The 135,662-nt window shown below is 62.4% G+C and overlaps 4 protein-coding genes across 16 annotated transcripts in view; 2 read left to right on the top strand and 2 right to left on the bottom strand.

Moving 5' to 3' along the window:
• The window catches only part of TMEM98 (transmembrane protein 98), a 22,760-nt gene extending 5,004 nt beyond the window's left edge, over window positions 1–17,756 (top strand). For all 4 annotated transcript variants that reach the window (XM_039504327.1, XM_039504326.1, XM_039504325.1 and 1 more), the window contains 6 exons: window positions 6,616–6,821; window positions 9,319–9,450; window positions 11,991–12,024; window positions 12,706–12,821; window positions 13,790–13,849; window positions 17,290–17,756. In XM_039504327.1, coding sequence (XP_039360261.1) covers window positions 6,691–6,821; window positions 9,319–9,450; window positions 11,991–12,024; window positions 12,706–12,821; window positions 13,790–13,849; window positions 17,290–17,500 — 684 coding nt within the window. In that variant the 5' untranslated portion in view covers window positions 6,616–6,690 and the 3' untranslated portion in view covers window positions 17,501–17,756. The remainder of the gene's footprint in view (window positions 1–6,615; window positions 6,822–9,318; window positions 9,451–11,990; window positions 12,025–12,705; window positions 12,822–13,789; window positions 13,850–17,289) is intronic.
• Window positions 17,757–26,512: 8,756 nt separating this feature from the next.
• On the top strand, window positions 26,513–43,507 carry GRN (granulin precursor). 5 transcript variants are annotated; one of them, XM_039504166.1, is made up of 15 exons: window positions 26,513–26,618; window positions 32,071–32,229; window positions 33,166–33,312; window positions 34,268–34,352; window positions 34,863–34,975; window positions 35,520–35,667; window positions 36,276–36,382; window positions 37,210–37,339; window positions 37,658–37,755; window positions 38,135–38,371; window positions 38,745–38,978; window positions 39,808–40,041; window positions 40,415–40,648; window positions 41,938–42,186; window positions 42,559–43,507. In XM_039504166.1, the coding sequence occupies exons 2-15, from the start codon at window positions 32,086–32,088 to the stop codon at window positions 42,688–42,690; spliced, it is 2,292 nt and encodes a 763-aa protein (XP_039360100.1). In that variant the 5' UTR covers window positions 26,513–26,618; window positions 32,071–32,085; the 3' UTR covers window positions 42,691–43,507. The 5 variants fall into 5 exon arrangements, with proteins under 5 accessions (XP_039360100.1, XP_039360101.1, XP_039360104.1 ...); XM_039504167.1 differs by lacking the exon at window positions 26,513–26,618 and adding an exon at window positions 26,984–27,137; XM_039504170.1 differs by lacking the exon at window positions 26,513–26,618 and adding an exon at window positions 27,095–27,116.
• A 696-nt stretch (window positions 43,508–44,203) lies between these two features.
• On the bottom strand, window positions 44,204–70,216 carry FAM171A2 (family with sequence similarity 171 member A2). Of its 2 annotated transcripts, none has more exons than XM_039504164.1 (8): window positions 69,978–70,216; window positions 56,578–56,805; window positions 54,908–55,000; window positions 53,640–53,798; window positions 53,380–53,556; window positions 49,314–49,430; window positions 48,294–48,420; window positions 44,204–47,897 (listed from the first exon to the last, which is right to left on the bottom strand). In XM_039504164.1, the coding sequence occupies exons 1-8, from the start codon at window positions 70,105–70,107 to the stop codon at window positions 46,382–46,384; spliced, it is 2,547 nt and encodes an 848-aa protein (XP_039360098.1). In that variant the 5' UTR covers window positions 70,108–70,216; the 3' UTR covers window positions 44,204–46,381. The 2 variants fall into 2 exon arrangements, with proteins under 2 accessions (XP_039360098.1, XP_039360099.1); XM_039504165.1 differs by lacking the exon at window positions 69,978–70,216 and adding an exon at window positions 58,214–58,476 and having other exon boundaries at window positions 44,206–47,897.
• A 6,508-nt stretch (window positions 70,217–76,724) lies between these two features.
• Window positions 76,725–126,678, bottom strand: ITGA2B (integrin subunit alpha 2b). 5 transcript variants are annotated; one of them, XM_039504276.1, is made up of 30 exons: window positions 126,464–126,678; window positions 124,380–124,510; window positions 122,915–123,012; window positions 122,161–122,326; window positions 113,160–113,209; window positions 111,884–111,929; window positions 111,344–111,469; window positions 110,438–110,485; window positions 109,701–109,744; window positions 109,037–109,096; window positions 108,463–108,515; window positions 107,475–107,686; window positions 106,723–106,896; window positions 105,569–105,614; window positions 104,941–105,039; window positions 104,749–104,804; window positions 102,996–103,147; window positions 102,095–102,220; window positions 101,347–101,414; window positions 100,888–101,035; window positions 100,319–100,411; window positions 99,066–99,145; window positions 98,512–98,592; window positions 98,095–98,200; window positions 96,827–96,979; window positions 95,747–95,875; window positions 94,031–94,264; window positions 92,489–92,590; window positions 91,044–91,166; window positions 76,725–77,598 (listed from the first exon to the last, which is right to left on the bottom strand). In XM_039504276.1, the coding sequence occupies exons 1-30, from the start codon at window positions 126,658–126,660 to the stop codon at window positions 77,503–77,505; spliced, it is 3,297 nt and encodes a 1,098-aa protein (XP_039360210.1). In that variant the 5' UTR covers window positions 126,661–126,678; the 3' UTR covers window positions 76,725–77,502. The 5 variants fall into 5 exon arrangements, 3 of the variants coding, with proteins under 3 accessions (XP_039360210.1, XP_039360211.1, XP_039360212.1); XM_039504277.1 differs by having other exon boundaries at window positions 94,151–94,264; XR_005589301.1 differs by lacking the exon at window positions 76,725–77,598 and having other exon boundaries at window positions 91,123–91,166; window positions 94,151–94,256.
• Window positions 126,679–135,662: the final 8,984 nt, after the last annotated feature.

Here is a 135,662-nt window from a genome sequence, read left to right as displayed (position 1 = left end):
CCTGGGTGTCCCACAGTCCCTGCGCTGTCTGGGCTGGGCCTGGGTGTCCCACGGTCCCTGCGCTGTCTGGTCTAGGCCTGGGTGTCCCACGGGTTGTCTGGGCCGGGCCTGGGTGTCCCACGGTCCCTGCGCTGTCTGGGCCGGGCCTGGGTGTCCCGCGGTCCCTGCGCTGTCTGGGCCGGGCCTGGGTGTCCCGCGGTCCCTGCGCTGTCTGGGCCGGGCCTGGGTGTCCCATGGGTTGTCTGGGCCGGGCCTGGGTGTCCCGCGGTCCCTGCGCTGTCTGGGCTGGGCCTGGGTGTCCCGCGGTCCCTTTGCCGTCTGGGCTGGGCCTGGGTGTCCCACAGTCCCTTTGCCGTCTGGGCTGGGCCTGGGTGTCCCACAGTCCCTTTGCCGTCTAGGCCAGGCCTGGGTGGGGTCTGGGTTACCAGATCTCGCTGCAGTCTGGGCAGGGGCGGCTCTAGGATTTCCGCTGCCCCAAGCACGGCGGCACGCCGCGGGGGGTGCTCTGGCGGTCGCCGGTCCCGCAGCTCCGTGGACCCTCCGCAGGCACGTCTGCGGGAGGTCTACCGGAGCCGCCTGCCACCCTCCCGCGGGACGCAGCCCCAAGCGCGAGCTTGGCGCACGGGGGGCTGGAGCCGGGTCTGGGTCTGGGTCTGGGCCTGGACTGGGTCTGGGCACTCCTGTATCCCTCAGCTGTCTGGGCCCCTGTGGGAGTGGTTTTCCTAACACAGAGCAAGGAACTCTGTTAGACTAGTGAGCAGGGCTCTTCCCCCTGCTGCACTCCCGCTCCCGGCTCCCCAGCGTCTGTCTATACCTCTCAAGAACAGTGCACGTCCCCTCCCCACCAGCCGGGGTGCTCAGGGATTCCCATACAGCATGTGCTCACGGGGTCGGGGATCTGTGCTATCGGACCCAAGCCAGCGCCAGACACTGACTGGGCTCTGTGTGCTTGAGGCCTGGCCCCAATACAGGTACTTCCACGGGCCTGTGCTGGGTGGGCCTGTCCCAGGGTCTGCATGTTCCTGTGTCCCTGTGAAGCAGGCCCAGTGCAGCGGGAAGGCCGAGGGATGTCAGACAGAGACAATAAAGATACACTAATCACACAGTCCTGATTTACCTGGGCTAACGACTCTGGAATCTTCCCCAGGCAAAGATCCGGGGCAATTTTCTGCAGCTTAGCAGATTCTAAACTAAGATTTTTGGAAAAGAAGCTGAAACCAAAAAAGAAGCCCCCTTGCAATTGCTCTGGGAGTCTCAAATAGCTGGGGCAGGGCCATGGCGACATACAGCAGAAATTGGACTGAGGGCAGCAGCAGACAGAGACATCTTTTAAGACACTCATGCATTGTGCAGCGGCAGTCAAAAAAGCAAACAGGATGTTAGGAATCATTAAAAAAGGATAGCAGATAAGACAGAGAATATCTTATTGCCCTTATGGTACACCCACATCTTGAATACTGCATATAGATGTGGTCTCTTCGTCTCAAAAAAGATACACTGGCATTAGACAAAGTTCAGAGAAGGGCATCTAAAATGATTAGGGGTTTGGAACGTGCCCCATATGAGGAGAGATTAAAGAGGCTAGGACTTTTCAGCTTGGAAAAGAGGAGACTAAGGGGGGATATGATAGAGGTATATAAAATCATGAGTGATGTGGAGAAAGTGAATAAGGAAAAGTTATTTACTTGTTCCCATAATATAAGAACTAGGGGTCACCAAATGAAATTAATGGGCGGCAGGTTTAAAACAAATAAAAGGAAGTTCTTCTTCACACAGCGCACAGTCAACTTGTGGAACTCCTTACCTGAGGAGGTTGTGAAGGCTAGGACTATAACAGCATTTAAAAGAGAACTAGATAAATTCATGGAGGTTAAGTCCATTAATGGCTATTAGCCAGGATGGGTAAGGAATGGTGTCCCTAGACTCTGTCTGTCAGAGGGTGGAGATGGATGGCAGGAGAGAGATCATTTGATCATTGCCTGTTAGGTTCACTCCTTCTGGGGCATCTGGCATTGGCCACTGTCGGTAGACAGATACTGGGCTAGATGGACCTTTGGTCTGACCCAGTATGGCCGTTCTTATGTTCTTAGGAAATGGAGCGGGGGTGGGAGACAGTCAGGACCTGGTGAGGGAGAGGGACTGGGGTGATGAAGGCAGCCCCCCAAGTGTTCAGAAATCATGAGTCAGGCCCCAAAAGTTACAAGATTGGTTTAAAAATCATGAGATTTTAAAAAGCAACAAGTTCTGGCCAAGTCACCCACAAACAGAATGGACTGCAGTGCCAGGCGTCTCCTCACAGCGCCAGCATGACTTCTGTCCACAGCCGGCTGGCAATGCGTTAGGCTGGCACTGATCCCATGAAAACAGTGTCATATGACCTTGGCAGACAGGTGATTGTGAGTGAAAGCTGGCCAGGGGTCTAGAAACATCACCACCTCTGGCTTTGTCTCCCACTCTTTTCCTGAGCCTCTCTCCCCGCTCTGGCTTGTTCCATCACAATACAAGCATGCTCGAGTCTCTCCCACCTTCAAAGAACCCACCCTGGACCCCATTTGCTCTCCACCTACCTTCCATCTGTATGCTCATTGAATCGCTGTCTGGAGTGCCTCTTCCAGTCCCATGAAAGACCCTCTTCAACCTAGGGGCTGCCCTTGCACGCCACTGAAACTGTTATGCCAACGTCTTTAATTACCTCTTCCAAGGCAAAGCTCAGACCTTGTGCTCCATCCTCATCAGCTCCCTTTGACACCATCAGCCATGAAATCTTGTCCTCCCTTGACTGCCAGGGCTCTGTCCTCTCCTGGTTCTCTTCATACCTCTCTAATTGCTCCTTCCATGTGTCCTTCAGTGGATCCTCCCCATCACCTCTCCAGATTTTTGGGGGTTTCCACAGGGCTCCGTCCTTGGTCCCACACTTTATCTGTAGGCAGTCGCCCCTGCAAACAAATTCAGCAACTACCTTGGGGCTGGTGACTGACTCCCAGATCTACCTCTCTGCTCCAGACCAGTCCCCTGCCCAAACTAAAATTTCTTCCTGTCTCTCTGACGGCTTCTAGTGGATGGCCAGACATCAGCCCAAGCTCAACATGGCTAAACTTGACTCTTAATCTTCCCCCCCAGTTCTTCCCTATTACCTCCTTTCCCCATCACAGAAGACAGCACAACAATCCTGCCCATCACTCAGGCCTGGAAACTGGGCATCCCTTGATTCAGCCCTCTCTCTCTCTAGGTCCTCACATCAGTCTGTCGAAATCTTACCGGCTCTTTCTGCAGAACGTTTCTCAGCTCCGGCTTTCCCTGTCCCCAGGGTTGGAGCTCTGGTTCAGGCTCCCATCCTATCGCGTCCTGCTCACCACAACATCCTCTTGGCTCACCTTGGCGCGTGCCGTCCTGCCCCGCTCATGTCCATTCACAATGCTGCTGCAGAGTTCATTTCTCCAGCCTATTGCTGTGACCGCATCTCCTCCCTCATTGCATCCAGCATAAGCTGCTTGCCTTCGTTCAAGTCCCCAGTCCCCACTGTACCTAGCGTCTCTCGTTCACTATCACAATGGCAATGCTTGCCTCTGAGTGGCCTAGGAGCCCAGCCTCCTTCGCCCCTGCTGCCCCTTGTGCTTGGGAGGAGCCCCCCCCGAGCACCTGCAAAGCCGTCCCCTTGGCCAGGCCCTTTGCCATGATGCCTGCAAAAGACTTGAGCTGCACTAGGCTGCCAGTGCTCTGGAACCACTGCCCTGCCCGCTGACCAGGATTGCCTCATTGTTCCCCTGTGCTCCCTTGTCTGTCTGTCTCCATCTGTTGCTTTGTATCTCATACTGAGATTGTCAGCCCCATGGGGCAGAGACCATCTTGTGTACAGTGCTGGGTGCTGCCAGAACAGTAACAGTCATGATGGGGAAATGTGGGAGGTGGAGACCAGGCCTGAGGTGTCCGACTGCGCACACAGGGCTCTGGGAACTGGGCCCTGGCACTCTGCTGGCACTGCTACGATTGTGCTGGTTATGCTAGGAGCGGGGCATCTCTGTGACTGGCTGGGGAAGAGTGACCTGCACCCAGAGTGTCCTAGCTAAGTGGCTTGTAACCAGTGCTCCCGCGAGGCAGTGTTTAGCCAGGTCACTGGGAGGTGCCCACAACCTGAGCTTCACCTGTACAGGCCGTATGTCAGTGACAGGTAGTGAGGTCTAGAGGGTAGGCTCTGGCGTGGGAGTCAGGGAACCTGGCTTCTCTTTGTAGCTCTGCCGGTGACCTCAGGCAAGTCCCGGCCCTTTCAAGTGTCTGTTCCTTGGGGCAGGGGCTGTCTCAGGGGTGTTAGTACAGCGCCTGCACAATGGGGCTGCAGGTGCCTCCATAGAATAAGTAATAACCATGCTTATGTTCCTCTGTTAGCTGCCGTGCTCAGTGTCCTGGGGCGAGGGTGGGCACCAGTCGCTCTGGCTCTGACTAGATCTCACAGGTCACCAGGTTCGACCCAGTTAGTCGTAGAGTTTAAGGCCAGAAGGGGCCATCAGAGCCTCCAGGCTGAGCCCCTGTGCAGCACTGGACACCAAACCCCACCCAGTTGCCTCTGCACTGAGTCCAGTGATATGGATTAGAGAAAAGCATTACGGGCCTCCAGAGAGTGACCTGCAGTGCGCCACAGGCAGAGCATGGGGGCACCGAGGGGCCAGCATGCCAAGGCCTCTGCAGGGGCAGGGAATTGATTAGTGGGGTGTTCTCAGCAGGTGAACCATGCTCCACGCTGCAGAGGAAGGCGAATCCCACCCCCACCCCAGGTCCTGCCAATCTGACCATGTGAGCAAGACACACCAGCCAGGCATCTGAGAGAGAGAATTCTCTGTACCACCTCAGAACCCATCTCCAGCAGCATCCATCTCTGATGCCTCAGAGGAAGGAAGAAAAAAACAACCCAGACTGCATCAGGGGGAAAGAGTTGCTTCCTGACCCCAGCAGGTGACAGGCTGAAGCCCTGAAGCATGAAATTGAGAACATAAGTCATAGAACTGGAATTATCCCTGTGGGCCACTGAGCCCAGCCCCACACTACAGGCCACTGCGTCATACAGTTCCACTGGTCAGTTCCTGGCCAGCTGCTCTCCTCTCGCTGTGTAGCTTGACCTGACACATTAGAACTACCAAAAATGTTTCCAGTTTTGACATTTCGATGAAGTTTGGAATTTTGAACACTTGAAAAATAAATGGGAAATTTGGGTGCGAATCCCTTTCTCCCCTGCCCCACTCATCCTTTGGCCCCTGCTAGTGATGGGACTGTACAGACAAAACTACACAGGATCTTTTCAGGGGACAAGACAAAGATGCCACGTTTATTATGATAACACAATCTGATTTATGACCAATAACTAATATCTTAATCCTTTTACACACACACACACACACACACACACACACACACCCATCAGATGTTCTGCAGCTGCTGCATAGTTACCAGTCCTGAACATGGCTTGATTTTGCAGCTTGGGTTCGTGGCTTGTGGCGGTAACTGGCCAGGAAAGCCGGGCACAAGGACGAGCTGGGTCTCTGTTGGGCAGGCACCGATGCCCTTCCATGTTGGCAGCAGAATGTTACCCTCCAAAGTCTCCCATCTCACCCATCCTTTTTGTCATATTGCAGGTCCTCTGATTACTTTCAAAATGATACTGCCTTCGTGCTTGGGCAATATATTCAGCTGCTTCTCTTTCTTGGATTTCTTTAATTTTCCTCTGCCCGTATTTTCCCCGTAGGTAGACTCTGCCCAGGAAGGTGCCCAGGAAGAGACATTTCTACTTGTGGCGCTTGAGGCTCAGCCTCCTGCCATCCATCCTGCCCAGCCCAGCAGCCAGCCCCCCGCCCCCCGCCTGACCACCAGCAGAGAGAGCCGCAGCAGCCCCTTTTTGTAGGCTTTAGTTTGAATCCAGAGTCTATAGGTCTTGCTGTGTCAAACTGCCTCTGGGTTTGGTGATTGATCACCCGTCAATTGCAGGCGTGACTTTCAGCCTGGGACCTGGCTTTGATCTTCCTTCTATTGCACCTTTTCTTTTTAGGGTGGACTCTGCTTACTTTGTTAGGGCTCTTGTCTGCAGCTTCAGCCGGTGATGTTTGAACTCTATTTCATCAGGACAGGCTGGGGCTGGAGGTTGATTCCATCATCCATCCATACCTCAGTCACACATCTAAACTAACCTAATAAGATTACAGCAGGGTTTGCAGAAATGAAAGTTGGAGGAAGTTTTTACAAAATGGAGTGAGCGTTTTAAAATGGGGTTTGAATTACAATATGGCAAACAGTGAACAGAAGTTACAATATAGACAAGTGTAGTGGATGACAAACAGTGAACAGAAGTTACAATGTAGGCAAGTATACTAAATGGTGAACAGAAGTTACATTAATAAAGTGAACAATTAAAAACAATTTCATGTATCAGTTCTACGTTGTATCCTATCAAGTCATAAAGAGTTTGGAGGGTTCCATTTTGAAACTGGAAACAATGGTTGTGAAATGTTTCCCTGGCCAGTCGTCTCTCTACGGAGACATTTGCTTCTTTAGAGTTTTCCAGATCATCTGAGCAGCGATGGGTCCCGACACTTGCTCTCTGGGCGCTCACTCTGTGCTGTTTTATTCCAGATAAAGCATTTCTGGAGGTGCCTTACGAGATGGAACTGCACATCTGACCGCACCCAGGAGAGCAGCTCGGCAGAAATGGAAACCGTGGTGATAGTTGCCATCGGCGTGCTGGCTACTATCTTCCTGGCGTCCTTCGTGGCACTTGTGGTGGTTTGCAGGCAGCGCTACTGCCGGCCTAAGGATCTCTTGACTCATTATGATACCAAGTAAGTGGCCAGCCCTCTCCTCCACTCGCACCAAATTAATAGGGAGGAAGCAAAAAGACTGATTGAAAAGCGGAGTGAAGGGTCGAACGTGTGCAGATTTCAGAGCTGCTGGTACGGAAGAGTCCAGGCAGTGCTTGATGCACCGGAGATGCACTGCAGAACCTTCCACTACCAGGCCAGGTTGTCTGCCCAGCTCAACAGTCACGGCCAGTCAGCGCCTCTGCCGGCGGTGGCTGACAACTGACACAGAAATGGCAAGATAACTAAGGCAGAGAGCGTGATGGCAGAGAAAAGCCTTGTCCTCCTTAGAAAACTGTATGGCTTTGACGGCACTGCTGGCCTAAGGCAGGGCACCCTGGGGTGCGGATGTGGTTACATGGAGATCAAAGTGCTTTACGAAGTGGGAAGGGGAATAGCTACAAGGCACCTTTATCCCAGTGCAACCACATCCAGGCCCGTGGGGTGCATGGCCTTAGGCCCGCGGTGCGCTCCCCCTAACCGCCAGCATTATACAAACCTGGGGGTCGGCCAGGTCTAAGGAGTTAGAAACTCAGATCCCATTGAAAATCAGTCGGAGCAGAGCACCCATCTCCCTTACGCTCCTTTTAAACCAGCTGTCATAGGTTTATTCCCCACTTTGAACTTTAGCGTCCAAAAGATGGGGACCTGCATGGATCCTTCTAAACTTAAATCCTAGTTTAGATCTGGTACTGCTGCCACCAACCAAAAATATAGTGTGTTGGTTCACTCCCTGTCCCCCCAAACCTTCCCTGGGGAACCCAGATCCAAACTCCTTGGATCTTAACACAAGGAGAAATTAACCATCCCCCGCTCCTCTCCCCTCCCTGACGTTCCCCTCCCTGGGTTGCCTTGAGAGGCTCCACACTGATTCGAACTCCTTGAATCTAAAACAAAGAGGGATTCACCTTCCCCCTCCTCTTTTCCCCCCACCTGTCCCTGGTGAGTCAGACTGATCCCCTGGGGTCTCAGACAAGGGAAAAAGTCACTCAGGTTCTTAAAAAGAAAAGCTTTTAATTAAAGAAAGAAAAGTAAAAACGCTCTCTGTAAAATCAGGCTGGCAATGCTGACAGGGTGTACAGCTTATAGAACTAGAGGGACTCCCCACAAGTAACAGCAAACAAAAATAAAATATTTCTCCAGCAAACACACATTTGCAAATACAGAAATCAATCAAAAGACTAATCCGCCTTTTCTAATACTCACTATATTGAATAGAAGAGACAATTTCAGGAAGCTTGGAGAGCCTGGATGTACGTCTGGCCCCTCTTAATCCCAAGAGAGAACACCCCCCAAAACAAAGAACACAAAACAAAGACTTCCCTCCACCGAGATTTAAACCTGGTCCTCTGGTCAGGTGTCAGTCAGGTCTGCTGAGCTTGTTAACCCTTTACAGGTAAAAGAGACATTAACCCTTAACTATCTGTTTATGACACCAGCATAGATGGGTTCTTTGCATTTCCTGTCCCCGCCCAGCAGGGACACAGCACAATTCTGCCCCAGGCAGAGGAGGAGAGAGAGAACCAACCACATGAGACAAATCTGCAGTCACATCACTTTGTGCATGACCGGCAGGTGCTCAGATACTGGCCTGATGAGGCACCTCCACAGACTAGACTAACTTTTCTGTGACAAGGAGAATATTCCCCCGTGGATGAGTTTGTGCGCACAGTGAGAACAACAGGCTATCACCAGCACTGAGCACATGTTGGGGCAAGAATCTGAACTGACCACTGACCCCGTCCCACTCTGTCAGCTCAGCCTGTGCAGACTCAGGGACGCTCAGTCAGTTCTGAGTGTCCCCGGTGGCAGTTATCCCCAGGGTAGCAGAACAGAAAATCCAGGTGGGTCAGTCATAGTGTTGCTAACATTTCCATTGCAGAACCCGAAGGTGCACACTCCCCTGAGCCCTGCACCTTGGGACATCATGTACACCCAGGCAGTGTGCTGCGTGCCACCTTCTGAAAAGCAGGACCCATGGGGGAGTCTTGGGTTGGGCCCCCAAAATCACAGGTCACTTTTGAAAAGCTTGGCCAGATGCAGCTGAAAATAGAAGGCTCTAACAGCTCAAACTCTGCGAAGCGTCCAAATGACTTGGGAGCCTACGTCCCATTTTCAAACGTGGCTCTCGTTGACAATGGGAGTTAGGCACCTAAATGTCTTTGAGGCTCTGGGCCTTAGGCACTCTTGGATATTGTCCCCCCGGGCTCTTTGGGCCAGACTTACAAAGATGGTTGGGCACCCAAAGCTGGAACTAGGAGCTGGGCAGGATTTTCAAAAGCACCTAGGCAAGTTAGATGCTAACTTGTATTGAAATCCAAGGGGCTTGGGCACCAATCTGCTTGGGCACTGCCCCGAGGTGCCTAAAGTCCTTTGTAAATCTGGCCCTTGGGTGCTTAGAGAACGTGCCCCTTAGTTATTGCCATCACGACTGCCCCCCTGTGCCAGGTGCTGAACGACCCATTCCTGTTTGTTCCAGACCGATCGTCGACCTTATTGGGGCGATGGAGACGCAGTCGGAGCCCTCGGAGCTTGAGCTGGACGACGTTGTGATAACAAACCCCCACATCGAGGCTATTCTGGAGAATGAGGACTGGATCGAAGATGCTTCGTAAGAGTTTCAAAGCTGCCTCTTGGGTGATCTTTAAAACGGGCTCCCGTGCTCTGCCTGGTTACGTTCCTTGGCTCCAGGACGGTCGTCTGCCGCCTGGATCAGAGCCTGCCTTGAGAGCATGCTTTTATCTAGAGCAAAAGCACTCGCTGTCGGAGCAGCCTTGACCTAGGCATCAGGAGACCCAGGTTCTAGCCCTAGCTCTCCTGGTGACCCCATCCCCCTTTGGCTGATTAGAGTGAAAACTCCTTGGGGTGGGGCCCACTTCCCAGGCGCTGCTCTAATACAAAGCACAGGCAGAGCTCCGGTGCCTGCCGATCTGAGCCAGGAGTGCAGCCGGTGCCGCATGTTTGTCACCTGACAGTTGTGCAAACCCGGGTGTGTTTAGGGCCCTAATTTGCAACTCCAAATACTTGTGGTACAAATCCCTGGCCACAGTGTTTGTGCCCAGTGCAAAAATGGAAGCCAGGTGTGGAATCTCTGGCCCTGCTTCAGCCCTCTGGCTCGGTTCCAAGTGCTCCGAGCCATTCCTTGCAAGGGTGGCTGGTGGGCTTTGGTGTGAGGAACTTTCCTTGGCGTGTGCGTGATTCTACCTCAAAACACAGACACTAGAGGTGGAGGGTTAACGAGCTAGTAAAGATTCAGACTTGAAGGCCAGAAAGGACCCTCCTCTAGTCCAGTGTCCTGCCTAGCACAGAGAATCTGAGGTTAAGGCCAGAAGGGGCCCCCAGGCCATCCCACTCAGTGGTTCCTCTGTCAGGTGCTAGACTCACCAAGGGACTTAAGCTCTGATCTGTCTCTTTAAGCATCTACATCCAACATCTGGGCACCGCTGACGCTCAGCTGCTACTTCACCCTGGAGGCACCTTGATCCCCACAGGAGTCTCAAGCGACGTTTCCGTGATGGGGTCTGTAGCAGCAGAATCCAGCGCCATAGCTCTGCTGGCATAACCCTGTTGTGCAGACGCGCCTGCAGCTCTGGAAGGGGGTTTTCCATCCACCTCCCCGAGCAACAGGAGCTAGGGGTTAGGTCGGCATAGCTCCGGCGCTTAGAGGCTGGATTTGTCCCACCCCTGAGTGCATCGATCTAATTGTTACGTGTAGACCAGCCCCGTGTTCCCGCCCGTCGGCATGCACTAAGCTGCCTGTGTCCTGACGTTGTCCCCCCGACCGACACGTGCCCCACCCCAAGCCTCAGCATGATTCTCAGATGAGCCGAGAGGTGCCCATGCGGCAGGTGTGCTCGGAGCACGCCGACCCCCACGCAGACTGCTAAGAAGTAATGGAGAGCAGGACGCATGTGGCGGGAATACACAGCCCCAAGGGTGGGGCGCTCATGGGGGAGTGGGAGACGCCTGTTTGTGCTCTGGTGCTGCCTGCCATGCAACAGGGATCTGAACCCCAGCACTCGCCCGCCCTGTGCTAGAGAGTCCAGGGCGTGCTCCCTCCCTCTCGATACATTTTGTTAGGTGTTCGAAAGGGAAGGGCTCTGACGGGAGAGACTGAGAACCCAGCATGTGCAATAGCCTGGTGGTCAGAGCACTCCCCTGAAACGTGGCAGGGCTGAAAGCAAGGCAGGCAGTGCAGGGGCTGGAAACGGGTCTGCACACCCCAGGGGGATGCACTGACCACCAGGGTCTCTCGCTCTCTCTGGTTTAGCATAAGAAAGGGCTGGCCTGGCTCAGGCACCCACTCCAGGGCAGCCAGGGTCCGCGCTGTGAATCTCGAGGGAAAGGAGGTGTCTCCCTTTGGCCTGTCAGCCAGACACCTACAGCCCAGAACTATAGGGATCAGGGGTGCCCAAGTACCCTGGTGGATCTAGTCCCTCAGCCCTGCCCCTGTCCTCTGCATCCATTCCCTGCTCTGCTGGCTGGCCACTGAGAATCCCAGTCTTAGGTGCTGAGCCCTCCCTGTACATTGTATGGGGCCCGTGGGCTCCTCGCTTGGGGCTGTGGATTCCACTGGATGGCAGGGCACCTCCAGCCGACGCTCCAGTGCTGAGCAGAGCAGCACCCGAAGGCCCTCAGCCCCATGCTCAGAACAGCTCTGCTGGAAAGAGAGCTCCAGCCTTGGGTGAAAGACTCACGTGGGGGAGAATCCACCTCCTCCCTCAGCAGGCGGTTACATGACCAGCTGCGCTGTAGCATAGACACTTGCTACAGTGACAGAAGTGGGGTTTCCACCCCCTCGAGAGGCACTGGCCAGGGAGGTAGAAGAATTCCACCGACGACTTAGCCGTGTCCATACTGGGCTTAGCACGGTTTAACTGCGTCTCTCAGGGGGTGAATTTTTCACATTGCTCAGCCACGGAGGCAGGTTGACCTCAGTTTTAGGTGAGGACCAGGCCTTCCCACCCTGTTAGACAAGCGCCCCCTGCTTCCAGCCGGATCGCGAAGGGCTTGGTTGTGATGATACCAGTGAGGTCCGTGATGAGTTCTGCTTTGTGGAGCCCGTGGGAAATGCTTAGCCACAGGCTGGCGGACAGAAGAGCGGTGACAAAACAGAGCTTTCCTAACCAAAGGCATTCACTTTCCTCACAGGGGCCTGGTCTCTCACTGCATCGCTATTCTCAAGGTAAGTCCCCCACAGACACTGCCTCCCCTGTGTATTGACTCATGCTGCTGTGCAGGGAATCAGCGCCAGGAAATAAGCAAAGGGTCTGGAGGATTCTCCCAGAGGCTTCAGGCTCGAGCCACACAGGAGATTTACACTCCCACGTGGCAGCTCTTAGGGAATCCACAGCCCCAGGCCGGGCCCCAGGCTCCCTGTACGATGCATGGGCAGAGCTGGGCACCTAAGAAGGGGCTTCTCAGAAGCCAGAAAGATGAGCAGGGAGCCACCTACACTAGCCAGCAGGAAATGTTGAGGGGAGAGATGGGGCCTAAGACCTGCCCCCTAAGGGATTTGGGCACCCATCTCTCTGCTTGGGATTCTCGGCTGAGAACTGTCTCCTGGGGCCAGCTCAGCCCAGCGGAGTCACTGTGCCCTTATGCCCAGTACCTGCTGGTTAGCTCCCCTGGGATGTAGGAAACCCAGGTTGGGAGCAGGGACTCCAACCCAAATCTCCCCTCCCCCAAGGGGGCGGGAGTCCCACCAGCTCTCCTGTTGAAGTTGTTCTGTGTATGAAATCCATAAATAGTCATTGGCCTGAGAGCTGTCTCCCCCAGGGGAGCACCCTAACCACTAGGCTCCCAAGTCCTTCTCTCTCTCGCTGGCCTCCAATGAGCCACGCTGGTCACTTCTCTCTCTCAACAGATTTGTCACACTTTGACAGAGAAGCTCGTTGCAATGACAATGGGCTCTGGGGCCAGAATGAAATCTCCCGCAAGCCTGAGTGACATTATTGTGGTGGCAAAGCGGATCAGCCCCAGGTGAGTCCATTTCGGCCGAGGGCGCACAGCTGCAACTAGATCTGCAGGTCCAAAGGCCAGGCAGCTCCTGGAAACTTCAGGCATCTGCAATAACCCCTGAATGACGAATTCAGATTCTTAGTAGTGCCGACTCCAAACATCCAAACCTCATGTGAGGTCCCAAATCTCATGAGATCTTAACAATAATAAATGGCTTTTTATTTGCTGTTTGGTCTTTGAGCCATTGGGGTCCCATTCCCAAGCCTTTCTCCACAGCCACAGGGGCTAGAACCTTCCTTGTGTTTTTTTTTAATGTAAGCTGAGAGTCTCACCTGATCACAGGAATCCAGGAGCTGGGGCTTTAAGAAAAACACCAATTAGCAATGAGACCTGGCAACACTGTGTGGCTCTTCCTGCCCAGCAGAGGGCTTGTCACTTTAAGGATCAAACCCAACACTTTGCGTTTCAGCCAGAAAGCAAGCTGGAAGCCAGTGCCATCTGTGACAGGGCTCAAGAACCAATTTCCCAGGGCTCAGCACCCACAATTGGGGCCAGATTCTCAGAAGAGCTCTGCTCCAGTTACGCACCTCAATAAGTGTCTGGCTTGGCTGGGGATTGGCATATGAGTCTAAGTACCAAGCTCCCATTGGCCTCCAGTGGGCCTTGTGCTCCTAAGTCACTTAGACACTTTTGAAATTCCCACCCTTTGATCTCAGTGGGGGCCGCTGGGCAAAAGGTGCTTTTGCAGATCTGGGCACTACTCCCTTAAGTGCCAAATGGGATCTGGGCTTTTAGGAAAATCAGTCCCCTCCCCTCCGCCCCCGTGGGAACTCCTGCAACGCTGGCCCTAGGTGCCTTCCTACACTGCCAACGGGAGAGGTGCCGGGCTCTGAAATGTGCTCGCTGAGGGGAAAAAACCAAACCGCTACCAGGGCACTTGCAAAATACAGTGAGAAACAAGCAACGGTCGCTCTCTCTCTTCCCCCTAGGGTGGATGATGTTGTGAGGTCGATGTACCCACCTCTGGATCCCAAGCTTCTGGATGCTCGGTAAGCTCTGAGACACTGGCTCCTAGGGTGTCATTCTTTAGCCACAGGGGAACACATCAAGGGGCCCATCCGCACGAGAATGCCCTGTAGCCCAGTGGTGAGGGTACTGCCCAGGGGAGTGGCTGATTCCTGTTCAAATCCCTTCTCAGCAGGCAGAGCAGGACTTGCACTGGGGTCTCCCCCACATCCCAGGGGAGCAGCCTAATCCCTTGGCTAGAAGTGATGAGGGGGGTCTTCCTGCCAGCTCCCCTGCCCCTGCCATTTTACAGAAGTTCTTTAGGGCCCTGAGCAAGAAGGCAAGCTCCGAGCACGCCTGCCGGCTTGGGTCCCTCGGAGGGTCGCCTGCCTTCCCCCAGTTCACAGGTCGCGCTGGGACGTGTGGCCGCCGAGCGCGGGGCTGCAGGGCGTACGCACGCGGGCGGAAACATGGGCAGCGAGACAGCCCTGACTGCAAAAAGGTGGTGCCCAGAGGGTTTAGGGGCTTGCAGTGTTTGACAGCTGCTGAGCGGGGGGCTCCTGAATCCCCGTGAGGCCTGATTCTGGGACTCAGGTACCTACCGTGGCAGTTAGGGGCCCACATCCTGTTGTGGAAAAGCTCCCTATTATTCTCTCTTGTCCTGCCTTGCTGACCGGGTGGAGCTTGCGCCTCGCTCTGGCGCACACATTCCTTCCCAGCGCTCCAGGAGAAGCTCATGCTGGGGGAACGTGCTGTTTGCACCCATCCTGCGGGCCCGATCCTGGCCCCGGTGCCTGTCCCAGGGCTTCCCCGAAGAGTGAATTGGTGTGTGGGCTGTGGGAAGGGGCTCGCTCCCCGGGAGATGAGTGAGCTCTGCCACACCTGCATGCAGGGCTCCGGCATTGTCACCACGAGCCCACGGTCGGGGCAGTGCCTCACTCCGAGAGCCGCAGCTTGGCCCTTGCCTCCCCCTTGCTCCAGGGAGATGTTTCCTGGGCCAGCCCCTCCCCTAGCACAGCTGAGCCTGGCTTGGGGATGGAGTCCCAGCACCTGCCCACTCCTCTCCCACATGGGAGGCCCGTATTGGCGGCGCTCTCTGGCCCACTGTGATGCAGGTAGTGCGCACAGTGTGATCCAGGCTCTCTTTCACCTCCATAGCCCCCTGCGTGGGCGCAGGTGGAGATTTAATGACTGCCTAGGTGATCAGCTTGGGCTGTAGAGAAGGGGAACGATCCAAACAGACACTTGACGTGTGCAGAGGGTCGTGGCCATACAGGCACCACCAGGATGGAAGCAGTGTCCTGGTGTAACCCACACTCATCCTGGGTGTGGGTTACACTGGCAGATAGATACATCTCTGCACGGCCATTTGCAGCCAAGAGACTACTGCTGTCCTTTGGGCTACTGTCAGGAGCCAGGCCGAGCATGCTGGGTACAGAGGCAGCAGCGGCAGCCATCTTTACTAGAGGCATGCCCCATCACTAGTGAGATAGCGGCCATCTTTGCTAAGGGCAGGAGCAGCTTCTGGCCCATTGGAACTTGTGGGAAACGGCAACCATTGGGAGGGAGGGTTTAATGGCAAAGAGAAATGAACAGCATTGATGGCCTTGCTTAACTGCAACTAGTGTCCTCCAAGGTGCATTTGTCACTCGTCTGCAGCGAGTTTAACTGTATGAAAGTGGGCAGGACACAGATGGGCCGTTTATTAGCAAAAGAGGTGGGAGAAGGTGAGACGCTGCAGATATTTATCTTCTTAGAGTTTATTGAAAATCTCTCCCCACTAATTCCATCTGTACACACAGATTCTGTGCTGCACACTTGGGGAGGGTACCCTGGGTTCTGCTGCCTCCAGAACAAAGTGGTTAAAGAACAATAATTGTGACAGATATGCCCAGGGGCTGACTGAGAATGGGGCTCAGTTTGCACAGGGCTGGCCAAACAGTCCCAGTGTTACGTGAAAACATAAACCAGCCTTAACATCAAAACATAAATGTGACGGTTCTCGGGGTACCCAGGACTGTGGGTCACCTTGTTACTCCTCTGCCTTCAGCAAGAGGAAAAATTACTTGAGCTTAACTGGGTGTCAACTCCCTGACACCTCCAGTCTGTTGGCCCCCAAACCATCTTTGCCTTGACAGTTAACGAGAGGTGCACCCCGTCCTCTGAGCCCCTTAGAAGTGTCCCTTGTAGTATCCAGCCCTTGTCCCCTGAGCTCTCTCAGAATAGCAGCTTTGCTGCCTCCCAGGAACAGGGCATGAAAGCATGAATGATGCAAGTCAGGATCAGCGCCCTGTAGAACACGCAGCACTGGGGCATCGTTATAGCGGAACCAACAACATGCTTATCAGCAAAGATGAGAGCGTAAAGCGCTAGTGAGCAAAGGTACCGGAAACCAAAGGCTCCCTTGAAAACCAAATCCGAATGCAACGTCTAAAGCCTAAATTTACCAGGCTACGCTCTGGCTAAGGCCATTTCTCGCACCCAAATGTCCATTGTGGCATTTCCCGCTAGGGCAGGCCGGCATTCTGTTTTCATGAACGGAATAGGCCTGTCCAGTTCCTGCCTGGAGCGTCTCTTTGCCTTCAGCGTGTATCCCCAAAGGTCACTGTTTTTCCTCAGAGACAGTAAAACCCCCCCGTTGCTTCTTCCCTGGAGTGCTCTTCCCTGCTGATGTCCCATTCCTCTGTCCACTTCAGCTGTGACTGGGGCTTCCACTGTGTGAGCTCACAATGCTGAATTACACGGAGCTATGCCTCTGCCCTCCTGCCTGGAAAACACCTGCCTTCCGCATTGGTTGGTGACAGATGTTAAAGCACAGTGTCCGTGCCCACACCTCATTCCTGACACTGCACCTGTGCAGCCAATGCACACCGAGATTAACGCCCACTCTGGCCTAGGTCTCCCGGAACATCACTAATGGAGAAGTACCAGGCAAGCAGGGTGCTGAGGCAGTGAGTTTGCCAGGCCTGCCAGGAGCTGCTATTACACCACAGTGAACACTTTGCTAGTTGGCTCAGGACTGCTGGGTTCCTGCGGTGGCTGGCGCCTGGGCCATGACTGGGGCTCCGCTGCAGAATTACCAATACCCCTATATAATACCACCCCCACCTAGCTCCTGTGTCACGCTCAGAGTGCCCTACAAAGGAAATGTGTGCAATTATCCCTAGTGTACAGAGGGGGAAACTGAGGTACGGAGCGGGGCAATGACTTGGCCAAGGTCGCCCCACAGGCCAGTGGCAGAGTCAGGCCTAGCATCTAGGTCTCATGTCCCAGTCCACTAAGCTGCCCACTGGCACTGCCCACTGCCTCCTGCTGAGAGATGAATAAAGCTGCTAGTTGTTAAAGCCCCTTTCTGGCATGTCCCGCCCCATCCCTGAGCAGTATCAGCGGGGAGGCTGCAGCGGCCAGACCTCCTGCCCAGGCGCCGTGCTACAAAGGCCTGGTGTCCTCAAGCACGTGTAACAGCATCCTGGTTGCCTTGCAGGACAACAGCCCTGCTGCTGTCTGTCAGCCACCTCGTCCTGGTGACCAGGAACGCCTGCCACCTAAGCGGGGGCATGGACTGGATCGACCAATCGCTGTCTGCTGCGGAGGAGCACATGACGGTGCTGCGCGAAGCGGCTCTGGCCACCGAGCCCGAGAGAAGCATCGCGGGGGGTGCGGAAAGCTTCCTGCAGGAGCAGTCTGCCATCTGACGGAGGTGGCCCGGCCTGCCCTGGTGAGCGCTGACGCTCCACGTTCCCAGGGCATCCATGCTGCTGCTTGGTGCACTGAGGTGGTCAAATATTTGCATGAGCCATGCAGAGCTATTAGTATATTGACACTGAACTGTTACCAGCGGGTAGCTAAGGCAATGCGCTTCTGCCGGTCCCCTGCTGCTTTGTAGTGTGGTTGAAGTGCCCTGTGCATGGAACAGTGGGGCTCTGATTAATAAAATCCCATGAGAAGTCAGACCACGGGAGGGGTTTCTTAAGCTGATACGGGAGGCTGCTCCTGGCTCTAAATCCACCCCAGGCTGAAGCTCAGTAAACGCTGGACCCCATCCTGTGGCTGCTGCGGGCACTCGGCAGAGCCTCAGCTGCTAGGAAGTTGCTGCAAAGCTGATTTAAGGGGTGTCCAAGGAAGATCCCCTGCCCGGTACCAGCGGGTTCCCCAGGGGCGGGGCTGGCACAATAGCCCTGCACCACCTCCTCCAGCAGGCCCCAGCGTAAGGCCCCAGGGACAGACGGAGGTGCGGTAACAGAGGGAGCAGGCATGCGCTGGGCCCCTGCTAGTCTGGCTGTTCCATGGCACCACAGGGTGCCCCAGCCAGACCAAGGGTCCTGAAGGAGCAAGGGTGGCATAACGCTGCCCCCCCCCATCCCTCTCCTGAGAGGCACAGACTGGCCTTCTGGGGAACATGGAGCCTCTGATCAGCCCAGGGCAGCGTTGCTTTGGGGCTGATGATAAAGCACCTTGGGACAAACTCACCCGCTGGCTTCTCTGGGAGCTGGGTGAGCGCGGAGCGGGAGGGGCAGCAGGGTCCTGTCATTTAATGCAAGAAAATGCTCATTGAAATCACTGAGTCTGCGGAGACAAAACCTGACAGACGCCGAGAGAGACACACAGACAGTCCCAGAGACACAGCCAGCCACGACACACAGACAGACAGACAGACCCAGAGACACAGCCAGCCACGACACACAGACAGACAGACCCAGAGACACAGCCAGCCACGACACACAGACAGACAGACAGACCCAGAGACACAGCCAGCCACGACACACAGACAGACAGTCCCAGAGACATAGCCAGCCACGACATACACACACACAGACCGACCCAGAGACATAGCCAGCCACGACATACACACAGACAGACAGACCCAGAGACATAGCTAGCCACGACACACAGACAGACAGTCCCAGAGACAGAGCTAGCCACGACATACACACAGACAGACAGACCCAGAGACATAGCTAGCCACGACACACACAGACAGACAGATAGACCCAGAGACACAGCCAGCCACGACATACAGACAGACAGACAGACAGACACAGAGACGAGAGATGCAAGCGGTCACTGGGCGCTGCCCTGCACTGGTGAATTCCACTCAGCAGAGGGAAGCCGTGAGAGGCACTGAGCAGCCCAGGGCTGGAAGCCAGGAAGCGCAGGGACCCAGGCCCTGCCCACCTTATCAGCTCCCCCACAGCGAAGCGCAGCCCCTGCCACCTGCCCAAGGCTACTACGCCCATGTTAAAAATGGGGGGAGGGGTATGGCCCCCCCAGGTGTGGGGGCCCAAATGTTCTTTGTGCCCAGAGCCCCAATAAATCTTAATTCACCTCTGGGTACATGTGCTCCTCTAGGTCAGTGGTTCTCAAACTTCTGTCCTGGTGACCCCTTTCACGCAGCACGTCCCTGAGGGCGACTCCCCCCATATAAATTAAAAACACTTTAATGTATTTAACACCATTATAAATGCTGGCTGCAAAGCGGGGTTTGGGGTGGAGGCTGACAGCTCGCGACCCCCCATGTAATAACCTCACGACCTGCTGAGGGTCCCAACCCCCCCACTTTGAGAACTAGACCAAGTGGCAGAGCCTCGTGCTGGAGCTCCAGGGCTCCGGCCCTGTTGGGACTTGTGCTTGCATGTGACACATGCAAACAGGCTGGAAATACAGCCTGCACAGCGATTCTACATGGCCGCAGCACTGCCCTCGGTCCATGGCTGTGCCAGGGGTGGGGGGCATGACGGGGTCCATGTTTCAGCCACCTGCCTGTCATCTCGAGACCTGTGGATTTCCGCCTCACTCTGGGAATTTGCCAGGTGCCACTCGCTGCAGTCCAGGCATCTCGCTGCCATGAGCGCAATGGCGGGTGCTCTGAAAGCTTCCCTTGGCAGAGTGTGCAGCTCCTTCCCTTCCAACGCAGTCGTGGCACGGGGACAATGCAGCCACTTCTGGGGTGCAGTGAAGCAGGCAAGCAAACCCTCTGTCTATTGCACAGCCATGGTGGAAGAAGGAAATGCTTTGAGCAAAGATCTCACGGCAAACCCCCATGTGTCTGTTCACCGCTGTGTCCACTAGGAGGCAGCAGAAATACTCTGTCACCAGCACTGGCTCATTGCCCTAAACTCGGTATATTCCCCTGCACCCCGGACGCTCCAACTTCTGATGCCAGAGATTGTGGGTTCAGGTGGCGAGGGGACTGGAAATTGCCGGCCATGCCTCTGGCTATGAACCTGGCCAGGCCTTTGGGGCTCCCGAGGGCAGTACAGGGCTCTCCGAGCCTTTACAGGTGGAATGGGAAGAGGAAGGGTTGCAAACAGCTGCTGCCCACTGGGAAGTCGCTGGCAGGACCTGCTGGCTGCAGCCCCCACTGCTATTGCTGGGCGGGAGTGGCCTCGCGGTGCTCGGCGCTGCATAGACCCAGCAGCCCCTCTGTCACTGCTGCTCAGCGCTCCCCCAGCCTGGCCTCCTTGCTCGCTGTTGGCTTTGTCACAGAGACAACAGGGCACGGGCAGTACAGCGCCAGCCTGCCAGCTAGGCAGGGGTGCTCAGGGTCCTGCTGCGAGCCACCCGAGGGAAGCCCAGGGGTGCCCGCAGCCGGGTGCTCAGAGTGCAGAGTGAACAGCGGCCCGGGGCGGGGGGAACTGTGCTGCCAGAGGGATGTTCCTGCGAAACACAGACTCAGGGGACTTGCAGGGGAAGAGGAGAGGGATGGCGGTGTCATTGCCAGCGCCTGCACCCTGCTTTCCTGAAGCTAAGGTGCAGGGCAGGTGTCGTGGGGATCCCACAGTGTGAGGCGGGCCCCCACCCAGAGATGTTGCAGGAGGGTTGATAGATTACAAGGGCGATGACAGTGAATATACTGAGGAGGGAAGGTTCTCTGCCCCCGTTAATTGAGCTGCTCAGGGAGAGCAGGGAAGAGTCCCCCGCCCCTACCCTCCAGAGAGCATTGAGTTTCTGGAAGGTTTCAATCCAACCCCAAAGCAGGAAATGCAGGCCCGGTTAAAGCGCCACAACCAGGTATTTTCCAACCGGCCAGGTTTAACTGACAAGACTGTACACTCCACTGCAACCCCGGGCCCTGCCCTGCTCCTAGCAGAGCATACCGGGCTAAAGGGGAAATGCAGAAACAAATCCAGGAGCAGGTGGAAACCTGCTTGAAATGAAAGTAACTAATAAATCAAACAGCCGCCGGGCATCCCCAGTTGTAAGGGACAAAAGCATGAGCTTTTGTGTGGATTACAGGAAGCTAAATGCTTTCACAGCCTGACCCCTACCCCACGCCCCCAGTAGAGGACTCACTGGGTCTATTGGGGGGTTCAAAATTCATACGCGCACTGGATTTGACTCGTGGGTACTGGCAAATTCCCTTAGATGCTGAGGCCCAGGAAAACTCTGCTTTTCTATTGGCATCTGGACTGTATGAGTTAAGGTTCTGCCTTTGGATGAATATATTCGGGGGCTTGTCAGGGAGGTGCTGCAGTGGTTACACACATGTGCCAGAGCCCCTATAGGTGCCTGGGCTATTTTCAGTGGCTCCCGGCATGACCACATGACCCACATGGGAACTGTGCTACAAAGGCTGAGAGAAGCCAGCCTCACTGGCAAGGTCTCCGAGTGCAAGCCGGGGGCTGCGGAGGTGTCCGGCCTAGGACCCAGGGTGGGCAGCACGTTGCGTTTATTCAGAACCTGGTTTGGGCAGCTCTGCTGACAGCAAACCCTCTGTGCTTTGCACTGACGCTGCTAACACTAGTACTGCTGCAGGTAAGAGGCGTCCCATTACTACGGAGCTAGGTCATGGGTAATTACCCGAACTAGGCTGTCATGGAGGCTGTCTGGGCTGTTACGCAACTTCAACCTTCTTTGTGTAAGAAACAATTCACCCCTTTGACATGGCTGCTGCGAGCCGGGGAACCGAGTCGAGATTTCTTCGTTGGCATGTAGCCCTCCATGGATTTGACATGGACGTAATTCATATCAAGGGCAAGGAGAATGCAGTGGCTGCTGCCTTATCGAGAATGGGGGAGAATGAGGTTTGTTCAGGAGCGGCCATGACACCCCTTCATACACAGGGCTGGCTCCAGGGTTTTTGACGGCAGGTCCTTCCCTCCGAGAGGGACCGAGCGACCCACCGCTGAATTGCCGCCGAAGAGCCTGACGTGCCGCCCCAAGCACCTGCTTGCTGGGCTGGTGCCTGGAGCCGGCCCTGTTCATACACCAGTTCAGCGCTGGGGGCGTGATGCTGGCAGGCCAGGTGCCAGCTCTTGCCCAGGCTGCAGGCATTAGCTAAGAACTGACACCCTCGTAGCTGGAGACCAGACCAGGTCACCTGTGTGCTAGTTTTGCTCTAAATAGGGATTAGTCCTGCAAGAAGGTATCGAGTGGCTGAAATGTGTGTACCTGGCTGCCTGCAGGGAACTCGCTGAGAATGTGGCTTTCCAGGAGATGAGGAAATATCTGCCTTTGACTTTATCACTGTGAAAATGTTTGCTCTTTAACTTGTGAGCCCAGGCACATGGATCACCTCTCTGCCCCTCCAGGACTATCAACAGCAGATGGGCTGTCAGGGAACATCCCCATACAAAGGCTTGGCTAATGGCCCTAGCATAGAATCATTAGGGTGGGAAGGGACCTCAGGAGATCATCTAGGCCAAGCCCCTGCTTGAAGCAGGACCAATCCCCAATGGTCCCCTTAAGGATTGAACTCACAACCCTGGGTTTAGCAGGCCAATGCTCAAAGCACTGAGCTCCCCCTCCCAGCCTATGGGCCTGTCAGCTGAATGAAGGCACAGAGACACAGCACAATTTCCCACCTCTTCCCCATTTGAACTCTGACAGGGCTAGAGACAGGGGCGGCTCTAGCCATTTCGCCGCCCCAAGCAGGGCGGCACGCCGCGGGGGGGCCGCTCTGGCGGATGCTGGTCCCGCGGCTCCGGTGGACCTCCTGCAGACGTGCCTGCGGAGGGTCCGCTGGTCCCGCGGCTCCGGTGGACCTCCTGCAGACGTGCCTGCGGAGGGTCCGCTGGTCCCGCGGCTCCGGTGGATCTCCTGCAGACGTGCCTGCGGAGGGTCCGCTGGTCCCGCGGCTCCAGTGGAGCATCCGCAGACGTGCCTGCGGGAGGTCCACCGGAGCCACCTGCCGCCCTCCCGGCGACCGGCGGAGCATCCCCCGCGGCATGCCGCCCCAAGCGCGCGCTTGGCGTGCTGGGGCCTGGAGCCGGCCCTGGCTAAAGACCTCAGACTGAAGCCAGAGATCCCCAGGGGTAAGCTCCTGGGGGTGCCCTGAAACACACTTTGAATTGACAGATCACTACAACTCTGGCATTCTGGGATGCATCGGCGTGTCTATGTTGGCTAGTTTTAACCTGTCAATAACTCTCCTATTTCTTTCTCCTAGTTAACAAACATTTAGCTAGGCCATGTCTGCACTACCACGTATATTGGCAAAACCATGGGCAGCGAGTGAACCCCCCCCCGGCACTTTGGGGAGGCTAGCCTGCCGGCCCCACCCATTCCGCTCAAGGCCCTGCCCCCCGCATGCTGGAGCCCCGAAACTCCCCCCCATAACAGGAGGAGTCTTGAGCTCTCCCTCCGATGACCAGAGGAGCCCTGGCTCACCTACCCCAGCCACCCTGGGCCAGCCCGCCCCCAGCCCCAGCACTGGGCCAGCGCCGCCAAGTCGAGCCGACCACCCCGGAGCGCCGAGCCTCTCTGCCCTTCCCCTCACCTGAGCGAGCTGGACCCCCCACACACACCCGAGTCAGCAGCCCCAGTGCCCATCCGAGCCGTCTCACTGCCCGCCAGACCCCCGTCCCCGAGGAGAAGTGACGTGGCGAGCAGCAGGGACGGGGGGGGGTGGGCGGAGGTGAAGGTAGGCAGGTGGCAGCAGCAGCAGGCAGTGGGTGGGGAGGCCTCAGAGAAGGGGCGGGGCCACTGCTACCCAGGTGTCCCTTGGGGGCAGCCTATTACACTTGCCGCCCATGGGCAGAACTGTGACCCCCCCCCAACGATATATGTGGTAGTGTGCACAGCGCTATGTCAGCAGGAGAGCTTCTCCCGCCGACACAACTACCGCAACTTGTTGGAGGTGGTTTAATTAAGTTGCCGGGAGCGCGCACGAGTGATCTCACAGCAGCACAGCATTGGTGCAGGTCTCTAGTATAGATACAGCCAGAGTTTATTACCGGATTGGCTACAGGGGTTGTCTTTGGCGTAAGATCTAGGGGTAAGTGACTGGGCTCTCGGGACTGGTGTGATTTTTGGTGTGACCTTTTATCCCGAAGTTCAGTTTGTCGAGGTGGCAAGATAGACTGGAGAGTCCAAGGGGACTGTCTGTGACTCCATGTTCAGACTGGGAGAGTGATCCAGGAGTTCACATGGTTATTGGTTTGGTAAAATCGAATTAGAGACCACCCCAGCAGCTGTGGGTGTCTGCTCGGTTTTCTGACAGTCTGCCCTGAGGAAGGCACTCACGGGCGTGGGCCACTCCGGACAGCATGACACGTCACCCCACTCTCCCACATCATGCTAGTTACATGTGATCCCTGTCCCCTATCACAAAGAACCCTCGCTGGAAAATCAGGACAGGGAACAAAAATTCTCCCCTCAGAAGTCCCTCTAGGTGAGGGGTGCCCTCTTCCACCCCATGTCAGAGGGGAACGCCAGCACCTCTCCCACTTCACACCAGCCCCCACCCAGGACCACTCTGCAGGAAGGTTTGCAGAGCAGGGCTCTGGGGAGCTCTGAGTCTCCCTGCCCTCTCAGTTTGTCCCCCAGCAGCCAGGAGGCTGTGAGATCCCCAGCCCAGCCACTCCTGCGGCCGCCCACACTTCTGCTTTCGCACAGAGATTCAGCGCCCACAGCTTTCTGCAGCAGGGGGGCTGGGGGAGCTGGAAGTGGAACATTCTTTCAGTTCAAGTGCATGTAGAAGAAAGCTGAGCAGGCGAAAATGCCAAGGGGGGGGGGGGGGAAGGAGCCATCCGCAGGCCAGATCTCTAAAGGTTCAGCACCCAACACAATCAGCTCTTTGGAAAAAAAGCCCATTAAAATCAGGCAACTGGCAGGGTGGGGAGCACATGGGAGGTTATGGGGGCACCGTGCCAGCAGGTTATGGGGGCACCGCGCCAGCCCTGGCGGGTTATGGGGCACCACGCCAGCCCTGGCGGGTTATGGGGGCACCACGCCAGCCCTGGTGGGTTATGGGGGCACCACGCCAGCCCTGGCGGGTTATGGGGCACCGCGCCTGCTCTGTTTGGCTGGGCTGTGTTATATTAGGGCTTGGCTACACTCGAAACTCCAAAGCGCTGCCACGGGAGCGCTCCTGCGGCCAGGAGCAGCACCAGAGTTTCTGACACCCTAGGCAGAATTCAGGGGGCGGTATTTTGTGCGCTCCCCACGGGGTGCGCGGGAGCTTCCGGTTCCGCTCCTGTCGTGCCGTCGAAGAAGGACTCTCTGCCGAAATTGAGTCCAGCGGAGGGCAACAAAAATGATTAGGGGGCTGGAACACATGACTTATGAGGAGAGGCTGAGGGAACTGGGATTGTTTAGCCTGCAGAAGAGAAGAATGAGGGGGGATTTGATAGCTGCTTTCAACTACCTGAAAGGGGGTTCCAAAGAGGATGGATCTAGACTGTTCTCAGTGGTAGAAGATGACAGAACAAGGAGTAATGGTCTCAAGTTGCAGTGAGGGAGGTTTAGGTTGGACATGAGGAAAAACTTTTTCACTAGTAGGGTGGTGAAGCACTGGAATGGGTTCCCTAGGGAGGTGGTGGAATCTCCTTCCTTAGAGGTTTTTAAGGTCAGGCTTGACAAAGCCCTGGCTGGGATGATTTAGTTGGGTTTGGTCCTGCTTTGAGCAGGGGGTTGGACTAGAACCTCCTGAGGTCCCTTCCAACCCTGAGATTCTATGATTCTATGAAATGCCGCAGGCAACAGCGGCAGTCATTGAGCTGCTCAATTTCCTGCCGCTGTTTTCCACGGCACATCAGCAGAAGGTTCTTCTTCGGCAGCGCGACGGGAGCGGAACCGGAAGCTCCCGTGCGCCCCGTGCGGAGTGCACAAAATGCTGCCCCCCAAATCCTGGCGCCCTAGGCCACCACCTAGGGTCGCCTGATGGAAGCACCAGCCCTGCCTGCGGCAGCGCTTTGAAGTGCGAGTGTGGTCGCGGCGCCAGCGCTGGGAGAGAGCTCTCCCAGCGCTGCAGGTACTGCACCTCCCCGAGGGGATTAGCTTACAGTGCGGGGAGCCACGCTCCCAGCGCTGGGGCACTGGTTACACTGGCGCTTTGCAGCGCTGTAACTTGCTGCGCTCAGGCGGGTGTTTTTTCACACCCCTGAGCGAGAAAGTTGCAGTGCTGTAAAGTGCCAGTGCAGCCAAGACCTTGGCAACCTAGGCTCTCTTCCCAGCCCTGCCTGGGCTGGTCGGCACATGGGGCCCTGCTCGGGGCGGGGAGGGTGAACCAGAGGCCCGGTGCTGGAGCTGTGGTGTTCAGTGCCGCTCGCACTAGGGCTGAGCGTGACCTGCTGGGTGCGCTGAGCTTAGCTGTTTGCAAAACAGGTGACTGACAGTCATCCTCCCATCCCGAGGGCTGCAGCTCAGCAGTTATATTAGGGCTTGGCTACACTCGAGACTTGTCACAGCAGTGACTGGACTCCAGGGCTCCAGCTCAGCGGAGGGAGGGGGAGGGGCACTCCCATCCTGTTCTCCTCCGGTCACATGAAAACAGCAGACTTAGCTCTGCACACTGCGCCCCTTGGGAGACATTCTCCAGCGTTAGCCACACCAGGGAGCCGGCCCAGCGCTGGCTCCAGCAGAGCCTCAGAGGTGCCGACCCCCTCGGGAATCTGAGACGTTCATGAACTCTGCACACAGCGCGCTGCTTGGGCGGCTGCTTCCCGCTGCAAGCGAGGGGCGCGGCCGGCCGCTCGGGCTGGAACGCGGGCGGGCTCCGAGCTCGCGTCACGCCGCCAGCCCGGGCCCGGGGCTGGTCCAGCGCAGGCGGGAGCGCGGCAGGGCCGGGCCGGGCCGGGCCGGGCGGGGGGGGTGGGGCAGAGACCGGGGCCCTGGGCTCGGCTCGAGCACAACACGTGCGCGGCCCCCCCTGAGTCATGTGACCGGCTCGTCACGTGACCTCCTGGGGATTCCCGCGAGGCGAGGGGCGCTTTCGCCCGCACGCGCCACCGCCTTTGAGGCAGCGACCAATAGGAGCGAGCCCGGCCCCGCCCCTTGCCCAATCAGAAGGAGAGGGCGGGGCTGGCGGCGGAGGGAGGCTGGCGCGGCCCTTGCACTCCAGATGCTCGGGAGCTGCCGGGGCCGGGCCGGGTTCGTGCGGTGCAGCCTCAGGTGGGGCCGGGGCCGGGGCCGGGGCCGGGGGGAGGCGCCGCCGCCTGTGCTGAGCGACCTGCTCCCCAGGTGCCCCGGCAGCGCGGCTGTTCCCGGGGCGGGCACGTGGGGCCCCGGGGCTGGGGGGCGGGAGCCCTGCGGGTCACCGCCGGGGAGGGGGGTGCTGCGGCCTGGCAGGTGACTTCCCGGGCCTGGCCGGGCTGCTGCAGCCTGGCAGGTGTCTCCCCTGGCCTGGCCGGGCCGGGCTGGGCTCCCCGTCCCCTGCCCGCCCCTCAGGGGCCAGGGCGGGCCGCTGGCCTGGCCGGGTTGCCTTGTGCCCATGGGCAGGTCGGCACATGGCCCCTGCTCTGGGGGGCGAGACAGCGGCCGGTGCTGGAGTTGGGGTGTTCAGTGCAGCTCGCACGAGAGCCGAGCGTGACCTGCTGGGTGCACTAGCCTGGCTGTGGACGGCTCCTGTGGTGGCATCGCCTCGCGCTGACAGGGAGGTGCCCAGAGCCGGGTGCCCAGCTAGGCCAGCACTCTGCAGCTGACACGCAGGATTCTGAACCAGGGGCCCTGAGTTCTATTCCTTGCTCTGGACCTGAGCTGCCCTGTCACTTTGGCAGGCCAGGCTAACTCTGTGCCTCAGTTTCCCCTTCAGTAGTGGTGCTGGGTGCTGCCCTTCCCCAAGGTTGTGTGGCTTACTGGGTGGTGCTGCATGGGCACAAGTCCTACTGGTGGCCTGTCTGCTCGTGGCTACCGAGGTCATGATTCATATCCCAGTGTGATGTGCGAGCAAGCAAAGAGACAGACTCGTGACTAGCCCAGCGGTGCTGCCCGGATCCCGGAGCACCTGCTTGGTGTCTCCTGTCCTGTCCCTAGTGGGCACGCTCTGCCTCTCCCTGGCACCCTCCACCTCGCTTATCTTGGGGCGGGTTTGACCATGGTCTATGTGGGATGACATGGTGCTGGCCTCCTCTGCGAGGGCCCGTGGCCCTGCCGAGTCTCCATGGCTAAAGGAGGTTGGATGTACAGCAGGCAAAGGAGTGAATTAGCCATTGCACTAGGAATCGAGGGCTTTCGACCGTGCCGTGGCTAGGGAAGGGCGGCACTGTCTTCTCCCACACTCAGGCTTCCCCTCGCTAGGTCCCAGTAAAATCCAGAGCTGTGTCTCCACCAGGAGTTTGGGCTAATGCGGGCAGCTCTCTCCTCGTACTGCTACACCCACTGGGCAGTGAAGACTCCAAGTCCCTTCCCTGCTTGGTGGCTGTGCCCTGGCTCAGTGGGCCCGTCATGCCCCTTACGTGTGGATGAGCTGCCTTGGACTGGACCTGGAATGGCCCAGGCAGGCTGCTGTGAGGCCGAGCTGTGTGACCAGCATTTTCTGGAGCAAGGGTGAGGTGTGTTGAGGGACTCAGCTGTTTGCACTGGGCTCTGACGTCCATCTTTCTAGTTTTGCTTCCCCATCTGGCTTCCCCTCGTCTGTCATGGGGTTTCGTTTCCTTCATGGCTGGTAGAAACTGGGCGCAAACTCAGCCGTGTGAGTGAAGTAAGAGGAATTGGTGTAGGCAACCCCTGCCCCCAGCTCCAGTGCACTCGCTAGGATCTTTATTGCATGCATGGACAGAGCTGTACATGAGCTGTAAACACCATGTGCTACTTTCGCTGTAAATGCTGTTACAGGTCTCTCTGAGGGCAAGGGGCAGCTTGGGTTAGGGAGTGCAATGGGACGCGCCAGAGGCGGCTTTGCACAATCTAGGAGGGCACGTGGTGGTGGGACCAGAATGCACGTGTATCTAGCGGTGGGAAGCAGCAGTGGGGCGGGGGGAGAGACAGGAAGGTCCTTTGTTTGTGTCTGTGCATCATGTGCTCATGGGAAGGCACTTCTGGGTGCGCTTGTGCTGAGAGGCGTGTAGACCTCTACAGGTGGGAATTGACCCCTACCCTGGGGAGGCATTATCTCCTGGCAGATGGGGAAACTGAGGCCAGGGGAGGGAACTTGTCTCTGGTCACCCAGCAGGTTGGTGGTGAGCTGGCAATGGCAGATGGGTCCTGGCACCCAGCTCGTTGAAGGGAGGCTTCTTTCCTGCTAGAGCCAGGGGAGCTGTGCTCCTGGGACAGTCCCAGGGATTGCAAGGAGCTGAGGTTCAGCGCGTGTCCTGTTCCCACCATGGGCTTATGAACTCTGCCCAGAGCCAGACCCGCTTTGCTGCCCCTTACCAAGCCCCCAATGTCTAGGGGGCTCAGAAGGGATTGGGAGCCAGTTTGGTCCCTGGCTCTGCCACTGACTGGCTGCCTGAACGTAGCCCACTCACAGCCCCTCTCTGTGCCTCAGTTTCCCCATGTGTAAAATGGGACTCCCCTTTCTGTGGCTAGGCGCTGCAGTTTGTCAGTGCAGCCTGTCTGGGGGTGGGGGTGGGGTGAGAGATGCTGTGAAAGGCTGCTGAGCCGCCAGGGCTCGCACTCTCAGGCTCGGTGATAACATCGGTGATGAGCAGGGCGGGGGGGTTAGTTAACCACACCGTCACCCAGAGCCTCGCACCCAGGCCAGAAGGCTGTCCCCGTGGTGGCTGCTCTCCCACAAGTGTTTATCACCCCTGTCTGGCTGTGACCTGCCTCTCTTGCCTGCTGACAGGAACGCTGGGCTGGAGGCGGGGGGAGCCAGACTCCCAGACCTGGCTGGCAGGCATGGGGAAGTGTGTGGGCGGAGGGGAAGCGAGAGTGTGTGCCGGGGGGCCTGCTCTCGCTGGTAGGCGTCTGACTCCCAGCTGCTCTGGTACCTGGTGCAGAGCCCTCCCGGCTTGTGCGGCTCTGCCCCAGGTTCTCTAGGCTGAGTTGGGTGCTGGGGGCCAAGGGTGCAGCGTTCCAGGGGCAGGGGGGACTTGCGGGGTGAGAGGCCCAGTGCCAGGGGTTGCTCTCCTGGGGGGAGGTGGGGATCTGGCCCTGATTTACCCCGTGAGCAAACACTGAACTGTCTATGCGGCAGCACCGTGTGTGTGTGGGGGGGGGGACGGGGGGGACAGGACAGAACTGCCTCTGCTCCACCCAGCTGCTGGGGAGCTGTAGTGCCCCCAGCAGGCTGAGCCATGCCCCGTGGGCTGCGGCATGAGGTGAGGGCCGCGTGCAGGGCTCCTGCACCGCCAGGCGATGCTATCGGGGAGCCGCGGCTGAGGGTTGCATCTTGTGGTTATAGCGCCTGAGGCGAACGCTGCTAGAGGCGCATGCAGCTGCCGGAGCCAGGTGGAGGGCAGGCACACGTCTCCATGCCCACGGGCAGGGGCCAGGAGAGATGCCCTCTTCCCCCCCGCCGTCCCCGATGGAGGCAAGCGAACCCTGATCTCTGTCTCAGCAGGACTTTGGGGGGGGGGTGAGGAGAGCCCGGGGGGTGGCCTGTGCTTTGCTGATGGGTGGGGCAGCTGGAAGCAGGATGGGACAAGGATTCCCTGGCTGCGGGGGGTGGGGGCGTGCTCTGGGCAGTGCCGGAGCCATGGGACGATCGTCAGGCCTGGCCCAGTCAATGCTGGGGCTCTGGTTCCAGGATCGAGAGCACTGGGGAGCGTGGGAGATCGGGGAGACGAGTCACGGCTCCGGCCCAGGCCTGCTCAGCGCTATCCCACACCACACCCCACCGCCTGTCTCTGAGGGGCTTCCCGGAGGGGTGAGCGACACCTGCCCCACTCTTTGGGGCTCGTCTCTTGAATTCAGGCAGGTGGAGATGTTCCTCTCGTGACCCGGTGGGCACTTGGCTCTGCCTGCCATTGGGGGCGCCGTGAACACAGTGTGGGTGTGGGTGTGATTTCCAAGCCCCCCATGAGGGCAACTTGCAGCCACCCCTCCCTGCTGGCAGGCGTGCGGGTGTGAGCGCTTCCCTGTGGGTCTGTGCCATGGTTACACGGGGGACCCGTGGCTGAGTGGCATTGGGCCCGGTTCACCCAGGTGGGACTCCAGAGTCACCTGCAGCAGGCAGGGCGTGTGGCTAGCCCTTTCCAGCCCGAACGAACGAACGTCCCAGAGCAGAAGGCCCCTTGGCCTCGTCCGCTCACAGCAGGGCGGGAGGGGGCTCCGGAGGCCTGGCTCTGGGTTCTGAGCACTGGCCTGCACTGCTCTAGCTCAAAGGGGCTGTGATGCCGGGGGGAGGAGGGGCCCAGCTGCTTCCCAAGCTGCTGTGCCCTGATACACGGTTTGCGTTTCCGCCTCTCTGCTGCATCCGTGTTTCTGCTGGCCTGCGGCCAGGTCCCCACTGGAGCCGCCGCGCCGGAGGAGGGGGCCAGGCTGGAGCTCTTATCGGCCTGGACTTTGGGCTGTGGGGCTGGTTTGGTCACTGATCCCCTCCCAGGGCTGGTTCCCAACAGCGAGGGGGCGGAGGCTGCGTGCCGGGGGCTTTCCCCGGGCGCGGCTGGGCACGAGGCAGTGTCACAACAGGGGCAGCTGCAGTGCTGGTGGGTTCCAGCCGGAGGGGAGCGGGAGGGACACCGCACCTGAGCCACAGCCCCCACCCCCAGTGCTGGGACTCGCTGGTCCAACCAGCCGCTCAGCACAGCCAGGCCCTCACCTAGAAGCAGGCTGGTGCCAGAGAACAGCTCTCGGGGGGGGGGGCCCGGCTGGGGAAGTGGCCTGTTGCGTTAGCCGGAGGGTGGGGCTGGTGGTGGGGCTGCTTTTGTGCAGTGGCGTCTTCTGGTTCAGGGGTGGGGGCAAAGGTAAGTACTTACCCCCATTTTACAGATGGGGAAACTGAGACACAGAGGCAGGGGAGTGACTCTGCTTGTCCCTGGTTGCACAGCACGTCGGGAGCAGAGCCAGGGACAGAACCCAGGAGTCCTGCTTCCTTCCCTCCAGCTTTGTCTGGGGTTCTGCCGAGCCCCACAGCCAGCTGGTGGCTCAGGGTTGAAGCCAGGTGCCCCAGGAGAGGTGGTGGGGTGAGGCGGCTGAGCTGCTGTTGGCTGATCCCTTGCAGGTTCTCACCCCAAGGATGTGGTCGCTCGTGCCATTGTGGCTGGCGCTGTCCGGAGCGGTGGCCTCCCTGCGGTGCCCCGATGGGCAGCTGTGCCAGGGGTTTGACGTCTGCTGCCGGGATCCCGGAGGGGACGGCTACGCCTGCTGCCCCCCACCTCTGGTGAGTGTCTGTCTGTGTCTGTCCTGGGCGAGGGCTGGAGGGGTCGCTATGGGCGGTGAAGGTGGCTCTGCCTGGTGTTCTCCTCCCCCCCCTCCCCCCCCCCCCCGGGTGCAGAGCCAGCCACTCTGGCCTGTGCAGAGCAGAGCAGGCTCGCTGGGTCTCTGGCCAGTGCCCGAGACGCTGCAGGGGCTGAACTGCTCTGGTGGCTGGGGGCAGCGAGGCTGCGGGGTGTGGAGGGAGTCGCTCCTGGGGACGGGAGGAAGGGCCTGGGTTGGCGGGAGCATTGTCATAACCCAGATCCCCGGCGGAAGCCGTGTTGCAGAACCTGCCTGTGATTTACTGCCCTGCTTGCCTCATCCACTCCCCCCCGCCCGGCCTGCCAGGAAGCTGTGCTAACCCTCCCGCACCACGTGCTGGAGCCCTTCCCCCACGGGGTGCAATCCAGTCCCTTTGTGCCCCCTGGGGCAGCCTGGGCCCACTGTCTGGGAGTGCCCTGAGCTCTGCGTGCTGGGGGGCAGCCCCTGGTCTAGACACCAGGGCTAAAAACCCCAGCCAGTAATGGGTAGAAACTGCCGAAGCTCAGGGGTCTCCTGCCCCGTCGCAGCTGCCCCAGGCAGAGCTGGGCCCCCAACCGGGCCAGCCAAGGGGAGGGGACCTGCCCGCCAGCCCCCACTGGTGGCAGTGGTGCTGAGCGTGGAAAGCAGACGTGTCTGTGCCCGGTGCCCTTCCCAGCCCAGGCTGTACACCTCCCCCACTGAGAGCCTGGGGTGGGATCTGGGGGGGTTTGAGGGTCTGCCCAAGGCACTTCAGTCTGGCTGCGTCCAAGCCATGACTCAGCCCCTCACCTCTGACCAGGAGCCAGCGGGTGGTTTTGGGGGCCATTGTGCTGTAGGCTCCCTGCACTGCATCCCCCTCACCCTCTGTCTCCTCCACCAGGGCTCCCCGCACTCCCTGCCTATGACCCAGGCCAGCAGCGTGGCCGAGCCTGCCGGGACCGTGTGCCCCGATGGTACCCAGTGCCCCGCCGAATACAGCTGCCTGCGCACGCCGGCCGGCTCCTTCAGCTGCTGCCCATTGTCGGAGGTAAGCGCCTGGCCCGGGGCTGGGGGCCTCCAGCGTGTACTTGAGACGTGAGCGGCTGTACCCACAGTCCCATGCGGGGCTGCCGGGCTGGGCCGTTCTCCCCAGAGAGCTTCCTGGCCAGCTGCCAGGCTGGGTCAGGCCCTGCCTGTAGACAGTGTGGGGGAGGGGTCTCCCCTGGTGGTCTGTGGAAATCCCTTCCACCCAGGGCATAGTTACACTGTGGAACTCCCTGCTGCAGGCTGTCACTGAGACCAAGCAGGGATTGGCTGTTTCTGTGGGTCCCAGGGACATCCCAAGTTGTCACCGTTGCTGCTAGCACAGATGGGAGCCCGACTCGGATTAGGATGAGGCCTTTCTGGAGGGCCAGCTTATCCCACAGCTACTAGCGTGGGGCTCCTCGGTTCACCTGGGGCTGGACCCTGCTGGAGACAGGACATGGGCCTGGCTGGCCCGTGGTGCCCATGTGGGAGTAGAAGGCAAGGGGAGGGGGGGCGGTACAGTGCTGGGAGTTCCCGGCGGCAGAGTGGATTGTAGGGCATGGCTGTAGCTCTCCCATGGTCCTGATCTCCTGCTTGGCCAAGGGCTGGTGTTTTCCTTTGCCCCCTCCGCCAGCCCAGGGCAGCCTGGTGCTGCCTGACTGCGTGCCCGTCCTCCAGTGGCGTGGGCAGCGTTTGTCCTGGCCTGGGAGAAGCAGCCCTTCTCCAGTGCTTAGAACTGGGGGTTCCCCGTCCTCTGCCACTGAGTCCTGTTCCCTCACCGTGCCTCAGTTTCCCCATGTGGGGGGGATACTGTTGGCGTCCAGGGGTTGGAGCTGCTTGGTGCTGGTGTCCATCTGCCTTGGGTGCATTTCCGTGGCCCACGTGGCTGCTCCTAGCCCCCATCGCCTGTCCCGGGATCAGGGTGCTGGGATATGCTGGCTGTGCTGCCCAGAGCCATCTCCTCTGTCTCTCCTCAGGCCGTCGCCTGCGCCGACAGGCATCACTGCTGCCCCCGGGGGTCCCACTGCAGTGCCGACGGCAGATCCTGCTTTGTGCTCCCAGGTATGGGGCCGGAGGTGGGGTCGGGGGGGTGTCCTGGGCCCCTGCGTCTGAGCGTGGATGCTGTACGACACAAGGGGACCCTGTTGGCACTGACAGTCTCTGCCTCTGGCCCCGGGTCTGGTGCCGACCGGGCTCTGCCCGATGCCAGGAGCTCATGACCCCCTCTAGCGGCCACGCCACATGCCTGGCTGCACTGGTGCAGGAGGGCTTGGCGTCTCGTCCTCCAGCTGTTGGATTGTGGGGGGCAGGGGCTGTAGCAGGAGGTTTCCCATAGTACTGGGGGCAGGGGCTGATGGATTCCTCTCCCCAGGTCCCAGTGGGTCTTGGACTCCCCCAGGGAGGGCTCTGGAGCAAGAGACTCCAGCTGCCACCTTCTGGTGAGCTGGTGGAGCTGCTTGCTTGCCGTGGGGGGTGTCTGCCGAGTGGCTCTGCCTGCGGGCGAGGGGCTGAGGGCAGAGCTGCCCTGGCTTCTCTCTGCTGAGTGCCAGGCGCTGGCTATGCTCTTGGCAGGTCTCCCAGCCGCTGGTGCTGTCCAGTGCCCTGATGGCGAATCAGAGTGTCCCAATGAGTCCACCTGCTGCATGATGCCCACTGGCTCCTGGGGGTGCTGCCCCATGCCACAGGTACCGGGCTGGGCTATAGGGGACCGTGGGGGAGAAGGGCTGGGATGCAGGGGGCTGTGGGTTGGCTGGGGGGCAGGGCTGGGATGTGGGGATCCATGGGTCGGTTGGGGGGGCCGGGGTGGGGCTGGACTACAGGGGCCTGGGTTGGCAGGGGGCAGGGCTGGGATGTGGGGATCCATGGGTCGGTTGGGGGGGCAGGGGTGGGGCTGGGATGCAGGGGGCCTGGGTTGGCAGGGGGCAGGGCTGGGATATGGGGATCCATGGGTCGGTTGGGGGGGCAGGGGTGGGGCTGGGATACAGGGGGCCTGGGTTGGCGGGAGGGGCAGGATTCGTATACAGGGGGCCGTGGGTAAGGGTTGGTTCTGGGGCGGCTGTGCCAAGCCCAGGGCGAGGCACTGGTGAGAGGGTGTGCTGGGGGTCGACCTGGGTGCCTTGTGGGTTGAGGTGGGGGGCCAGGCGGAGCTGGCCTGGGGGCTGGCGAGGGAGGGAGCTGGGGAGTTGCTGGCTTCCCTCTCTGCTCTGCTATGCCCCATATCTCTGGCAGGCCGCCTGCTGCACGGACAAGGTGCACTGCTGCCCCCATGCCACCACCTGCGACCTGGAACATGCCCGCTGCCTCTCAGCCACTGGGGCGCAGCCCCTGGGCAGCAAGGTGCCAGCGCGGAAGCGAGCGCCGTGGCAGGGAGTGCCAGGTACGGCATGGGCTGGGGTGGGGAGCGGTCCCATGGGCTGCTCGGCCCCACATGTGAGGGTCCCGGGGAGCAGGCTGGAGGGGCTGGGCTCCCCGTGCCGTGTGGTGTCCTCTGCGTTGGGCCCCACACCTGGCTGGAGGAGTGAGCCAGCCCCTTGTCTGCTATGGGCACTGCCCTGGCCTAAACCCCTGGGCAGTCCCCTGCCCCACAGCATCATGGAAGACACTCGTTACAGGGCTGCTTGGGCAGCCAAGACGATCCTGGGCAGGGGCGGGGGGTCTGCTTCCCTTCCTATGCGCTGTTAGACAGCGGCCATGCCACCCCCAGAGGTGGCTGCATGGCAGTGGTGGGTGTGCTGTGTACATTCAGTCGGACACCCCACAGCTGCTCTGTGAAGAGGAGTCGGATACGGAGATCAATGGCTACCCCCAGAGTTGGGTTGAGAGCTCACCTCTCTGGTAGGAGGTGCCCCCAAGCTGCTCCTGGGGCCCTGCCTGCAGCCGGTGCAGAGGCCTGTGGGGTGGCAGGTGCGGTCAGGGCCCTGGTGGAGCAGCCGCTGGGGGGTGTTGGTCTGTGCCCCCTGACCTCCCTTACCCTGCCCTCCCCAGTCTCGCTCGGCGTGATCACCTGCCCCGACCACAAGTCAGTGTGTCAGGACGGCACCACCTGCTGCCAGCTGCCGACCAGCCAGTACGGCTGCTGCCCACTGCAGAACGTGAGTGAGGATGGGGTGGGCAGGGCAGGGCAGGGCGTGAGTTGTGTGTGTCGTCTTCCCCCCCCCCCCCCCCCCAGGCATTCTGTGAGCTGCCCGTTCCCTCTGCCCCGCCTGGTGTCCTAGGGCAGCCTTGAGATGTCTGTGCCAGCGCCTTTCGGATTGACACCTGCCCCATGGCACAGAGGTGCTGCAGAGCCCGGTCTGGCATCCTGCGCCCCTGGGCGGGTTAAACGCTGCCCCGGCGGTGATGACGTGCCAGGCCGGGGGGAGGGGAGCGGGCTGCAGGGGCAGGGACACCCCAAAGTGGGTGTCTCACTGCACATAACGGGGCACCTGGCACTCTGCGCCATGTCTCCCAGCGGGCAGCCAGCCAGGCTGCGCTGCCACTTGTCTCCTGCCTCGGGACTGGCACCAGTGATCTGCCCACATGGCCGCCTCCCCTGGTATCTGCCCCAGACGAGGAGGTGTCACCTCCCTGTGCTGAGCCTTGGGTGCCAGGTTCATGCCAGGCTGGGCAGGCGGGTTCCCTCAGGCTGCTCTGGGCATGTCACGGCTCCTGAGGGCCCCTCTCAGAAGTTCCAGGTGTTGGGCTCTGTCCCCAGCTGTGGCTGCTTTTCAGCACTGCTGGGCGCTGAGTGTGCTCAGGGAAGATGCTGTAGAAATGGCTGGGGCCTAGCGGGCTCTGCCAGCCAAGCTTCCACCTCCTGGTGACAGGCTGGCGGCGCCCCTGGTGCTGAGCCCCTGGTGCTGAGCCCCTGGGGGACACCCTCACCCCCCAGAGCTGGATTTGGGTTTAACTGGGCCCGGGTTCTTCCCTGGCACTCCAGGCCGTGTGCTGCAGCGATCGCCTGCACTGCTGCCCCAAGGGCACCACCTGCGACCTGCAACACTCAAAATGTGCCTCGACGCTGGGCCAGCTGCAGCCTCTCACCCGGCTCCTGGACGCCTCTGAGAGAGGTAGGAGGCAGGAGGAGGGGAAGCGGGTGCTCTGATAATGCCACGGGCTCTGGGACTTTGCCATCCCCTTGGGGCAGCAGTGCCTGGGGGCCAGGGACCCTTCCCTCTGCAGTGGGCACTGGAGTGGCACAGCGCAGTGGGAGAGGGGAGGGTGAGCTGGATGCTGCCCCAGAGCTGGGCCCTGCAGATGTCTCCAGGGATTCCTTCCCCCGGGGTGAGGGCTTTCCGAGGCTGCCCTGGGGCCACAAGCCCCACTGGGCCCCATCCTGTCAGCCCAGAGGAAGGGTCCAGCTCTGACCACTGGGTCTTGCTCCCCAGCTCGAGAGGTTCGCTGCGACGAGCAGACCAGCTGTCCTGATGGCAGCACCTGCTGCAGGCGGAGCACAGGGGCCTGGGCCTGCTGCCCCCTGGTGGAGGTACGGGGCGTGGGGGGAGGCATCGCCTGGCAAGGCGGGGCTTAGCCTAGGGCTTGGAGGTTCCTGCTGCCCCACAACGGGGAGGGACAGACCCTGCCTGGAGCTGCCCCACCTCGGGTGCTGGCCAGATACCCCTCCTGCTCATACGTACCCCCCGCTGCTCCCAGCCCTGCCCCCTCCCCAGATACTGCCCTTCCCCTGCAGCCCTGTCCCTCCCCTGGGTGCTGGGCAGCCGCCTTCTTAGCTATAGACCCCTTCCCCCGGTGCTGGTCGGCCACCTCCTCCCCTGAAGCCTTCTCCCTCCTCCCCCCTCCGTGCAGGCCGGGGGCCCAGAATCACTGACTCTCCTATATGCTAATAAGCTCCTCCCCCCACGCAGGCCGTGTGCTGCCAGGACCACGTCCATTGCTGCCCCAAGGGCTACACGTGCGACCTGGCGGGGGGCAGGTGCCAGCCGCCCGCTGTCTCCATCCCCTGGCTGGAGAAAACCCCGGCGCGAGTGCGAGCGCCCTCTAGGGGCCGAGACGTGCAGTGCGACGAGCAGACCAGCTGTCCTGATGGCAACACCTGCTGCAGGCTGAGCACAGGGGCCTGGGGCTGCTGCCCCCTGGTGGAGGTGGGTTGGAGCACGGGCTACAGGACACGGCTCTGGGGTGTCTCCTGTTGAGGTCGGCTGTGGGTGCAGGGAGGGGCTTGGTCAGTGAGCATGTTTTCGGGAGCAGGGGCAGCTGGGTAAGAGCTGCCCTTGCTCCCCTGCCCGCACCATGGTCCTGCTGCCCCAGGGGCCCTCCTGGAAGGCAGAGCAGGGCTGGGACTCCTCTGTGTAATTACCAGCCTGTAGTGGGGGGGGCCCTGCTCCAACCCCCTGGGGTCTCTGACTGAGACAGGGCATTGTGGGTCGTGGCTGAGGGGTGACCAGAGGACGAGGGGAGAGGTGGGGCTGCAGGTCATGTCATACATGCATGTTGTTGTCTCCTCCCCCTGCCCAGGCCGTGTGCTGCCAGGACCACGTCCATTGCTGCCCCAAGGGCTACACGTGCAACCCGGCGGGGGGCTGCCAGCAGGCCCTGCTCTCCGTCCCCTGGCTGGAGAAAACCCCGGCGCGAGTGCGAGCGCCCTCTAGGGGCCGAGACGTGCAGTGCGACGAGCAGACCAGCTGTCCTGATGGCAACACCTGCTGCAGGCTGAGCACAGGGGCCTGGGGCTGCTGCCCCCTGGTGGAGGTGAGTAGGAGTGTGGGCTACAGGACATAGGTCTGAGGGGCCCCAGCCGTGGATAGTGGTGGTGGGGCTGTGGGTCGGGAGGGCGCCCAGCGGAGGAGGGGAGGGGAGTGGCGCGGCTGCGGCTCGGGGCTGGCGGGTGGGCGCCCAGCCGAGGAGGGGAGTGGCGGGGCCCCAGGTCAGGGGCTGGGGGGCGGGCGCCCAGCTGAGGAGGGGTGTGGTGGGGCCGCGGGTCAGGGCTGGGGGGCGGGCGCCCAGCCGAGGAGGGGTGTGGCGCGGCTGCGGGTCGGGGCTGGGGTGGGCGCCCAGCGGAGGAGTGGCGGGGCTGTGGGTCGGGGCTGGGGTGGGCGCCCAGCGGAGGAGGGAGTGGCGCGGCTGCGGGTCGGGGCTGGCGGGTGGGCGCCCAGCCGAGGAGGGGAGGGGAGTGGTGGGGCCGCGGGTCAGGGCTGGGGGGGTGGGTGCCCAGCAGAGGAGGGGAGGGGAGTGGCGCGGCTGCGGGTCGGGGCTGGGGCGTGGGCGCCCAGCCGAGGAGGAGGGGAGTGGTGGGGCCGCGGGGCGGGGCTGGCGGGTGGGCGCCCAGCCGAGGAGGGGAGGGGAGTGGCGGGGCCGCGGGTCGGGGCTGGGGGCGTGGACGCCCAGCCGAGGAGGGGAGGGGCGGGGCGGGGTGGGTTCCCAGTGGGGGAGTTGGAAGGGGGGTTACGTGTTCTTGTTACACATGCTGAGTCTCCTCCCCCCGCCCAGGCCGTGTGCTGCCAGGACCAGAGGACGAGGGGAGAGGTGGGGCTGCAGGTCATGTCATACATGCATGTTGTTGTCTCCTCCCCCTGCCCAGGCCGTGTGCTGCCAGGACCACGTCCATTGCTGCCCCAAGGGCTACACGTGCAACCCGGCGGGGGGCTGCCAGCAGGCCCTGCTCTCCGTCCCCTGGCTGGAGAAAACCCCGGCGCGAGTGCGAGCGCCCTCTAGGGGCCGAGACGTGCAGTGCGACGAGCAGACCAGCTGTCCTGATGGCAACACCTGCTGCAGGCTGAGCACAGGGGCCTGGGGCTGCTGCCCCCTGGTGGAGGTGGGTTGGAGCACGGGCTACAGGACACGGCTCTGGGGTGTCTCCTGTTGAGGTCGGCTGTGGGTGCAGGGAGGGGCTTGGTCAGTGAGCATGTTTTCGGGAGCAGGGGCAGCTGGGTAAGAGCTGCCCTTGCTCCCCTGCCCGCACCATGGTCCTGCTGCCCCAGGGGCCCTCCTGGAAGGCAGAGCAGGGCTGGGACTCCTCTGTGTAATTACCAGCCTGTAGTGGGGGGGGCCCTGCTCCAACCCCCTGGGGTCTCTGACTGAGACAGGGCATTGTGGGTCGTGGCTGAGGGGTGACCAGAGGACGAGGGGAGAGGTGGGGCTGCAGGTCATGTCATACATGCATGTTGTTGTCTCCTCCCCCTGCCCAGGCCGTGTGCTGCCAGGACCACGTCCATTGCTGCCCCAAGGGCTACACGTGCAACCCGGCGGGGGGCTGCCAGCAGGCCCTGCTCTCTGTGCCCTGGGCACCCAAGGCTCCAGCTCACATTATTGGCGCTGCCCAGAGCCGAGGCGTGAAGTGCAACCAGACGGTCAGCTGCGAGGACGGGCAGACCTGCTGCAAGAGCGAGATGGGCTCCTGGGCCTGCTGCCATCTGCCAAATGTGAGGGTGGGGCGGGGGGCTGTGCCCATCTCTTGCCTGTGCAGGTGCACTGCCCACCGCTGCGAGGGGCACTGGCGGGGGGCGGAGCGGGGTGAGGCCCTGGCTCCTCACAGGCATGCTTGTGCCCTGCCTCGCTCCTTGGCCTGAAGAAGGATGTCTCTAGGGCTTGAAGTGCGAGCCAGGACTCCTGGCTCTGGGAGGGGAGTGGGGTCCAGGGGTTAGTGGGGCGGTAGCCAAGACTGCTGGATTCTCTCTCTGGCTCTGGGAGAGGAGTGGGGTCTGGTGGGTTAGAGCAGTGGCTTTCAAACGGGGGCGTGACCCAGAATTGGGGTTGCAGCGGCTCTGGTCAGCACCACCGACTGGGCTGTTAAAAGTCTCGTTGGTGGTGCTGCCGGCTCATGCAGGCTAGTGCCTACCCGTTCCCACACCGCGCTGCGCCCCGGAACCGACCAGCAGCTCCGGCTCCTAGGTGGGGGGGAGGAGGGCAATGGGAGCTGGGGGGGCGCCTGTGAGCGAGGGCTGCGTGGACCTGCTTGCACGCGTCCACCTAAGAGCCAGGCCTGCTGCTGGCCACTTTCGGAGTGCAGCGCAGTCCGCGGTGCCAGGAAGCTGCTTTAGCACCCCTGCTGCCCCAATCCTCTGCCCCACCCCAGAGCCCTGCCCCCCACGATCCCCTCATTCCCAGCCCCACCCCAAAGCCCTCACCCCTGCAACCCAATCCTCTGCCTGAGCCCCTCCCAATCCCCTCATCCCCAGCTCGCTTGGGTCACCGGCATCAACAATTTTCTTCAACTGTGTTGCCAGAAAAAAAGTTTGAAAACCACTGGGTTAGTGGGTGGGGGGAGGGGTCAGGAGCCAGGACCTCTGGGTTCTCTCCCTGGCTGTGGGAGGGTGGAGGGGCCAGGAGCTCTGGGTTCTCTCCCTGGCTGGGGGAGGGGTCAGGGGCCAGGAGCTCTGGGTTCTCTCCCGGGCTGGGGGGAGGGTGGGGGGGGGTCAGGAGTTCTGGGTTCTCTCCCAGGGTGGGGGGGGTCAGGAGTTCTGGGTTCTCTCCCTGGCCGGGGGAGGGTGGGCGGGGGGAGACCAGGAGCTCTGGGTTCTCTCCCTGGCTGGGGGAGGGGTCAGGGGCCAGGAGCTCTGGGTTCTCTCCCTGGCCGGGGGAGGGTGGGCGGGGGGGCCAGGAGCTCTGGGTTCTCTCCCTGGCCGGGGGAGGGTGGGCGGAGGCTCAGGAGCCAGGGCCGGGGCAGGCTGCTCTGTCTCTGCTTGGTGCCGGCTGACCCCTCTCTCCCCAGGCTGTGTGCTGTGAGGATCACCAGCACTGCTGCCCATGGGGCTACACCTGCAACCTGGCCACACAGAGCTGTGAGAAGCACCAGGCCGGGCGGGTGCTGCCTGTGGGCCTGAGCCTCTCCGCCTCCCTGCTGCCCGCCAGCCCGGAGCCCAGCAACGACGTGACCTGCGACGCCCAGCACTACTGCCATGCCCACCAGACCTGCTGCAAGGCTGCCACGGGCGCCTGGGCGTGCTGCCCCTACCATTGGGTGAGGGAGGGGCGTAGCGGGACCCCGGGGGGAGAGGTGCTGGCTGCCCCGGAGCAGCACAGAGCCCTGCAGCTCATGGCTCCAACATCTGCCCAGCCCCTGCCACTGGCTGCCTGCTGCAGCCCCTGGACTGTGGGTCCCTCCCAGCTGCTGCCCCCCACCCAGCTGCCTGCTGTGGCCTCGGCCCCCAGCCATGCTGCGCCCAGGGCTGCAGGTCATTCTAGGGGCTGGGCCACTGGCAGGGGAACCAGGGGGAGGTTGGCGACTCTGACCTGCCCCAGCTGCAGGGCAGCTGCTCCCTCTCCAGGGGGCCCCTCGGCTCCAGCCCGGCTGCCCCCAGCAGACAGTAACAGGCCTCTCATTTCTCCGCAGGGCTCCTGCTGCTCCGACAAGCGCCACTGCTGCCCCTGGGGCTACCGATGCTCCAAGTCGGGCCTCGACTGCAAGCTGCGCTGGCCCCTGCGCTGGGACACCGGCGCCCCCCAGGCCCACCGGCTGCTGTGAAGTGCCTGTGGGGGCACCCCTAGGCCAACCCAGTGCTGAGGAGGGGCTGTGGGGATTGCTCTGGCCCCTCACTCTCACTTCCAGCCTCAGGGCCCTTTTCTCTGGTTTCCCCAGGGCCCGCAGACCCTATTCTCTGCAGGACCTGTCCCACCCAGCCCCCGTGGAGCTAAGTACGGGGGTCTAAGCCCCCCGCCCCCCTTGCTGTGGGAGTTTAACCCCAGACGCAGCAGTGTGGGCGCACGTATCTGGGTGCTGCGTCCTCTGCTCCCATTGCTGCTGCCACCGCCCAAAGGTGCTGCAGGCACCAGGAGTGCCCCTTTCCTGCTGGAGGCCTGAAGGGTAAGGGTCCCCCCCCCCCAAGCCTCTTCTCCTTTGGTGGGTGTCTTGAAGCAGGCCTTGCTCCCCCACCACAGGGGAGCCAGGGACGCTGGGCTGCTTTGCTTTCTGCCTCCCGGCGGCAGCTACCTCTCCCTGGCACTCAGGCCCCTCCCAGCCTCCTGTTGTGCTGGATGTGAAAGCCGGGCCTGGGGCGGCAGCAGGGGCAGGGCTGGGACATGGGCACTGCAGAGTCCAGCTCCTGGGGCCCTCCCACCCCACTCCCTGAGCGTGCCTGGCCCTGAGCTCCTGCCTTAGGCTAGTCCCCCTGTTCAGGGGAGTCTCGGCTGCCCCCCTCACAGCTGCCCTGAGAGCCCAGGGCTGGCCTGGCACCATGCCCTCTGCTCACCAGCTCCCCTCAGTGCCCCACCTGTGGCTGGAGCCTGTGCCAGGGGCTGAAGTGGCTGGAAGAGCGTGAGAACCAATAAAGGGTGTGGAGGAAGGTGCTGGTGTCAATCCTGTCTCCTTCCTGCTGCAAAACTTCCCCAGCCAAGGGGGCCAGGCCACCAAGGTGCACATCTGCCTGGACTCCAGGGCCCAGCCTTGCCCTCCCCTCCCCTCCCTGCAACATGCTGGGCCTCCAGTGCTGTCCCTCCTGCAGCCCTTGGCAGGCAGCTCTGGCCCAGCCAGCCCAGGGGGGAGCACCGGGGCCTTGGGCCCCCCTGCCTGCCCGGAGCAGTGAGTGGGTGCAAAGTGGCTGAGCAGAATGGCACAAAACCACCTGCCAGCCTCCCCTGGGCAGCTGCCAGGGGTTACTCTGAGGCCAGCTTTGCTTTAATGTAAATGGGGTCAGAGTGGGGCAGGCTCAGCACCCAGCTGAGCTCCAGAGCAGCACGGCACAGCCCCCACCTGCTTCCCCTCCCAGCTGCACCCATCTCGGGGGGGGCTGCTTTGGCATTCCAGCAGCCCCTACAGCCTGGCCCATGTTGCTGCTAGGCAGGGGAAAGGAGCTGTCTGCACTGTGCGAGTGTCCCTCAAACCGGCTGGCCAGGCTGCTCTGCAGTGTGGGCCCAGCCCTGGCGCTAGCTAAAGAGCTGGGCCCGGAGGGGAACCTGGCCTGGCCTGGCACTGCCGGGCGACAGTCTCACAGCACCGCACACATAGAGGAACCAGCCAGACACGGGCAGGGATCGAAGGGTTTTATATATTAATGCCATTCTAGAGAACACGGGGGGGCTACAGGCCAAGCTGGCCCCGGCCTCGCTCCTTGGATAAAACGCGGGGGTTTCATGTGCAGCCCATGGGCCGGAGGGGGGTGCCAGGGCACAGATCCAGGCCAAGCTGCCCCTGGCCCTCTGGCTGCAGGAGGGTGACCAGGTTTGGGCACAGCTGCAGCTCTCCTCACCCCAAAGAGAACTTCAGCAAGTCCAAGCCTTTCACTGCTCCGTGGGTGGCAGGTGCAGGGCCTAGGCTCTGGGAACAAGCTGCTCTTGGGGGGTGGGGTGGGGGTGCTCGTGCTGTGGAGAATCACCTGGCAGGCCTGACCAAGTCCCCACCCCACCAAGGGGGAGGAGTTTCCCAAACTAGATCCCTGCAGCAGGCAGTTGCCAATCAAGCCTCGTGGTTGAGAGCAGGGCCCCTGCCTTGTGCTCTGGGGCACTGGAGGGAACTGGCTGGGATCAGCTGCCCCCGCCGGGTAACCCGGCCAGTGCCCCACCCCGCCATGCTGAGAGCTTTCGGGGAGCTGCCTGGCAGCTGTAGAACCATCTCCCCCTTGTCGAGCCTAGAGCATTAGTGGCCAGGAGTTCCACAGGCAACTGGTGCCCCAAAACGCACAGTTCCCCCGCAGGGGCGAGTGGAAATTGGACACAAACAGGCTCCAGGCCCCAGCCGAGCAGGCAGGAGTGACAGGGCAGCAGCACACGTAGGGCAAAAAGACACTAAGAGGTGAAAGTAAAAGCCACAGGTGGGTGTTTTATTCCCTAGGGATCCCCCCGCTGTGTCCCAGAGCCCCCGCTAGGGCCTGCCTGGGTGCAGAAGCCAACAGCAGCTGCTTCTCGGCCCAAGTGCAGCTGCACCCCACGGCCGCACTAGCAGGTGCCGCAGGAAGTGCCTTGAGAATGAAGCCCCCAGGGCCCTGCCCCACAGCCCAGGCCAGGGTATGGGGAGATCCTACACACCTGCTGAATCCCCTCCCCCTTATACAGGGTAGGGCTGGCTGAGCCCCTGGCCTTGGGGGGGAATCGCAGGCAGCGCCCAGGCTGCGTGGTGGGATGCTGCCACCCCCCAGCTGGGGAAAGCAGATTAGGCCCGAGGAGGATTTAGCCGGCTCTGCGCACACGGCCCAGCTGTGCCACTCGCCCTGCAGCGCAGGGCACAAAGGCACTTGGAGGAGAGGGTGGGGAGCTGAGTGCGGCTGGCACCGCGGGGCTCCAGGCAGCCCCAGGGTGTCAGAGATGCAGACAAAGGTCAGGCTCCACTGGCAGCCCCCATGTAGCCGCTGCCCCAGCGCCTGCTGCAGCCACCGGACTCTGGCAGGGCTGGGCTCTGCTTTGCCGCAGCTCAGGCTGCCCCCGGCGAGGTGTGGGGCTGCCCCCCCGGCCAGGCAGGTGCAGCTGGAGCTGGACAGCGAGGTGCCAGTCGGTGGGCCCCAGCCTCAGACATTCCACGCACCCTGGAGCTGGACAGACGCCAGCAGGGGCCGGGGGCTCTTAACCCCTTCCAGCCTGGTGTCATGGGGGAGGAGCAGCCGCAGTTTGTTCTGGCTCCGTGCTCTCCCTGGGGTTGGGGGGCTCCGCTTGGGCATCGCTTCCCTGGATGGTCTGCCCAGCCCCCCTGGAGTGTGCTTGGAAACGGGCTGGGCCAGGCTGCCCCAGGCCCTGCCCCCCACCCGCCTCAATCCCTTCACTCTGCCCGCTGGGCTCGGGCTGGCGGGGGCGGCTGCTGAGTCCTCAAGTCACCCCTCCCCCAGGGGGGCCCGGCATGCAGCAGCCCCGACAGATGGTCCTGGTGGTGGGGAGATCAGCCCCCTGCCCTGTCCTGCTGCCACAGCGTCTCCTCCCTGCTCTGGGCCGTCCCTCGAAAGGCAGGGGGGTGCGACGGACAGTGCCCGGCTGCAGGGGGGAGCAGGTCACTGGTTTTCCATCTGGACTGCCCTGGGGGTCAGTCCCACTGCCTCCCAGCATGGGTCCCCCCCTTCCCCTGCTCCCCCACAGAGCTCAGCCCTCAGGTGGAGGGGGGGGTCTTTGGGGTCCTGGTCTGGCGTTGCCCCCTGGTCACAGGGGCCTCCCCATCAGGCGCTGGCATCCAGCCCCGCCCCCTCCTCTGCCCCCCAGGGGCTGGCGCCGGCTCCAGGAGGGGGCGCAGGCCCCCCGTCTTACTTCACGTTGAAGACCATGAGCGGGCGCTCCTCGCGCTTCTGCCAGGGGCTCTTCCTGTCGTCCCCCTCGGCCGGGTCGGTCAGCTCGTCCTCAGGGCTGGTGGTGGAGTCCCGGCGCAGCTCGCTGGCGCTGCTGCGGGAGCTGGTGCCCCGGCTGCGGCCCCGGCGGGGGATGGTGGCGGCCCGGGCCTCGGCCGTCTCGTCCAGCAGGGGCGTCAGGGAGTTGTCCTCGGGGGAGCAGATGGCCGTGCGGCTCTCGCTGCTGCTCTGCTCGGGGTCGTCGGGGAAGGCCAGCTTGGAGTAGGTGGGGGGGGCGGGGGGCCGCTCCCGCTCCTCCTTGGCCCGCTTGTGGGGCTTGGCCTCGTGGACGTCCACGCCCGAGTCCAGGCTGGCGTCATTGCTCCGGCTCTTCTCGCTGCCCTGCAGGTCGATGTAGGAGTGGCGCACCTGGGAGGAGCGCCCGTCCAGCGAGACGAACCAGGCCCGCGGGTGGGGCTTCACCCCCAGTTCCAGCAGCTTCTTCTCCGTCAGCGCCTGCAGCTCCCCGTTCAGCTGGGCCATGGTGGACTCGTTGAACAGCACCGGGATGGTGACGGAGCCGCTGACCGAGGAGGAGTGCGCCCCCCAGCCCTTGCCCTCCGAGTCCTCGCCCTGCTGGTGCTGCAGCTGGAGCTGCTGCTGGAGGAGCTGCCGCTGCTGGTCCTGGGGCCCGAACTGGTGCGGGATGGTGATCCCGGCCTGGCCGGGCAGCCCCTCCATCTCGGGCTGGCTCTCCGCCGGGCCGGCCAGGGCCTGCTCCCCGGAGGGGTACTCCGACGCCAGGCGCATGTAGTGGGCCGGGATGACCAAGGTGGGCATGACGTTGCGGTACACGCTGTCCTTCATGTGGTCGATGGAGCCGCAGAAGATGAGCTGCCCCGGCTGGGTAAGCGAGGTGGGCCTGGCCAGGTGGTCCACGGACTGCGACAGCATGAAGTCGGGGGGCTTGGGCTCCCCCTTGTGGCCCACGTAGTGGTCAAAGGGGGGTGGCAGGGGCGGCGGGGAGGGCGGCTCCTGGAGGTAGGGCTTGCTCTCGTTCCTGGAGTGCTTCCGCGGCGGCTCGGCGCCCTTGTCCTCCACGCGCTGGTGGGAGAAGCTGCGCTTGTATTCCTCCAGCAAGGGGGGCTCCAGCGCGCCCGGGCCGTCCACGGAGCGCGCGGCCTTGAGCGAGAAGCTCTCCTCCTTGGGGGCACCCCGCTGGCTCAGCGTCTCCGTGGAGGCCTTGCTGACATGCCGCAGCTTGTGACGGAAGAACTCCTCGCGGGAGCTGCCCAGCTCGCGGGAGCTGGAGAAGGCCGACTTGAGGATGGGCGTGTGCGCGTCGGTGTCGCCAGCCGATGAGGCTGTCTCCAGGTGGCTGGTGCAGATCAGGTTGAGCTGGGACATGGAGGTGGCCTGGTCTCGCTTCGAGGCATCCAGCGGCCCAGACAGCTGCAGCTTCCTGTGCTGCTGTCGGGGTTTCAGGCACCTCCGCCTGGGGAGACAGGTCTCGGTTACCAGCTGCCTGCCGCAGGCTCCCTGGGCTAGTGCAGCAGAGCCGCCTGCCCCGAGGGAGGGAGCCAGGGCAGGGCAGGGGGCTGAGCCAGGCCTGGAGCTAGCCCCCGGCCCCACGTAGGGCACAGAGATCAAAAGTGGGAAGGGCCAGGAGGGTGCAAGCCAGGTTAGGGGGCTGGGCTCCTGCACCTATCCCCTCCCCCACTCCCCTGGTGCCAGCCACACAATGCCCACGGCTGCCACCCGCCGCTCCCTCCACCTGCCACGGCAGGGCAAGCTGGCCCCTCCAGCCACGCGCCACCCCCTGCTTCCACCAGAGCCCAGGCCCCCTGCAAAGGCCACGTCCCCTCGCCCAGCCAGTGGGCAGGAGCCTCACCTGCAGTAGTAGATGAGCAGACAGAGCAGACTCAGCACCAGCAGCGCCAGCGCCCCCAGGATGGTGAGCAGGAAGATGGTGTGGTACGTGGTGATGTCCTTCATCCCCGACGCCAGCGCCACCAGCCCTAGCAAGGCAGGCAGCAGTGGGTCAGAGACAGGCACTACCCCCGGGGCACAGCACCGCTCCTCCCCACCGGCCTGCCTGGCCGGCAGCTCCCAGCAATCAGCTGCTTCTGGAGGGCCAAGGCAAGGCGGGGCGAGCCGGGCAGGCGGCAGTAATGGGAACCTGGCCAGGACCTGCCGTCAGGACACCTGGGTTCTAGCCCCAGCTCCCGCCAACCTGTTCCTCCATTTCCCAATCCCTCTCGTCCTCTCTGGGGAGGGGCCTGTCCTGTGTCCGGAAGGACCCGGCTCTTGGCCAGAGCCTCGAGGCACTCCTGGCCCTGCCCTGCCCTGCCCGCTCTGTTCTTTGCCAGCACCCAACCCCCGCCCAGCGAGCAGCCGGCCGAGCACAGGCTCCCCATTTCCGGGGAGTCAGGCCAGCCAGGCACCGAGCAATGCCCAGGGCAGGGAGCTGCAGTCCCAGCTGCTGCCTGAGCAGCATCCGCAGCACCAAGATTCAGCCCAGCTGCTTCCTGGCGCCCTGCACTCCCTCCAGGGCTCCGGCCCCTCCCCCCACGGCAGCTGAGCTGTCCCCGGCCAGGCCCAAGGTCCACAGGGGCTGCCCGAGAGAGGCCCAGCACCGGGCCCCCCGCACCCTAGAGAAGCCCACAGGCCTAGAGCCATTGGGGTGTCGGCTGGCTCCAGTGACTGACCCACCCCGGGATTTTGTGGCCTGGGGGCTGCTCTGCCTGGGAGCCCACTGGAACAACGCCTGGGCTGGGAGGAGGGTCCAGGCCCGGCCTGCCCACGGGGCCCTGCTTTCTGCCTCCCCATGACTTGCTCTGCTGGCCAGAGGCTCCCTGCGGCTGGGGAGGGCTTTGGGCTCCTCCCCCTGAGGCTGGGGCGGCTGCTTCACCTGTGGTGGGGGAGGGCAGAGCAGCAGCCCAGTACCCCAGCTGGGGTGAGACGAACGTCCAGTACAGCTGGCGCCCCTCCTTCCTGATCAGCCCTGTCCCGTTTCGGAGCCACAGGCCTGGGGGGCGACAAAACAGAGTCAACCGAGCCGGGAGCAACCGGCCTCTCTGGCCCAGCATCCAGACACGATGGGACCACTGGCCCATCTCCCCTGCTAGTCGCGCACCCTCCCTGCTGGATCAGGCCCCGGCCCACCTCGCCCCACATCCCCCTTTCTGTCGTAATGTGTCCCGCCTCTGCCAATGGCCCCCAGCGGATGCTCCAGAGGAAGGAGTCCGGTTCCCTAGTCACCTCTGTCCTTGGGCCAGGGGTGGGGCAATTCCTGTCCCAGCCCGTGCCCTGGAGCATGAGGGTGAAGAGCCTTGCCAAGGGGAGTCCTTGCCCCATTATTGGAGCCAACAATATCCTGCAGCAGGGAGTTCCCCAGGATTACATCCTCTTTCCTTCAACCACTCATGGGCTCCTCAGGCCTCTCCTCCCCAAGGAACAAGCCCCACACAACGCTACCCCCCCCCCCCCGGATGGCGCTGGCTCACTAGGGAGTGGCAGGCTTCTCTCTGGGCCCCAGGCTAGAACTGAAGAGAAATTCAGTGGCAACACACTGATGGCAGGATGCTGAGCTGAGCCAAACTCAGACATGTGAAAAGCAGGAAATGCGACAGTAAGGCTCCCCATGTAACCTTAACTCTGCCCTCGTTCAGCAATGCCCTTCCCCACACCATCCCCCTGCCATGACTGGAGCCCACGAAGGCTCACCCAGAGCCCAGTTCCTGGAAAGGACACACCATGGGCCCAACCCCAGCGCCACCTGGCAGCCTCAGATGAGTCCCTGCGTGCCCTGAGCCATCACCTCCCGACCACGGGCACCTGCCACGGCCCCCTCACTGCAGACAGCAGCCGTTCAAAGAGCCTCTGCCCTGCTACCCGCCGCCAAAGGAGCAGTGCAGCCTGTGCCCTGGATATGCCCGGGCACCACTCCCCTGTGCTCCCAGCTCTGTCCCACACCTCACACACAGGCCAGCTGCAGCCTGCGCCACGCACTGCAGGGGCACCTAGCCCACCACTGCCGCCAGCTGGCTCCTGTCCCCCCCGAGAACACAGGGAACGGGGCACGGCCTGCGGGACAGGGAGGGGGCTCAGACCCCACCAGATCTGGGCACACGCATGGGAGGGGAGAATGTGGGGCTGACAGAAGCCTCTACCCCAACTCTCCCGCAGGCTCCCTACCACTCACCCCACACCCCTTCCCATTCTCCCACCCCTCCAGGCCCCCTAGCTTCCCTCCCTCGCTGCAGCCTCAAACCTCTCTCTCCCCACACCAATGCCCCCAATCCCCCCTCCTCCCAGGAAGCAGCCACGCATCTCATTTGCCCCCAAAGACTCTGATTCCATCCCCCAAACTAAACCTGCCCCCCAGGACTCACACACCATTTCGACCTGCTGCCCTCAGCCCCAAAAAACCTTTTGCCTGAGGCGAGGGGCTGGGATTCACTCCTCCTGGGGTGTGTTTATTGAAGGGGGGTTCGCAGCCATCACTCTCAGCCAGCTCTGGCACTGGCACAGCTCCGGTAACAGCACAAGGCTGCAGAAGGCAACTGGTTTGGAACTCAGGAACCCCTTGGTCAAATGACGGCCAATCTGGATCACTCATGCTACCCCCCTCCCAGGCGGCCCCCTCAATTCCAAAGCATCTGGGTTGAGAGCAGGACAGAGCATGTAAAAAGATGGGAGTGGGAATCTCTAGCTGCTTTTCTGTCTGGGCACCCACGTAGTGTAAAAACGTACATCCGTGTAACTCCTCTTCTCAGCTCGGGCCCCCAAAGATTTCAGGGGGCCATGCACCCCCCAGTAACCCTCGATGGACAGAGACTGCTCCAATCCACAGTCACGGCAACAGTTTGGTTTATCCGAGGTGTAGGGGGGAGTAATATCTCCAGCCCCCCAACTCAGATGACTCCAAACCTGGGTCACCAGCCCCACCATGTCCCCTCCAGAGGCACCAGATTTCCAGCAATCCCACTGTGTCGGTTTTAGAGAACTTAGAAAGATCAATTGTGAACCAGCTGTCTCGACGCCACCACGCCCGTCTCGGAGCTGATAGCTGGCCCGAAAGCCAGCACGGCACTCAATGCGGGATCCATGTTCATTAACAGCCTCCCCTGACACCCAGCTCTACCCCAGCTCTAACACCCCGGCGTGCCCCAGCTCCGCTAACGCCCCGGCGTCCCGCCCCGGCGTCCCCCAGCTCCGCTAACGCCCCGGCGTCCCGCCCCGGCGTCCCCCAGCTCCGCTAATGCCCCGGTGTCCCCCAGCTCCGCTAACGCCCCGGCGTCCCGCCCCGGCGTCCCCAGCTCGCTGCGCCCGGCGTCCCGCCCGGCGTCCCCAGCTCCGCTAATGCCCAGCGTCCCCAGCTCCGCTAACGCCCGGCGTCCCACCAGCGTCCCCTGCTCCGCTAACACCCCGGCGTCCCCCAGCTCCGCTAACGCCCCGGCGTCCCGCCCCAGCGTCCCCCAGCTCCGCTAACGCCCCGGCGTCCCGCCCCGCCGACCCCCAGCTCCGCTAACGCCCCGGTGTCCCCCAGCTCCGCTAACGCCCCGGCGTGCCCCAGCTCCGCTAACGCCCCGGCGTCCCCCAGCTCCGCTAACGCCCCGGCGTCCCGCCCCGGCGTCCCCCAGCTCCGCTAACGCCCCGGCGTCCCGCCCCGGCGTCCCCCAGCTCCGCTAACGCCCCGGTGTCCCCCAGCTCCGCTAACGCCCCGGCGTCCCGCCCGGCGTCCCCAGCTCGCTAACGCCCGGTGTCCTGCCCGCCGACCCCTGCTCCGCTAACGCCCCGGCGTCCCGCCCAGCGTCCCCAGCTCCACTAACGCCCGGCGTCCCGCCCGCCGACCCCAGCTCCGCTAACGCCCGGTGTCCCCAGCTCCGCTGCGCCCGGCGTCCCGCCCGGCGTCCCCCTGCTCCGCTAACGCCCCGGCGTCCCGCCCCGCCGACCCCCAGCACCGCGAACGCCCCGGCGTCCCGCCCCCCCGACCCCCAGCTCCGCTCACGCCCCGGCATCCCGCCCTGCCGACCCCCTGCTCCGCTAACGCCCTGGCATCCCGCCCTGCCGACCCCCGGCTCCGCTCACTCCCCGGCGTCCTGCCCAGAGTCTCCCCCGCAATCCCGCAGCCCCCTACCGACTCCCAGCGCTGCCATTCTCCCACGAGCCTGGAGCCTAATGGTGCTTTATGGCCACTGAGGCAGTTTCATGGCGCTGCCAGTGGAGGTGCCCTGTGGCCACATGGCGGGAGGGGGCTGGTGTGCGGAGCAGGGCTGAGAGCAGCCGGCCCATGGGCGAGACACTCTCTGTGCCCCTATCTTAATTCAATGGGATCCCAACACTGGGCCCTCACCCCCAAGCCAGCAGTGTCTCCTGGGGCGGGAAAGGCAGCGTCAGTCTGACACCTGCCATCCCCAAGCCCCCCGTCACATGCAGACGTGGCACCGCCCACTGGCTGGACCCCTCCATGCTGAAACGCTGGCACAGAGCCAGAGGGGATCCCCAGTACCTCCTCCAGCCAATGACTGGGAGCCACGCAGAGACTCCGCAAATTCACCACGTACATGGGTCCCCCAAACCTCCAGGGCACCCAGCCTGGCCCTGGCCCTGCCCCCCCCCAACCCCCAGATCAACGGGGCGCCCAGCCTGGCCCTGCCCCCCCAACCCCCAGATCAACGGGGAGCCCAGCCTGGCCCTGCCCCCCCCAACCCCCAGATCAACGGGGCGCCCAGCCTGGCCCTGCCCCCCCAACCTCCAGATCAACTGGGGGCCCAGCCTGGCCCTGCCCCCCCCAACCCCCAGATCAACGGGGGGCCCAGCCTGGCCCTGCCCCCCCAACCCCCAGATACACGGGGCGCCCAGCCTGGCCCTGCCCCCAGCCCCAGATCAACGGGCGCCCAGCCTGGCCCTGCCCCAACCCCAGATCAACGGGGCGCCCAGCCTGGCCCTGCCCCCAGCCCACTGGCCCTTACCGCTCTTGCTGTCGAACCTCCAGGCTGGCACGCTGGTGGCCGCGGTGGCGCTGGTGTCGGGAGGCAGCGGGATGGACAGGTGCACGGGGCCCGACAGCTGCACCTCAGTGCCATTGCCCGTGAAGAGGTGGACGCTGACGGCCGCGATGGGAAGCAGCTCCAGCCAGGTGCTGTTGGCTGGAAGGAGAGGGGGCCGTCAGAGGGGCTCACTGCTCCCCACCCCGACCCCTGCTCCCCCCAGCCCCTCCCTCGCCCCATACCGCTGCCGTTGCTGTCAGCCCCGATGAAGGAGGGGAAGCCCCGCATGTCGTGGGCCCCGCTGGCGGCCGTCAGGGAGGCGGAGAGCTGGCTGTAGGTGGAGCTGCGGGGCAGGCGGGCCGCCTTGCGCTGGAACTGCACCCACGGCTGGCTCTTGGCCCCTGCAACAACGACGGACGTGAGGCCGGAGCCTCGGCAGGACCCCAGGGTGCCCTGGGCCTGAGCTAGCCTCATGGGCTCCATCGCAACCCACACACACAGGGCCGAGATGGCAGCCTCTCCCGCCCCTCCTGTGCGCGTGCCCCTCACCGCATGGCAGGGGATTCCTCACTGTCCCTGCCTCGCTGAAGGGACCCAGCCTCTCGCCCCAGCGACCTGTCCAGGGCTTCTCCCCCAAGTCCCCAATGGGGTCCACACGGAGATCTGCCAAAGCACAAGGGGCCCTCCAGCACCGGGGGCCAGACTCCAGCCTCTGCCCGGACTGTGACGATGGCAGGCGGGCGGGTGGGTGGCAGGCAGCTTGCCCTCCAAGGGGCGGCAGACAGGCCGCTCACATGCTTCGGGCATCTCACCGGCTGCAGTGGCCGTTCCCTGAACCCCAGCCAGCCAGGCAAGGGAATCCAGGTCCCCGCCAGCCAGACAGGCCCTGACAGTCGCCTCTCGCCCGGCCTGTTGCAATGACAGCCTGAGCCATGGTGGCACTCGTCCCAGCACGCAGGTGAGACTACAAAGGCACCTCCCGGCCCCAGAGCTCCTGGCCACGCACCCCTGGAGGGCACGTCCGCCCTCCAGCGAGAGGGTAGCAGGGGCACACAGGCTATCGCCCGCCACAGCTCCGACACCAATGTCACTGGGGGCTTAAAATCAATCATGTCCCTTCCCAGAGCCCTCCCTGCCGCCTCTGGGCTGCGTGGGGGGGGACATGGGCAGGCCAGGCACTGGCTGAGGGCCACAGCGTCCCAAGCCACCGGGCCCATATGCCCCACCTGCTGCCCCCGAGGGTAAAGCCCAGATGGGCAGGTTCAGACCCCCACAGGCTCTCCCCAGGGGCCCCAGCTCCCCAGCACAAGGCCAGGGGGAGCAGGTAACATTTGGTGCTGCAGCACCTCTCCCTGGTGAATCCTGGAGGCAGGCGGGGTCTCTCCCATTGGCCAGGCAGAGGGGCAGTGGTACAGCAAGGAATAGAACCCAGGTGTCCTGGCTCCCCATCACCTGCTCTAACCACAGCCCCCCACGCACAGGGGAGGGGCTGGGGGGTCACGGGCCTCACCTGGTGATCCCAGCAAGATCTGCACCAAGTCCTCATAGAGGATGAGGGTGGCGGGCCGCTCCGGGAGCAGATACAGGCTGACAGAGGCATACACTGCAGAGGGACCGGACAGACACAGGGTGCATGAGCAGCAGGCGAGAGGCACGGGGCACAGCAGCTGCAACGCAGGGGGCAGGGCAGCGGGGGAATGCACTGGGAATGGAGCATGTGCTGCGGCGGGGAGGGGAGCCTGGCACCCACCCATGGAGCAGGGAAGTTGGCTCAGAGCAGACACCTGGCAGGACATCGCTAATGACCCTGGCACAGAGCTGGATGGGCAGCTGGGGGGACAAGCAGGGGAGCCAGGAGCCATGCGCTGTTCGCTACTCCAGCCCCTCCCGGCAGGGGGCGCTGTGGGCAGCGGGGCAGGGTGCTGGCTGGAGGGGGAGCTCCCAGGTACCCCAGCCCCAAGCCACCGTGCGGCCAGGCTGGGAACTGAGGCTGGGTCTCAGGTCGCAGCCCAGCCCACATGGCTGCAGTCTGAGGGGCTGGGGTGGGACATGGGCTGGAGAGAGGGAAGCCCCCGTCAGTCACATCACGGGACAGACACAGCCCAAAGGAAAAGCAGCCTCCCCGCAAAACAGGGGTGCCACAGCCAACCCCTCACAGTGCAGGGCCTCTCCTGGGGTGACCCCCGTCACACTCCTCCAGCTCTTCCTAAAATAACCCAGGGCACAGCAGCTGGGGGGGGATCTGTATAAATAGCCCAGCTGTGCTGGGAGGGCTGGGGGTGGAGCAGGGAGGGCGTCAGACAGATGGGAGGGGTAGCTGTGCCCAGGAATTACGCTGCCCCAGATACCCCTCACACTCCTCCCCCTGCCCCACAAACACCTCCCCATGCCTCTTCCCAGCTGCGCACACATCCCCACCCCCACTGCCCCCCACATGCACTCCAGCCCCTGGCCATGCACCTCCTCCCCCCATGCACACACCACTCCACTGCTCCCCCCACGGTCCCTCCCACGTGCACACGCAGAGCTGCAGCTGAGGGCACTGATGCCCGGGTGAGGTCAGCCCACTGCCTGCAGTAAAGTCACCCTATCGACCCCATCTGCGCCTCCGCAGCGAGCGGCCCCACAACGCCAGCCTGTCTGCGCCTGCGGGCAGCCGCTGCTTGGCACAGTGCCCAGGCTAATGCTGACCCCCCCCAGCCCTGATCGGGAAGGGATCTGCACTGGAGACAGGACGGGGGTCCCAGACACCACCACAGGGATGGGGGGGCACCCACCCACAGCACCTGCAGGTGTCAGGAACTGGAAACTACTCCCCCGCCCCTGCAGCTCTTCCCCTCCTCCAGAGCCCCACACTGGGAGCAGGTCTCTGCCCCCCCAGCCCCGTGCCCTCCCCAGCGGGTGTGTCTGCCCCTCCTACCCCCATCAGCCCCTCCCAGCTGCCGTATTATTAACCTGGTGCCAGCCCTGACCCCCCCAGTCCAATACACCCCATACAGCCCAGGGGCTGGATGTGCCCACTGCCCCCCTCCTCCCTCTGTTGGCTGGGGGTGGGGAGAGCCAGCTAAGGGCCTGTCTCCAAATCCCGGGCTATCTGCAAACGACCAGCCCACTGAGGGAGTGTCCCCAAGCTCCCCAATGCCCGGTGCCCAGCACGGGGCCGCAGCAGGCAGCACTCACATGGCAGCTTGTCGACCCGCCAGGGCACAGAGTTGGTGACGAAGCCGCGCTTGGCGGCCGTGACCAGGATCCAGGTGCCCAGGCGGTAGCTGACGGGCAGCATCCCGACGCCCTCATGGTCCGTGGAGCCTGAGGCCAGTGACGTCTGGTTCCCATACACTTCCACAGCAGCCTGGGCCAGCGGGGAGAGGTCGCTGTTCTCATACACCTGGACTTTGATCAGCACCTCTGGGGAGGGGGAGAGGGGTTAGGGGGGCCAGGCCTCTGTCACAATATCTGGGCCCCCACCCCCCAAGTCATACCCAGCCCCCACCCCACCCAGCTCCAAGCACAGGCCAGAACCCCCGCTAGAGAGAAGCCAAAGGGTGGCCAGGCCAGGGGAACCCCACTGTGCCAGCCCCACCAGCAGCACCTCCGCTGGGGCTGCCCCGGGTGTGGACGGTACGTCCCTGCCAGCCCTCCCCAGGCCAGGGGGGTGCAGCAGCACTCAGCCCCTGGCCAGCGTCAGCCAAGAGGGGAAAGAAGCAGCAGGCCCTGGCAAGGCAGCATGGCCCAGCGGATCCCCAATACTCTCTACAGACCGGACCCTGGATGGATCAGAAGGACCTGGGCCCAGGGCGGCGCGAGCTCCCAGGGTGCCCATGCAGCAGCAGACGCCCCATGGAAACTCAGCACTTTCAGGGCCCCCCAGCAGCAGGAGCAGCCTTGGAGCCACAGGGAGGCTGGTGCCTCCAGCCCTGCCCGCCTGGCTCTGGACCCCAGCCCTCACGGTGGGCAGGGGGCCCCATGAGCTGCCTGGACCAGGGCTGCCACCCTCAGCCTCGCGGGCTCCATGGCTGGAATCCCCTCTGCTGCAGGGATGGCACAGAGTGGCTGGGATAGAGCCGGGGTGCCCAGGGGGGTCCCACCAGGGCCCGGACGGCTCGCCAGGCTGGGCTGCTAGGAGCTGGACACAAGGTGCCCTCGGGTTTGGCTCAGCCCATGGTACACATGGGTCTGCATTTCAAATGGCCCCAGCTGCTGGGGGTCCCCGTGGTCCCCGTGCAGAGTCAGGCTCTGAGCACAGATCGTTTGGGGAGGGGCTGGGTTTCGAAGACACACGAATCTGTGCAAGCGAGAGGTGCCAGGTCGGCAGCTGTCCCGCTGGGGAGAACAGGAGAGGTCCGTGCCCATCCCCCACTGGCTGTTTTATTAGTGCCATGATGCTTTGCTATGGGCACTGCCCGCAGCGACTGGATACATAACCTGCCTCACGTCCCAGGACCACCCCAGTGCCCGCTGGGCTCGCTCTGCGCTCTATACGCCCCATGCACTGGGGGCTGGCTTTAAACTGAGGCTCTGTGACTCCCAGGGCACTGTGCCAAGTGCAGGATTCACACCCCTTCCTCCCGTGCTGTGCCATCCACCCCAGCGCGCGGGGGGAGGGGAGGGCTCTGTGGGGACTCTGGCCCTGGGACTTCTGGTTCTGCCAATGCAGGACCCAAGCCACCAGGACAGAGCGGGTGCAGATTCCCTCTCCGGACGGGCTCCGGGTTTGAGCACGGCTGCCCCCTTCCCAGCTCCCGTGGCCAGCTGGGGCCATTTGAAGGGCCCTGGAAATGCTCAGTGAACCAGCCAAGCCGAAGCTCTACCGTACCCGCTGCGGAGCTACGTCAGGGCCTTGGCAGAGCTGGGCACACAGACCAGAGCCCACTCCGGCCCCTTCGCTAACACCACGGGTGCTGCTCTCTGGCCCCGCTCCCAAGCAGCCTGCAAGGTGGCTTTCGGGGCCTGCCACCCTCTGCATGCACAGTCGCATCTCTAGAGCCGGCTTCCCAGCACAGCCCCCTCCGCCCCGGTGATTTTCCGGCTGCAGCCCTCAGCCTCAGGCAGCCGGCCCAGGTTTCCGAGAGCCAGTTCCCATCACCCTGGCAACACCATTCACACCCTGGCTAGGCTCTGCGAGTGGGGCACTGGACTGATGGCACGGCGCTCAGCACGGCCTCTCCCCCATTAAGCAGGCCGGCACTGCTGCCAGGGGTTGCCATGGCAGCCACAGGGTAGCGGCAGGCTCCTGTCTGGGGGGCCCTGGCTCCCCTCCCCCGAGCCCCTGTGCCAGCGTCCTGCAGCAATGCGCCCGCCGAGTGGGGGGATCAGCCAGCCCCAGTCTCCAGCGAGGGGCAGATGCCCGCAACATGGGGTCCTGGACTGCAAACCCCCAGTCTCGGCCCAGCCCCACACCCCAGGAGCTCGCACCACCAGGGCTCGGTGTCAATGAGGGGCCTGTTCTGCCCAGACCCACCATACTCCCCGCAAGCTGCCCTGCCAGGGTGGGAGGGAGCCAATCGCTGGCATTGGGTGGGTGCAGGAGCCCCGAGGAGCCCGTACGGCCCCAGGGACGAAGCAGTGACCCGTCCAGCAGCTGCCCCAGCCTGCAGCACTGTCCCAGCCCAGGCTCCTGGCAGGACCATTTCTGGAACGTTTCAATCCATCCCAAAACCAAACCAAACCAAACCCACAGCACAGTGAGGCCCGGCTGTGACCTGGAGTGTGGCACCCACCCACCCCCCCCGCCAGTAAACCCAACAGCGGCTGTGTTATTGAGAGATGCAAGACTGGCCACTCAGCAGTGCCCCGTTTCAGACGTCCCGTTGGCATCCCAGGGCCAGGAGTGGCCTAGTGGTTAGTGCAAGGAGCTGGGAGCCAGGCTTGCTGGCTTCTAAGTGCCGCATTCAGGGACAGGAGTGTGCTCTGGGGGCTAGAGCAGCAGACCAGGAAGCAGGATTCCTGGGCTCTACCCAGCTCTGTACTGGGTGACCTTGGGCAGTCACGGCCCAGCTCTGCGCCTCCGTTTCCCCATCTGTCAAAGCAGAATAACACTGGCCCACCCTGGGAGGGGCTTAGGCTGAAATAGCTACTTTGCAAAGTGCTCTGCATTCCTAAGGGAAGTGGCTAGAGTCAGGACCCAGGGTCCCTTGGTCCCACGCCCCCCGGGTCCCTTGGTCCCACGCCCCCCAGGAAATTACCAGAACACACGGGGGGCTCTCCACCTGCTCACACTAACCAGCACCTGGGAGGCTGAGCCCCCGTCTCTGGATCAGAGCCTGGCACCTTGGCACCCATCCCAGCCTGCGATCGACAAGCCCCAGCCTCCCCTCATGCCCCGAGCATGGCATTGATCGACGCCCGCCTCTCCCAGCCACGGGGCCTGGACGTGAGGGCATTCACGCCCCCCTCGCCTGGGCTCACAGCCCTCTGGCTTATGGGGGCCAAATGCCAATCGATTAATACACATGCCAGGAACACACAGGGCCCCCAGCCCCCCCTTAACACAACCTGTGCTGGCTCGTGCTGCAGGGACCTCCACAAAGCCCCCGGCCCAGCTTGCAGAGCCCCACAGCCCCTCGGACTCAGAGTGGGAGGAATCAGCCCACCCCATGGCTGGATGCCGGCACTGGCACATTCAGACAGCAAAACGTGCCCCTAATTTCAGCAGTGCCTGTCACCAGCCAGGCCCCACGCACTGAGGGTGGGATTTTCGCCCTCGGGCCATTGTTAAACCTGGTCAAGATGTTCTTCTGCGCAATGTGCTCCGGGGGCTTTCGGGGCAGGTCTCCAGCCTGCACTAGCCAGGAGCTCACACTGGGCAATCTCCGAACCATGCTGCTACGACACTGTGGCATAGGGTCAGCCAGCCCCAACATTTCTGGGATCCGCCCATTTTAATTGGGTGACCCTGTGGCCCCCACATGTTTGCACCTGGGGAGGTTTGAGGCCTGGGAAAAGCCCTTTCACCCCAACGCACCAAGGGGGGGCTGGAAGCCAGGACCCCTGGGTTCTCTCCCCAGCTCTGGGAGGGGGCAGGGTCTAGTGGGTTAGAGCCAGGGAGGCAGGGGGCGGCTGCGAGTCAGGACTCCTGGGTTCTCTCCCCAGCTCTGGGAGGGGGCAGGGTCTAGTGGGTTAGAGCCAGGGAGTGGCTGCGAGTCAGGACTCCTGGGTTCTCTCCCCAGCTCTGGGAGGGGGCAGGGTCTAGTGGGTTAGAGCCAGGGGGCGGCTGCGAGTCAGGACTCCTGGGTTCTCTCCCCAGCTCTGGGAGGGGGCAGGGTCTAGTGGGTTAGAGCCAGGGAGGCAGGGGGCGGCTGCGAGTCAGGACTCCTGGGTTCTCTCCCCAGCTCTGGGAGGGGGCAGGGTCTAGTGGGTTAGAGCCAGGGAGCGGCTATGAGTCAGGACTCCTGGGTTCTCTCCCCAGCTCTGGGAGGGGGCAGGGTCTAGTGGGTTAGAGCCAGGGAGGCAGGGGGCGGCTGCGACTCAGGACTCCTGGGTTCTCTCCCCAGCTCTGGGAGGCTGGGAGTGGGGACCCCGAGTTGTATTCCTGGCTCTAGGGAAGGGTGGTGTCTAGCAGTCAGAGCTAGGGGCTGACAGCACCACGATGTCCAACACTGCGGAGGCGTCTGTAACCAACCCCAGGCCAGTCTGTGGACCAGCTGTGAGCCCTGCTTGCCCGGGAAAGCCCCTGGCCTCCAGCCGAACTTGCTGCAAAGCCAGATTCTCTCGGCAGCGCAGCATCCTGGGCTCCACGCGCCTCTCAGCCGCCCAGGGACCTCGAGCTCCAAAGGCCAGAGCCCACGCTGGGCGCAGGGAACAACAGGAACCTAGACCCGGGGCAGGGGAACAGTCCCTTGAGGGGCAGCAGACAGCGCACCTAGAACCCAGCCCCCCACGCCAGCCAGCCTGTGGTGTCTGGGCCCAGATGTTCCCCAGATGGCTGGGCCGTTCAACACCAGGAATTCTAAGCAGCTGGTGCTAGTGACACATCCCGTCAGCCGGGGCCTGGGGCAGCCGCGCCCGAGGAGGCGCCGGGGCTCCCTCACCCCCCTGCATACCAGGAACAGCCGGCCACATTGCAAAGGCGGGGTGGGCTGGGGGCCGGTGGCTGGAACGTCCTGCAGTCGCGTATCACACCCAGGCCCCGCGGCAGCTGTCAATTGCCCAGGCACCAGCTCAGCCAGTGGTGTGAGGAGCGGGTCACTCACTGAGTGAGCAGATCCCGAGGGGAGGGGGGTCTCAGCCCCAGGGCTGTGCCCGGCATAACCCACCAGGCAGGGCTCCCATCAAACCCACTCGTCAGTTACAGCCACAGCCTGTGAACGCTCCGCAGCCCCCCCCCCCCGAACCACCCCCCTCAGCACAGGCTCATCGCGCTGCTGGGTTCCCGAAGGACCAAGCCCATCCCCCATTGCCAGCGGCCCCAGCCCCACTCCTGCTGGGATGAGCCTGCACCCTGGGGGGGGGGGGGCAGGGGTTGGCAATTGTCCCCCACACACACACTTCATCACTCGCTTGGCGCTTCCTCCCCTGCGCCGTCTGGCCCCTCCTGAAGGGTGAAACGGGCAAAGCCCAGGGACCTCCTCCCAAAATGGCCCTTTGCGGGTGCCTCCCCGCTCCGAGCCCTGCTCCAGCTCTCACTAGCCCCACCGCACGATGGGGAAACTGAGGTTCAGGGAGGGGGCGTGGCAAAGGCTGGGAGAACCCAGGAATTGTGCCTCCCTCTCCTGCACCCCACCGCCCCGGCTCCCCATGCCCCCCACTGCCCTCCTGCCAGACTAGGGTCCGGGAAATCCACCCTTGGGGGTGGCCTGTACCCCAACACTGCAGCCCCAGACTGCGCCACCCACCAGCCTGCCTGGAGCCCGGGCTCAGGCCTGCTTTGCAGAGCGAGGCAGTGCCAGTCCCTGGGGGTCCTGCCCCCGAACTCAGTGCTGCGTCCCCAGAGCACCACTGCCCTAAGGCCAAGCCGCACTGCAGCCCCTCTCCCCAAGCCAAATCTCCCCCACCCCCCTCCACGCCCCCTTGGCTCCCCCAGAGCCACCTGAGCACGAGACTGATCCCCAGCCTCTCACCATCCCCCTGCGACAGCCCAACACGGGGCTGCCCCGAGGAACAGGCTGGGCAAAAACCCAACAGCGTCGAACAACGGCAGCTAAGAACGGCTTTATGCTGCGGCCAGACTGGGGCCCAGGCACTGCACAGACACCGCGGGAGAACGCAGAGGAGCCCCAGCAAACAGACAAGGCAGAACCAAGGTGAGAGACGGAAGCGTCAGCTGTACAGATGCTGCCCGGGTTACGCAAACCTGACTTACACAAATCCGCACTTATGGAAAAAGTTCTGTAAGCTTTTTTTTCTTTTTGGGGGGGGGCGGGGGGGGTAATTGTCGGGTATACGTTCCCAACTCACGCAAAATTCGACTTACGCAAGGCGTTCTGAAACGGAATGCTTGCGTAAGTCGGGGAGCGTCTGTAGTAGGAAAATTGAGGCACGGGAAGATTAAGGCCAGAATTTTCACAAGCTCAGCACCCAAAATGCACCCCAGGTGCTGAGCCTTTAAAAATCCAGCCCTATGGGACATGGTGCCAGCAAGCAGGACATAGATTCCTGACCTCCTGAGTCCAGCCCAGTGCCTTCCCACACCCCTTCTTATCCTTCCCCACCCCCAGCAGGTCCCCACAGATCTGCTGTCGGCCCCTAAAAGTAACACAGCCGAGTCACAAGCTGCACATCTATCGACTGAGCCCTGGCAGAGAGGGACCCACCCCCTGGGATCCCCCGTGTGCTTTGCTGACTGAGAAGCCCTACAGCAAAGGAGGGGCCAAAGGCCCATTTGGAAGGCGACCTGGGCGTTCACAGGGTCCCCCAGTTCCAGTTACGCCACCCCAACGGCAGAACCAACGAGCTGAGACCGAAGGAGGAGACTGCAGCTGGATGAACTGCTGTGCAACAGGCAGTGGCTGGGCTCCACCCCAGAGATGCTGCATTTCAGCACATGCATGAGGACCAGGGCAGACAGAATATTGTGTGCAGTTCTGGTCTCCCATGTTTAAGAAGGATGAATTCAAACTGGAACAGGTTCAGAGACGGGCTACTAGGATGATCCAAGGAATGGAAAACCTGCCTTATGAAAGGAGACTCAAGGAGCTTGGCTTGTTTAGCCTAACCAAAAGAAGGTTGAGGGGGGATATGATTGCTCTTTATAAATATATCAGAGGGATTAATATTAGGGAGGGAGAGGAATTATTTAAGCTTAGTACCAATGTGGACACAAGAACAAATGGATATAAACTGGACACTAGGAAGTTTAGACTTGAAATTAGACAAAGGTTTCTAACCATTAGAGGAGTAAAGTTCTGGAACAGCCTTCCAAGGGGAGCAGTGGGGACAAAAGACATATCTGGCTTCAAGACTAAGCTTGATAAGTTTATGGAGGGGATGGTATGATGGGATAGCCTAATTATGGCAATTAATTTGGCAGTTGATCTTTGATTATCAGCAGGTAAGTATGGCCAGTGGTCTGGGATGGGATGTTAGATGGGTTGGGATCTGAGTTACTACAGAGAATTCTTTCCTGGGTTCTGGCTGGTGAGTCTTGCCCTCATGCTCGGGGTTTAACTGATCGCCATATTTGGGGTCAGGAAGGAATTTTCCTCCAGGGCAGATTGGCAGAGGCCCTGGAGTTTTTTCACCTTCCTCTGCAGCGTGGGGCACAGGTCACTTGCTGGAGGATTCTCTGCAGCTTGAAGTCTTCAAACCATGATTTGAGGACTTCAATAACTCAGACATAGGCTAGGGGTTTGTTATGGGAGTGGGTGAGATTCTGTGGCCTGCGTTGTGCAGGAGGTCAGACTAGATGATCATAATGGTCCCTTCTGACCTTAAAGTCTATGAGAGCACGCAGAGCATCTCCCCAGAAGGAAGCCATCCTCAGGGGAGCATCCAGGCAGAAACTTCACCCATGTGGGGAGACTGGCCCTGGATCCCAGCTTTCAGCACCCCCAGCCGGCCGGGCGATAGCCCATCACAGCCCAGAAACTGCCAGCCCTGCCCCATGTAGCATCTCCACCCCCAGATCTTAGAACATGGCACCTCAGTGGAGAAGAATCATTTCACAGGGTGGGAAACCGAGGCACAGAGCGGTGGGGACCCATCTGAGGTCACCCAGTGTGCTGGTTGAAGGGTCAGAAACGGGCCCCAGGAGCACTGATGACCAGCTCCATGTTCAATCTACCTGGTCACGATTGGCCGGATACACAGAGCATCACTGAAATGCAGCCACCTCTGGTGCAGAGCGCAGCTGCTGACAGACATGCTGCCAAGGGCTGGGCAAATACATTTGGACCCAGCAGAACAACGTGGTTTTGAAATTCAGGTTGGAACGTGAGCTGCTGAGCGGAGGGCAGACCTCCCCGCAACACAGGCAGTACAGTCCCCCCCCACCCCAAAGTCACCCCCCAACCTCCTCTCACTAGGGCCAAAGGGACCCACTCCCTTGGCATGGGGAGTCCAAGCAGCCTTCCCGCTCCCGCCTGGACTGCTTACAGTCAGGGCTGGGGGGCTCCGGGCCCCTCCCCCCAGGGAATGTAACCCCGCCTGGCACGCAGCCTTAGGGGCATTTCCTGCTGCTCTGGCCCCCCCAGTGGGATGAGTTGGCCCAGGGCAGAACCGGGGGGCCCCACCGTGGGGGGCTCTATTGAGACACCAGATGTGGCCCCCGCACAATGGCCACAGCCCCTGCCACCCTCCATGGGGCTGGGCCCCAGCTCCTCTGCCCCCTTTCACAGCAACTGCTGCAGCTTCCGCAGGAGGGGGGTGGGCAGAGGAGCCGGCGCCATGGCAACCGAGGGAGATTTCCAGGCAAGCCCCGTTTGGAGCCTCTCCTAACGGAGCAGGAGGCAGAGCCCCTCCCCCGTCCGCTCCGAGTGCAGATCCCCCCCCCACACACACACACACTGCATGACCCCCCCAGATCCCGGGGACCAGCAGGGTCTGGATTCAAAGAACCCTGCCCCCACCCTCTGCAAACAGGCTGGGCGTTGGGGAGGGGAGGGCAGAGAAGGGGGAGGTGGGTACCTGGGGGGGGAGGGCAGAGAAGGGGAGGTGGGTACCTGGGGAGAGGGCAGAGAAGGGGAGGTGGGTACCCGGGGCGGGAGGGCAGAGAAGGGGAGGTGGGTACTGGGGAGGGGAGGGCAAAGAAGGGGGAGGTGGAGTACGGGGAGAGGGCAGAGAAGGGGAGGTGGGTACCGGCGGGGGGGAGGGCAGAGAAGGGGAGGTGGGTACCCGGGGCGGGAGGGGACAGGGAAGGGGGAGGTGGGTACCCAGGGCGGGAGGGGACAGGGACGGGGGAGGTGGGTACCCGGGGGGAAGAGGGCAGAGAGGGTGGAGGTGGGTACCCGGGGCGGGAGGGGCAGAGAAGGGGAGGTGGGTACCCGGGGCGGGAGGGGCAGAGAAGGGAGGTGGGTACCCGGGGCAGGAGGGTAACCGGGGCAGGAGGGGGCAGAGAAGGGGAGGTGGGTACCCGGGGAGGGGCCAGAGAAGGGGAGGTGGATACCCGGGGAGGGCCAGAGAAGGGGAGGTAGGTACCCGGGGGAGGGGCCAGAGAAGGGGAGGTGGGTAACCGGGGCAGGAGGGGGCAGAGAAGGGGAGTGGGTACCCGGGGCAGGAGGGGGCAGAGAAGGGGAGGTGGGTACCCGGGAGGGGGCAGAGAAGGGGAGGTGGGTACCGGGGAGGGGGCAGAGAAGGGGGAGTGGGTACCCGGGGCCGGAGGGGGCAGAGAAGGGGGAGTGGGTACCCGGGGCAGGAGGGGCAGAGAAGGGGAGTGGGTACCCGGCGGAAGGGGGCAGAGAAGGGGAGGTGGGTACCAGGGGAGGGCAGAGAAGGGGAGGTGGGTACCCGGAGGGGACTGGGCAGAGAAGGGGAGGTGGGTACCCGGAGGGGAGAGGGCAGAGAAGGGGAGGTGGGTACCCGGAGGAGGGGCAGAGAAGGGGAGGTGGATACCCGGGGGAGAGGGCAGAGAAGGGGAGGTGGGTACCCGGGGAGGGGGCAGAGAAGGGGAGGTGGGTACCCGGGGGAGAGGGCAGATAGGGGAGTGGGTACCCGGGGGAGAGGGCAGATAGGGGGAGTGGGTACCCGGGGGGAGAGGGCAGAGAAGGGGGAGGTGGGTACCCGGGGGGAGGGGGCAGAGAAGGGGGAGTGGGTACCCGGGGGGGGGGCAGATAGGGGAAGGACAGGAGAGGAGCTTTATTCCCACCCATCCACATCTCTCCTGCCCATTCACAGGCCTGTGTCACCCCCAAATACAGCAGCTTCCTCCACCTGCCACGTGGCACTTCCCTTGCTGCCGCCCCCCCTTGCTGCCCTCCAGGGCCAAGCCCCCTCCCCAGCATCCCGGGTGCTACCAAAAGCCCTAACCGGGTCCTGGCAGCAGAGAGGCTGAGTGCACCGGGGGGCAGACGCAGGCTGCAGGGCCAGAAGGAGGGGTGGGTCTCCCCTTCCACCAGCCGGGGGGGGGTTTAATTCTCCCCTCTCCCAATCCCGGGGCTGGATTCATACCCACAGCTCAGCCTGGGCCCCAGCCCAACCACAGAACAAAGGGACCCAGGCGTCCAGGCAATACCCTCCTCCCAGGCGCCCGCAGAAGATCAGGCCAGGCCCATCCCCAAAGGGGGAACGAGCCCCAACCCACCCCCACAGGGATGCCAAGCACAGAATCCGCCCCCGCTGCCAGGCCCAGCGCCCCCCGCAGGAGGGGCACAAAGCGCTTGGCAAACCCTCAGCTCCACCTCAACCCCCAGAGCAGGAGGGGAGCTACTGACAGCTGGGGAGAATGAGGTGCAAGGAGTGAGCGAAGCCTGGAGCCCAGGAGTCCTGACTCCCAACTGCTCAACAGAGCCCCCCCCAAGCCAGCCCAGGAAGCCAGGGTCCCCTGCTCCAGCCCAGGGCAGGGCTGTGCCCAGGACACCCACTAGCCCTGCCCCAGCCACACGCTTAGCGGGGCTGGTCCCAGGCCTTCCTGCCACTGTGCGGCACATTGAGCCGATGCCCGGGGAGCCAGCGGCGGGGCCCCAGCCTCCATCCCCGCCCTGCCAGGTCACAGCCTCTCTGCCCTGCAGCCAAGGCACCCGCCTCCCCGTGCCCTGGGCCAGCTCTGCAGGAGAACCCCAACCTCGGCTCCACCCCTCTGAGCCCCAGCAGGAGGGGAAGCAGGCAGGGATGGTGCTGGCCAGGGGGGTACAGGGGAGCCTGGGGAGCATGGAAGTGGGGGTGCAGGACCGACGTGCAGGCACCTCGCCCTACAGAGGCTCTGCCTGGCTCAGCAGGGGCATGTCCAAGTTGGCTGGGGGCTCCATCCTCCAGCACCGGGCACCAGCCCTGCAGGGTCAGCATGTGCCATGATCCGGGATGGTGACCCCTCTGCCAATCACATGGGGCCCCTCCCCTCCCCCCAGCATTGGGACAGACTCCCTAAAGCCCAACCCCACTTCAGGGGCAGGGGGTCGCGGCCCCTGCGGGGCTCTGGACCCCGGCCCTGCTCAGCTCTGCCAGGCCTGACCCTGCCTTTGCTGCCCCATCACCAAGGCCTCCAGGCTAACGCTGCCAGGAAGAGGGACGCTGGGCACCTGCCAGCGCCAGCAGCCCCACCTCACTGGCGCAGCTCCACCAGCCGGGACCTGCGCCAAGCGGAAGGAGCCCAAACCTCTGCAGCACAGGACAGATGGCAGGGGATGATCCTGCCCCCCGGCTGCAAGTGGCCAAGGAGCCAATTCCCCAGCTTGGGCCCCCAGCCCCAGCCTCTTTCCCGGCCCACCACCATCTTTGTTCCAGCCACAGCCACTTGTGTCCTCCTGGAGAAGGATCCTGGGGCTTTAATGGAGCTGCTGCTAGGAAACCGGCTCTAAGCCCGGCAGGACTTGGCAGCACCTGGCTCTTGGGCCTGTCTGCACATGGCCCCTCAAAAGCCAGCTCCAACCTCCCAGGGCTTTACCGTGTAGGGGATGGACAGGGACAGATGTGTAGCGGCTGACGGATAGACAGGGGTGTGTGCAGGGGACAGACAGGCGGACAGGGGTGTGTGCAGGGGACAGACAGGCGGACAGGGGTGTGTGCAGGGGGACAGACAGGCGGACAGGGGTGTGTGCAGGGGGACAGCTGGACGGACAGAAGGGTGCATAGGGGGACAGACAGACTGCGGCACGTGAACAGGGACAGACAGGCGGACAGAGGGGCGTGTGAACGGGGACAGACAGGCGGACAGAGGGGCGTGTGAACGGGGACAGACAGGCGGAGAGAGGGGCGTGCAGGGGACAGACAGGCGGACAGAGGGGCGTGCAGGGGACAGACAGGCGGACAGAGGGGTGTGCAGGGGACAGACAGGCGGACAGAGGGGCGTGCAGGGGACAGACAGGCGGACAGAGGGGCGTGTGAACGGGGACAGACAGGCGGACAGAGGGGCGTGTGAACGGGGACAGACAGGCGGACAGAGGGGCGTGTGCATCGGGCACGAGGGGGACAGACAGACAGGCAGATATTTGACAAAGATCGGATCAATCAGGACAATTGGGATAATTCCCCCCCCCCCCGTACAGGGGGTGTCAGGGCCCAGCAGCCGGGGGGCGGAGCCGGGGACCCCATCTGGCACCGAGGCGCTGTCTCCGGCAGACAATGGTGCCATAAAAATAGCGCCGCAAAGGGAGAGAAAAACAAGGGGGGGAGGGGTCCGCCCCGACTCCCCCCCGCCCGTGCGTACCGGGTCCACTGGCTCCCCGAGCCCCAGCCCCCCATGAACGGCCCCTGCCCCAAAGCAGAAAGAGATGCGGGCACCAAATCTGCAAACCCCGCCCCGCGAGGGAAAAGGGGTTAACCCGCCAGTGGGGGGCTGGAGCGGCGGGGGGAGGGGCTGCGGGGTGACGGGGAGGCCCGGGATGGGGGGATGCTTCCAAATCGGCCAGACGTGTCAATCTGACCTGATTCCAGCCTGAGACACCCCCCAGGTCCCGCGGCCCCCCTGCAGGGACCCCAGAGCCCCCCAGTTCCCGCAGCCCCCCTGCAGGGACCCCCAGAGCCCCCCCAGTTCCCGCGGCCTTCCCGCAGGGACCCCCAGAGCCCCCCCAGTTCCCGCAGCCTCCTGCAGGGACCCCAGAGCCCCAGTTCCCGCGGCCTTCCCGCAGGGACCCCCAGAGCCCCCCCAGTTCCCGCGGCCTCCCTGCAGGGACCCCCAGAGCCCCCCCCCAGTTCCCGCGGCCTCCCTGCAGGGACCCCCAGAGCCCCAGTTCCTGGCCTCCTGCAGGGACCCCAGAGCCCCAGTTCCTGGCCTTCCCGCAGGGACCCCAGAGCCCCCCAGTTCCCGCAGCCTCCCTGCAGGGACCCCCAGAGCCCCCCCCAGGACCCGCGGCCTCCCGGCAGGGACCCCCAGACCCCCCAGGACCCGCAGCCCGGGGCGCTGGGGCAATGTGCACCGTGGGGTGCTGACAGCCACTGACCCAAACTGCAAACCCTGCATGGGCTGGAACCTGCTCAAGCCTCCGGTTCCAGCCCCCCGCGCTGCAGGGCCCCCCAGCCCCCCGTGGGGACCCCCAGCCCCGGCCGCTCACCCTGCGGGCTGGGCGGCTCCCCCGGAGACTTGCCCGGCGCGGGCCAGATGTTCCCCGCGAGCAGCAGCAGCAGCGGGAGGCAGCGGTCGCGGCGCCGGGGCGGCATCGTGGGAGCCGGAGCCCGCAGCATCCGCCCGGCGGGCGCTACCCGCCCATGGGCCCGGCCCGGCCCCGCGCAGAGACACGGCCCCGGCCGCCGCCGCCCGGCTCCTGGTGGGTGGGACCCGGCTCCGGATCCGCTCCGGCGCGATTGTTCCAGCACCGCACCGCGCCGCCCCCTCCCCTGCCCGGCGGGGCCAGCCCGAGCGGCCGGGCTCCCTCTGCCGGGGCTCCGCGGCACGGCCGCTCTGCCCCCTCCCTCCCCGCTCCCCGGCTCCCCCCAGATCCCCCCCCCCGCTCCGCCCCCCGCCCCCTCCCCGGCTCCCCCAGATCCCCCTCCCCGCTCCGCCCCCTCCCTGGCTCCCCCAGATCCCCCTCCCCAGCTCCGCCCCCGCCTCGGCTCCCCCAGATCCCCTCCCCGGCTCCGCCAGCCCCTCCCAGCTCCGCCCCTCCCTGGCTCCCCAGATTCCCCTGGTTCCGCCAGCCTCCGGCGGCCCTTCCCGGCTCCGGCCCCTGCCCCTTCCCCGGCTCCCCCCCCCTGGCTTCCCCCTCCCCACCCAGTCACTTCTCCCATTCAGTCCCAGCCCCCTCCCCAGCTCCCCCCAACACCTGGCTCCCTCCAGCTCCCCCTCCACACCTCCTCCCTCTTCTCCCCAGCTGGGCCCGGCTCCCGATCTGGCCCTGTTTGTGTCCCAGGTGCTGGCTCTGCCTGTGGTGCCAGGCGCTGCACAGACACCAGAGCTCCCAGGCTCAGCAGCCAGGACCAGGGCCAGCTCTACTGGTTTTGCCGCCCCAAGCAGTGCACCGAATTGCCGCTGCGGGCAGTTGAACCTAGAAGCTGCTGCCGAATTGCCGCCGCGGCGACGCAAACACACGTGCTGCCCTAATGGCCCACGGACTGTCCCCGCCGTCCGCGATGGCAATTCGGCCGCTGCTTGGGGGCAAACACACCCGGCCTGCCGCCCCTTGCAGATTGGCGGCCCGAGCAGCTGCTTGGATGCTGGGGCCTGGAGCCGGCCCTGGCCAGGACACAGGTGGGTCTCTTCCCAGGGCAGCGGCCCCCAGCCCCTCCTGACTCCCAGGCCGGCCCTCCCCTTGCCCAGACGGACCCCGGCCTCCCCCACCCCCCCTCCTCTCACCCCCATTCCCCAGGTCAGGCTGAGGCCTGTGGGCAGGGGCTGCGGACGCCCATAGGGGCCTTTGCCATCCTGCACCTTTTGGCCCCGCGTCTCCGGCTGAGGCAGCTCCTTCCCGCAGGCCGGGAAATGAGGTTTTCTGTCCCCTGAGGGCAGTTCAAACAGCTGGTGACTTGGGTGGCATCTCCACTGTGCCAGGCTGCTCCCAGCTTCCCCGAAGGCGGCCCCTCCACCAGCTGCTGCCAGGGGCTTGGAGGAGACCCCCCTTCGCTGGCACAGGGCTGGCTGGGGCTGGGTCATTTCCCCATCTCGCTGTCTGCTTATCAGAACTGTGGGGACGGCCCCCCCGCCCCGCCAGCCAAGCCCTGCACAGAGCAGAGGCCCCACTGCGGGGAGCTGACGGGGGCCCCATGGGCCCTTCTCCCAGCTCAGCGATAACATCCTGGGGAAATGCGCCCACGTGTGTGGGGCTGTCGCTGCTCCCCACAGCCCTCCCCTGCCTGGGGCACGGGCCATGGGGGAGAAATTAAACAAGTGCATTGGGATGGGGCTGGGAGCCAGGACTGCTGCATTCCCTGGGCAAGGCTGCCTCCCCTCAGCCGTCCCAGCAGCAAAAGAGGGAGGGTCATATGCTGGGCCAATGGTCGTAATGCCTGCCTCCCATCCCCCTTACACACAGATACCCCCTGCGTGTGCCCACATACACACACCCATCCCTGCGCATGCACACCCCCTCCACATACACACACACACAGTGCGCGTGCACGCACACACGTGCAAACACACGCCCCTGTGCATGCACACCCCTATGCACAAACACACTCATCTGTGCATGCACACCCCTACACACATGCCCCTGCGCATGCACACCCCCTACACACACACACACACCCCTGTGCATGCACACCCCTACGCACAAACACCCATCCCTGCGCATGCACACCCCCTCCACATACACACACACAGTGCGCGTGCACGCACACACGTGCAAACACACACCCCTGTGCATGCACACCCCTACGCACAAACACACACCCCTGTGCATGCACACCCCTACGCACAAACACACACCCCTGTGCATGCACACCCCTATGCACAAACACACACATCTGTGCATACACACCCCTACACACACACACCCCCTGCGTGTGCCCACATACACACACCCATCCCTGCACATGCACACCCCCTACACACACACACACACACACCCTTGCACAGGCACACCCCTTACACACACACGTCCCTACATGTGCACACCCCCTACACACACACACACACACGCTGCTATTTGCTTCCCTCCTCCCCCAATCCCTGCGCTGTGTCATGCTCTTTGCGGTGCCATGTTTAAACCCGGCACTAACTTCCAAGGCTGCAGCCTGTTGAATGTTGCCGGGAGCCCTGGCGTGGCTGGCGCTGCCCAGGAGCCAGGCTGCCTGTGCCGTGCCAGGAATGTCAACGTGCTGCACGCAGACCCCCTCCCAGCCAGCTCTGCGGAGGAGGGGGAGGCTGGGAGATGAAGCCGCAGCTGCTCTGCCACCTTGTCCTGCAGCACCAGCCCTGGGAGCAGAGACGCGCCCATGGGCCTGAACAGGTGTGTGGGGGGGTGCACTCGGGGTCTTTGCAATACAATCCCAAAGCAATATCGTGTCAGTTCCCAGCCCCCTGCTCCCCATGGGGCGCCGGCCAAGACCCCAGCTGCATGACAGCCCCACGCAGGGGCTCTGCGCAGTGGGGGCCCGTGGTGCACCGGGTCCCATAGCCAGGTCTGTAGGTGGACACATGGGTTGGAGGCTGGTGCCCTGCCTTGGCAGCTGCAGCGTAGAGACAAGAAAGGAAGGTTCAGAAGCCTCATTATTAACCCTCCCTGTTTAGAGAGACTGGAAGAAACCAGCCCCGGCCCAGTCCTCACTTTGCCACTGCAGCCCTGACCTCCTCCCATGCCCCTCACTCCCGACCCGCAGCCCCCTGCGATCCCAGCCCTGGGCTCCCGTCTACACACAGCTCTGCCGGTGCCCCTCACTCCCGACCCGCAGCCCCCTGCGATCCCAGCCCTGGGCTCCCGTCTACACACAGCTCTGCCGGTGCCCCTCACTCCCGACCCGCAGCCCCCTGCGATCCCAGCCCTGGGCTCCCCACACTCTGCTGGTGCCCCTCCCTCCCAACATTTAACACCCACTGATATTCCCAGTTCTCCATGGCCCTTTGCATCAGGGACATTTCCTGTAGTCGCTAACGCCAGGTGCCGCCGTTTGAGGTGCCCTGTATGAGAGTCCAGGAGCCCTCATTTCCTGGGCCCAGTTGCAGCCCCCACCCCTAGGGCTGGTGTAGCCACTAGGTGAACTAGGTGGCTGCCTAAGGTGCCAAGATTTGGGGATGCCAAAAGGTGGTGCCCCCCAATTTTTTTTTACACCATTGTTCCCGGCGGGGGGACGGGCCGCTCGCAGCCATGTTAGCGCCCACCTCTGTGGATGTCCTCTGCAACCATGGGCCTCGCCGCCTCCCTCCGCCACGCCCCACATCACTGCCCACCCGTACCCAGGGGTGAGCTGGAGCCGGTTCGCACCGGTTCGCACAAACCGGTTGTTAAATTTAGAAGCGGTTTTAGAACTGCTTGTTAACTGGCTGCCCTGCGAGGGAAGCTTTGATGGGCTCTGCCTGGGAAGCCTGTAATTCCTCCTCCCGGCCGCCGGGGGGCGCTGCGCTGCGCTGCGGGAGCCATGTGAGCTGCCTCCTGACCCTGTTGCTGCTGCTGCTCCTCGGACCTCTGGCCCTGGGGCTCCTGCTGCTGCCGGGTGAGTCCCCGGCTGCTCCCAGCCCCTCCCCCCCCGTGTGAGTGTCTGCGCCCCTCCCCCGCCTTCCCTGCCCCAGCCCCTCCCCCAGCCACCCCCTGCCCCACCCCCTGCCCACAGCCGCCCGCGGGCCTGGTGGAGCTGGGCCCACGGGCCATAGAACTCGCCGCCTATGAGCCCGTATGGCTACAGGGGCCGGCACCTTTCACCTTCATTCCTTCACTCTGGTTTAAGGGTCCGCGGGCCAGTCAGACATTGTAACGTTTTCAGAAGGTCTCTCTCTATAAGTCTATAATAGAGAACTAAACTGTTGCTGTAGGTAAAGTCAATAAGGTTTTTAAAATGTTTAAGAAGCTTCATTTAAAATCCAATTAAAATGCAGAGCCCCCCGGACCGGTGGCCAGGCCCCGGGCAGTGTGAGTGCCACTGAAAATCAGCTCCCGTGCCGCCTTTGGCACCCGTGCCGTAGGTTGCCTACCCCTGCCTTATGGCTACAAGGGAAATCTTCCAAAGGTGATGGGCGTCTACCCGACACAGTTCTGTCTGCCTGAGTCTGCAGCCAGCCTGGGACAACAGCTCTGGGAAATGCAGCCGTAACAGTTAAGTCTAATTACGACCCCGTCGGAGCCAGATTTTCATGTAACATGGGTGACCAGGGCGTGGTGCACAACCACTGCAAGTGTGCGAGCAACTCAGGGTAAGTGCAGCTGAAGCCTGGGCAGGCTGCAGCACCCCAGAGATCTTTGTTCTCCCACTGAATGACAGCAGATGCACCAGTAACTTTACTAGGTAGAAGTTTACCGATCACATTAGGGCCATATCAGCCCCACTCCCAGCATTGGGCCAACCGCCCTCATCATTCTCCTGATTGCTTGTATTGCTACTGATGGGTGTGCATGGACCTGCCTTTGCAGGCTCAGGCCTGGGCCAGCATTTGAAATAAATGGCCCTGAGTTTCAGAAGTACTGAGAACCCTGGAGTTCCCAGAGACATCGGGGAACCGCAGGTGCTCAGCAGCTCTGAAAATCAGACCCAGAATGACACTGACTCCTCTGCCCTGGGCCAGAGCTCTCTGAGGAAGGGGCGTGGGGCAGAGTAAAGCAACCAGGAGGGTCATGACGGAGGCTGGAACTCTGTCCTCACCTCCCCGCTGTGGGGAAGCCAGGCCTTCAGCCACCTTGCACGGGCCAGCCCAGGAGCAAGGAACCAAGTCACACCTCAGCGCTGGGGGGAGCTGAAGCCCAGAACAGGGAAGTAACTTGCCTGACGTCATCCAGTGACTGGTGCCAGGGTGGAGACTAGAAGCCAGATCCTGACTCCAGCTCTGTGCTCTGATCCCCAGAGCAGCCCTTTCCAGATCCGGGGGGGGGGACTCTAGCCACGTGCAGGAGACTCAAGGCCATTTATTTTCATTACAGATGTAGACTAAATAATGAAATTAAAAGCAGCAAAGAGTCCTGGGCACCTTAGAGCCTAACAGACGTACTGGAGCATGAGCTTTCGGGGGTGCGTCTGACGAAGTGGGGATTCACCCCCGAAAGCTCATGCTCCAAAACGTCTGTTAGTCTCTAAGGTGCCACAGGACTCTGCTGCTTTCACAGCTCCAGACTAACACGGCTCCCCTCTGATAATGACATTAATACATTTTCAAGCCGAACGTGTATTAATTCTAATGACCAAGGCCACATTATGCAGGATTCATTTTTGAAAGTTTATACTAAGCGGTGCTCCGGGGCGCAACGTAGATGTTTCACCTGGGCGCAAAATATCTTTGCACCAGCCCGGCCCCCCCCCCCGGTTTCTGGAGGGGCTGAGCACCGGGAGCTGTGACTCCCCCACCCCCCCGGTTTCTGGAGGGGCTGAGCACCGGGAGCTGTGACCCCCCCCCCGGTTTCTGGAGGGGCCGAGCACCGGGAGCTGTGCTCCCCCGCCCCCCGGTTCCTGGCGGGGCCGAGCACCAGGGGCTGTGACCCCCGGTTTCTGGAGGGGCTGAGCACCGGGAGCTGTGACCCCCGGTTTCTGGAGGCCGAGCACGGGAGCTGTGCTCCCCGGTTTCTGGAGGGGCTGAGCACCGGGAGCTGTGACCCCCTCCCCGCGGGACACCTTTACGCAGAGGCCAATGGTGAGTGTGCTGGCGGCGGTTGGCCCCTTAGGCTAATGGCCCCTTGTGCCAGCTGCCTGGACTGGCAACGGCTTTGCAGAGAGAGGAGACAAGTGCCCAGCCCCGTGGCAGCCCAAACCAGGCCTAGGGCTAATCCCCCCCCATCGCTAAGGGGCAGACCCAGCTGAGCTGACACGCAGCCTCGCCCCCATTTCCCCTTGCCCCCCCTTCAAGCTCTCCCACGCCCCGCCTCCATCCCAGCATGCAATGGGGCTGGAGAGCAGTGCCTCCATCCCAGCATGCAATGGGGCCGGAGAGCAGTGCCTCCATCCCAGCATGCAATGGGGCCGGAGAGCAGTGCCTCCATCCCAGCATGCAATGGGACTGGAGAGCAGTGCCTCCATCCCAGCATGCAATGGGGGGGTCTGTGCCCAAGGGCTGAGGAAAAGCTGCTGCTCCCCAGGGACGCTGGTGCCACTGCCCTGCACGTGAGGGTCCTACCGCCGCCCCCCCACTCCCATCCAGGAGTCCCCCCGCTACTCCCACAGCCCAGGCACCACGATGACCTGCCCCCCGCATGTGGCCAGGAAAGGACGCCCTGCACAGGTTCTGGGAGCTCGTTTATTGCACAGCAGGAAGCAGCAGGAGGGAGGCTACAATTCCCTGCTCCCCTGGCCAGGAGCGGGGCCCGTGATGCAGGAGCAGTGTGGGGGGAATGTCTCCCCCAAGGGTGCAGCTGGGGGCTTGGTGCTCTGCCCTGCAAGGGGGGGGGGCTCGGCAGCTGTTTGACCACCCCCCAGGGCTGATCAGCCTCTGCAAGAGGTGGAAATCGGCGTGGTGCTAGGAGGAGGCTGCTCACAGGGCACCCGGCTGCGTGGGGCTGGGCAGCAGGCTCTGCCACGGTGGGCAGGGACCTCTGAAGCCCTGGGGGTGGATCTGTCTCCTCGTCAATTCCCTGCTCGGTCTCTCCTGGTCTCTGCCAGCTCTGGGCTCAGCACCGGGGGCCTGGTCTGTGCTGGGGGCAGACGAGCTGATCCAACAGCCCCTTCTGGCCTTGGATTCTGTGATGCTGCCTCAGCTCCCCCTTGAGTGCCAGGGGCAGGACTGAGATCCTGGGGCTGAGCTGTTGGCATGGCGGGGGGGGGGGGGAACTTTCCTCTGGCCAGCCCTGCCCGTGCCTGCTCTGGTACCAGGACACAGCCTGCCACAGGGTACGGCCCGGGCCCCTTGGCTGGGAGGGGAGACCGCTGGGGAGCCTCAGCTGGTGTGGGGCAGGGTGTGCACACTACAGGAAAAGCTGCCTGTCCGGTTGGCTGGCGCAGGCCCCAGGCATGGGCTGCATGTGCAGGAGGTAGGGACGGGAGCGCAAGGAGGGGACCAGTTTGGGAGGCCCCCCCCTACTGGCCCCTCCCTGTGCATGGCTCCCCTGTCTCATCACTCGTTAGCTCCTCCTGGTCGTCCATGGGCGGCCGGGTTCTCTTGAAAAACCCCATCTGTGAGAGAGGGAAACAGTGACCCCAGACCCCTGCCTAGGCCCCAGATCCCCCAACGACCCCAAACAGCCCAGCCCCCCAACATCCCCCAAAAGGCCCTTCCAAATGACATGCCTCCCCCAACAACCCCATCACGCACGTTCCCCCCAACTCCCCCAAACACCTCTCCAACAGCGGCCCCCTGGCAGCAGCAGGCTCAGTGTGCATGAGATCAGGGACCCGGGAAATATGTTTCTCCAGCTGCAGCCCCACAGCTGGAGGCCACATTTCCACTCTCCCGGGGGATGAAACTTCCTCTGATTGGCTGCCTTCACCACTGCCCCGCCTCCTGGGGAAGAGCAGCCAATCTCCTTCCCCTCTCCTGTGAGCAATGGGGACAGGAGGGTGCCTCTGCCCCTCCCCACACCCACCTGGAAAGGGGGGGCCCACTGCAGCCCGCTGGCTGGGGCAGGGGATGTGGAGCCCCCAGGGCAGATGTGCCACTGCTTTCATTTCTGCAGTGACACACCCGCCCCAATATGTCTTCCAGCCCCTTCTGAGCACCAAGCCAGACCCCCAGGGCACCCTCGCACTGACTGGCTGGGCCCCCCTCCCCCGGCTGGGCCAGTCTCCTGCAGGGCTAGAACCTAGGCCGGAAGCACTGCCAGGCAGCTGTAACCAGTGGGGCTCCACTGCCAACAACTTGCTGTCGATGCGGATTATGGGAAGTCCCGCCTCAAGAGTTTGACAGGCAGCAGCCTCATGGCTCCTGATTGGCTCCCCCCCTATATAAACCCCAGGGGCATTCCGGGAAGTGTCCAGGCAGCAGCACAGATCTTCTGTAGCTGCTCCAACACCCACCCCTGCTCCTGAACTCCTGGCTTCTGCCTTGCTTGGGCTTGACTTTCGCCTCCTGACCCTCAGTATCGACCCTGGCCTGGAACCCAACTATGAACTGCTCTGCCCCAGGGCCTGAGTGCCCTCGTCGGGCTCCTGACAGATTGCTGGACCACCCTGGCCTGGGGTGAGGTGAACGCATTGCGACCAGGGGCTGCTAACAGGGAGTTTCGCAAGGGAGTTTGGAAGGGGAGTGGGAAGGGGGCACGGGCCCCTTGCTGTTTTATAAAACTATAAACTAAACTACATTCAAAACTTCTTGATTTAAACAAAACCCTTCCATTAACTAGGAGACAATGCAGGCAGAAGCCCAGCAGCAGAGTGGGGCCTATCCAGTTTATTGTGCTGAGTGAGGCATGAGATGCGCCGTCCTAGGGATGGGGGTTCCATGACCACCACTCCCAAGAGGAGGAGGAGGGTGGTGGTTGGGGACTCTCTCCACAGGGGGACTGAGTCATCTATCTGCCGCCCTGACCGGGAGAACCGAGAGGTGTGCTGCTTGCCAGGGGCTAGGATTCACGATATGCAAGTGCTGGAGGAACCAACTAGGGGAAAAGCTCTTCTTGACCTGCTGCTCACAAACAGGGAAGAAATAGTAGAGGAAGCAATAGTGGATGGGAACCTGGGAGGCAGTGACCACGAGATGGTCGAGTTCAGGATCCTGACACAAGGAAGAAAGGAGAGCAGTAGAACAGAGACCCTGGACTTCAGAAAAGCAGACTTCGACTCCCTCAGGGAACTGATGGGCAAGGTCCCCTGGGAGAATAACATGACGGGGAAAGGAGTCGAGGAAAGCTGGCTGTATTTTAAAGAAACCTTATTGAGGTTGCAGGAACAAACCATCCCGATGTGTAGGAAGAAAAGTTAAATATGGCAGGCGACCAGCTTGGCTTAACAGTGAAATCCTTGCTCATCTTAAACACAAAAAAACAGCTTACAAGAAGTGGAAGATTGGACAAATAACCAGGGAGGAGTATAAAAGTATTGCTCAGGCATGCAGGTGTGAAATTAGGAAGGCCAAATCACACTGGGAGTTGCAGCTAGCCGGAGATGTTAGGAGTAACAAAAAGGGTTTCTTTAGGTATGTTAGCAACAGGAAGAAAGTCAAGGAAAGTGTGGGCCCCTTGCTGAATGAGGGAGGGAACCTAGTGACAGAGGATGTGGAGAAAGCTAGTGTACTCAATGCTTTTTTTGCCTCTGTCTTCACAGACAAGGTCAGCTCCCAGACAGCTGCACTCTGCAACACGGTATGGGGAGGAGGTGACCAGCTCTCTGTGGAGAAAGTAGTAGTTCAGGACTATTTAGGAAAGCTGGACGAGCACAAGTCCATGGGGCCGGATGCACTGCATCCGAGGGTGCTAAAGGAGTTGGCCGATGAGATTGCAGAGCCGTTGGCCATTATCTTTGAAAAATCATGGCGATCGTGGGAGGTCCCGGACGACTGGAAAAAAGCTAATGTAGTGCCCATCTTTAAAAAAGGGAAGAAGGAAGATCCAGGGAACTACAGGCCAGTCAGTCTCACCTCAGTCCCTGGAAAAATCATGGAACAGGTCCTCAAGGAATCAATCCTGAACCACTTAAAGGAGGGGAAAGTGATCAGGAACAGTCAGCATGGATTCACCAAGGGCAAGTCATGCCTGACTAACCTAATTGCCTTCTATGATGAGATAACCGGCTCTGTGGATGAGGGGAAAGCAGTGGATGTGCTATTTCTGGACTTTAGCAAAGCTTTTGATACAGTCTCCCACAGTATTCTTGCCAGCAAGTTAAAGAAGTATGGGCTGGATGAATGGACGGTAAGGTGGATAGAAAACTGGCTAGATGGTCGGGCTCAACGGGTAGTGATCAATGGTTCCATGTCTAGTTGGCAGCCGGTATCAAGTGGAGTGCCCCAAGGGTCGGTGCTGGGGCCGGTTTTGTTCAATATCTTCATTAACGATCTGGAGGATGGTGTGGACTGCACCCTTAGCAAATTTGCAGATGACACTAAACTGGGAGGAGTGGTTGATACGCTGGAGGGTAGGGATAGGATACAGAGGGACCTAGACAAATTAGAGGATTGGGCCAAAAGAAATCAGATGAGGTTCAACAAGAACAAGTGCAGAGTCCTGCACTTAGGACGGAAGAATCCCATTCACTGTTACAGACTAGGGACCGAATGGCTGGGCAGCAGTTCTGCAGAAAAGGACCTAGGGGTTACGGTGGACGAAAAGCTGAATATGAGTCAACAGTGTGCCCTTGTTGCCAAGAAGGCTAATGGCATTTTGGGTTGTATAAGTAGGGGCATTTCCAGCAGATCGAGGGATGTGATCATTCCCCTCTACTCAGCACTGGTGAGGCCTCATTTGGAGTACTGTGTCCAGTTTTGGGCCCCACACTACAAGAAGGATGTGGATAAATTGGAGAGAGTCCAGCGGAGGGCAACAAAAATGATTAGGGGGCTGGAGCACATGACTTATGAGGAGAGGCTGAGGGAACTGGGATTGTTTAGTCTGCAGAAGAGAAGAATGAGGGGGGATTTGATAGCTGCTTTCAACTACCTGAAAGGGGGTTCCAAAGAGGATGGATCTAGACTGTTCTCAGTGGTAGAAGATGACAGAACAAGGAGTAATGGTCTCAAGTTGCAGAAGGGGAGGTTTAGGTTGGACATTAGGAAAAACTTTTTCACTAGTAGGGTGGTGAAGAACTGGAATGGGTTACCTAGGGAGATAGTGGAATCTCCTTCCTTAGAGGTTTTTAAAGTCAGGCTTGACAAAGCCCTGGCTGGGATGATTTAGTTGGGTTTGGTCCTGCTTTGAGCAGGGGGTTGGACTAGATGACCTCCTGAGGTCCCTTCCAACCCTGAGATTCTATGATTCTATGTATGATTACCTGCCCTGTGGGCGGGTGGCGTATGTGTGCGGTCGGTGCAAGGAGCTCCTGGCCCTCAGAGACCGCGTACGGGCTTTGGAGGCCAGGGTGGCGGAACTGGAGGAGCTAAGAGAGGCAGAGAGGTATGTTGATGAGGCTTTCTGGGAGACTGTAGAATTGTCCCACCTCCAATCAGACAGCCCCTGCGCTGTTGAGGAGGATGAAAGGCCCAGGGAAGCAGAGCAGACAATGGGAGCAGAGGGAAACCTTCTCATAGTTGGGACCCTCCTTCCAGATGGTGCTGGGGTTGCCTCTCGCAGTGAGGTTACCCCTCCAGGGGAGGGAACTCCAGTTGCTAGGAAAAGGCAGGTGTTAGTAATGGGAGATTCGATCATTAGAAACGTAGATAGCTGGGTTTGTGATGACCGGGAGAACCGTATGGTGACTTGCCTGCCTGGTGCAAAGGTTGCGGATCTCTTGAGGCATCTAGACAGACTTATGTGTAGTGCTGGGGAGGAGCCGGTGGTCATGGTACATGTAGGTACCAATGACATAGGGAAGGGTAGGAGAGATGTCCTGGAAGCCAAATTTAGGCTGCTAGGGAAGAGACTGAAATCCAGGACCTCTATGGTGGCATTCTCAGAAATGCTCCCAGTTCCACGCGCAGGGCCAGGTAGGCAGGCAGAGCTTCAATGTCTCAATGTGTGGATGAGACAATGGTGTAGAGAGGAGGGGTTCACGTTCATTAGGAATTGGGGAAACTTTTGGGATGGGGGAGCCTATACAGGAGAGATGGGCTCCACCTAAACCAAAGTGGAACCAGACTGCTGGCACTAAACATTAAAAAGGTTCCAGAGCAGTTTTTAAACTAGGAGATGGGGGAAAGCCGACTGCTGCAGAGGAGCATGTGGATCGGACACAGACTTCTCTTAGGGGAGAGTCTATTGATAGAGAATCTCTAGGTTATAGTCAGGAGCAGAGGACGGAAGAGGATAATGTAGGGGCCAGATCAGACGAGAAACATTCACATGAAGAATCGGACACATCAGAAAAGGGCAGACAAATAAACAGGGACAAGTTTTTAAGGTGCTTGTACACAAATGCTAGAAGTCTAAATAATAAGCTGGGTGAACTAGAGTGCCTTGTGATAAAGGAGGATATGGATATAATAGGCATCACAGAAACCTGGTGGACTGAGGACAATCAATAGGACACAATCATTCCAGGGTACAAAATATATCGGAAGGACAGAACAGGTTGTGCAGTGGGGGGAGTGGCACTATATGTGAAAGAAAATGTAGAATCAAATGAAGTAAAAATCTTAAGTGAATCCACATGTTCCATAGAATCTCTATGGATAGAAATTTCATGCTCTAATAAGAATATAACATTAGGAATCTATTATCGACCACCTGACCAGGACAGCGATAGTGACGATGAAATGCTAAGGGAGATTAGAGAGGCTATCATAAGAACGGCCATACTGGGCCAGACCAAAGGTCCATCTAGCCCAGTATCCTGTCTACCGACTGTGGCCAATGCCAGGTGCCCCAGAGGGAATGAACCTAACAGGCAATGATCAAGTGATCTCTCTCCTGCCATCCATCTCCACCCGCTGACAAACAGAGGCTAGGGACACCATTCCTTACCCATCCTGGCTAATAGCCATTAATGGACTTAACCTCCATGAATTTATCCAGTTCTCTTTTAAACGCTGTTATAGTCCTAGCCTTCACAACCTCCTCAGGTAAGGAGTTCCACAAGTTGACTGTGTGCTGCGTGTAGAAGAACTTCCTTTTATTTGTTTTAAACCTGCCGCCCATTAATTTCATTTGGTGACCCCTAGTTCTTATATTATGGGAACAAGTAAATAACTTTTCCTTATCTACTTTTTCCACATCACTCATTATTTTATATACCTCTATCATATCCCCCCTTAGTCTCCTCTTTTCCAAGCTAAAAAATGTCCTAGCCTCTTTAATCTCTCCTCATATGGGACCCTCTCCAAACCCCTAATCATTTTAGTTGCCCTTTTCTGAACCTTTTCTAATGCGAGTATATCTTTTTTGAGATGAGGCGACCACATCTGTACGCAGTATTCAAGATGTGGGCGTACCATCGATTTATATAAGGGCAATAAGATATTCTCTGTTTTATTCTCTGTCCCCTTTTTAATGATTGCTAACATCCTGTTTGCTTTTTTGACCACCTCTGCACACTGCGTGGACGTCTTCAGAGAACTATCCACGATGACTCCAAGATCTCTTTTCTGATTAGTTGTAGCTAAATTAGCCCCCATCATATTATATGTATAGTTGGGGTTATTTTTTCCAATGTGCATTACTTTACATTTATCCACATTAAATTTCATTTGCCATTTTGTTGCCCAATCACTTAGTTTTGTGAGATCTTTTTGAAGTTCTTCACAGTCTGCTTTGGTCTTAACTATCTTGAGCAGTTTAGTATCATCTGCAAACTTTGCCACCTCACTGTTTACCCCTTTCTCCAGATCATTTATGAATAAATTGAATAGGATTGGTCCTAGGACTGACCCCTGGGGAACACCACTAGTTACCCCTCTCCATTCTGAGAATTTACCATTAATTCCTGCCCTTTGTTCCCTGTCTTTTAACCAGTTCTCAATCCATGAAAGGACCTTCCCTTTTATCCCATGACAGCTTAATTTACATAAGAGCCTTTGGCAAGGGACCTTGTCAAAGGCTTTCTGGAAATCTAAGTACACTATGTCCACTGGATCCCCCTTGTCCACATGTTTGTTGACCCCTTCAAAGAACTCTAATACATCAGTAAGTCATGATTTCCCTTTAGAGAAACCATGTTGACTTTTGCCCAACAATTTATGTTCTTTGTGTCTGACAATTTTATTCTTAACTATTGTTTCGACTAATTTGCCCGGTACCGACGTTAGACTTACCGGTCTGTAATTGCCGGGATCACCTCTAGAGCCCTTTTTAAATATTGACATTGCATTAGCTATCTTCCAGCTATCAAAATTAAGAACTGGGGGATTTCAATTATCTCCATATTGACTGGGAACATGTCACCTCAGGACGAAATGCAGAGACAAAAGTTCTCGATACTTTAAATGATGTTTCTTGGAGCAGCTGGGACGGGAACCCACAAGGGGAGAGGCAATTCTCGATTTAGTCCTGAGTGCAGCGCAGGAGCTGGTCCAAGAGGTAACTATAGCAGGACCGCTTGGAAATAGTGACCATAATATAATAACATTTAACATTCCTGTGGTGGAGAAAACACCTCAACAGCCCAACACTGTGGCGTTTAATTTCAAAACGGGGAACTATGCAAAAATGAGGGGGTTAGTTAAACAGAAGTTAAAAGGTACAGTGATTAAAGTGAAATCCCTGCAAGCTGCATGGGCGCTTTTTAAAGACACCATAATAGAGGCCGAACTTCAATGTATACACCAAATTAAGAAACACAGTAAAAGAACTAAAATAGAGCCACCGTGGCTTAACAAGCATGTAAAAGAAGCAGTGAGTGATAAAAAGACTCCTTTAAAAAGTGGAAGTCAAATCCTAGTGAGGTAAATAGAAAGGAGCATAAACACTGCCAAATTAAGTGTAAAAATGTAATAAGAAAAGCCAAAGAGGAGTTTGAAGAACAGCTAGCCAAAAACTCCAAAGGTAATAACAAAATGTTTTTTAAGTACATCAGAAGCAGGAAGTGGGGCCCCTGGACGATCGAGATACAAAAGGAGTGCTTAAAGATGATAAAGTCATTGCGGAGAAATGAAATGGATTCTTTGCTTCAGTCTTCACGGCTGAGGATGTTAGGGAGATTTCCAAACCTGAGCCAGCTTTTGTAGGTGACAAATCTGAGGAACTGTCACAGATTGAAGTGTCACTAGAGGAGGTTTTGGAATTAATTGATAAACTCAACAGTAACAAGTCACCGGGACCAGATGGCATTCACCCAGAAGTTCTGAAAGAACTCAAATGTGAAGTTGCGGAACTATTAACTAGGGTTTGTAACCTGTCCTTTAAATCAGACTCTGTACCCAATGACTGGAAGATAGCTAATGCAATGTCAATATTTAAAAAGGGCTCTAGAGGTGATCCCAGCAATTACAGACCGGTAAGTCTAACGTCGGTACCGGGCAAATTAGTCGAAACAATAGTTAAGAATAAAATTGTCAGACACAAAGAACATAAATTGTTGGGCAAAAGTCAACATGGTTTCTCTAAAGGGAAATCGTGTCTTACTAATGTATTAGAGTTCTTTGAAAGGGTCAACAAACATGTGGACAAGGGGGATCCAGTGGACATAGTGTACTTAGATTTCCAGAAAGCCTTTGACAAGGTCCCTCACCAAAGGCTCTTACGTAAATTAAGTTGTCATGGGATAAGAGGGAAGGTCCTTTCATGGATTGAGAGCTGGTCAAATGACAGGGAACAAAGGGTAGGAATTAATGGTAAATTCTCAGAATGGAGAGGGGTAACTAGTGGTGTTCCCCAAGGGTCAGTCCTAGGACCAATCCTATTCAACTTATTCACAAATGATCTGGAGAAAGGGGTAAAAAGTGAGGTGGCAAAGTTTGCAGATGATACTAAACTGCTCAAGATAGTTAAGACCAAAGCAGACTGTGAAGAACTTCAAAAAGATCTCACAAAACTAAGTTTTTGGGCAACAAAATGGCAAATGAAATTTAATGTGGATAAATGTAAAGTAATGCACATTGGAAAAAATAACCCCAACTATACATACAGTATGATGGGGGCTAATTTAGCTACAACGAGTCAGGAAAAAGACCTTGGAGTCATCGTGGATAGTTCTCTGAAGATGTCCATGCAGTGTGCAGAGGTGGTCAAAAAAGCAAACAGGATGTTAGGAATCATTAAAAAGGGGATAGAGAATAAGAAGGAGACTATATTATTTCCCTTTGTGACAGGGTCAGTCCAGATGGCTACAGGAGAGTGATAGAAGGCAGATATATTAGCCCCAGGTTAAGTAGGTCCCCTTTCCCTGGGTAAGGTAACAGGGAAGGTTCCAGAACAATCAGGAACTTTCTGGAAACAATTAAGGCAGACAGGCTGATTAGATCACCTGCAGCCAATCAAGGCAGGCTAATCAGGGCACCTGGGTTTAAAAAGGAGCTCACTTCAGTTTGTGGTGCACGTGTGAGGAGCTGGGAGCAAGAGGCGCAAGGAGCTGGGAGTGAGAGGATGTGCTGCTGGAGGACTGAGGGGAACAAGCGTTATCAGACATCAGGAGGAAGGTCCTGTGGTGAGGACAAAGAAGGTGTTTGGAGGAAGCCATGGGGAAGTGGCCCAGGGAGTTGTAGCTGTCGTGTAGCTGTACCAGGAGGCACTATAGACAGCTGCAATCCACAGGGCCCTGGGCTGGAACCTGGGGTAGAGGGTGGGCCTGGGTTCCCCCCAAAACCTCCCAACTCCTGATCCAACACAGGAAGATCTCTGAGGCTAGCAAAATCCACCAATAAGCGCAGGATCCACCAAGGTAGAGGAGGAACTTTGTCACACCTTATATAAATCGATGGTACGCCCACATCTTGAATACTGCATACAGATGTGGTCTCCTCACCTCAGAAAAGATATACTGGCATTAGAAAAGGTTCGGAGAAGGGCAACTAAAATGATTAGGGGTTTGGAACGGGTCCCATATGAGAAGAGATTAAAGAGGCTAGGACTTTTCATCTTGGAAAAGCCCTGGCAATGCCCAAAGGGGCTGATATCCTCCAGGAGCTCCCCACCCTTCAAGACAGAGTGTTGTAGCTCACGACAGAGAACCAGGCTCTGCACAGGCAGTGGGACAATGTGTACAGTGGGGTGCTGAGAGCCATTGACCCAAACTGTAAACCCTGCATATGATGGAAACCACGTCCCAGGCACAGCAAGCACTCCCCACACCCTGAGCTCCTGGTCCGCCTCGGTGTTGCAGAGAAGCTCACCGAATCCCACCACAGTGGGAACTGGTGGATTCTGGGGCAGTGGACAAAGGAGCCCATCCAGTTCAATCAAAGATGGTCCTCGACCTAGTGGGAACTATAGATGGCTCCTGTCATCGGGCCAGTGACACAGGCGACGGTACCTCTGGAAGTTGCCATTTGGGACCATCGGCCCTCCTCCAGTTTGGGACGATCTGCTCACCACACTTCCCATAATCCTTGGCATTTCATGGCTGTTGGCTCATGACCCACACATTCTTTGGCAATAGCACCAAATTAGCTTCTGCTCCTAGTTCTTCCAGCACGTCTGCCTGCGTGCGTCATCTGACAAGCCCCAGAAACCAGACACACCCCGGCCCTGGCCACGGGTCAGGTGGGACCAGCACCAGAGTTGGCTTTGGCACTGTTCCCCAAGCACAGCGACTGCTGTGACATCTTCAAGAAGAACACCTCTGACACTGCACCGCATCCTGGGATTATAACTGCTTCACTGAGCTGCACCCAGGGGCCAGGATGCCATTTGGCCATATCTACGTGATGTAGTAGCGCAGGTCAGCCAGCTCAGGTTCTGATCTCCAGGAGAACCCAGCCAAGGGTTTCATATGGCCATCTACCTCTCCTGCCAGGGCCCTATTCTGTTTGTTAAAAAGAAAGGAACCATGCGCCTATGTGTGGATTACCGGTCCTCAATCAGGTTACTCCTTCCACTCATCCCAGAACTACTGGCCTGTGTACAATCAACCCAAGTATTCAAGAAACTCAACCTACGGGGGGCTACAACCTGGTTCGGATCCACTGGGATGAGTGAAAGACTGCTTTTTGAACCCAGTACAGACACTACGAATACCTGGTCATACCATTTGGCCTCACAAACGTCCCTGCAAATTGCAGCTCTTAGTGAACGAGGTCTTCCATGGCATTCGAGACTAGTACATCACAGTCCACCTAAATGAGATCCCTGTCTTCTCTGAGGATCCTGGGCAACATACCCAGCATGTCCGGTTAGTCCTGGAACAGCTCTGCCAACACAGCCTGTATCCAAAGCTGGAAATCAGCAGCTTTGATCAGTGCTCTGTGAAGTTTCTGGGCTACATCTTGTCCCCCAAGGGCCTCCAAATGGACCCCAAGAAGGTGGGGCAGTATCAACCTGGGCACTCCCACAAAACATCAAGGTGCTGCAATGCTTCCTGGATTTCACTAACTTTTATAGATGCTTCATCTCTGAGTTTTCAGGCGACATTGCCCCATTGACAGTGCTTCTCTGCAAAAATACCACCTTCACCTGGGCTTTGGCGGCCACACACAAGCATTCGACCGGCTCAAGATGACCTTTGCCAGTTCCCCGACACTGGTCCATCCCGACTAATCCTGACTGATGCCTCCAATATGGCAATTGGGGCCCTACTCTCTCAAAGACATGGTCCCCAGCAGCATCTCCACTCTTGTGCCTGCTATTCACGGACGCTCACTCCAGCCAAACAAAATTACAAAACTCCACATAAGTTGCTTCTAGCCATCCAAGCGACCTTCGTAGAGTGGTGCCACTATCTGGAGGGTGCACAGTACCCAGTACAGGGCTACAGGAACCTAAAAACTTGGAGTATCTCCGCTGAGCCAAAGCATTGAACCAGAGGCAGCTTTGCTGGGCCCTGTTCTTCCCACACTTCAATTTCACCATCACGTACACCCGAAGACCCAGACCAAGACTGCCGATGCTTGGTCCCAAAGAGAGGATTATCTCACCATCCAGGAGTCCCCACACGATTTTAAGCCCCGGAACTTCCTGGATGCCACAGTTCCCCCAGGCCTCATGTCACTGATCCACTCAGCCACGGGGAAGGTGCCCCCTCACGAGGAACTCAAGACAGCAGGCCGGGGCCAACAGTAGGTCCAGGATGGCTTGCTCTGTGTCAAGGGCTGCTTGTATGTTCCACCAGGCCCCCCAGTTTGAGGTACTGCAGCTCTGTCTTGACTCGCCACTAGCAGGCCACCTGGGGCACCTCGAGACTCTCCCCTTGGCCGCCCATTCCTCTGGTGGCCCCAAGCGCACACTACAGTCCACTGGACTGTTGTTTGCTGTGAGACATGCACCCACACCAAGACGCTGCGCTCGAAACCCCTCGGCACCCTACTGCCTTCTGACACCCCGTCTGGACCCTGGTGGCCATTGCCCTGGACTTCACAGCTGAGCTGCCCATGTCTAAGGGGCACACTGGAGTTCTCACCAGTTGACAAAAATGGCCCATGGCATCCCCATTGTGCACCTGCCCTCTGCAGAACAGACGGCCCAGCTCCCGGTGACTCATATCCTTTGCCTTCATGGGCTCCTGGAAAGCAGCACAAGTGATTGGGGTCCACAGTTTGTGTCGCGGTTTTGCTTGGGGTCTGCACTTGCATATCCACTGCCTCTCCCCACAAACTGACGGTCAGGCCACGTGAGGGAATCAACTGTTAGAACAATGCGTGTGCTGCTTCATGAATTTCCACCAGGACAAATGGTCGAGCCTCCTGTCCCGAGCAGAGTTTGCTTACAGCAATGCCGGCCACGTCTCCGTTGGGCAGAGTCCATTCTGTGCCATCTGTGGCTTCCACCCCCATTTCCACTCAGCCATACCCAACAACTCCACCAATCCTGCAGCCACTGTCAGGGTGCAGTAGATCCAAGCGGTCCCACCCGGACAAGGCCGAGGAGAACTAAAAGTGGTATGCTGACCGCTGGCGTCATTCACCGCCGGGCAAAACGTGTCACTCTCAGCCCTAAACCTCCACACCAGCATGCTGTAAACTGGACTCCCGATCCCTTGAGCCACATTCCATCAGCCGGCCAATCAACCCAGCGCGTGGGACGCGTCAGTTGCCCAGATCCCTCCCAGTACACCCAGGGTTTCATGTATCCTCACAGAAACCCTTTCGCTCACCAGGCTCTCTGGTGTGGGTCCAAGGACATGAGGAGGATGCGGTCCATGAGATACTGGACTTCAAAAACAGACACAGCTCTCTCTGGTGCCTCAGAGCTGGGTTGGGCTGTGGCCCAGAAGAGCAATTCTGGGAGCCCACAGCCCAAGTCCATGCCCCCAACCTGCCTTCGCTGCTGCCACGCCCAGCAAATCCCGGCCAGCAGGAGGCACCCCTATAAGGGGGGAGGGGACGTAAGACCCTGCAGATCTAGTACTAAGGGCTGCAGAGCTACCAGGCAGCCAGCATCTCCGGACTGTCACCCAGCAGCAGCAGCAGCAACCAGCCTGCGACCTGCTGCGGACACTGACCATGGGCAGTCTTGCCTGAAGGGGTCTGACAGGCAGCAGCCTCATGGCTCCTGATTGGCTCCCCGGCCTGTAGAAACCCAGCCTGGATCTCCTGTAGCTGCCACACCCCTCTCTGCCCCCAAACTCCTGGCTCTGGCCTCACCTCCTGACACCTGACTCAGCCCCTGACGCTTAGGATTGACCCTGGCCTGGAACCTGACTACGGACTTCTTGGCTACCCCCAGGTTCAGGTTCACAGAATCATAGATTATTAGGGTTAGAAGGGACCTCAGGAGATCACCTAGTCCCACCGCCTGCTCAGAGCAGGACCAATCCCCAAATCCCTAAATGGCCCCCTCAAGGGCTGAACTCACACCCCTGGGTTTAGCAGGCCAATGCTCAACCCACGGAGCCATCCCTCCCCCCAAGGGGAGCGCCTGCTCTGCCCGTGTGGGGATCCTTGGCTGGACTAATCTGCCCGGGAAGGGCTCCGTTCTGGCAGCTAGCACGAGCCCTGGCAGCCTCACCTTCCACAGGGCGCAGATGAAGAGGGCCAGGAGCAGGAGCCCGGCCAGCACAGCCAGCACCACCCACCAGGTGGGAATCTCCTTCTCCGCATCCGGGCTCACCCGCACCACCTCCGTGTGGACCTGGGGAGGGACAGCTGGGTCAGTGCCCCACCAAGGGGGGAGAGAGACGGGGCCAGGAGGGGTCTGGGGGAAGGGCTGACCCCTCACCTCAGGGTGGGAGCTGCAAGGGTGGTGCCCCACCAACCCAAGTGACCCCAGTTACCATGACAACGGGCTGCCCCCCACCCCCGGCCAGATCAGCAGGGGGCTCAAGGTGTCTGTTCCCCACCTCAGACCTCACGCGCGGTCTGGTACCAGGCGCCCCATGGTGCCGCTCTCTGGGCCAGGGAGCTGCAGCCGGTGCTGGACGGGGTGCTCTCACCCACACCCACCGTGCCCTGGGGCCAGCCCGAGGCGCTGGCTGCAGCCTCTGCCGGGGCACCGTGCCCCGGGGCCAGCCCGAGGCGCCGGCCGCAGCCTCTGCCGGGGCACCGTGCCCCGGGCCAGCCCGAGGCGCCGCCGCAGGCTCTGCCGGGCACCGTGCCCCGGGCCAGCCCGAGGCGCCGGCCGGCGCCTCTGCCGGGCACCGTGCCCCGGGCCAGCCCGAGGCGCCGCCGCAGGCTCTGCCGGGCACCGTGCCCCGGGCCAGCCCGAGGCGCCGGCCGCAGGCTCTGCCGGGCACCGTGCCCGGGCCAGCCCGAGGCGCCGCCGCAGGCTCTGCCGGGCACCGTGCCCCGGGCCAGCCCGAGGCGCCGCCGCCGCAGGCTCTGCCGGGCACCGTGCCCCGGGCCAGCCCGAGGCGCCGCCGCAGGCTCTGCCGGGCACCGTGCCCCGGGCCAGCCCGAGGCGCCGGCCGCAGGCTCTGCCGGGGCACCGTGCCCCGGGGCCAGCCCGAGGCGCCGGCCGCAGGCTCTGCCGGGGCACCGTGCCCCGGGGCCAGCCCGAGGCGCCGGCCGCAGGCTCTGCCGGGGCACCGTGCCCCGGGCCAGCCCGAGGCGCCGGCCGCAGGCTCTGCCGGGCACCGTGCCCCGGGCCAGCCCGAGGCGCCGGCTGCAGGCTCTGCCGGGGCACCGTGCCCCGGGGCCAGCCCGAGGCGCCGGCTGCAGGCTCTGCCAGGGCACCGTGCCCTGGGTCTGCTCGGCTTGGCTCTCCCCACCCACAGGAGCGCCCCGTCACTGCCAGCACCCCCCAGGCAGCAGAGTGTGCCCTGGCCACGCTCCGGGGGGCTGTGACTCTCAGTCTCTGCTTCGGTCTCTTCCTGCCAGAAGCCAGGTCCTGAGCCAGGGCCACCATGCCAATCGGCACCAGCAAGGCGCTGCAGGGCTAACAGAACCAGCCCCCCACAGGCAAGGGGGCCACAGGTGGCTCCTCCCAGTGGCCGTGGCCCCTCCCCAAGGACGTACCGTGGCGTGTCCGCTGGGCAGCACTTCGGGCTGGATGTGGTAGGGCATGGCGGAGACGTTGAACCAGGCCTGCGACTGGATGCTGAACTGGTCATGGGGCCGCTGTGCGGGAGAGAGCCCCAGGGGGCAGCAGGAGTGGCTCAGCACTCACTGGCAGGGCTGTCGTGCTGGGGCCGTGCCCGGGCCTGCAGTGACTGGCCGTGCCGGGGAGGGGCTGAATGCCCTGCATGGGCGCTTTGGGCACTGGCAGGCAGGATCTGGGGTGGGCTGATCCCAGAGCAGGGGCATGAGGGAGATGTGATGACACACTGGACTCCACCGCCCCCCGGCTGGGCCCCACTGCCCTCTGCTCTTCTGTGGGGCCGCGAGACCCCAAGGGAAGCAGGGCAGCTGGGCCTCTGCCCATCCAAAGGGAGATGACGGGGCATCTCCAAGCTCCGTCCCCTGGAGCTGCAGCCCAGCGTGCCCTGCCCTGCAGGGAGCCCGGACTCCTGGGTTCTATCCCCAGCTCAGTGACGGACTCGCTGTGTGAGCTTGGGCCAGTCACCCAAACCTGGTCCCTGGGGCCTGCAGTTGGAATGATGGGTGCGAGCGCTCCTGAAAATCCGGCCTGTCACTGCTCAGTGACCCCGAGCCTCCAGCCTCTGCCCCAGGGCACCTGACAAAGCAGGTGTGTGCAGCCCTGCGATGACCAGGAGACCAGAGCTCGGGATGCTGCACTGCCGGGGCGGGGCTCACGCCGTCAGCCGGCCCCTTCCCACTCGGGGGTTGGAGCCCTGCTCTGCTCCCCCCTCAATCTGGGGAGACCCCAGCACAGTTCCAGGGCTGCCCAAAGCCACTCAAGTGGAACGCCACGGCCCGTACACACAGGGCCAAAGTCGCTGTGCACTAATGCCCTGTGCAGTACAGTGCAGCCCTGCTGTGCTCAGACAGCCCTTGGGGGGGTCGGCGGGCGGGCGGGCGGGCAGGGGGACCTCACTCACCCCCCTGGGGGGGGACAGATGGCCAGACAGGGGGACTCCACTCGCCCTGGGGAGGGGATGGGGAATGGATGAACGGACAAGGAGCCCCCACTCACCCAGAGGGGACACATGGGTGGGCTGGGCGGGGGGGGGACCCCACTTGCCCCTAGGGGGAGGATGGATGGGTGGGCAGGGGGAACCCCACACACCCCTGGGGAGGTGGCTGGGGGGGCAGGGGGACCCTGCTCACATCAGGGCTCTGAGCTCAGCACTAATTGAATTTTTGGGTTGGGAGCCAAACTGGAAAAAAAAGGGGGGGAAGGAGCTTTGCATTGAAGGGAAGCTGAAGATTTGGGGGTTTCTGACCAAAATGAAAACCCCACAACAGTTCATTTGGGAAACACCAACCCCAGGGGTTTCCAACCCCAAATCTCCTCCAGGGCTCCAGGCTCCATCCGGCCTCCCGGGCTTTTCCTAGAGCTTCCCAGAGCAGGGAGCCTGCCAGCCCTGAGTGGCCGGGCACCCGCCAGAGCTCCGGGGGCTGGAGGCTCCCTGCGTGGAGGTGTGGACCTGGAAATACCGGCAGGTTTCCAAGGGACTCTCGCCTTGGCCTGGTCAAATCTGCACCAGGGTCGACAAAACCTGTCACGTCAGCGAACGGGCGAGTGGCTGGGAAAATCCTGACCGGCCGCGTCCCCACCTTCCTGACGCTCTGCATCCACAGGACGGAGTGGACAGTCACCATGGCCCGCTGGTCCCTCTCCAGCATCTCCACCTTGCACAGCACGGCCACACAGGCCTGGCTGCTGCAGTTCTGCCACAAGACAGAGTGAGTCACCCCCTGCCCCCACGACACCTGCAGGGTTTGGATCCAGAGCCTGGGGATGGGGGTTAATTTGTCCCCATGTGATGTTACTGACCTAATCTGGGACCGTAGAAATTATTGTTGCAACCACTGTTATATATTTGCACCAAATATTGTGCCAAGGTTGTCATGTCAGGTGTCTGTGGAAAGGTTCTGCTTTGCTGTCTGGATGCATCATTTGTGTAGCTGAAGTTATGACTATTGGCTCTGTACTTGTACCTCACTGTGTTTTGATTCTCAAGTAGCCTTAGTAAAGCATTTGGTCAGCTTTGTGAGAAAGGAATTTGCAAGTTAAGTGCCCAGTCAAGAAACACTTAACTGACAATAGACCTTGGGAGACTCAGTTCACATAAGAAGTCTTCCTGGGGACGTTCAAGACAGCGTGTAGGCAATGGCTGTCACCTGTAAAGCACTGAGTCATGCATGGACATGTGACTTGCCCATGTGACTCCAAACTCCATTTTGCTGTACTTTCCCACAGTAAGAACAAAGAGACGTTCTTACTAAAAAGGCCTCATCTCCATCTCATCTTCAATCCTGCCTCTAACCTCTGGAGGGACTTTGCTACAAACTGAAGCTCTGAACAAAGGACCGAATGACCCATCCCAGCGGGGGATGTTCCAGAGACTTGATTTAAACCTGCAGTTTACTCCATCACTGCTACAAGCCTGAACCAAGAACTTTGCCAGTACTGGATGTAATTGATTCCATTTAACCAATTCTAGCTCTCATCTCTGTCTTTTTCTTTTTATGAATAAACCTTTAGACTTTAGATTCTAAAGAATTGGCACCAGCGTGATTTGTGGGTAAGATCTGACTTGTAGATTGACCTGGGTCTGGGGCTTGGTCCTTTGGGATCGGGAGAACCTTTTTTCTTTTACTGGGGTGTTGGTTTTCATAACCATTCGTCTCCATAACGAGTGGCGCTGGTGGTGATACTGGGAAACTGGAGTGTCTAAGGGAATTGCTTGTGTGACTTGTGGTGTGTAGCCAGTGGGGTAAAACCACAGTCCTCTCTGCCTGGCTGGTTTGCTTTGCCTTGGGCTGGAACTGCCCTGCTTGAAGCAATTGGCACTCACAGTTGGGTCCCACCAGAACCACCCAGCTCCAGAGCAGATGGGGGGCAGGGCAGGAGGGAAGGAAGATGCCGGCCCAGCGGGTGTGTGGCCGCTCGGGGAGCAGGCACGGAGCTGTCTCCCTTGACAGCGCAGTCCATACTGCCCACAGAGTCTGCCTGGTCTCCCAGCCATGCCCTGCTGCAGGCCCTAAACTGCTATCTGACCTAGATCCCTCCCCACCCCCCCTTTGCAGCCACCCTGTGTGTGTAAAGCCCTCGGGACACTGCCTTCCCCTCACCAGGGGCTCTCTGCTCCCCCCAGATTGTCTCTGCACAGTGCTGGGTCTCCTGGCAGACACCCCCCTTCTCCTTACCACCAGGGTGGGCTCCCTGAGAGTGCCTGGGCCTGCCTCGGCCTTGTCCGCCTCCCGTCGCTCCCGCCTGTGGACCAGCTGGTAGCTCATGTTGTGGCCAGGGGAGGCCGTTGGTTTCTGGCCCTCCAGCTGGAACAAGAGGGGACAGGCCTCATCTCCACATCCCAGTGCCACAGGGCTGGGCCCTATGGACCAGCCTCCGTACCAAACCAGCTCTGGGATTTCTCAGTCCCCCTCGGCCCCTCCACACCAGCCCAGCACTCCCGGCAGCCTGGGCAGACCCCCCAGACGCTGCCCAGTGGAACCAGTTCTTGGGGAGCTTTGATATTTGGAAATTTCCTTCAAACTGGAAATTGCAAACGAGTTCGCTTAGGAAACACCAGCCCTGGGTTTCCAGGCCAGACTCTGCTCCCAGGGCCCCGCAGCTCGGGACTAAAACTGATGGGAAGGGATCACAGCTGCTGTTCAGTGGTGAGCAGCAGGGAAAGTAAGAAGACTCATGGCCATCTATGTCTGTCAGCAGCTGGCACGCGGACTGCCCCAGGGCTGGGGACCCCACGGCTCCCCTAGAGCTGCAAGCCTGGACTCCCAACCGACCCGCCGGGAAACCGCCTGCTTTCTGTGGAAATGCAGCCTCCAACTAAACTCTGCTTCCTCGGAAACCTCCGACCGGCTCCACCCAGGGCTCCCGCCCTGCAGCTTGGTGGAGCTGGGCCGGCTCTGCTCCCAGCACAACTGCACATGGACAGTGCAGCCCCACAGGCTGGCAGCTGGCTGGGACAGCGGGACTGGAGCCGCTTTGCCTGCCGGCACCTGGGAAGATCCCACATCAGAGCCTGGCAGGTGCACTCCGACCACATGCTCCATCTCACCCGTCACCCCCTCCCTTTGGGCCCCATGCAGCCTGCGCTGCCCCCAGCTCCCATCCACTCTGGCTCATGGAGGGACAGGTGCCTGGCAGCAGAGCTGGGATGGTGACGAGGGGCCTTTCTGCTAGTGCTGGAGCTGGCAGAGCAGGGGCTCACGGCCTGGTAGCAGCCGCCCCACCCCCCTGCCGGTGCTGCAGATCCCCGCTCCTACCCCCAGAGGGTTGAGCCCCGTGGGGCTGGAGCAGTTGATCCTCCCCTCTGTGCTGAGCTCCATCATGTACAGCAAGAAGTCGCCCTGGAACTGGTTCGGGAACTCCACCCGCAGCTCCGCTTGGCTCACGGTGCCAGGGCCCTGGTTGTGCAGCTTGGGGAGGAGAGGAGAGGAGAGGGGAGTAATGCTGGGTGGGGAGAGGGGCGCCGCGCTGGAGGGAGGCAGCGGGAGGAAGGGGGGAGACAGGAGTTGCGGGGTTGCCTCCTGGTTCTCTAACAGGCTCGGTCCCCACCAGAGTTAGGGGGCATCTACACTGTAAACCAGCCCTGGCAGCGAGTCTCAGGCTCTCGCTGGGGGGCTACATGTAATCGCTCCTCATACAGACGCTGCTCCAGACCCCTAATCGTTTCCGTTGCCCTCGTCTGAACCGTGTCCAATTCCAATATTTTTTTTTGAGATGGGGTGACCACATCTGCACGCCGTGGTCCAGGTGTGGGCGTCCCATGGATTTCTATCGAGGCAATAGGACATAGATCCTAATAAGAGAATGTGCAGGGTGGGGTCATTAACCTGCTAGCAAGGGGAGCCAGCTTATCAGCTGGGGGCTGTTAACCGGGAGGAGGAAGCGGGGATCTGGAAACCCAGAGTCCCAGCGAGGTGACTCCTCCCTCCCCCCCTCACCTGAGCCTAGGAGGACGCCGACGCTTGGGAAAAGCCTGATGGGGCTGGGACGTGACACTGTAAATAAAGTGCTGGGGGGTGGGACGGGACTGGACATACAGGTGATGGGGGCGGCTTGCAACAGGGCAGCCAGGGGGAGGGGGCGCGCCTGGGCCAGCTCCCCAGCACTGGCAGTGCCGAATGGAGCACGTGAGGGCAGTATGGAACAGAGTGCGTGTGTGGGGGGTGTACCTGCGTGTGCATGCACATGTGTGGGTGGACACGTGTTTGTGTACCAGCATGTATGGGTGTGGGTGTACCAGCATGTGTGCATGCGGGGAGGGGAAGTGTACCAGCATCCACAGGTGTGTGTGTACCAGTGCACATGTGTGGGGATCCACACGTGTCAGTGTACAGTGGGTGGGCATGGGGCTACATGTGTGTGTGGATGTGTACCTGTGTGTGTGTGTGACCGTACCAGCGCGTGTGCGGGGGGCGTTGCTGCGAAACATCTGGCAGCGGGGGCAGGACTAGGGGGCCCATTGCCCGGCTCCGGGTGAGGGAAGGAGGCCAAGCCCGCCCTGTGGCCCCGTGCACTGGGGCTGTACCTGATAGACGTGCTCCACCTTGGGCCCGTGGTCCTCCAGCCGGCGGCTGCCCTCCGCCAGTTCCCAGCCCGCCAGTGGCAGCACCACGGTGGCTGGCAGCGAATTCCTGTGGGAGCCAAGGCGAGCAGGCTGAGGGCTCCCACTTTCGAGTGCAGGGTCCGGCTGGCCCCAGGCTCTGCAGGGCTCGCGGAGCAGAGGGAGGCCACATGGTGCTAACCCCGGCCCTGCCAGAGGTGCAGTTGGAGGCACGAGGTGGCATTGAGCGGTGCGACTGGGCACTGAGCCAGTACCAGCCCAGGCAATCTCAGCCACGGCCGCTGCCCGACCCCACCCCGCTCTGGATCCCAGCCGTGCCAGGGACCCCCCCCAAGGCACCAGGCCCACTCTGCTGATCCCCCGAGCCCACGGCCCCCTCACCCTCGCAGGTCCAGCAGCGCGGCGGCCTTGATGGGGATCTGCACCCGCTCCATGTTGCTGTGGGGGCTGTGGCTATTCTTGCTGCGGCCAAAGGGGAAAAGCCAGGTCAACCGCAGCGCCCGGCAGGGCCCTGCTGGGACAGAGCCGGGCAGAGGCGACTGGAGTGAGGGGCTACAGCAGGGGATGGGGACTCCTGGATCCGATTCCTGGCCTGGGAGGGAACACGGGCTAGTGGCTAGAGCTGGGAACTGGGCCCCAGGACTCCTGGGTCCCATTCCTGCTTCCACTCCTGTGCAACCTGGGGCTGCCCGTTCCCGGAAAGGCTAATTTGGTAACATTCCCAAAGCGCTTTGAGATCCCTGGGCCTTCCCCACTGCTCTGGGCTGGGGCAGGCCGGCAGCGGGGCGGGCCCTGGGGCCCTGCCGGGGCTCTGCCCCAGAGTGACCAATGGGTGGGGTGAAAGGAGCGTCCCAGGCCGGCCAGCAGGGCCCGGGGGTGGCTCAGGGAGCCGGGCACTCAAGACTGCTATGGGGGGGAGGGGGCACCTCCATCACCTCCACAGCTGCAGCTGGAACTCGATGGTGTCGCCGGCGTCCTCCAGGTTACTGACGCTGAGCGCCATGTCCACAGCGATCTGCAGGGAGAGGGGAGCTGGTGTCTGCACGGCCAGAGAGCATGAGCAGGGCTCCTCGGCCGGGGGCACGGGCAGGGCTCCTCGGCCAGGGGCACGGGCAGGGCTTCTCGGCCAGGGGGCACGGGCAGGGCTCCTCGGCCAGAGAGCATGAGCAGGGCTCCTCGGCCGGGGGCACGGGCAGGGCTCCTCGGCCAGGGGCACGGGCAGGGCTCCTCGGCCGGGGGGCACGGGCAGGGCTCCTCGGCCGGGGGGCACGGGCAGGGCTCCCCGGCCGGGGGGCACGGGCGGGGCTCCCCGGCCGGGGGGCACGGGCAGGGCTCCCCGGCCGCGGGCCCGGGCTGGGGTCCCCGGCCTGGGGCACGGGCAGGGCTCCTCGGCCAGGGGGCACGGGCAGGGCTCCTCGGCCGGGGGCACGGGCAGGGCTCCTCGGCCGGGGGCACGGGCAGGGCTCCTCGGCCGGGGCACGGGCAGGGCTCCCGGCCGGGGGCAGGGGCAGGGCTCCTCGGCCGGGGGCACGGGCAGGGCTCCTCGGCCAGGGGCACGGCAGGGCTCCCGGCCGGGGCACGGGCAGGGCTCCTCGGCCAGAGGGCACGGGCAGGGCCTCGGCCGGGGGCACGGGCAGGGCTCCTCGGCCGGGGGCACGGGCTCCCGCCGGGGCACGGGCAGGGCTCCCGGCCGGGGGCACGGGCAGGGCTCGGCCGGGGGCACGGGCAGGGCTCTCGCACGGAGGGCACGGGCAGGGCTCCTCGGCCGGGGGCACGGGCAGGGCCTCGGCCGGGGCACGGGCAGGGCTCCCGGCCGGGGCACGGGCAGGGCTCTCGGCCGGGGCACGGGCAGGGCTCCCCGGCCGGGGGGCACGGGCAGGGCTCCCCGGCCGGGGGCACGGGCAGGGCTCCTCGGCCGGGGGCACGGGCAGGGCTCCTCGGCCAGGGGCACGGGCAGGGCTCCCCGGCCAGGAGCACGGGCAGGGCTCCTCGGCCAGGGGCACGGGCAAATCCCCATCCCAGCTCCGGGCACCACCAGGCTGGGGTACTTCCATCACCAACGGACAGTGCGAAGCGCCCAGGAGCTGGTGAGTGTGGGCGTGTCCTGCCAGGGGCCCATCACCCACGGGAAGGGCAGCTCAGAGGCACCAGTGATGGGTGGCGCATGGCGGGGAGGAAAGGCCCCTACCTTGGTCCCACTCTTCATGGGGTTCCCCAGCTCGCAGATCACCACACGTGTCTCGTTCTCCTTCTTGAGGTTACAGATCAGCTTCTCCAGCCCCTACGGCCAGGGTACAGAGGCAGGGGGTTACCACGGGGGCAGCAGGGAGTGGCTGGGGGCAGGAGACTGAGGACTTTCACTGTGGGGGGAGGTGGGGGCTGGACGGGGCCCGGACACACCTGCATGGGAGCTCCCCATCCCAGACCCGCTCTGAACCAAAATGAGTGCAGCATTCACTGCAGGATAACAACCTCCCACTGCAGCCAGCTAAGGGAGTGACCCCGTGGCAGAGGGCAAGGCTGTAGGTCCAGGGTTCAAACCCCATTGACGGCACAGGGCAGACAATGCAATGGCAGAGCCATGGAGACCACAGAGGGTGTGACTGCAACTGCAGCAGGGTGTCACCTGGCACCCCATGGAGAGCTCTGGGGTGGCCCCCTTCCACCTGCTGGGGGAGGGGACCCCTTTACCCAGTGATTCCCTGCAGCGGGGGAAAGGTGCCAGCACCGCAGTGCCCTCTGGGAGCCCACCCGTACCTGGAGGTTGCTGGTGGCTTTCTGATAGTGGGCGTCGCGTGGCAGCTGCAGCCGCAGCTCGGCCTCGAAGGCGCCTTCGCCCGCGTTGGTGGCATCAGCCAGGATATGAACCACGTTCTCAGCCCCGATGAACAGCTGGGCCACGGGCCTGAGAGATGGAGGGAAGGAGCCTGAGCCCTGGCCCGACCCAGAGGAATCCAGGGCTTGGCCAATAGGAGCCACCTACGCTGTGTCGGCCAGTGGGAGCTGACCGAAAGTGGACCACAGCCAATGGGGAACAAGCCCTTGCGAGCCCTAGGGATCAGCAGGGCAGCTCGGTCCATCAGTCCCGTGTCCTGCCAGCACCAGCCGAATCCCCCCATGCACTGAATGCTGCAGCACGGCAGGGAAGGAAATTCCTTCCTGACCCCCGCCCAGCGGCCTGAGGATGGACCTGGCTTCAGCTCAATCGGTGCTTACGTGCGGGCGGCAAGGCGCAGCTCTGGGACGCAGACGTTGTCCTCGCCGCAGTCCAGCACGATTCGTGTCTGGGGCCAGGCAGAACACAAAGCAAGAGCAGTTCTTCAGCCTCACCGCCAGCGAGGCCACAGGGCCCCAGCCCTGGCACCGCTCTGCCCCGGAGAGCCCAGCGGGAAGAGGAGAGGCTGAGGCCAGGGCGGGACTGAGGGGCACCAGCAGAGCTGGGGGAAAGGCTAGGACTGGGACAGCAGGGGCTGCGGGTCGGGCTCATGGGGGAGCCGAGGGCGGGGAGAGCAGGGGCTGCGGGTCGGGCTCATGGGGGAGCCGAGGGCGGGGAGAGCAGGGGCTGCGGGTCGGGCTCATGGGGGAGCCGAGGGCGGGGAGAGCAGGGGCTGCGGGTCGGGCTCATGGGGGAGCCGAGGCGGGAGAGCAGGGGCTGCGGGTCGGGCTCATGGGGAGCCGAGGCGGGGCAGCAGGGGCTGCGGGTCGGGCTCATGGGGGAGCCGAGGGCGGGGACAGCAGGGGCTGCGGGTCGGGCTCATGGGGGAGCCGAGGGCGGGGGCAGCAGGGGCTGCGGGTCGGGCTCATGGGGGAGCCGAGGGCGGGGACAGCAGGGGCTGCGGGTCGGGCTCATGGGGGAGCCGAGGGCGGGGACAGCAGGGGCTGCGGGTCGGGCTCATGGGGGGAGCCGAGGGCGGGGATAGTCGGGGGCTGCGGGTCGGGGTTGAGGGGCATTGGGCTGGCACACCTGCTCCTGAACCACCGTCTGCCCATAGAGCACCAGTCCCAGCTCCTCGGTGCCCAGCCCAGCTGCCAGGGTCAGCGCCAGGCTCACAACGATGGGGCTCAGCTTGTCCTTGAAATCAGCCTCGTCCTGGGGTGGAGGGGAGAGGAGCTTGCTGAGGCCGGGCTGGGTGCCCCCCACCCCCTGCAGGTCTCAGCCCAGGCACACTGTGAACCCTTCCCACTAGGACCAAGGGCGGCTGCCCTGGCCCCCTGAGCCCGCGGGACAGAGACGTGACCAAATGGGAATTTTTGGTAATATTTCTGTCCCCCCGACACGTGCCTCGGTTTCCCCTGTAGGCTATGGAGTGCCTGGGGGGAGCAGGTGTATGATGCTCTCAGAGCAAACAGCCGTAGGGGGCGTCACCCCACCCAGCTGGAGCGAAGAGTCGCTAAGGAGCTGGTTGAGACGGACCCGGATCTGCACGGGGGTCAGCGGGCCAGTGCCCGTGGCCGTGGGGCAGAGCCCAGGCTGGGGCTGGGGCTGGAGCTGAAGGGGCCGGGTGTGCAGGTGAGAGTTGGAGCCCACCAAGTGGTCGCTGCTGGTGCCGTGCTCTGGGACAACCCACCCAGCCAAGGGGTGCCCGGCCCTGGGGTGTCCCAGGCGGGGCCTAGGCGACCAATCAGCCTGATGGGCCCGTAACCCCCGCTGGGGCGCGCTGGCCGCATCGCTGCCAGGAGCCCGGCTCAGCCGGACCCGCGGGCACAACTTGGGGTTGCAGGAGGCTGGGCCCAGGGGCTCAGTGGCCAAGGCCGAGCGGGACCAGGGGCTGGCACCTAAAGGGGGGTTGTGAGAGCTGGGATGTGGCTCGGCCAGGAGCCACCCTGGGGTGCCTGGAGCAGCCCCTGCCCTGAGCCCCCCGTACCCGCAGGTAGGCTGTGAGATTCTGGCAAGCGAGTGGCACCGCCCTTGATAGCTGCAGCTCCAGTCTCCGGTCTGCCTGGTGCGTCTGCAGCTCCCAGACCCTTCGCCCCGACTTGGGCTTCAGCCGGTCCAGCTGCAGGTCGGCGGCCAGCCCTGGGGAGCAGAGGGTCAGCGGGGGAGGGGAGGCCGCAGTGCCCCCCGTCACCAAGCTGCCAGTGCCCATGCTGCCCTCTAGATCACGTCCCTGGCACCCATGCCACCGCCCCTGGCTCTGGCCCCCTGGCGGTGCCCGTGCCAACCCATGGCCCCAGCCCCATGCCACCATCCCCGGTGCACACGCTGCCCCTTGGCCCCCAGCCCTGCCGCGACGTGGCGCTCCACGGTTTATGGCAATCTGCTTCTGCGCGTGAACCTGAGCTCACTGGACCATGCGTCACGCACAGGGTCCCTTGTCCGGTCTCATGACTGAGCGTGCTCAGCCCAGGTCTATGAATGGCTCACTGCCCATTTCTAGCTTCACATACAAGAATGTTCCTCGGAGGCGCTATTGGCATCTCCATGGCTCCCAGCGACTAGGCCAACTGGCTGTAAGTGGGTTATTTACCTTCACCCCGGGGGGACGGGGCCCAGGGCTCTCACAGGACATGTGACCATGTCACTGGATAATAAAATCCATCTTAACTCTGGTACTTTTTCATGGGGGGGGGGGACCCAGAGAGACAGAGGGTTCCCGCCTTGTGCCAAAGCTATAACAGGGGGCGGACAGGACAAAGGGGGCTGCTAGTCATGAGAAATCCCCTGCGGACCCCTGAGCTGGAGCTAACGAGGACTGTCCCGGGGAAAGGATCGGGCCCAGGCCAGGAAGGAGTCTAGTCTGTGAAAGAAGCTCATTGGCACATCTCTGAGGGTGAGATTTACCTGAACTCAGTTTCTTAGTGTATTCGGCTGAGACGTGCGTGTTTTTGCTTTATTTTGCTTGGTGACTTACTTTGTTCTGTCTGTTATTACTTGAAACCACTTAAATCCCACTGTCTGTATTTAATTAAATCACATTTGCTTATTAATAACCCCAGAGTCAGTGATTAACATTGGGGGAGCAAAGAGCTGGGCACCTCCCTCGCTCAGTGTCGGGGGGGGACAATTTATGAGTTTGCCCCGTACAGAGCAGAACGGATTTCTCTGGGGAACGGGGTGTCTGGGTGCTGGAGAGAAGTAACTGCAGAGCCGTTGGTGGTTACAGGCTGCAGCTTTGGGAGCGGGACCAGACCCTGGCTCTGGCTGGCAGCAGCCTGGCCTGTCTGGCTCAGCGAGACAAGGGCCTGGCGGCCCAGGCTGGCAGGGAAAACGGGCTCAGGGAATTTCAGCACGTCAGGTGACAGGCCCAGGGGGATCTCTGTGACCGAGCCCGTCACAATGGCCCCCCGGCTCCTGGCTGTACCGACCCCGGCCTCCATCCCCGGCTCCTGGCCACGCCGCCCCAGCCTCCATCCCCTCCCCGGCTCCTGGCCCATCCCCGGCTCCTGGCCACGCCACCCGGCCTCCATCCTCCCCCGGCTCCTGGCCACGCCGCCTCGGCCTCCATCCCCGGCTCCTGGCCACGCCGCCCCAGCCTCCATCCCCGCCCCCGACTCCTGGCCACGCTGCCCCGGCCTCCATCCCCACCCCCGGCTCCTGGCTGTACCCACCCGGCCTCCATCCCCGCCCCGACTCCTGGCCACACTGGCCCCCGCACTGGCCCCCGCACTGTCACTCACTCATGCTCTCCGGGAGGCTCTTCCCCCTGATGCGCACGCACAGCTGGACGGGGAAGCTGCGGGGGGACGACAGGCTGGTGAGGGCTTTGCCTGGCATTTGTGGGGGGAAGGAGCCAGCAGCTCCTGGTCCCTTAGCTGCCCCTCTCCAGCCCTGCATCCACCCAGAACACGCCCCCCGTCCCCTTTGCTCACCAGCTGACAGGGCTCCTGTCGACAGTGCAGGTCTTCTCCTCGGGGTTCAGCACATCTGGCACTAACAGCTGGCTACTGGCCACCACCACGGGCTGGGCTCTGTGGGCACCATCAAGCCAGTCAAAGCCAGGGGACCGGCGCTGGCTCTGTCATATCAGGGCCAGCAGGCAGGGAGGGGGCAACGCCATCCCTGGGGCAAGCAAGAGGGACGCCTGGGATCAGAGCTGGGCCCAGCCCAGCCGCGAGGAGCAACAACCCCAGGGCCTGAAGTCTGCGCAGTCGGAGAAGCTCCGTGGGCCGGGCCGGCAGCAGCAGCAGGCTGTTATCCCCAGGGCAGGGGCGGCTGGCAGGGAGGAGGGGCTGGGTCTGTGCCAGCCACCGCCCCACAGCTGGGAACCCAGGCACTGGGGGAGGTGTTATGCAATGGGGGGGGGCTGCTTGGTGCCAGGGCAGGGTCTGTGCTGGGCACCAGGCTACAGACCCCTCCCAGACCCAACCAGGGCTCCGGGCCCCGATCCTGGGGGCAGCAGCCCCTACTGACTTCAGCTGCTGGCTCTGGGTGCAGCTGGTGCACAGGGCCCCTGGGTACTCACCCCCCTCCCCCGCCCAGCCAGCCATGGGCACCCACCTGTACACGGCCACCTTGCTGGCGCCGAACGCCCCAACCAGCACATCTGGGGACACAAGCAGGCGTCACGGGGCGGCCACAGGATCCTGCCAGCTCAGCTGTGTGGCAAAGCTGCCAGCAGGAGCCGGGGCGGGGAGCCAGGGCTCCAGGGCCCAGAGAGCCGCACCCTGCTAGGGAGGGTGTTCAGCATTTCTCAGGGGACGGCACCCAGCACGGGGTGACCCAGGAGGAGCGGGCAGTGGCCGACACGGGACGGGAGCCCAGGGGGCAGCAGCCGGCATGGCAGGGGGGGCCCAGGGGGCAGCGCCCAGCACGGGAGGGGGAGGGGCGCAGAGGCCGGGGGGCGGCGCCCGGCACGGGAGGGGGGAGGGGCGCAGAGGCCGGGGGGCGGCGCCCGGCACGGAGGGAGGGCGCAGAAGCCGGGGCGGTGCCAGGCACGGGAGGAGGGCGCAGAAGGCCGGGGGCGGTGCCCGGCACGGGAGGGGGAGGGACGCAGAGGCCGGGGCGGCGCCCGGCACGGAGGAAGGGCGCAGAGGCCGGGGGCGGCGCCCGGCACGGGAGGAGGGGCACAGAGGCCAGGGGCGGCGCCCGGCCCGGGAGGGGGGCGGGGCGCAGAGGCCGGGGGGCGGCGCCCAGCACGGGAGGAGGGGCCGGGGGCCCAGGGGCAGCGCCCGGCACGGGAGGGAGGGGCCGGGGGCCCAGGGGCAGCGCCCGGCACGGGAGGAGGGGCCGGGGCCCAGGGGCGGCGCCCGGCACGGGAGGGGGAGGGGTCGGGGGGGCCCAGGGGGTGGCGCCCGGCACGGGAGGGGGAGGGGCCGGGGGGGCCCAGGGGGCGGTGCCCGGCACGGGAGGGGGGGCAGAGGCAGGGGCGGTGCCCGGCACGGGAGGAGGGCGCAGGGGCCCAGGGGCGGCGCCCGGCACGGGAGGAGGGGCCGGGGGGCCCAGGGGGCGGCGCCCGGCACGGGAGGGGGAGGGGCCGGGGGGGCCCAGGGGGCGGCGCCCGGCACGGGAGGGGAGTCCGGGGGGAGGTGGAGGCTGAACCCTCTTCCCCACACACTTCTCTCCCTCCCCAAAGGGTCTGGGCCACAGGCCCTGGCCAGCTCCAGGCCGGTGACCCCGTGGGCCGGGGCTGGGGGCCGGGGGGGCGGCCGTACCTGGGTACCCGTTGGCGTCGATGTCGGTGGCGCCGCGCACGGAGAAGCCGAAGGCAGCCCGGCCGGGGAAGGGGCTCTCCAGCACCTGCGAGGCCGGCGTGCGGAGCCCCTCGCTGAACCCCCTGAAGATGAGCACACGGCCGCTCCCGGCGAACGGAGCCCCCACCGCCACGTCTGAGGGGACAGGACAGCCGGCCCCGGCCAGAGCAGCTGAGCCCCGAGCACAGCTGCCTCAGGCACCAGTCGCTCCTCATCCCCGGGGGCAGCGACAGGCCCCAGACTAGAAGGGGACCCAGGGCTCGGGGGGCAGCGTGGGGGCTGGGAGCCAGGCTTCGATCCCCGGCTCTGGGAGAGGAGTTGGGACTAGTGGTTAGAGTTGAGCGGGGCGGGGGGCTGAGAGTCAGGACTGTTCCTGGCTCTGCTACTGTGTGTGGCTACGAGCGACTCGTCGCTTGGCCTCCGGTTCCCCAGCTATAGAGCAGGACTCAGCTCTTCCGCCCTGCGAGCACTTTGAGACCTGGGGCTCGGCCAGCCAGGGCTGCCTCCCAGCCTGCCAGTGACTGTCCCGCGGAGGCTGCTGGGTCATTGCCCTGCTCCCTGCCCCTGGGCACCCCCCACCACTGGGGCACAGCTCCCCCCTGGGCTCAGTCTGGTGCTGATGGGCACCCCAGGTGCCCTGCCCCAGACCCAGCCAGCCTCATACCCCAAAGCCCCCTGCCCTGAGCACCAGCAGACTGACGCCCGGGTGTTACCGACGTAGCCGTCCTGGTCCAGGTCCCCCGCCGGGGCGATGGCTGTGCCGAAGCGGCCGAAGACCTCGGTGCCGGTCATGGTCTGCGTGGGCTGCCGGTAGGGGTGGGGGCCCCGGCGCTGCAGGTACAGGTAGACGCGCCCCACCTCGTAGAGCTTGCGGTCGGAGCGGCCCTCCATGTAGAGCGGTGCCCCCACCAAGATGTCGTCCTTCCTGGTGGCAAAGGGGGCAGATGGCGGGGGGGACTCTGGGCTCCCCTCCCCGCCAGGCCGCGGGGGCCGACGGAACGAAAGGAGGATCCCACGGCCGGGGTGTGTCGCCAGCTGGGATGGGAGCAGCCCCCCCGCAGGAGGGACGCGTTGGGCCCCGCGGCTGATGCTCCTGGACACGGACACGCCCTGAGCTCTGTCCGTCCGTCTGTCTGTCCCCAGGCCCCTCGGGGCCCAGGCTCCCCCCGGGCTGACACGGGCCTTGTGCTGGGGGCTGGGGTTCCCCCCTCGGCTCTGCCCACTCCTGCCCCTGCTCGCCCGGCGCCAGGCCCTGCCAGCCGCAGTGCAGGCTGGTGGGCACCAGAGGGCAGCAGAAGCCAACATGGGGGGATGAGGGGAGACAAAGCAGGCTGGTTGGGGAGCCCAGAGCACAGCACCTGCAGGGACCCAGCCCCCTCCTCGGGGCACCGTGACTGCCCCACGGATTCACCAGCTGCACAATCCACACCCAGCATGTCGGTGGGGCCCTGGGAGCTCTGAGCCCCCCGGCCCTTGGCGCTGGAGAGGGCTCTGGCCCCACAGGGCTGTGCCATGCGCATGGGCAAAGCAGAGGCTCCTGGAGGTGATGGAGCCCAGCAGCCCCGGCACCCCCCAGCGTGGGCCCGGCTCTCCCTTGCCCTGCCAGTGCCCAGGATGGGAGGCCTGAGTGAGGAGGCCTCGCCGCCCCCCCAGGCAGTGGTTGGGGGCAGGCTGCCAAGCCAGCGCCAACCTCCTCCTTACCCGTCGCCATTCACATCAGCAACAGCCACCGTGTGACCAAAGTACGACGCCACCTGGAAGACATGGGGTGGGGGGCTGAGGGCAGGGGCCATGCTGGGCTGGCCAATGCCTGTCAACCCCGACCCGCAGCCCCCTGCTCACCCAGCCCTGGGCTCCCCCCAGCTCTGCCAATGCCCCTCACTCCCGACCCGCAGCCCCTGCTAACCTAACCCTGGGGTCCCACCCAGCTCTGCCAGAGCCCCTCACTCCCGACCCGCAGCCCCCTGCTCACCCAGCCCTGGGGTCCCACCCAGCTCTGCCAGAGCCCCTCACTCCCGACCTGCAGCCCCCTGCTAACCTAACCCTGGGCCTCTCTTGCTCAGAGACTGGTAACTAAGGCCAACTTTTCAAAGTGGCCACTGCTTTGGGAGCCCAAGAGTTTGTGGAGCCCAGTGGGAGACCCCTGGGCTGGGAGTGGGGCCCTTTGACGCTGGCTCTCCCTTGGCTGGGGCGGGGGGGAGGTTTGTTGGGGTTTGTGGGGGTTGGGGGATGGGGGTTTAGGGGGGGGCAGGGGGTGGGGGAGGGAGGCAGGTACCTGCTCACTCTGGATGCTCTGTACCAGCACCAGAGACCTCCTAGCGCTGAAGATCTCGACCTGCCGTGGGGAGAAACAAATCAGGCAGGAGAGAGATGGGGGCTGCTCCCCTCCCGCCAGGCGCTGGGGAGATGGGGGCTGCCCCCCTCCCGCCAGGCGCTGCGGAGACGGGGGCCGCTCCCCGCCCGCCAGGCGCTGGGGATATGGGGCTCCGCCCGCCAGGCGCTGGGGCCAGGCGCTGGGGAGACGGGGGCTGCCCCCCTCCCGCCAGGCGCTGGGGAGGTGGGGGCTGCCCCCCGCCCGCCAGGCGCTGGGGAGATGGGGGCTGCCCCCCGCCCGCCAGGCGCTGGGGAGATGGGGGCTGCTCCTGCCGTGTCTCCCTGGGGCCTGTTCCTGGGAGGAGGAGGCGGGAGCCCAGCATAGGGGGTGGCCCATTCAGGTGCTCGGTGTGGAGGGGTCTCTGGGAGCCCCACAGCTGCAGGGAGGATCCTGCTGCCGCCCCACTCACCCCCCCCCCCCACAACCCGGAGCACATGGTGCCACCTGCAGGGCAGGGAGGGAATTACACGCGTGAGAGCAGGGCCCTGAGCACCCATGGCACCTCTGCTCCCCCAGCCGCCCCATGCTCAGCGGCTCGGCCCCCATGGTGCCCCCCAATACTCACCCCCCCCCAGGTGGTTCTCTTGTTGGGGACGCCCACGACATACTCTGTGAAGGAAACACAAGAGGCCCCGTGAGCCCCGGGGGCAGAGGGTGCTGAGCCGCTGGCCAGGGCTGCCCAAAGCCAGGGCAAAGCCCCCGGCCCCCCCGGGGCCCAGTGAGGGACCTGAAGGGGTCAGGCTGGGGGCAGAGGGCACAAGAACAGGTGCTGCCCGTCCCTGGGAAGGGCTGGCACTGGCTGGCTCTGCCAGACCCTGCACCTCTGCCAGGCTCTGCCAACGCAGCGACCAGGGCAGCAGGCAGCCAGGTGCACGGGGTGCTCTGGGCAAGGCTCGGGAGGAGGGTAGAATCGGATACAGCCCCAGGACTGTGCCCGGCTGGAAGGGACAACGGGCAAGCAGGGCTGGCGGGCAGGGACTCTGGGGCGAGCGAGCCGGGGGCAGGGGATTTGGGTGTGGGGGGAGCCCGGGGGGCAGGGGATTGGGGTGTGGGGGGAGCCCGGGGCAGGGATTTGGGTGTGGGGAGCCCGGGGGGCATGGACTTCCTGGCTGCAAGCCATTGCTGAGGGCAGAGGCCCCGTTTGCCCAGGGGTGGCAGCTGGCAAGGAGCCCCTCACCCTCCCTGCTCCCAGCCCTGTGCCCTGGGGACAGGCCACGTCTGCTCGTATTGCTGCCCAGGGAGCCCAGCTGGCAGCCCCACAGCGCTGTGCAGCGTCAGAGGTTCGGGGGGCAAATCCCCTACCTGGCGTGGCAGGGTCCCCATCGAACTCCCCCACGGCCACCGAGTACCCTGCAGAGAGAGGGAGCAGGGTTAACCCTTCGAACGCCCCTGCCCAGGGCAGAACGACCGGCACCCGGGGGAAGGAGATGCCAGTGGCTGGGGGAGGAGGGATGGGGGAGCCAGGACCCCTGGGCTCTCCCCCCGGCTCTGGAGGGGAGTGGGGGCTAATCCTAGAATCTCAGGGCTGGAAGGGACCCCAGGAGGTTCTAGTCCCACCCCCTGCTCAGAGCAGGACCAATCCCCAGACAGATTTTTGCCCCCGATCCCTAAGTGGCCCCTCAAGGACTGAACTCTCACCCCTGGGGTTAGCAGCCAATGCTCAAAGCACTGAGCTCCCCCTCCCCCCACTAGCAGGGGGGGTCACCATGGGCACGGCCGGGGTGGGCGACCCAAGTCTGCTCCTGTTGCTGCCCCTGGAGCCCGCTTGGTAGTGGGGCAGAGCAGGGGGGGGGGACTGGGAACCCGGACTCCTGGGTTCTCTCCCCGGCTCTGGGAGGGGAGTGGGGGCTGGTGGGTTAGAGCAGGGGGGGCTGGGAGCCAGGACTCCTGGGTTCTCTCCCCAGCTCTGGGAGGGGAGTGGGGGCTGGTGGGGCAGAGCAGGGCTGGGGGCTGGGAGCCAGGACTCCTGGGTTCTCTCCCCAGCTCTGGGAGGGGAGTGGGGGCTGGTGGGGCAGAGCGGGGGGTGGCTGGGAGCCAGGACTCCTGGGTTCTCTCCCCGGCTCTGGGAGGGGAGTGGGGCCTGGTGCTTAGACCGGGGGCAGTGAGGACCCTGCCAGGGCCCTGCTGGCACCGGGGACAGTCAGTCTCTCCCGGGCCCAGCCCCGAGGCTGCTGGGGGAGGCAGGTTGCTGGGACAGGCTGCACTCACCTCGGTAGGCGTCATCGTACTCCTCGTACATGTCCTCCGTGACCTGCTCCGGGGCCACGGACCAGAGCAGGGCGCCGGCGTGGGCGTGGGACACCACTGCCGACAGATTGACCGAGTAGATCAGCCCTGGGGGAACAGCCAGGCCGCCCGTGAGGGAGGGTGAGAGAAGGAGGGGGCCCTGCCCAGCATGGCCGTCCTGCACCCCCACCCCACAGCATCCCCTTCGCCTGGGGGTCCCACGAGGGGCGTTTCCCATGTGCCGTGGGCAGGTCCCTGCCTGAGAGGGCTGCTCCAAGCTCGAGGGGTTCGAGCTACAGGCCCGGGGGGGGCAGCCTCTGCCAGCCACGATGGGCCACCACGGACGGGCTGGGCAGGGTCAGTCCAGCCCCCTGGGCACAGGCAGGCGCAGCGCCCCCAGCACAGCGGAGGGGGGAGCCTGGGGGCGTTGCCATGGCGTAGGCGATGGCAGCCATGCCAAGGGGCACTGGGCTCCTCCTCCCCCCACAGTCCCCAGAGCCCCCCAGGAACCAGAGCCCTTACCCACAAAGTAGTATCCTCCCGGGGCACCCAGCACCAGCCTGCCAGCCTGCAAGGGAACAGGACAGGCCTGAGTGAGACACCCCCATGGGCACGCACCCCCCCCCACGGACAGGCCCAACGGGCACGCACCCCATGGGCACCCCCATGGGCACGCACCCCCCCCACGGACAGGCCCACCAGGCACGCACCCCCCGCAACGGGCACCCCCCATGGGCACGCACCCCCCCACGGACAGGCCCAACGGGCACGCACCCCCCCCAACGGGCACCCCCCATGGGCACGCACCCCCCCCATGGGCACGCACCCCCCCATGGACAGGCCCAACGGGCACGCACCCCCCCCATGGGCACCCCCCATGGGCACGCACCCCACGGACAGGCCCAACGGGCACGCACCCCCCCAGGGCACCCCATGGGCACGCACCCCATGGGCACGCACTTCCACGGACAGGCCCAACGGGCACGCACCCCCATGGGCACCCCCATGGGCACGCACCCCACGGACAGGCCCAACGGGCACTTTACGGGCACCCCCATGGGCACCCCCATGGGCACACACCCCACGGACAGGCCCAACGGGCACGCACCCCGCCCCACGGACACGCACCCCACAGACAGGCCCAACGGGCACGCACCCCACGGGCACCCCCATGGGCACGCACCCCCACGGACACGCACCCCCCACAGACAGGCCCAATGGGCACGCACCCCACGGGCACCCCATGGGCACGCACCCCCACGGACAGGCCCAACGGGCACGCACCCTCCACCCCACGGGCACCTCCCATGGGCACGCAACCCCCAACGGGCACCCCATGGGCACGCACCCCCACGGACAGGCCCAACGGGCACGCACCCCCCACCCCACGGGCACCCCCATGGGCACGCACCCCATGGACAGGCCCAATGGGCACGCAAAGCCCCCACGGGCACCCCCATGGGCACGCACCCCACGGACAGGCCCAACGGGCACGCACCCCCACGGGCACCCCTATGGGCACATGTGCACATACCCCATGCACCCCACGGACAGGCCCAACGGGCACGTACAGCCCCCACGGGCACCCCATGGGCTCATGTGCCCCCACGGGCACCCCATAGGCACATGCGCCCCCCCCACAGGCCCCCCCCCCTAGGCACATGCGCCCCCCCACGGGCACCCCCCATGGGCACATGCGCCCCCCCATGCGCACACACACTCATGGGCACCTGTTTCCATGGGCCCTCCCCACCACCATGGAGCTCTGCAGCCCTGGGCGCCCCCGGGCCGTACTCACGTGGGTGACGGTGGCACTGAATCCCACCTGGCAGTACCGCTTGTCGTTGGCTGTGGAGAGGGGCACAAGGCCGCGTTAGTGCCACGCTCCTGGGGCAGGGGGAGCTGGGGGATGTTGGGGGGTCGCCCCTGAGGAGTTTGGCTGTGATCTTCGCTGGGCAGAGCCAGCAACCCGCTCATCCGCCCTGGGCAGCGGGATGCCAGCTGGCGCAGGGAGCTGGCACCGCCGTGTCCATCGTGGGTCAGCGCCCTGCAGGGAGTGAGCTGCTGGGCCCACGGGGCAGCCGGACGCCTGGGCTTGGCCTTCCCGGGGTGAATCTAGGGCCCAAGGCGTTGGCCGAGGTCTCCCTGCGGGGGGCCCCTGGGTGGGGGGCCTGGGAGTGAGCCTGAAATGGAGAACAATGAACGCAGGGGAGGGGAGTGAGGGGCCCCCTCTCCCCCAGGATCCAGCCACCGCTCCTCACGGGTCTCGGGCGAGCTCCCTGGCCTCGGCGCCAGTGAGTGCTGCGAGTGCTAGGCTGGCCCTGGCACTCCGTGCCTCAGTTTCCCCAGCTGTATAAGAGAGTGGGGCTGCCAAGGGGCTGAGGGCTCAGCCGGGAAGGTTGGTGCTGACCCCAGCCACGGGATGGGGGAAGCTGGTGGGAGGGGCGTGAGCACCTGGGCATGGGGGGGCTCTGAGAGTCGGCACGAGAGGAGCAGCAGCATCGGCCTTTGGCCTGGCCCCCGCCCCCCCGGGGCTGAGCAGTGGGGGAGGGACTGGCACCGAGGGGGGTGGGAGTCGGGGTGGGGAACCCGCGTGGCTGTAAGGGGAAGGGGGGGGCGTCCGAGCCAGGTGCCCCCCCGGCCCTGCTCCACGTGCTCAGCCCAGCTGCTGCTGTTCCTGCCCCGCGGGGAGGTCAGGGGGGCTGATGGCGGGGGGTCCCCCCCCCCCCAGTTCCACTAAGGCAGGTGATGGGATGGGTGGGGGGGTCTGTGCTGCTGCCTCTCGGGGCCGGAGCTGCTGCTGGGGTCTGAACAAGCCTAGTGCAGGCCCCTGACCCCGAGAGCTTTCCTAAAAAGACTGTGCGTGCGCACCCCCCTCTACACACACACACACACACACACACACACACACCTACACACACACACACACAGCTACACACACACCCCTCTACACACACACACACCTACACAGCCCTACACACACACACCCCTACACACCCCTACACACACACACACACCCCTACACACGCACACCCCTACACACCCCTACACACACACACACACACCCCTACACACACACACACACACACACACACCTACACACACACACACACACACACCCATACACACACCTACACACGCACACCCCTACACACACACAGCTACACACACACCCCTCTACACACACACACACCTACACACACACACACCCCAATACACACCTACACACACACACCCCTACACACACACACCAACACACACAAACACACACACAGAGCTACACACACACACCCCTACACACACACACACACACACACACACCCACACACACACACACACACACACACACACACACACCCACACACACACACACACCCCTACACACACACACACCTACACACCCCTACACACACACCCCTACACACCCCTACACACACACACCCCTCTACACACACACACACACACACACCCCTACACACACACACACACAGAGCTACACACACACACCCTTACACACACACACACACAACCCTACACACACACACCCCTACACACACACACACCCCAATACACACCTACACACACACACCTACACACACCTACACACACACACTTGCGCGCGCACACACACCTACACACACACAGTCTCTCTCGCGCGCACACACCTACACACACATCCACGTGCACACGCACACACACACCCCTACACATACACACCTATACACACATGTGCGTGCGCACAGACCTACACACACACACCCCCACACACACTCACGCACACACACTCCTACACACACACTCGTGTGTGCACACACACCCCTACACACACACACCCCTACACATACACACCTACACACACACATGCATGCGCACACACACACACACACAGACCCCTACACACCCACATGCACGCACACATCTACACACACCCACCCACATGCGCACACGCACACACCTACACACACACACGCACGCGTACACACACACCCCTACACACACACACAGACCCCTACACACCCATGCGCGCGCACACACATCCACACACCCACACCCACACACACGCACACACACACACAGACTCCTACACACATGCACACACACCTACACACCCACCCACACGCACACACCCCCACACACAAACATACCGACACACACGTGCACGCACCCACACTCACAAGAACACACACACCCCTACAAACATGTGCATGTGCACACACCCACACCCATGCACCCACACACCCACGTGCACGCACACACAGACCCATGCACCCACACATGCACACACACCCACCCACACACATCGACACACACCCATGCACACACACCCCCCCCACACATACACGTGTACGCACACACACCCATGCACCCACGTGCGCACACACCCACACACACACCCCTACATGCACACGTGCACACACACCCATGCACACATGCACACACACCCATGCACCCACGCACCCATGCGCGTGCACACACACACACACACACACACACACACACTGTGCTGAGGCACCAGGAGCTGCTGCTCTCCTGCCCTCCCCTTACCCAGCCCGCCAGGAAAGTGCCCTGGGTGCAGGGACCCCTGACAGCTCCTTGTTCCCCCCTCCAGTCCCCTAGGGCTGCGCAGGGCAGAGGAGCAGCATCCAGGTCAGGCTCTTCCCAGGGGTGCAGGAGGGGGCAGGTGTCGGGGTGAGGGCGCATGCACAGTGCAGGGGTGAGGGGCTCAGGAGGGAGGTGCAGGGGGAGCAGTGAAGGGGGGCAGGGATTGGGGCAGGGGGCAGGTGTCGGGGTGAGGCGCATGCACAGTGCCGGGGTTCGGGGCTCAGGCGGGAGGTGCAGGGGCAGCAGTGAAGGGGGGCAGGGATTGGGGCGCAGGGGCAGGTGTCGGGGTGAGGCGCATGCACAGTGCAGGGGTTAGGGGCTCAGGAGGGAGGTGCAGGGGAGCAGTGAAGGGGGTGCAGGGTTTGGGGCACAGGAGGGCAGGTGTTGGGGTGAGGGCGCATGCACAGTGCAGGTGTTAGGGGCTCAGGAGGGAGGTGCAGGGGGAGCAGTGAAGGGGTGCAGGGATTGGGGCGCAGGGGGGGCAGGTGTTGGGGTGAGGGCGCATGCACAGTGCAGGGGTGAGGGGCTCAGGAGGGAGGTGCAGGGAGCAGTGAAGGGGGCAGGGATTGGGGTGCAGGGGGCAGGTGTCGGGGTGAGGGCACATGCACAGTGCAGGGGTGAGGGGCTCAGGAGGAGGTGCAGGGGAGCAGTGAAGGGTGCAGGGATTGGGGCGCAGGAGGGGCAGGTGTTGGGGTGAGGCGCATGCACAGTGCAGGGGTGAGGGGCTCAGGAGGGAGGTGCAGGGGAGCAGTGAAGGGGGCAGGGATTGGGGCAGGAGGGGGCAGGTGTCGGGGTGAGGGCATGCACAGTGCAGGGGTGAGGGGCTCAGGAGGAGGTGCAGGGGTAGCAGTGAAGGGGTGCAGGGATTGGGGCGCAGGGGCAGGTGTCGGGGTGAGGCGCATGCACAGTGCAGGGGTGAGGGGCAGGAGGAGGTGCAGGGGAGCAGTGAAGGGGGCAGGGATTGGGGTGCAGGAGGGGGCAGGTGTCGGGGTGAGGGCGCATGCACCGTGCAGGGGTTCAGGGCTCAGGAGGGAGGTGCAGGGGTAGCAGTGAAGGGGGTGCAGGGATTGGGGCGCGGGGGCAGGTGTCGGGGTGAGGCGCATGCACAGTGCAGGGGTGAGGGGCTCAGGAGGGAGGTGCAGGGAGCAGTGAAGGGTGCAGGGATTGGGGCGCGGGGCTGGTGTGGGGGTGAGGGCGCATGCACCGTGCAGGGGTTCAGGGCTCAGGAGGAGGTGCAGGGGAGCAGTGAAGGGGGCAGGGATTGGGGCGCAGGGGCAGGTGTCGGGGTGAGGCGCATGCACAGTGCAGGGGTGAGGGGCTCAGGAGGGAGGTGCAGGGGGTAGCAGTGAAGGGGGTGCAGGGATTGGGGTGCAGGAGGGGGCAGGTGTCGGGGTGAGGGCGCATGCACAGTGCAGGGGTGAGGGGCTCAGGAGGGAGGTGCAGGGGGAGCAGTGAAGGGGGGGCAGGGATTGGGGCGCAGGGGCAGGTGTCGGGGTGAGCGCATGCACAGTGCAGGGGTGAGGGGCTCAGGAGGGAGGTGCAGGGGAGCAGTGAAGGGGGCAGGGATTGGGGCGCAGGGGCAGGTGTCGGGGTGAGGCGCATGCACAGTGCAGGGTTAGGGGCTCAGGAGGGAGGTGCAGGGGTAGCAGTGAAGGGGGGCAGGGATTGGGGCGCAGGGGGGGCAGGTGTCGGGGTGAGGGCGCATGCACAGTGCAGGGGTGAGGGGCTCAGGAGGGAGGTGCAGGGGTAGCAGTGAAGGGGTGCAGGGATTGGGGCGCAGGGGGGCAGGTGTCGGGGTGAGGGCGCATGCACAGTGCAGGGGTGAGGGGCTAAGGAGGAGGTGCAGGGGAGCAGTGAAGGGGGCAGGGATTGGGGGCAGGGGGCAGGTGTCGGGGTGAGGCGCATGCACAGTGCAGGGGTTAGGGGCTCAGGAGGGAGGTGCAGGGGTGGCAGTGAAGGGGGCAGGGATTGGGGCGCGGGGGCAGGTGTCGGGGTGAGGCGCATGCACAGTGCAGGGGTGAGGGGCTCAGGAGGGAGGTGCAGGGGAGCAGTGAAGGGGGCAGGGTTTGGGGCGCAGGCGGGCAGGTGTTGGGGTGAGGGCGCATGCACAGTGCAGGGGTGAGGGGCTCAGGAGGGAGGTGCAGGGAGCAGTGAAGGGGGCAGGGATTGGGGTGCAGGAGGGGCAGGTGTCGGGGTGAGTGCGCATGCACAGTGCAGGGGTGAGGGGCTCAGGAGGGAGGTGCAGGGGTAGTAGTGAAGGAGGTGCAGGGATTGGGGCGCAGGGGGGCAGGTGTCGGTGTGAGGGCACAAGCACAGTGCAGGGGTGAGGGGCTCAGGAGGGAGGTGCAGGGGTAGCAGTGAAGGGGGGCAGGGATTGGGGCGCAGGGGGGCAGGTGTCGGGGTGAGGGCGCATGCACAGTGCAGGGGTTAGGGGCTCAGGAGGGAGGTGCAGGGGGAGCAGTGAAGGGGTGCAGGGATTGGGGCGCAGGGGGCAGGTGTCGGGGTGAGGCGCATGCACAGTGCAGGGGTGAGGGGCTCAGGAGGAGGTGCAGGGGTAGCAGTGAAGGGGTGCAGGGATTGGGGCGCAGGGGGCAGGTGTCGGGGTGAGGCGCATGCACAGTGCAGGGTGAGGGGCTCAGGAGGGAGGTGCAGGGGAGCAGTGAAGGGGTGCAGGGATTGGGGTGCAGGGGGGCAGGTGTCAGGGTGAGGGCGCATGCACAGTGCAGGGGAGAGGGGCTCAGGAGGGAGGTGCAGGGGAGCAGGGAAGGGGTGCAGGGATTGGGGTGCAGGGGGCAGGTGTCGGGGTGAGGCGCATGCACAGTGCAGGGTGAGGGGCTCAGGAGGGAGGTGCAGGGTTAGCAGTGAAGGGGTGCAGGGATTGGGGTGCAGGGGCAGGTGTCGGGGTGAGGCGCATGCACAGTGCAGGGGTGAGGGGCTCAGGAGGGAGGTGCAGGGGAGCAGTGAAGGGGGCAGGGATTGGGGCGCAGGGGGCAGGTGTCGGGGTGAGGCGCATGCACAGTGCAGGGGTGAGGGGCTCAGGAGGAGGTGCAGGGTGGCAGTGAAGGGGGCAGGGATTGGGGCACAGGGGGCCGGTGTTGGGGTGAGGGCGCATGCACAGTGCAGGGGTGAGGGGCTCAGGAGGGAGGTGCAGGGGTGGCAGTGAAGGGGGCAGGGATTGGGGCAGGGGGCAGGTGTTGGGGTGAGGGCGCATGCACAGTGCAGGGGTGAGGGGCTCAGGAGGGAGGTGCAGGGGGAGCAGTGAAGGGGTGCAGGGATTGGGGTGCAGGGGGGGCAGGTGTCGGGGTGAGGGCGCATGCACAGTGCAGGGGTGAGGGGCTCAGGAGGGAGGTGCAGGGGTAGCAGTGAAGGGGGTGCAGGGATTGGGGCGCAGGGGGGCAGGTGTCGGGGTGAGGGCGCATGCACAGTGCAGGGGTGAGGGGCTCAGGAGGGAGGTGCAGGGGTGGCAGTGAAGGGGGTGCAGGGATTGGGGTGCAGGGGGGCAGGTGTCGGGGTGAGGGCGCATGCACAGTGCAGGGGTGAGGGGCTCAGGAGGGAGGTGCAGGGGTAGCAGTGAAGGGGTGCAGGGATTGGGGAGCAGGGGGGCAGGTGTCAGGGTGAGGGCGCATGCACAGGGCAGGGGTGAGGGGCTCAGGAGGAGGTGCAGGGGTGGCAGTGAAGGGGGCAGGGATTGGGGTGCAGGGATTGGGGCACAGGGGGGCCGGTGGCGGGGTGGGGGCGCATGCACAGTGCAGGGGGGAGGGGCTCAGGATGGAGGTGCAGGGGGTGGCAGTGAAGGGGGTGCAGGGATTGGGGTGCAGGGGGGCAGGTGTCGGTGTGAGGGCGCATGCACTGTGCAGGGGTGAGGGGCTCAGGAGGGAGGTGCAGGGGGAGCAGTGAAGGGGGTGCAGGGATTGGGGCGCAGGGGCAGGTGTCGGGGTGAGGCGCATGCACAGTGCAGGGTTAGGGGCTCAGGAGGGAGGTGCAGGGTGAGCAGTGAAGGGGGGCCGGGATTGGGGTGCAGGGGCAGGTGTCGGGGTGAGCGCATGCACAGTGCAGGGGTTCGGGGCTCAGGAGGGAGGTGCAGGGGGAGCAGTGAAGGGGTGCAGGGATTGGGGCGCAGGAGCAGGTGTCGGGGTGAGGCGCATGCACAGTGCAGGGGTGAGGGGCTCAGGAGGGAGGTGCAGGGGTGGCAGTGAAGGGGGTGCAGGGATTGGGTTGCAGGGGGGCAGGTGTCGGGGTGAGGGCGCATGCACAGTGCAGGGGTGAGGGGCTCAGGAGGGAGGTGCAGGGTGAGCAGTGAAGGGGGGCAGGGATTGGGGCGCAGGGGGGCAGGTGTCGGGGTGAGGGCGCATGCACAGTGCAGGGGTGAGGGGCTCAGGAGGGAGGTGCAGGGGTAGCAGTGAAGGGGGTGCAGGGTTTGGGGCGCAGGAGGGCAGGTGTTGGGGTGAGGGCGCATGCACAGTGCAGGGGTGAGGGGCTCAGGAGGGAGGTGCAGGGGTAGCAGTGAAGGGGTGCAGGGATTGGGGCGCAGGGGGGCAGGTGTCGGGGTGAGGGCGCATGCACAGTGCAGGGGTGAGGGGCTCAGGAGGGAGGTGCAGGGGTGGCAGTGAAGGGGGGCAGCGATTGGGGTGCAGGGGCAGGTGTCGGGGTGAGGCGCATGCACAGTGCAGGGTGATGGGCTCAGGTGGGCGGTGCTGGGGTGGCTGTGAAGGGGGTGCAGGGATTGGGGTGCAGGGGGGCAGGTGTCGGGGTGAGGGCGCATGCACAGTGCAGGGGTGAGGGGCTCAGGAGGGAGGTGCAGGGTGAGCAGTGAAGGGGGGCAGGGTTGGGGGCGCAGGGGGGCAGGTGTCGGGGTGAGGGCGCATGCACAGTGCAGGGTGAGGGGCTCAGGAGGGAGGTGCAGGGGTAGCAGTGAAGGGGTGCAGGGATTGGGGCGCAGGGGGGCAGGTGTCGGGGTGAGGGCGCATGCACCGTGCAGGGGTTCAGGGCTCAGGAGGGAGGTGCAGGGGGTAGCAGTGTAGGGGTGCAGGGATTGGGGCGCGGGGCAGGTGTCGGGGTGAGGCGCATGCACAGTGCAGGGGTTAGGGGCTCAGGAGGGAGGTGCAGGGGAGCAGTGAAGGGGTGCAGGGATTGGGGCGCGGGGCAGGTGTTGGGGTGAGGCCCATGCACAGTGCAGGGGTGAGGGGCTCAGGAGGAGGTGCAGGGGAGCAGTGAAGGGGTGCAGCGATTGGGGTGCAGGGGCGGAAGGAGTTGGGGTGAGGGGCATGCACCGTGCTGGGTGAGGGGCTCAGGAGGGAGGTGCAGGGGTAGCAGTGAAGGGGTTGCGGGGATTGGGGCGCAGCGCGGAAGGTGTCGGGGGGCGGGTGCCTGCACAGTGCAGGGGTGAGGGGCTCAGGAGGGAGGTGCAGGGGTAGCAGTGAAGGGGTGCAGGGATTGGGGCGCAGGAGCAGAAGCAGGCGGGAGCCTGGGGAGCTCAGGGGGCCAGGGGCAATGGGGGATGCCACATCCACAGGGAATGCAGATTCGCCCAGGGTGCCATTTTCCCTGAGGCCGGGGGCCTGAGCTGGCGTGGCTCTGGAGGGGGCATCGGGGGCAGGGAACCAGCGTGGAGCGGGGGGGATGGGTGCAGGGAGCCGGCGTGGCTGCAGGGGAGTGTAGCGTTGGGGGAAGGGAGCCGGCATGGCCGTGGAGGGGGGACATTGGGGAGCTGGCGTGGCCGTGGAGGGGGGGCGTTGGGGTCGGGAGCGGCGTGGCTGTGGAGGGGAGCGTTGGGGAGCTGGCGTGGCCGTGGGGCGTTGGGGCGGGGCGGCGTGGCCGTGGAGGGGAGCGTTGGGGAGCTGGCGTGGCCGTGGAGGGCGTTGGGGCGGAGCCGGCGTGGCCATGGAGGAGCGTTGGGGAGCTGGCGTGGCCGTGGGCGGGGGCGTTGGGCGGAGGCGCGTTGCCGTGAGGGCGTTGGGGAGCTGGCGTGGCCGTGGAGGGGGGGCGTTGGGGAGCTGGCGTGGCCGTGGAGGGGGGGGCGTTGGGGGCGGGTCGCCGGCGTGGCCGTGGGGAGGACCGTGGGGGGCCGCCGTGGCCGTGGAGGCGTTGGGGCGGGTAGCCGGCGTGGCCGTGGACGGGGGGCGTTGGGGAGCTGGCGTGGCCGTGGAGGGGGGGCGTTGGGGAGCCGGCGTGGCCGTGGAGGGGGGGGCGTTGCTCACCGTAGCTCCTCTGCCGGTAGATGGCCTCCATGTGCTGGCAGCGGCAGGGCGCGTATTCGGCGAAGCGGCTCAGCCCCTCGGTGGCCACGAAGCAGGTGCCCACGGGTGTCTGGGTGGCCTGGGCCTTGCCCTCGAAGGCATTCCAGTGCTGCAGGGGGGCGCAGGCCTGGCAGGGTGACGGGACACTCAGCGCCACCCACTGCCACTGGGGTCCCAGCTCCCCACAGCGCTGCCTGCAACCTCCCGGCACTGGGCTGGGCTCCCCCTGCCGCCCCCCACAACAATCCACCAGAGCCAACAGCTCCATCTCCTCTCCCCAAGGGCGGGACAGACCCGGGACTGAACTGCATCTGCTTCTGGGGCAGAGCGTGGCAGCAGGTGAACAGGACACAATGACTGAGAGCACCAGGACCCCTCTGCCCCAGGGAGCCATGAGCAGCCAAGGCCCCAGCTGAGCACCTCATCTCAGCGCCTCCCCTCTGTCCGTCTGGGACGGGGTCGCTCCCTGCCCTCTGGGACACCCCCAGGGGTCTCCCGCCCAGCCCGACCCTGCATAGCTCCCCGAGGCAGCCAGTCGCCAGGCGGCTGCCAGGGTGCACTCTGTGCCTCAGTTTCCCCATCCGAGGGCTCAGCCGGGAAGGTTGGTGCTGACCCAAGCCATGTGATGGGGGAAGCTGGTGGGAGGGGCGTGAGCACCTGGGCATGGGGGGGAGGGATGGGGGGGGCTCTGAGAGTCGGCGCCCGGGGCACCCACCACAATGTTGCCGCCCCAGCTGCTCACGGACGCCCCGAACCACTGGTGAGACTTGTACGTCTTCAGCTGGAGGAATCCCTTGGTCTCGGCCTGGTCCCCTGGGGGCACGGGCAGGTCAGCGCAGGCAAGGGAAAAACCCGGGATCCCCCCAAGGGATCCCCAACCTGCCCCACCTGCCCCCACCTCACCCCCCCGATCCGCAATCCGCCGAACCCCCAACCCCCACCTCACCCCGGGGTCCCTCCCCCCGATCCGCAATCCACTGAACCCCCACCTCACCCCGGGGTCCCTCCCCCCGATCCGCAATACACTGAACCCCCCAACCCCCACCTCACCCCGGGGTCCCTCCCCGATCCGCAATACACTGAACCCCCAACCTCACCTCACCCCGGGTCCCTACCCTCCCGATCCGCAATCCTCCAAACCCCTCAACCCCACCTCACCCCGGGGTCCTCGCCTCCCGATCCGCAATCCACGAACCCCTCAACCCCACCTCATCCCGGGTCCTCCCCTCCCCTCCCCGATCCACAATCCGCCCCACCCACCCCCACCTCACCCCAGGGTCCCTCCCTCCCTGATCCACAATCCGCCCCACCCACCCCACCTCACCCGGGGTCCCTCCCCTCCCGATCCACAATCCGCGAACCCCCAACCCCACCTCACCCGGGGTCCCTACTCCCCTGATCCACAATACACCGAACCCCCAACCCCACCTCACCCCAGGTTCCCTATCCCCGATCCACAACCCGCCAACCCCAACCCCCACCTCACCCCGTGGTCCCTAGCCCCCAATCCGCAATCCGCCAACCCCCAAACCCCACCTCACCCCGGGTCCCTACCCCGATCCGCAATCCGCCGAACCCCCAACCCCACCTCATCCCAGGGTCCCTCCTCCCGATCCACAATCCACGAACCCCCAACCCCACCTCACCCCGGGGTCCCTTCTCTTCCCGATCCGCAATCCGCCAAACCCCCAACCCCACCTCACCCCGGGTCCCTCCCGATCCACAATCCACCGAACCCCAACCCCACCTCACCCGGGGTCCCTCCCCGATCCGCAATCCCTGAACCCCCAACCCCACCTCACCCCGGGTCCCTCCTCTTCCCGATCCGCAATCCTCCCACCCACCCCCACCTCACCCCAGGTTCCCTATCCCCGATCCACAACCCGCGAACCCCCAACCCCACCTCACCCCAGAGTCACTACCCCCGATCCAAAACCCACCTCAACCACCCTGCCCCCACCTCACCCCGGGGTCCCATCCTGATCCACAATCCGCCCCACCCACCCCACCTCACCCCGAGGTCCCTACCCCCCCGATCCAAAACCCACCCCACCCAGCCTGCACCCACATCATCCAGGGGTCCCTACCCGCCCCTGCGAGCCCCACCTTCCCCCCAGCCTCCCTCTGCCCCACAGCAGCTAACCCCACGCTGCCCCCTCAGCTGGCTCTGGTTCACTCACCTTTGGGATCAAACTCGATGATGCTGCAGCGGGTCCTGCCGGACGCCCAGGGACACAAGTACACGGCTCCAGCCTCCACCACGCCAGGCTGCGAGGTGTTGGCCCGGGGTGCACCCACCACCACACTCATGCTATGGGCACAGGGGGAGGCTGTCAGGGCAGGGCCCCTGGTGCGGGTGGGAGCACACTGGGCTCTGGGGGCCTGGATGGAGGGTGGCTTTGGGGTGCCAGCTGGCCCGGCTCCTCATCCTGCAGCTCTCCCCCCACCTAGATCCCGGCACCTTCGGTCTCCGAGCCCCACGGAGCCCTGTCGCCCCCCCACTGCAATGCAGCCCCCTCTGGGATGGGACTTGGCTGCTGAATGACAGAGCAATGCAGCGCCACCTGGTGGTTGGGACAGGACGGGGCCCAGGCCCAGCTCCTCAGGAGTCAGGGGCCTGATCCACTGGGTCTGTGTCTGCAGCAGCAGCTGGGCAATGCCCACGGGTGCCTGGCACAGACACTGCCCCCTGCCCAGGAGTGTGACATGGCGTGGGAGGGAGAGCACCCCCGGGCACAGGGTCAGCCCACTGCAGCCCCAGTGCCGCCCTCGCCTGCCCTCCCCCACAGCACCCCCCAGAAAGGGGGCTGGGCCATCCCCTGAGCAGCCCCATGGTGGAGGAGCCCGGAGCCCCGGCTTTGCCCGGAGCCCGGCCTCGTGGTGCCCCAGAGGGCTGGTGGGGCCAAGCCATTCGTAGTGTCACCCCCTCACGGCCGGGCCGGCTTCTGTCACCTCCCAGGAGCCTCCTTGGCCCCCGATCTCCTCGTCGGTGCCCCATGGCTGGGAACAGCCCCAGGGACACCTGACACCCCCCAGGCTGCTGGGCCACTGAGCAAACTGCCCCGGGGTCCCTGCTGCGAGGCCGGCGAGCCCTTGTCAGCCGTGTGCGTGGCCGGAGGGACAGGGCAGGGGGCTTCGTGTTAGACACATGTACGCACACACACCACACACAGGGCCGGCTCTAGGCACCAGCCCTCCAAGCATGTGCTTGGGGCGGCACTTTCTAAGGGGTGGCAACCCCCCCACCCCTTTTTTTTTTTTTTTGCTTGGAGTGGTAAAAAGCCACTCGCCCTGTCAGCGCACGAGCCGGGATCCGCACCCCCTGCCCAGCCCGGCGGCGCCCTGCCCAGCCCACTCGGGCGGGGAAACGCCGCGCCGCCCTGGGCAGGACCCCTCCTCCCTCCCTGCCCACACTTGGCTCCAGGGCCCGGGCTGCGGCGGCGAGAGGGGCTCCCGGAGTGTGCGAGGAGTGGGCTGGGCAGGGGGCCTCCGGGCTGGGCAGGGGGCGCGGATCCCTCCAGGGCTCAGCTGCCGTGTGCTGGGAGCGGATCCCACGTTTGGGGGTGGGGAGCTTAGTGCTGGAGCTGCAGGGTGTGTGTGGGGGGGAGAGAGAGACCAGTGCTGGGGTGGCGGGGGGGGCACTGGTGGGCAGGAATGAGCCCAGGGCTGGGCTGGGGGCAGCCAAAAATTTTTTTGCTTGGGGCGGCAAAAAATCTAGAGCCGGCCCTGACAACACGTGTGTGCACACGTGTGCATCACACCCCGTGTGCGTGTACACATCACAGGCACACGTGCGCGCAAACACACACAGAGGCAGCAGCACTGCTGGGCCACGCTGCAGGAGAATTTCACAGCCCTGAAAGGCAGGAGAAACCCCTGGGGGGAAGGGAGGCAGCCGGGGGGGCTGGTTTGTGCACTTGCAGTTTGCCAGCTTGCCGGGGAAGGCTGGCGCCTGGGGGAGTGCGGCCACGATCCTGGGGGCAGAGCACTGGGGCCAGGGAGCAGGAGGGAGGGGAGGGGAGCGATAGATCGAACTCGTTTTCCCCTTAGACCTGCTTCCCGGGGATCACTGGCCAGCTCCCTGAGTTGGCTGAAGTGCCCTCTTGTCTGTATCGTGCTGTTTGCACCTCACCTGCCTTCTGCCTTCAGACTCACCCCCGTCACATTCGAACCCAGGACAGCCTCTGCCCCGGTCACTTCTCCCTGTTCTGAACTAAACACTTGTCTCCAATCCACCCCCCCCCCCCAACCCCCCATCACCTACCCGCCCTTCCTGCCCTGGAAGAAGTCCAGGGCGAAGCCGAAGTAGCTGTGGTTGGGCCCAGTGTAGATGGTGGGATGGTCCGAGTGCAAGTTGAAGGCCCGCGCTGGCCACAGCCCTGGGGGAGCCAGCAGCACCTGGACCCAGCACCAGAGCCAGAGGGGAGGCAGCGGCAGCCACGGTCCCTGGGCTCCAGCCATCGTCCTGGCGTCCCTCCTCCTCTGCCTCACGGGGACCGAACGCGCCAGGCAGGCCCCTGCGAACGGCCCAGCCTGGCTGACGCGGTTCCGTCCCGTCAGACCCGCCCACCAGCAGGTCCTTATCAGAGGGGATGCAGCCGCTTGTGGTGGGGCCGGGGCTCGGCCGTCGCTGCCCAGAGGGGCTGGGGGAGCTCCCGCTGAGAGGGGAGCTGCACAGCTCCGGCCCTGCCAGGGCCCAGGGGGATGGAATTGGGTGGAAAGGCCCAATGGCTTAGAGAGGAGACCAATGAGGGGACATGATATGAGTCCAGGGGCAGCGAGCAATTGCCCGGTGCAAGTCCTGGAGGAACCAACTAGGGGCAGAGCTCTTCTCGACCTGCTGCTCACAAACCAGGAAGAAGCAGTAGGGGAAGCAAAAGTGGATGGGACCCTGGGCAGCAGATGGTCGAGTTCAGGATCCTGACACAAGGAAGAAAGGAGAGCAGCAGAATACAGACCCTGGACTTCAGCAAAGCAGATTTTGACTCCCTCAGGGAGCTGATGAGCAGGATCCCCTGGGAAAATAACATGAGGGGGAAAGGAGTCCAGGGGAGCTGGCTGCATTGTAAAGAAGCCTTATTGAGGGCACAGGAACAAACCATCCCAAATAGCAAATACCAGCTTGGCTTAACAGTGAAATCTTCAGTGAGCCTAAACACAAAAAACCAGCTTCCAAGAAGTGGAAGATTGGACAGATGACCAGGGAGGAGTATAAAAGTATTGCTCAGGCTGCAGGTGTGAAATTAGGAAGGCCAAATCACACTGGGAGTTGCAGCTAGCCGGAGATGTTAGGAGTAACAAGAAGGGTTTCTTCAGGTATGTTAGCAACAAGAAGAAAGTCAAGGAAAGTGTGGGCCCCTTGCTGAATGAGGGAGGGAACCTAGTGACGGAGGATGTGGAGAAAGCTAGTGTACTCAGTGCTTTTTTTGCCTCTGTCTTCACAAACAAGGTCAGCTCCCAGACTGCTGCACTGGGCAGCACAGCATGGGGAGGAGGTGAGCAGCCCTCTCTGGAGAGAGAAGTGGTTCAGGACTAGGGTGACCACACCGCAAGTGTGAAAAATCAGGACAGGGTGTGGGGGGTAATAGGAGCCTATATAAAAAAAGACAAAAATCAGGACTGTCCCTATAAAATCGGGACATCTGGTCACCCTATTCAGGACGATTTAGCAAAGCTGGACGAGCACAAGTCCATGGGGCCGGATGTGCTGCATCCGAGGGGGCTAAAGGAGTTGGCGGATGTGATTGCAGAGCCATTGGCCATTGTCTTTGAAAACTCATGGTGATTGGGGGAGGTCCCGGATGACTGGAAAAAAGCTAATGTAGTGCCCATCTTTAAAAAAGGGAAGGAGGAAGATCCAGGGAACTACAGGCCAGTCAGTCTCACCTCAGTCCCTGGAAAAATCATGGAACAGGTCCTCAAGGAATCAATCCTGAACCACTTAAAGGAGGGGAAAGTGATCAGGAACAGTCAGCATGGATTCACCAAGGGCAAGTCATGCCTGACTAACCTGATTGCCTTCTTTGAGGAGATAACTTGGTCTGTGGATGAGGGGAAAGCAGTGGATGTGTTATTCTTTGACTTTAGCAAAGCTTTTGATACGGTCTCCCACAGTATTCTTGCCAGCAAGTTAAAGGGCTGGATGAATGGACTATAAGGTGGATAGAAAGCTGGCTAGATTGTCGGGCTCAGCGGGTAGTGATCAATGGCTCCATGTCTAGTTGGCAGCCGGTATCAAGTGGAGTGCCCCAAGGGTCGGTGCTGGGGCCGGTTTTGTTCAATATCTTCATTAATGATCTGGAGGATGGTGTGGACTGCACCCTCAGCAAGTTTGCAGATTACACTAAACTGGGAGGAGTGGTAGATACGCTGGAGGGTAGGGATAGAATACAGAGGGACCTAGACAAATTAGAGGATTGAGCCAAAAGAAATCAGATGAGGTTCAACAAGGACAAGAGCAGAGTCCTGCACTTAGGACGGAAGAATCCAATGCACTGCTACAGACTAGGGACCGAATGGCTGGGCAGCAGTTCTGCAGAAAAGGACCTAGGGGTTACAGTGGATGAGAAGCTGGATATGAGTCAGCAGTGTGCCCTTGTTGGCAAGAAGGCTAACAGCATTTTGGGCTGTATAAGTAGGGGCATTTCCAGCAGATCGAGGGACGTGATCATTCCCCTCTATTCAGCACTGGTGAGGCCTCATTTGGAGTACTGTGTCCAGTTTTGGGCCCCACACTACAAGAAGGATGTGGAAAAATTGGAAAGAGTCCAGCGGAGGGCAACAAAAATGATTAGGGGGCTGGAGCACATGACTTATGAGGAGAGGCTGAGGGAACTGGGATTGTTTAGCCTGCAGAAGAGAAGAATGAGGGGGGATTTGATAGCTGCTTTCAACTACCTGAAGGGGGGTTCCAAAGAGGATGGATCTAGACTGTTCTCAGTGGTAGCAGATGACAGAACAAGGAGTAATGGTCTCAAGTTGCAGAGGGGGAGGTTTAGGTTGGACATTAGGAAAAACTTTTTCACTAGTAGGGTGGTGAAGCACTGGAATGGGTTACCTAGGGAGGTGGTGGAATCTCCTTCCTTAGAGGTTTTTAAGGTCAGGCTTGACAGAGCCCTGGCTGGGATGATTTAGTGGGGTTTGGTCCTGCTTTGAACAGGGGGTTGGACTAGAACCTCCTGAGGTCCCTTGCAACCCTGAGATTCTATGATTCTATGATTCAAGTGAAATTACAAGGGGGAAAATACTCAACATGTCACTAGCCTGTGGAACTGCCCACCACAGGATGTGGTTGTGGATAAGAACCTCCACGATTCAGAGAGGGACTGGACATTTCTATAGGAAACAGGCGGATTCAGAGCTGGCCTCAGCAATCACTGGACAGTGGAGGTGAAACCTGCTGCAGGGTTTAAGCCAATCCCTGCCCGTCAGCCCAGGCTGAGGCGTGATTATCACACAGCTGACACTGGTGTGTTCCTGCCCCTTCCTCTGCAGCAGCTGGTACTGCCTGTGTCAGAGACAGGGCACGAGGCCAGATGGACTCACAACCTGGAGGTGGGAAACAGCAGCGCTGGCGTCCCCGGGGCTTTCTCACCCCTTCCTGGCCGGACCTGTCCCACTGGGCTGCCTGCTGCCCGTCCTCAGCCCCAGGCGCAGCCTCGCACTCACCACGGGGTCGCCACCGCCCGGGGCAGGTGGAGAAAAGGGCCAACGTGGCCGAAGGCCAGGAGTGATTTGGGGTTCCAGCTTAAGGCACCCCCAGGGGCCTGTCTCCTCGTCCCCATGGGGCTCGCCCAGCCCCTTCTCCCCTTCCTAGGCTCACGGCCCCCTGCAGCATGGGCAGAAGGGGAGCTGAGGGTGTGACTTGCTCCAGGTCACACCTAGCTGAGCTGGGAATCGCCCCCCTTCGCCCAAGCTGGGCCAGCTGCCCCCAGAACACAGCCAGGCAGGGAGACCAGCAAGGGGTGGCCTGGGGACCCTTCCTCAGAGCAGCAGGGGTCCGGCTCCAGGACCAGGCAAGAGCGCCGGGGAGGGGCAGGGCGCAGCGGTGCCCTGGGATTCCTGCTCAGAGCGGGTGCTCGCATGGCAGACATCACACGAGGCCCTGCGGTGAGGGGAGCCCTTGTGCCTGCTGCTAGAGTCCCAGTGGGCCCCAGTGCCACGTCATCCGGCAGCTGCTGGAGTTGGGGGCTCTCCCTGTCCCCTCACCGCACCCCCAGGAAGCTGCTTTGCTGCCAGCGGCGGCTCGCGTGGAAGATCCTGCAGCACCTCCTGCGGGGCGAATGGCGCAGCTGGGGCAGTGCTGAGCTCAGGTGCCAGGTTCTCCTCCCCCTCCTAGCCCACACGCTGCCCCCAGGGGTAGCTGAGCCTGGGGGGGGTTGTGGCTGGTGGGGGGGGCTATGTCAGGGGGGGGATGCTCACACAGAGGTGGTTGGTTGGGGATAGGGCCGTCAGCTCAGGGGGTGCTCCTGTGCTCTGCCCCCAGGGTGTGTGGGGCTCTGGGTCCGGGGGGAGGTGCTCTCACACTGCACCCCAGAGCTGGCTGCATTTCAGGGTGTGGCTGACACTCTCCATAGCCGGGGCCGACATGCCCAGCCCATGGATGGAGGGACGGGGCTACTGGCTGATTCGGGGATTTCGGGCTGCCCAGAGTGGGGATGGGGGGAAGGTTAGCCATGGAGCAGGCTCCCGCTGCCACAGAAGCTGCATGGAGAAGCCTCCATCCAAGGCGGGGGGAGGCTGTTGCTCTCGGACCTGTAGGACCCAGCCCCCGGTCTCCTAAACCAGGCTGGGTTAAATATAACCCTGGCCTGGCTTCCTGGCCCCGCAGGGCTGAGAGAGATAGAGCAGCACGGGTGCTATCGCGCCCCTCCAGCCGCCTTCGACTCGGGCAAAGAGGAAACCCCAGCGCAGCAGGGCCGGGGAGCTCCCGGGCCGGCCAGGCAGCGGCTGCAGGAACTGCTCCCATTTTTAAACAGGTCTCTCCCCACTCCCCATACGGTGCCATTGCCGAGCAGCCGGGCCCCGGGGGCAGGACACCAGGCCTGGAGGCAGGAGCCCTGGGCTCTATTCCCAGCTCTGCCACTGACCTGCTGGCTGACCTGGGCCACATCCCTTCACCTCTCTGAGCCCCCCTTTCCCCTCTCACCTTCTGTCTTATCTATAGAGATTTTGAGCTCGAGGGGGGGGGGACCCAATGCAATGTGGCCCTCATCACACTGGGGACCTCCCCTACTAGGCACTAGTGCAGTAATCTGGTGCTTGGGCCTGAGGGAAACTGAGGCATAGAGCAGAGCCGTGATTTGCCCTAGATCATGCAGCAGGCCCATGGCAGAGCCAGGACCAGACTCCAGGAGGGCTGATTGATAGGCACCGGCTCTAACTGGTGGCCCACTGCAGCACTCCTTCCTCGGGCCCAGCTGGCAGCGAGCGCTCGGACCTGAAATGGACAGCGATTAGGACCAATCTAGCCCCACTGCTCAGGGCGGTCCAGGATGGAGCTGGGGGTCAGGACCTGGGCTCTACTCCTGGCTGGTGACTTGGCAAGTCGCTGCCCCTCTCCATCCCAAGGGCAAGGTCGGGGGCACCAGGGAGGCCTAGGAACTGCTGTAATCCACCAACCGCCAGGCTGGGCTGGGGGTGATGAGCATGGGAACAAGCTGTGAGCGCTGAGGGTGCCCCACTCACACCATGCAATGAGCTGCAGCCCTGTCCTGCTGCCAGCCCCCGAGCTCGCCTGCACTGGCTCCAGCACAGCAGCTCCCCGCGCTCGGTGCAAGGGTGGGAACACCCCCCAGCTCCAGTCTAGCTTCCACTTTGGGATTTGCTGCAGTAAGGGACCCTTCCCATGTTCGCCAGGGTGGCGTGGGGGGCTTCCCATCCAGGGAGGGAGGGGCAAGGAAGGGTAGAAAAACAGCCAGTAAATCCAGTCTAGTACATGCACAGCCTTAGCCAGGGCACAGGAGACAGCAGGTGGGCACAACGCCCCAGGACCCCCGGTCAGCGGGAGAGGCAGCAGCTCCGGCACGCCAGCTGCTTGACCCAGCCTCCTGGGGTGCTACGGCAGCCGTAGGACGACACTGGCTTTGATGGGGAGCTCCCACACACACAGAGCGGGCAGGAGCACGGGCCGATGGGACCGGAAAAGCCTTGAGACTGAGGCTGTCACTTGGGCTTGATGGGGTGGTGCAGGGGGAACCCGTGAGCACCTGGCAGCTGCCCCCAGGGCTGGAGTCAGCACTGACCATTTCTAGCCCACGAAAGCTTACGCCCAAATAAATGTGTTAGTCTCTAAAGTGCCACAAGGACTCCTCATGTTCTCTCTCTCTTCCCTGCTGCCTAAAGTAGAGGGGCCCGGCCCACCCAGCTGGCCCTGCTCTGTGCTCAGCCAGACACTAGCATGTGGTTTGCATTAGCACATGACAGAGAAAACAACAGGAGACAAGCTGGGCATTGAAAGGGGAATTAGAGCATCACAGACTAAGGCAGCGGGAAAGGCCAGTGCCAGCCTCTGTCATGCAACCTACAAGCACATCATAGAAAACAAACAAGGGTCTTGGTTTTATTGCGGGGGGGGGGAGAGAGGGGGAGGGAAGAGAACCTTTGGCTGCAAACTCCCCCCAGGCTTCCCCACTCCTAGCAGGGCAGTGGCAGGAACTCAGTCATGCTGCTTCAGCAGCTGGCCAGGGCAGCCTGGGTGACACCAGAGATGTAAGCCCTGCCCATGGAGTCGGCTTTGGCTGGCTGCTGCAGCAGCAGCCAGTGGGTAAGTGCCACCCCCTGCACATGCCCAGGGGCCTGTGGGCAAGAGCAGCAGGGTGGCTCCATGGATGCACCTGAAGGTGTGTGGGGAAGTACTAGCACCATGGGAAGAGATGGGTGAGAAAGCTATGGGGAAACGAGCTCTCTGGGCTGGGCTGTGAAATCAGGGTGGTTTGCTGAATCCCAGCTGGAGTCCCTCACCCATATCCCCTGCAGAACGGCTTTTAAATGGGAAGATATGAACCCCCCCCCCCCCAAGTTGTTACTAATTCATTTCACACCAGGGTTGCCAGCCCAGGTGCTCCACACACAGGCACCTGCCTCCTGCCAGGAATTAAGATGGAGCCATTGTGGTAGCACCCACAGCCGAAAGCTCGCATAGGCACCCCACTTTACACACAGCCTGCAGCTCGCCTGGCCGAGATGCTGTGGGGCCCAAGGCAGCTCTCTGGAACCCTCCAAGAATGTCTTCTCATGCACCATTAGCCCAAGCCACAAGCAGTGCATTCTTCAGCCACGCCTATTCTTGGGACAACCTCCCGCCACGGGAGTGCACCCATCCCACACAGGAAGGAGCACTTGCCTGCACGCTTGAGGCTCTTGGGCAGGGGTCGTGACAGTGAAGAGACTTCTGGCAGAGATCTCGTCATCCAACGACCAGGGAGGGGGAGGAGGCTCGTCTGAGCAGCTCTTCTCCAAGGCTGCAGGGAGCTAGAAGTGGAGCAGCCCCCAAGAACCCACAGAACAGCCCCCCCTCAGGAGCTGTGTGAGAGAAGGGCAGCAATTCATTCCCCTTCCCAACTCTCTGCCACCAGAACCCACTGCTGGAAACCTGGCTGCTCCTGGGGAACACGCTTAGCACAGGACTAGCAGCAAGAGAGGCTGCGGGCCACTCGCACTGCAGGGCCTGACCGGGACACAGCACTTCTCAGCCACAAACCATGGTGCAGAAAAGTGGAAGGGGATGGCCATGAGGAGAGATGAGTGGAGGAACGGACAGGCCTGGGGCAGGAAAAAAGCTGCATTAATTAGTACCTAGTTGTGGGTGAGAGCAACTCTCCTTGCCCATGCTGCTACCTGGAAGGAAGCTGCAGTCTCTCTTCAGTGTTCGTTTCCAACCATTGCTCCTGGACTTCCTGCACATTGCTCCTTTCATGGCAATGGCAACTATTCACCCCCAGAGCCATAAACTCTGATTGTAGGGCAGCTGGCAAGCATTGGCTAGAGCAGAGGTTTTTAACCTCTCTCATTTGTGGACCCCTACAAATTTTACCACACAAAGCAGTGAGCTGACTGATTCTCCCTCCCCAGAGGAGGGAACCTAGGACTTTCATTTGCAGCCTTCCATAAGCTTCCAGCAACTAATGGCTGTAATTTAAAGCCCAGCCCGGCCTGGAGGATGCGACCGTGAGGGACGTTTTCAGAAGGAAGATCCAGTTCTCTCCTTGAAGCCTAAGGTGCTAAGAAACAGGTGCTGCTGAAGGCCTAAAGAAAGCAACTTCTTTGGTTAAGGAATGATCAGCTGGGGCTTTTATCCTCCGCCTCCCCAGCTCTCCACACCAGACACAAACGCCGCGAGCAAGGCAGGGGGCTGCATTACACTCTTGGAAAAGATGACAGCAGATGGAGTTGGGAAGGTGGCAGCTAACGCTCTGGGCGGCAAGGCTCAGACCAGCATACTGGAGACTACAGCAGAGCTTTCTCTGTATATGTAATTTCTACATACATTTTGACTCTTAAGAACCCCCTCCCCCCACATGCCAAGGAGGCCAGAGACCACTTTTACAAACGGCAACCTACCACCTGGTAGGAAATGCTTGTGCTCACTGGAAGACAGGTCTTTACGGGACCCAGCAGTTCTCACTAGCAATAGTCTCAGTTCTCCTCTGTTGCAATGAACATTGAAAACAGCTGAAATTCAGACTACTGAGAATTCCACCCCCAACTTCTGTTTCCATCTAGATTAACCACCAGCTGCAAGAGCCTGGCTTGTGTTTTTGGGAAGAACATCTTCATTTTTCCACAAATCCTTGGTTTATTAGAAAGTTTCTTTTCCCTCATTTTACAGCATATTATATATATATATATATATCTTATGTGACAGTTAAATACAGTTTGTTTATGCTTGTTAGGTTCATTTTTAGCACTACTCTGGAAGTCAACCCCCGCCCCCCACTGCAGTCTGTCGGGTGCCAGAACACGCAAACTGAATCTAAAAGCTAATGAAGCTCAGCATTGAAACATTAACATTAATACTGTATCTTAAATATTTACATCAATTAAAAAATTGAGTCCCTTTATTTTAACAGGTGATTTTTTTTCAGTGCTGTTTGTTCAAAATGCAAATTTCTCTCTTTTTAAATAGCGAGCAATCTCAGGGCTTCAACTCCTTTGAATTTACACCCCCGATTTTTCAGTTCTACAGTGCTCGGAGGGGTATGGGGAGGAAAGAAGAACAGGAATGCTAGTTATGCTTGTTGCTTCATCTCAGAGCAGGCCTGCCTTGGCCTGGGTCTGACAGCACAGAGCATGGCATCTGGCCATGTTTCCAATCCAGACCACAAGGGAGTTACTGTGAACGGAGAGAGGATGGAGCCCCGCACATTTGAAATAGGCACTAAACCAGAGACTGGACTTTAACTCCTCCAAAGCAAGCAGGAGAGGACTCCTGTTTTAGGGCTGATGCAATGGGAACAGCTGTT

Source organism: Mauremys reevesii, linkage group 17 (genome assembly GCF_016161935.1).
Source record: "Mauremys reevesii isolate NIE-2019 linkage group 17, ASM1616193v1, whole genome shotgun sequence".
In the NCBI taxonomy this organism is placed as follows: domain Eukaryota; kingdom Metazoa; phylum Chordata; order Testudines; family Geoemydidae; genus Mauremys; species Mauremys reevesii.
This window is presented reverse-complemented; position numbering and strand designations above follow the sequence as displayed.

Excerpts from the sequence above, each read along its gene's own strand:
- FAM171A2 (XM_039504164.1), bottom strand. The coding sequence starts at position 70,107 with ATGCTGCGGGCTCCGGCTCCCACGATGCCGCCCCGGCGCCGCGACCGC. Across the intron at positions 56,806-69,977 it reads GGAGCCGCCCAGCCCGCAGG|AGGTGCTGATCAAAGTCCAG; the intron begins GTGAGCGGCCGG and ends CCCCCTCCCCAG. Across the intron at positions 53,557-53,639 it reads GGCTGACAGCAACGGCAGCG|CCAACAGCACCTGGCTGGAG; the intron begins GTATGGGGCGAG and ends CTCTCCTTCCAG.
- ITGA2B (XM_039504276.1), bottom strand. The coding sequence starts at position 126,660 with ATGGCTGGAGCCCAGGGACCGTGGCTGCCGCTGCCTCCCCTCTGGCTC. Across the intron at positions 111,470-111,883 it reads GGGAGGATACTACTTTGTGG|GGCTGATCTACTCGGTCAAT; the intron begins GTAAGGGCTCTG and ends CTGTTCCCCCAG. Across the intron at positions 99,146-100,318 it reads CCATGAAGAGTGGGACCAAG|ATCGCTGTGGACATGGCGCT; the intron begins GTAGGGGCCTTT and ends CTCTCCCTGCAG.
- GRN (XM_039504166.1), top strand. The coding sequence starts at position 32,086 with ATGTGGTCGCTCGTGCCATTGTGGCTGGCGCTGTCCGGAGCGGTGGCC. Across the intron at positions 34,353-34,862 it reads ATCCTGCTTTGTGCTCCCAG|GTCTCCCAGCCGCTGGTGCT; the intron begins GTATGGGGCCGG and ends TGCTCTTGGCAG. Across the intron at positions 42,187-42,558 it reads CGTGCTGCCCCTACCATTGG|GGCTCCTGCTGCTCCGACAA; the intron begins GTGAGGGAGGGG and ends ATTTCTCCGCAG.